The following is a 108,380-nucleotide window of genomic DNA, read 5'->3' as shown; positions in this document are numbered from 1 at the left end:
AATCGTTAATTTTTTAACGGTGTTATATAGCGTGGGTACATATACAAAAAAAAATAAGGATAAAAAAAAAGGCATAATAGCAAAATAGGTGTTTGAGCAGGGTATACATGCAAATACCAATTTTGAAAGAATATTTATATAAAATTTGATATTTAGAAAGATATTCAACTAAAAAATCCTTTATAAAAATGTCGGTGAAGATGTTGGCTCGGGATTGCTTTATTGCATGCACAACCAATAGCATCGCACCACCTGCATTGCAACGAAAATCTCGAGGAATTTCTCCATGCAGAGTGCCAACCGCTTGGTCGCTGAAGGCTTGGATTTATCTTGAACAAATCACACTTTCGGTTTGAACAATATTTGGCTGAGGATGGTCATCTCAGAAAGATTAGAACCAGTATGAAATCAATCCTAGCATGAAGAAAAGAGAGGCAACAAAAAGAGACGTATTTGATGTCACCCTCGTCCCCTCATGCTATAAAGTTAGGCATAACTTGTACATGGATCAACGAGATGGCTATCGTTCTTTTGAAGTTGTTATAGTGGGAATTATTGGATTCTGTTTAATTAAATTCTGATTCTATTTAATTAGAACCCACATTTTAACAAGTATCACTTGTAAATTCTGATGATGCATTAAGGTAATTTTGCAGCAGTGAAGGATTATCTTAATAGGGGGTGACTCTTCACGAGTGTAACCATCTGCGGCGTTTGATCCCTGAAGAGGACTATAAATAGACTTCTTCTTTAATACATGCATTAAGAGCTCTCTCTCAAAAAAATTCTTTGTTAATCTCTGTCCAGATTAGAGCTAATCTCGGTTGATCGCGCCGATCAGATTGCACACATATCGAAGTTTCAAAATGAATTTAGAGAGTCAAAGTATGATTTATGATTTATTGAGATTTAATTATTCTATCAAAGAAGATTTAATTATTCCATCAGAAATATGAATGGTCTACTAGCTGTGAACGCAATATTCTACGTGTTCAATGCAAGTCATGGTGGACCCGTGAATAAGTTCTTTGGGACAATATCATGCAACCCGTCACCCTCGCACATATGCCCCACTTTTTTTTTTCCATTCTACCATCAGAGGTCTAACAAATGCACATGATGTGGGGATGGGTGCCATCCAGAGCAAAGCCTTTGTTTTCAGTAACGTATATATATGTTGCCGCCAGATAAAGTATTGGTTACAATATCTAAAAATAACTTTTGAAAAGAATCAAGTTTGAGAAGGTCATTCCCTAGCAATGAATTCCACACCTTATATTAATGATGATATTAGCATTCATAGCATGGATGAAGAGATAAGCCATGTAATGTATCAGTTATCATGTATTATTCGTTTTTTTTCCTCCTCTTTTTTGTGCTCTAAGTAGAAAGATATAGTATTTATGCAATGATTTCTTATTGATATATATATACACACATATATATATATATATCAATAAGAAATAGGGAGGAATGCTACCATCCAGGTTCAAAACCAAGACCTTCTTGGCGCGAAAATGGCGCCAATTAGTTAACCTAGTTACCTTGACTACAATATTTTTAAAAAAAAAAAACACATCTCAGAAATGATAAGACTTTTATATTTTTATATGGGAATATATTTTTAAACTATCTTTTGATCAGTTTTAATGAAAAATGAGTTTGATCTTTCTGGTCCTGTATCTGATCATGCAGCTGCATGAAGGGTTTGAGACTAATGCGTGCCCATCGACCACCACAAGTTTCAGGTCTTGGTCATATTTAATTTTGTTCAGATAGATCAAACCCATTTATCCATTTTATATGGTTGGCTTAGGGATGATACCTTCTTAGCCTCCTAAAGGTCGCAAGACTGGTGTTTGAGTGTCTCCAAAAGGACAATCAAAAAAAGAAAAAGAAAAAAAAAAAAAGGGTGTTCTCAAAAGAGCTAGTTGACCCTTCAATTACCTTCTTTAAATTAGAAGACAGATGACCCTTCTCGCGTGGAATCTTGCAGATCTCTTGCATCATTACTTGCACTTATTTGCCAAGGTATCCCACCTTTCAAAGATCTATAACATTAAATAAAGTGTCACAAATAAATATTCAAAAGGGCCACATCGGACTAGACGTAACGTAGTAATATACTAATATATATACTCCATAAGCTCTCTTACGTCAAGCTGCATGCCCATCTTTCTCTATTCAACTCTTTATATCAGCATGCCCTGAGTCATGCCTGGAGTTGGAATGCAAACAAGCGGCTCCGCTCGCCACCTCCATGGCATAAATAAATATTCAAAAAGAGGGTCGCCTCGTTTGCATCATTTCTTCTTTTAGAAAGGGTGTTTACTTAAATATTAATGATAAATACCATCACTTCATCCTTGCATGCTCTTCTGGTCTTGGAGCCCACATTTGCAAGTCAATCTTCTAAGGCCATCCAAGTCCTAGCTTGTATTCTGACCCGGGCTAATTGGTCTGGAGAAAAAGAAAATAAATCCACAGAGATCATTTTTTTTTTCCCCTCCCACATCATTCAAGCTGTTGAGGTGTTGGGTTGATATAGACGGTACCCAAATTGGATATCCAATTCATGAATCCAGTAAAAAATTCAGCCCAATTCTGCTGAATTTTCCAAATAGACCTTTAAATGTAGGGCAAGTTTTAATATATCAACTTTAGATGGTATCAGTCGTAGCTTCATTTGAATATTATGTGCTTTCATCCTAGTTTAGTTTCTTCTCCTCCAAACTATTCATCAGCGGCTATCCAAGGAGAACTGTCGTAATTGTGCTAAAGACCCTCCCAAGAATTACAAATTAAGAACAACTCACGATGAGCCCTTTTTTTTTTTTGCCAATCAAGTTACAGGATTTTCCTATATCCATCACTAAAGACTTTGAGGCATCAAGAAGTGCTAGCCACTGTGGTTTTAAATCCAGCCGAACGAAAGACATCCCAGCCATCCCATCTCGTTCATGTGATAAAATGTGAATAGGATAGGGCAGGACTCCAAAACCCATCCATGCAGCAAAGAAAAAAAAAAGAAAGAAAGAAAAGAAAGAACGAAGAAATTAAAAAAAAAAGGGAGGGGGGAAGAAAGTGAGAAGAAAAAAAAGCTACGAACGAAGAATGAAAAAAGAATTTAAAAAAAAAAAGAAAGGAGGAAGTAAAGAAAAAATAAAGGAATGAAAGAAAGAAGAAATGAAAAAAAAATAAATAGATAAAAAAATAATAGTAACAATACTAATGATAGCAATAATATTAATGAAAGTAACAATAGTAATGATGCCAACAATGGTAATGATACCAACAATAGTAGTGATAGCAATACTAATAATAAAAATAAATACTAATAATATTAATAATAGTCATAATACTAATAACAGTAATAATACTAATAATAGCAATGATACTAATAATATAATACTAATTATAGCAATAATAATATCAATAATATTAATAATAGCAATGAATACTAATAATAGGAATAATACTAATAATAGTGACAATACTAATAATAGTGACAATATATAGTAATAATAGTAATAATACTAATAATAGCAGTAATAGTAATGTTTACAGTTCATATTATGCCCGCACCTAGGATATACTGGGCGGCTCAAACCCAGGATAAAATCCTAGGCAGCTCAAACCCAAGATAAAATTCTTTGCACCTAACTATTAACTGATCACTTAATAATAGTGATAATACTAATAATAATAGCTTAGCTTGTTTTAGTTGAGATACCCTTTTACCTTCAGAGTCCTTATGGACTATCTCGCCCGCATCCTTTTTTCTCCAGAAGGATCGTTTCAATCCTTTCTGTCTGCTTCCCTATTGATCTGATAGTTATATTTGTGAAGTTTTGCTGCTCCACAATCTACTTCAGATGCTCGACTTTGATATTTTAATTTAGTCCTTTAGTGATCACCTTCAAAGGACTAGCCCGTACTACTGTTTGTATGGTTTCGAAGGGGGGATGTACAGATTCTACTTCAGCTCCCCTAGCTATCTTCCATGTGTTTGAGAGACATTTAATTACGGTTGTTTGTAGATCTCGACTATAAGCCCATCCAAGGATTTGCTTTCGTACCAGTCAAAGAAAAGGATATTTCCTTCTTCTGCCTCCATTTGTCTGTAGTACAATCCTTTGAAGAACCATTCCCTCTTTTCTTTGTTGGCCTCAGAGTTAAAAGTCCTTCCTTAATAATTCTTTATCAATTTGAAATTATTCTAACTCAATGACATTTGCCTCGAATTCTGAGATTGAGGGTTCGTAGCTTTCTACATAGGTAGTGTAAACAATATTGGAGGGTTTTAGATGACTCCTTTCTTTTTCTGTCATTGGTACTAAGGAAGTAGAAAATCTTTTGTCCAAAGTAATTCTTTTACTGATCGAGAAATATATTTTTATGTCACTATCTGGCATTTCAATTCTGAGCCTTCTTTGGGTCTACTGCTTGAGTCAACGTCCATTTTTCAAAAAGAGAGAAATCTTCCTACTTAAGTCGTTTCTGCGTAATATAATTATTTTTAGGGTTAGCCATGAATGGTATTGTTGGCTCATCATGGCTTTGTAGTGGACTCTATAGGTCACAGCTGCATTTTCTGTTCCTGCCTTTCATCTCATAGCCTATGTATGCGGGTTCAATATTAAGCAATCTAAAATATTGGGATCAGTTAATGATATTGAGAAGTCAAGAATGGTATTAAAGAAGATCGGTCCTTCACTTGGGCTGGCTTCTATAGGACCTAAGAGAGTTAGAAAACTTCATATTTCTGCAGTCTCTTAGGCATCCAAGGACGGGTGTGTTAAGACCTTTTCTGGTTAGAGGTCTTACTGCTACCTGTAGCAATCCTATGTGAAGGTGGTAATATTTTGACTGAGATCGGACCTCATTTAAATCTTTTGATTCTAGAAGGTGAATTGTCTTTTGAGTTGTGTCTATAAATTGGGTCTTCCCTATATTTTAATATAATAATTAGCTCTAGATAGGAAGCTACCCTTATAATATATTTCTTTTACATATATTTTTTGTATTTTTCAGTTTTCAAATGTTTCAAAGCATATAGAGTGAGATTTTTTTTTACAGACATGGTCCTAATATATGCGGGTTTCTCATGGTTGTCAATCCTAATGTTGCTCTTAGTGCGGAACTTAATGAATCTAGACATGGTTTCGGTTCGTTCCTGATATTCTGGGCAGTGCTCAATCACAGTCTCTAAAAGCCCTTGACACATCCTCTTGACTTAAATGGGTAAAACACGAGACTCGCTACTTCTTCACGTGCCTTTAAGTACCCGGCTTTCTTCTTTGCCACAAAACTAGATATCACTAAAAAGAAAGTAATGAAAGCAGAAATGAAAGGGGAAAAAAAAGGGGAAGGGAAAGAGAGAAGGAAACTGGGATGAAAAAAAAAAGGTATTAATGAAGAATGAAAAGGGAATTAAAAAAAAGAAAGAAAAAAAAAATAGAGGAATGAAAGAAAGAAGAAATGAAAAAGAATAAAAAAAAGAGGGAGAGAGAGATAGAGGTTATCAGGTTATCTATAACGAGGCCACGGGGGCCGGGTGGTGGGTTACTGATATGATGGAGAACATATGCTTGAAATCTTATCCTCCCCATGCTCTCTCTCTCTCTCTCTCTCTCTCTCTCTATCTATCTATCTATCTCTCTCTCTCTCTCTCTTTCTGTGGATAGAATTGGGCCTAGTTGAACACATGTTATGCACCTGGGGTTGTCATACTCTCCATATTTCTCCTCTTAAATTGAAAGAGAAGAGAAGATAGATTACCCAGAATGGATGCCATGCCCTTATAAAATGGGTCATGGCTATTTAGTTAGACATCTAGTTAGGAGTTTTTGTGTTATAATGCAAAGTAAAATTTTCAACTATTGAGGCATTATCAACACCCGATATATTTGTTACAAGCAATTGGCTACCTATGTTACATATAGGTGGAATCGAGGTTTTAAAGCTTGCTTATGGAACTAGATGCTCCGCTATCCCACCCCCATCTCAAGAATCATTCTAATCAAGTGTAGAAGATACCTTCTATCTCTCTCTTTCTTCATTTTTCTTATTTCTTCTTTTTTTATATCTTTTCTTTTCTTCTTTTTTTTTATTATTTTCCTTCCTTCCTTTTTATTTTCTTCTCTTTGTATTCTTCTTTATTTTCTTTCTTCCTTCTTTCCTTTTCTTTTCATTCATTTCTTCCTCTTTTTCTTCGTCATTCTTTTCTTTTCTTCCTTTTTAATTCTTCTCCTTTAGTGTTGATGGGTTTCCAAGTCATGCCCCATTCCAGTTACCATTTTCTCATAGAAATAGAGACATCTTTCATCCTCCCGAGATTTAAAATTATGAATGAAAACAATTAATATACTCTGGCCATACATCCTGTATTTTTCATAAAAGGGCAAATATCCTGCATGGAGCAACCTAAGCCTATTTCAGAGATTTCCTGGATAATGGTCATGTAAGAGCGCTTTTCAGTCACAATTAGCTTTTATCCTAGCGGCAAGATAGCATAACTATTAGCTAAAAGTGAAATCACACGTCTAAAACATCTTACTTAGCGAGTTGGGATTCGTCTGATGTGAGCTAATCGTTCATTCACGTATCAGCAATCGCTTCCGCTCCACCTCACTCTGTTTTGGACCGACAAACATGCAACTTCCTTCCATCAGTACTGAGATGGTGTTAGGATGACATACTCACACATGAATAGCCCAGTGGAGTTTTCCACGGGTTGGGGAGGCCCAGTGGGGGCTGCTACGCGGGTAGGGTTCTGCCCTTCCCCCTCCCCTCCTATTGGTTCACCAAAAAAAAAAAAAAAAGAACGTGCAACTTCATCACGAAGGGACTTGACATTCACAAAAAGACCATCATGCCCAACATGGTAGCATTTCTATAGATTACAAATCCTCCATAGATCACAGCAGGACATCCGTCTGTACGCATCCGATGCCACTTAGTTTCAAATAATAACTGAGATTTGATCGAGCAATAAAAATGTATGAAATTTCTAAAGTCATTGGTTTGGTAATTTCTGCTAGACAAGTGTCCGTTCTAGTCAGCTTCTTTTCCAATTCCGATTCCTAATTTTAATCGAAGGTCTCCGAGAAACTACTAGCAGATTTTTCACACCAGAGAAGGATGATAGTAATTTCAAAATTATACTTCAAAAGAATTGCTTTGGCCTTTCGCTCTCCAGAGAAGATGTGCCCCAACAAGATGGCGTCCATCATGCTCCTCGTGTTAACATATTTGCCTCCCTGAAGTTTCTCCATCTTCCAGCTTCAAACCTGGATTGCTTTTTCGAAGCTTTCTGATGCCTATACCATGACGTACCAATCATCCGACAGTAAGCAGACGGAACACCAAGCAACCAATTGTCTTCAGCAAAACTTTTTAATGTAAATATTTTAGTATAAATTGGTATCTCCATGCACTCGCCATTTGATTTCACTGCCTAAAAAAATTTCTTATTTGACCTTCATTTTGTAAGAAATCCACATCATAATAGAACATCAACCGCGAAAGGCATGGAGCGCTCCATGCCAATTCTTGGCCTCATTATTAGTCATTTATTGCAGCATCAAGAATGGGCAAAATGATAATTTGATTCCAGTGACAAAGGTATATCTGATTAACATGGATTACTCGAGATAATCCGCCTCCATAATCCTAAAACTCTGACTGCAGTTCTGTAACAAGAGACCAACAAAATGCAAACACGTATAGCAAAATAAATCAGTGAAGCTATGGTAATAATAATATGCAGTATCCCGAAACTCAAAACCACTAACTACAATGTACATTTCCTGACTGCTTTATTGGGATTGTTGAATCAGCTGAACAGTATAAACAACTGAATCTCCTCACCCAAATCCTCTGGCTCATGTGGCCTTCCATAAAAAAAATTACAAAACCACAGGAGCGAACTTGCCTAATAAATTATTAAAAAAAAAAAAGAATAGCTCACAAGAGTCCAGCTTATGCCATTCATCTTAATCCCTGCTGTCCCAACAGGACAAAATGTAGCAGACAACCAATATGATATATAATTTTACATTAACTGATCTCATGCCTTGCGCAGAAGATTTCCTTGAGATGCTGAGGTCAGTGCCATATGGCCAGACATGGTGACAAAAATAACCGGCAGGATTCAATGTTGCAACTGTCCTGGAATGCTCCAGTATGATCCAGAAGGGGAACGACTCGAGTCAGGAAGGTGTGAAGGTAGGCTTGATTCTTCCGATATTTGCATCTCCTGCACATCAGCAAACCAGTAAATTAATAAGCAGATATTTTTGGCTCCCCAATGTTTAAAGCAGCAAAAAAATAACGGATGAAATTTTGTTTAATCTAATGATGGATGGAGGAAAAAAAAGATCCTGAAGAAGCAAAACCAACCTGCGACCATGTTGAGGATGTCGAATTGTGCGGTTGCAGCTGTGTTTTGGCATGAATCCGATGTCGGTTTTGCATGTGCCCAAATTGCTGCAGCCTAGACGGAAAGTTGATTGCATTATAAATGTTTGCTGCATCCTTATTTCTGTTGCTGTCCTCCGTTATTTGTAGAATCTGGGAGTATGAACTTCCTGATGATGTATGCTTGAGCTCATTAGATAAAGAGGAAGAAGGTACAGTTTTTAATCGAGTCCGTAATATCTTGAAGGCCGCACTTTGCTGCATACATAACAAGAGCATACATAAAGCTGAAACAAGCAAGAAAAGTGGGCAAATGTAACAATTCATCTGACAAAGACCATAATGATATTCATATCCTGCGAGCCTATGATGAATCTCATTCGGTGTAGGAAACTGAGTGCATGCTAAACGTCTGATAACAACTTAATAAGACAGGTTTCTTCCATGAAATCAAAATTCTTCAGCTATCAGCCTGTGCTTGACATATCTCAATTCTCCACAACTTAATTTACAATCCTTTAAGCATAGTCTCCATTAACTAAAATTTCTAATAAACTATCAACAATCTGTTATCCAATAATCTTTGAGGTATCATGCTCAGACTAGTAATCTCTGGTTGAATGAGATTTGCTACAAGCAATAAGGTAGGTCTCATGCCCACCTACCGCTAGATTGATGTAAAGTTGCCTTGGTCAAGAATTTAAATACCACCAATAGATAAATGATTTCATGGTAAAACGGTGCTACATAACAGAAACATGGACTTGACACAATTAATTATCTCTGTTAATTACTCCACTAATTTTTGGGAAATTCTAGGTAATAACAAATTTCTATAAAAGTGCATAAATTTATATGCATATGCAATGGTTATATAGGAATAAAGTTAAACGCTACATTGGAATTATGGGATCTTTGAAAAAAGGTGCCCAAATTCAGTCTAACAGAGCAATATCTATGGAAATGAAAATGATAAAAGTTCTATTCCAAGTTGTTAGATAGAGATATGACAAGATGATCTATTTTGTAATCCTCAATACATTTTACAGAATAACAGAAAGATAAATGACGAAATATCCGTCAGAACCAGAGCTGGGTCAATGAAATACGCATTAAGCGAAAATTCTATTAAATGAAATATGGCCTGTAACGATGTACTCATAAGGTTCAGAATGTTGGGTGATAAAAAGGATCCCAGAAAACAGAATGAACTTGGCAAAGAAGAACATATCCATATGGATGAATGGTCAAATGTAAGAAGAACAAGCATATTGGAGAGGAAGTGAGAAAATTCACACCAATTCAGGATCATGTGATGCCGAACTAATTATGACAGTATATGCACGTGCAATAAAGACCTATAACAGGATCCAAAAAGATGCATTCAAGCATACGTCTAGGATCAAGAGAAACAAGGGAAAACTGGAATACCTAACTTAAAGTGGATATCAACCATAGGCAAGAATAAACATAATGAGGATTGATTTGGAAAAGCTTAAAGCAACATCAAATGTCTTATGATCATACACTAATGAATATCAAACAAAGCATGGGCCAGTCTATCAACCATAGGCAAGAATAAACATTAGTACATGTCATGTTGTATATCATGTCTAACCTGCTTAGAAAGGTAGGTAAAAATGACATAGGAAAGGAAGATAGCAACATCAAAAGAATTACAATACCGATAACAGAAAAGAGTTTATACTGCCTCCTGTGAAACAGAAGAAACCAAAAAGAAATCATGATCTTTTTAGCCGTAATTGGAACAGGGAGGGAAATAAATATACTTCACCAATTCTAAATGGATCAAGTGACCTCGTCTCAGAAAGACATAGAAAATATTTCTCTTTATTAACAAAGTAGCTTGTGACATTACAAAAAGAAGGAAACAGCTCATGAATTGGATACTTTCAACATGCGATGTTGGAGGAAAGAAATAGTGAGGAAATATATTATACTATTAAACAAAACCAACATAAATAACTAGCAGATGTACCTGGGGTAGCAACATCAAAAGACCATATAGAGTCTTTAATAGCCATGTATGTTTCCCAGGTTCAAGAAGCTGCAAAATGTTTAACAAAATTCATTTAATTTATCAAAGACAAAATTTCAAAACAAACCAATAGTGGCAATCTGTAGGCTATCTGTAGATTTGTTGAATTGACAATGACAAGTTATAGGAGGTTTTAAAATCAGGATATGATTCACTATAACAAGAAATTACAGGATAGAGATGCCTCAGTGTCGATTTCCTACCCAAGGCAACTTTCACCAGACAATTCATCTTGACTTTTCTAAGAAACATTACTTATAACAAACGTTAAAGATCCTTTAGGATAAACGAAAGACATGCGATCCAGTATATAGATAAGTGATGCACAAAAAAAGAAGATTATTTTTTTTCTGAACAAACAGCATTTAGTAAGTGAAATAAAGGTATGGGCACGAATGTGGCATATTTGTTTAAGAAACTCTCATTTAGATACTAGGTTTAGTGATTTTACGCCATTTTCCTGTTTAGGCCCATAAAAAATTTTATTCCAGTTATAATAGTTATATATAATCACAAGACAATTTAAAGGACTGCTATGAGGTGTAAAAGAAGTGTGTAAAAATTGAGGTATCGGCCCCCACTGATCACCGGCTGGTAGGATATATACTGCAGTATGGGGGCAGTGAGGGACCAGCATGAAGCCAGCTCAAGTGAGCACAAACCTTAATTAAAAAAGAAAAATCATTGTGCAATACAAGCAGTTTGCAATCTGGGGGTGTACCAACATTACCCTGAGCTGGTGCTTGGCTTGTACAGAACCAGTAGAGAAGATACTCCAACCACTGATGTAAAATAGAGAAGTGGTGCTACAACGGGAAATAGAAGAAACAAAAGGGGCTAATAATAATTGTAAGAAAAAAGAAAACTTGTTTGCGGCTAAACTTGATATAATTTCCATAATCCCTATCTTCCCACTCTTCAGATTTAGTTACAGCCCTAACTTTCAAGTATCACAACTTGAGCGGGCATTCACTTACAGCTTCATTACATACAATTTCAGGAAACCCAACAACGCACAACATATAGCTAACCTGACGGAACCAATTTCTTTGTGTATTGAATTACAAATCAAGAGAGATCGCGGATATCGTATGAAATCCGCAAATAACATCTTCAAGATATGGAAGCATCAAAAGTCTCTTCTTGAAGATATTATGGCCTAAGGTGCTGTGACAGCCCACCCCCCAGTCATTTCTTTAGCTCAAGGTTTAGAATTAGTTTAGTTATATCAATATCTATCTTATTCTAGGATGATTCACCCAATAATAGCAGCCCTAATCTTACAGATCTTTTTCTCCTGTTATGAATATATCATCCAAACAAGGACCGAATACATCAAAATGGTACTAATGCCAAGAGATCTAGCACCATGTCGACATATTCTGAATCTCTTAAATAGACAATGCAAAAAAGCAGTTATAAATTCACTTGCATTGATGGGAAGATGGAGGTACGGACAGTAGTTTCAGACAATCACCAAAGATCTTGATGGGGAAAAAATTATGCCAAACACCAGATACAGAGGCAAAACTAAGAATGTGAAAAGACTTGAGTTATATGCTGCTAACTTCACAAATGACAGCTACTTACTACAAATATAATGGTTAGGGATCTGATCATGGAAGATTTTATCATGAAAGAAATAAAGATCTTGAAGGATCCAGTAAGCAGAGCCCAGATAAGAGATTAGCAACAGAATATATTACATGATCTAAACATTTATTTAAGATCCATAGTGGTAACAGGACATTCAGTGACATGTTTGATCATGGAACAAGGGATCGCAAGCTTGACCTCAATAAATTATGTATCAAGAGACACGATTTACAAGAAAGATCCACAATGTCACCTCTTTCAAATATGCTGTCTCATGACCAAAGACCAATAGACACAGTTTACAAGAAAGATCCACATTTGTCGCCTCTTTCAAACATGTCGATCAGTTGAGGCAGCTAGAAGCTACAGTTCATCTAGATTACCTCAGGACAAGAGTCATTCAGCAAGATTCATAGTGGTAACAGGAGAATCAATGACATTTTCATCATGGTACAAGGGCTCACAAAATTGGCCTCATCAAATTATGCATCAAGTGCCCCACAACCAAGATCAAGAGAGTTTTACAAGAAAGATCCACATTTATCACCTCTTTTAAACATGGTGATCAGTTGACACAACTAGAAGCTACAGTTCATCAAGATTATCTCAGGACAAGATCCATTCAGCAAAAGCAAATGGCCTGGGAGGAGAATCCAAAAATGTAGGGTCTCAGAACCAATTTGCCAAAGAAAGACATTTGAAAAATCTTAGTTCTTTCTTGCCTATCCAGTCCAGATTCGGATTTGTCAACATATCAAAAAGGATAGTTTGCTGAGGTTGAAGAATTCCTTCTACAAAAACAAGGACCTTTCTACCCAGAAAAAAAAAAGGAATTGACTCATCAAGAGAGAAGAAACTGTATGCAATGAACCACCTACAGAGTGCATACCTGCAATCGTAGGTAAGCAAAGATTGGAGTCTCCAGCAGGCGGATCAACTTGTCCAGCTGCACCAAGAACTTCACATTTATGTCTTCTTCTCCCAGTGACTGAATTACAGAACTGGCATGATGGTACGCCTTTGGTGAAAGAAAGCACAAAGTCAGAAATTTAAGTATAAGGATTGGGGCAAGACACAGAACAGCCCATGGCAATATATGCTCACCTGGGCTAGCAGACACAAACTTATTGTTGCCATTGATGAATGGCACCAAGAAGAATACAGAGAAACAAATAAGTCTTTGCCGGAAGAGTTCACCAATGATTGCTTTAGTAGAGCTCGAAGCTCAGCCAATTCCGTTGACGTGAGTAAAATCAAATTTAAGGCCTGAAACATTAAAAACAGTTAAATTACCAAGGTTAATTTTCTTTGAAGAAAAAGCTAGTTATTGATCTCAGAAATAAAGAAAACCTGAACCATAGTGGATGCAAAATCCAAGTCATCTTCACCCTCTAGAATTGTAGAAAACTCCCGGTAAACCCGTTCCGCATCCAAAAGAACACAAAGTCGACGTACTATCAAAGCACCACGCCTGAAAATGTAGCAAATAAAAATTTGTAATTGGTACATTTTCCAAGTTATGCATTTCCATTTATTTTTCCTCCAGTCGAGATATGATAATTTTGATTCCGTTTCTGAAGGAATTGAATCAAAGAAATCCCATTGCAGCCAAAGATATAGAAGATGATACAAGAAAAGTGAAACAAAACCATACTTTTCAAGAAGCATGCGATCATTGCAAAAGTTATGGACTAGATAAATAACAAGATGACGGAAGTGTTGGTCATCTTTTGCGATACATGCATGCACTTCTAGCACCAACAGGACCACCTGCAAATAAGAAAATGCAGGAAAATTTTGATTGATTAGCAGTGAAGAAGCAACAATCACATGAAAAGTTTCAACTTGTAATTGAAATTTGGACTCATACTGTAGAAAGATGAACAGTCAACGAAGGATTTAAATGACAACAGCAGCCTTGTTCCCGGCCAGTGGCCAGCACGGCACATGCCATGCCATGCCATGCCGAAACAGGAAAAAAAAGAAGAAATGAAAGATGGATTATTTTGCTTGGTACCAAGCCGACCCAACCAAACTGGCATGGGCCAACGAGGGGTGGCAAAGGGTGATACCCTGCAATTGGTGCTCAGCACACGTGTAGAACCATCCAGCATGGACCAGCACTTTAAACCTTGTAGTCAATTATACTGTTATTGAGCCAGTGCACATGATGGTTTTAAATTTTACACAATTTTGATGAGGGTCGAGGGACTAAAGATGTACTGACCATAAATATACACAAATACAACACTGTAGTATTTGTCTAAAAGAAAGGAGTACTAGAACAGCACCAACAAATTAAGAGGATATCAGTACCAGAAAGAAACTAAAGGTCTCACATCTTGGACGAATTGTAGCAAGAGGGCTCAGGGTGCAAGCTAAAAAGGCATCAGGCATCTTTCACAAATGTCAACACAGTTGTGCAATTAATCCAGCAGACAACTTATTTTAGCTAAAATAGAACTTCCACCATTTGTAATTTCTACATTATTCATGCAGAAATAATGAACCAGTAGCAGCCAATAATTTAAATTCGAAAACCATGAAGGAAACCAAAGTAAACACATTTTGCAGTCCACAAGATGAGAAATGAATTTTTAGGATCATACCGTAGGCATTTTATTGTTGTCATTTAATAGTTAATTTTAAGTAACAAACAGTGGAAGGATTCAGCATTAAACAGTACAATTAAAAAGCTCACACTTGACGAACAAAAACTGTCCCAGAAACAAAGCAGAGGAGCACTAAGAAAATTTCACAGCACATAGATTTATTAACAACAGAAACACCAGAAAAAGTAAGCAAAGAGAAAATAATATTTCGACAGTTCATATGATTATCCTAAGCGCACCAAAATTCGATATCAGCTTTACCAATTTTGTTACTATATGTGATAGAACTCAGCAAAGGTTCGGCATTCAGAGATACAGAGAAAAAATGTGCAGAAATAATATAATATAGGTGCAATGCCAGCTTCACTTGGGGTAAAAAACAATACAAATATATATGTTGCAAGCAAAACATAATATAAATAAATGAAGTTAGACATGATATTGCAAAGAATCTAGTTTATATATCTCAAGCCTCAAGGTATGCTATACCGTACCGAACTGCATGGTATAGAGTATATCGTACCATACCAATTCGGTATCGGTATTGTTGTACGGAGGGCGTACCGATATTTGGTATGCCGAACCAGCCCCGTACCAAGTGTCCCGACACAGTAACAGCGTGGCACCGACATGGGACATGGTACTGAGAAGCAAACCTTGATATACATATATATATATATATATATAATGGAGGCTTAGCTTGTGCCGAGCTCTCCATTCACCACGCAATGCCTGTATTAATAATGTCATTACTATAGTTCTTTATTTTAGATAATAAGTAGGGCTCTTATATTTATTCTATTTATCTATTTACATATATTTAAAATGAAGGCTCATCTTGTGCTGAGCTCTCCATTCATCACATAGACGCCCGTATTAATAACGTTATTGATACGGTTCTTTATTTTGGGTAATAGCTGATACAAGAGGAAATTATGCCTATAACAATCATTTTTAACAGATTTATGTTATAAGTATTATATTTTTGTTCATTTAATGATAAATGAGTATAAATTATCATAGATAATGGAATAGCTTAGTATTCTAAATATTAAGTATCAACTATACTTATATAATTAATATAAGTATATTTGATGCTTGAAAATATTATCTAGCTAAAATAGATAAGATTATACTTATGTAACTTATCTAAATTGAAATTATTATACAGTTTAGATATTTGACGGAAGTTTTCACTTGGCCATCATTAAAGCTCATTGCTTAATGTGCAACAAAAATTTGGCTAATGAAGCCTTCTATTTAAGATTTGTTGCTACATTGTTATATTGCATGTCAAGAATAATTAGAAAAAAGGAGAAAAAAACATACCCCGCGCATCGCACGGGACCAATATTAGTGATGCTGGCATTAATGATGAGTTTTTCTACGAAGGCTCAGCTTCTGCATAGTTCTTCATTCGTTATATAGATACTGGTATTAATGATGTCTGTATTAATGACACGAGTTTCTGCTCAACCATCATTAAAGTTAGTTGATTAACGTGCAATAGAATCTCGGCTATTGAAGTCTCTTGCTTATTATAATTAATAACAATGCTATATTACATTCCAAGAACAGTTGGAAAGAGGAGAGAAAACTGTACCCTTACTAAAATACAAGTATCTCTGGCTCCTTATTCATAAATGATTACATGAATGCTGCATTATCTTGTTTCTGATAAACAAACAGCACCCAAAAGGAATATTAATGAAGCTGAACAAGACTATCTTCAAGAAATTTACCTCATCAGAAGGATCTGAAAGCGCACTTAGAAGGGAACCAAAGATTTCATTCAAATATGAAATAACCTGTTCCATATAAAGTCATGAATCACTTGAAGAGCAAAGTTCAAGTAACAGAATAGGTACATAGGCAGTATATTAAGTAGAATGGATCAAAAACATCAGAAAAAGCCATTTCACATGCAAATTTACAGATATGACCACAAGAGTATGCAAATTCACCAGCATAACCACCAACTCATCCACATAAATACGGATGTTGGCAACTGAAATGCACAAACTATAGCAAGGGCAGTGCACTTTATTTGAGACAAGCTGACAAGCATCCACAAGAACCTGAATTCATGCATATGTGCATGCATGACATGAAAATAAACACATGCCTCCGTGGTAACAATATTAACAATGTAGCGTACATAAGTATGACTGCGTACATGACAGGCATTCATGATCTCGCAGTCATTACTGTATAATAAAAAGTTTGGCAAAACACGAGCTGTAAAGGATCAGGTTAACATGACCCAAATCAAAGCAAACCCAGAAATGACCAGATCAGACCTGACTTGAGGGGAAAAAAATCAAATCAGGATCAAAATGTTAGGTGACTAAAAAATTAAAGAAAAATAAGAACAGGCACAAGGGCAACCAACCAAACTAATTCTAAATAATCCAAAAGATCTAGAATCTGAACCAACCCAGTCCAACCAGAAAAATGGAACTAAAAAATCATTAAGCAACCATCAAAAGCCAAAACTTAGACCATTTAGTACCACATGAATAGTGCCTAAATATGGTCAACCCTACAAAAGTAACCATTAAGCAGAAAGTTAAAAAGACTACACTGACGCACTAATATATACAATTGCATATAAACAAATAAAGATAGTTTCATCTTGCAGCTTTCAGGTTTGTCTTTAGAAATCCTCCCTAAGGAGCGCGCAGATGTGAAGGGACAAAAGATGACTCAACCCACTTTTATTAGGTAAGGTTCAGAACCTCTTCACATGCTCTCCCACCCAATCCACAAATAAAGAACAAAATATAAGAGCAAAAGTTTGACCCTAGGCCAAACTATTTACATTTTACAGCCTAAAAAAAAAATTGGAAGAAGCTAAGATTATACACCATAGAAGTAAAGATGTACCAATCTTTATATAAGATATCAAAGATTGTTCCACAGCAACTCATGCAGTTATGTTTGGGGAATTGGCAGATGGTGGCATAAAGTTTCTGACAAAATAGAAAACGCGGATAATTTAAATTCTCATCTTCATGGGTACTCAGACTAACTTTTTAGTTTTTTCACATATTTACCTTTTCTCAGCCTCCAGACTCTGGTATATGAGGTTTCCCGCCTTGAATTTTTTTCACCTAACCCTTACTCCTTTGAAATTTTTCCACATATAGCATTCCAACGCAACCACAAGCTCTTTGCCCTAGTTTCATGCCTTCCTATCCTATGGTTTGCTATATATTTTGTGCTTTCAAAGACATGCCGGAAGAATTACCGCTGCAGACTGCAGTATTAATTCCAGCCAAACCAAAACCATGTTCAACCCCTCCATAAGGAGCTAGAAGGCAAGAATGCTGCACCAAAATGCATATGTATGTCTGTGCCTGCATTGTTGGCATTGCTTTGCTAAATTCATCTTATGTGCCTATGCCCAGGTTACAGCCTAACAGTCTGAATGATACATTTTGTCAGAGCAATATGAAGTATTCCTTCAAGTCTCAACAGCATAACTCAACTACAATCCCCAAAAACTACCATTGCAACTTTAGTAATCCTGTTCTATTTCATCACACACAAGCATACATGCATATGTATGTTGAAACATATAGTACCCCACATATTAGCAGCCTAGGATTAAATCACAAAGTGAGCACATGCAGACACTCATAGAAACTTGTGGAATTCAAAAAGGGAATTCTCCAAAATTACTAGACACAACTAGCTTAAATATAAACAATCATGTCACAAGTATATTTATTTTAATTGATAAAAAAAGTGAGATAAATTAAATCGTACGAAGCGACCAATCATTGGAATCAAGTTCTTTAAGCAGCAGCCTCATGCCATGGCCATAAAACCATCAACGTCACATGTCAATCTAGAAGAACAAAGTCCCTTCTGTTTTCTCAGTATTTACGTGAAAAAGGCTTAGTCATGTCCAGTTATTGCTACTAACAAAGATGGATGTCAGGCTTAGATGGTCAATGGTAACAGGACAGAGCAGTCAAGAATCAGTTACACCAAGATATGAACTAGAGTATGTTTTCATCATTAATGATGAGGAGTTTGATCATCTAATATAGTTTTTGGCCTCATATCATCCTCATCAAACAAAAATGGCACCACAAGTACGAAATTCTACATGCATGAAAAGGTATACATATTCAACCATAGGAAACATGCATATCAATATTATAAACCATGACAAAGATTTTTAAAATTTATTGGAGTCAGCTTGGTAATTCCTTTTGAGGTTTGTACCAATTAAGAGCCAACTTTCAGGCAAAGTAAATCTTCTGTAAGTAACTGCAAACTGTTTCAATTTCTGCTTCTTTCACTTGCATATCCAAAATCCAACCCAAAGTGGAGCCAAATCCAATCTTCTAGCGCATGATAACACAAGTCAAACAACCACATTCAAAAGACTCTTCCCAACCAACTGGGAGTACTTTATATGAATATTTCATCTCCAATACCAGCAATATCTAAATGTTCTATCAAAGCAAGCTTTCTTAAAATTCTCACAAAATCTAGGTTTCGCCAATCCTTCCCTGCTTCTTTATCCACCCTTTATAAAAACCTGTGCTCCTTTTTGGCCAGCATTGAACATGGCCGTGTCAAAATCAACCCTGAATGATTTCAACCTCAACCTAATTCATTGGGTTTTTCTAGTGCACACATTCCTAATTTTCAAGAATGCATATCAACATTGTTCTCTCTGCAATAATCACCATATGTTTGGACAATCTTCATTGTCCAATACTCAAGACCCATAAAATGTCAATCATATGGATATATCCCTTGAACCTTTAGGCCATGTTACAATCGACTCATCAACTTATCATATAAACTGTATGGGAGAGCCAAATCACTTAGTTACCTCTTTTTGTCACTAATCACAATTGTCGCCTTAATTTTTAACTATAGATGTGTTCCATTTAATTTGCACTAGTTCTGACTTGTTTAAAATTTTAAATTTTAAATTATTTTTTTTTACTATAGATGTATTCCATTTAATTTGCACTAGTTCTCACTTGTTTAAAAATTTAAATTGTAAATGTTTCTCACTTAAATTCAAAGATGCATTGTTATTCTCAGCATATACATTAATTAGATATCACATAGCTCTTGAATTACACTATCTGGCACATCTATATCAAGTCTACAAAGATAAGAAGACACAATCTCTTATCTTTTCAGCTCACCACAATTAAAAACTTACATGTCTCACGGCAACTACTTTTTTGAGCTCAACATCACTCCCTCATTAAAATCTTTAATAAACTCAAGATAACCACATTGTTAACTTTAGTTCCTTGATGCCTAACAAATTAGCATTTGCAATACTCCTTACAATCAAGCCTCAAGTCAATAAATGGAAAAATGCACCAACAATTAGGGGAAAAATTCAGCACACTGTTTCTTTGTTTCACGGAATTATAACTAATATGATTTATGTAAGGTACAGAAATTCACTGTTAAACTGATCTAAATTACAACACAAATATTTAGGATCGGCTTGGTTTATTCCGAAAATTAGAAAATAAGAGAGCACTTTACTTGTAATTTTAGTAGATATGACTCATTCTAGAGGCATTTGGAACATTGCAAGCTGTCATCCAGGGAATGTGCTCTAACTTGAGCATGTCAATAAAATTTTACTAAACAATTTATATGGAAGGTAAAAAAAAAGTTGGAGAGAAGGTTGCCTTAGCATTTGACAAGATAGCAAGGAGAATCTACCTAGGTGGTATTTAAGATATGAATATAATTGGTGCCAATTCAGACTCAAGCTTTAGAAAATGCAATTGATTGTCCATCCGTATCATTTCCTTGTCTCAAATGAGTGGATATGATCGGTTACAGAAATATTTTAGTTTTCCCCACACCAGACATGTTTGTGTTAAATCCATTCTTGAAAACAAACCCTCCTAGCCAATGTATGGAGAAATGAATGCACACTTCTCTTGCAACAAATTTCATTAAATTAAATGGCCCACATGAGAGACAGAGAGAGAGATGAAAGCAACCAAGCATGACACGGATCTTGATATTCTGTCAACAAAAAGGTAACAATGTAAGAAATGGAAGGAAGGGAAGTGGGGAGGGAGCAGCCTATATCAAGCCCTCATAATGGAATTGTTACCTCCTCAGACCAAAGTAAAAGAGTGGACTTAATGTTTCTAAGAAGTTCTTTCAACAGCTCATCTACCCTTTTAGAAAACCTTGTTATTTCACTCTTGCAAACTTTTCTAGCAATTTGTATGTGGCACCGAATACTAAGTAATTTTTCCTTCTCCTTTCTAAATAAAAGCCATTATAAAGGCCCAGGATTCTACTTAATTTGGACAATCGGCCTTGCAGTTCTTATACAGCGCTGTATAAACAGAGTGGATCTCTTCTTTCAAATTGTGCAATAGTTGAGTATATTATTATTTGTCTTTTCTTCATTTGGTTGAAGCTCTATTATCCGAACCCTTCGGTATACCCTAAAACACACACACTCAATATTTAGAAATGCGTATTCCTACGACATTTGTGCATGAACCATATGAAGAAATTTTTAAAGACTAGAAGGATTCGACACATAGATACTTACACACTTATACGAAAAGTCCATATAACATAGGTTTAAAGTACCTTCTCTGTACGTTATAAGAGTTCACACAACTATAACATCTTCATTGAAATCAGATGGTGCCAACGTTTCCAGTTAAAAATATGAACAAACAAAAAGGTTAAAAACAATACTCACAGATTATGCCCTGCAAAGAAAATGAGTATTTGTAGAGTTTCCAGTTTGCAAATACAAAGAAATTCAAAAATCATTTCTTCTCAGTTAAGCATATAAATGTCAATCAATCACAATAACTAGAAGAAGTAACATAAGAAACCCTAAAAATTTATACCACCTGCATACAGACACAATTTTTTCATATAAATTCTTTAAATAACCAATTACCTCAGTTCGATGCCGGGCTAAAAGAGTTGCAATCCAATGCAATGCTTCAATTCGGGTAGCCTCCCATTCATTAGTTAATTCTCTGATAGGAAAACGCGACAACTATCACATGATCATATAATGGCTAGTCTATTTTAAAATGATTATTGCCCCAAAAACATATAATAGCACAAAACAAGAAACACTTCCTGTACAGCTTTCTCCTGTTGCTCATTTAAAGGCACAAGGGGGTATATTAACACATGAATTGTAGAGGCATAAGTAACCTTTAAACCTATCTGTTTCCCAGGTGACAAAAAAATGCACCTCCTTGCAATAGAGAGGATGGCTCCTATATCAAATCCCTCAGCCGGAACAGCTCGAATGGCACGAAGCTCTTCGTTGGTTTCACGAGCAACCTGAGCACAAGAACAAAAGACTGATAACAAAATACCAAAATAAGAAACTGTTGACTGCAATTGCAACAAATAGAGAAGTAATTTTACCACTCTAATCTTCTCCTCTTTATCAGATATGCAAGGTAATATAGCTCCTAGAATATCTGCATAGTAAGGAACAAGCTGGTCTCCACCAAGTTTTACAAATTCATTTATCTGCATCATTAAATAGGCAAAATGAAAAATTGTAAATTATCTATCCTAATACCAATAATAGGTAACAAGATAAAGGGGAAAAGGTTAAATGAAATTTTATCTTGTAATAGTTGAGAAACTATTGCCATTAGTCAAGAAACTACATTTCAAAAAACATAGCATGACTGCTACAGCTCTAAAAGGAACTTAGCCTTACCCATGTGATAGCTGTCAACCGAGTAAATTCATCAGGAGAACCTGCCCTCTGTACCAATATCTCAGCCATACGACCATAGTCTACATTCTTCATAGCATGCACAGGTCAATTAGAAATTAAGAGGCAATTGAACCATATCTTGTACTTTCAGAGCTTGATCAACTAAGTAATATTGCTCCAGAAAATTTATCTTTTGACAAAGAAAGAGCATCTACAGAAATCTTAAAAAAATATTGGAAATAAGTTGATGCCTGAATAGAGCTATAGGGGAAAAGGATCAACAAAAAGAAACTTCCGATCTATTTTAGCAAAAAAATTCCTCATGAACCACCTTTCATCTAGAGAACAGAAGCCTTACTGGAGAATTCTTTATTTCTTGCAGAAATTCAGAAAGTGCACAATCGGCTTGTTGACGTATTTCATGACTGGAATCACTTAACATGTTGAACAAACCTACAAAGGATGAATCATTTGTGTAAGATTGTGTTCAAAAGGTAGAAGCACAAATAGTTTGAATGGACACTTCTTACTTCAGAAAATTACCATCAAGAAAATCTGGAAGGAAACCAAGCATATCAATATCTGGAACACTATCCAATACGGTAATCCATCCCACCAAAAATTGGCGTACATAAGGGTTGAGTACATTCATGCGCTCTCTCAAAAGCGGTATAAATTCTTCTATGCTTTAAATACATAAAGAAGATGATATGGTCGTGTAAATACATATTCAGAAACAGGCATTCATTATTTAAAACTTAAACAACTAAGGCCAGATAGGGCACCTGAATTGATCACTCTCGGTTACAATATCCTGGTTATCATATTCAATTACATTACAATTCAAACATTAAAAAAATATAGCTTGAAATATTTTTCTTATGGAAAAAAGAAATCAAATTAATATCTTACCTTTACAAGCCTGTCTAGGAGATGAGCAGCACTCTGCACGTTAGCATCCGAGTCTGCTGAGAGCTTGCAAAGTGCATCAAATATCTTATTGAAAAATATGATGAAATCTCCTCTGACAACCTGAGAGATATAGACAGATAGAAAGTGTAAGAGCGAGAGAGAGAGAGAGAGAGAGAAGATTAAGGTCCCAATATGAAGAATACACTATTCTTCTAACAGTAGTAATAAATTCAAAGCCATCACAGTCGATAGGCCCATACGTACCTTTGCTATGTTATACAACGCTTCACAAGCATAGAATCGAACTCTGCTGTCTTGATCAAGAAAGGAATTAAGTACAGGCGGTACAATTTGCTGGGAATTGAGTACAAGAAAAGATGTACTGTAAAATCTTTCATATAGAAAATCAAAGATCATCCACAAAATCTGAATTAGATGAAGTAAAAGGGCATGATAAATCAGAAAAGGGAGGATAGATATTATCTTTATATCAAAACAACATGCACACAACTTACAAAATGACTCCTACTTTTCATATTCATCTGAACCAATGTAACCAAAAATGCTTTTTGCGATGTAAGTTTGATACATCAGAAAAGAACAAGTAATGATTGAAAAGTTATATCTTTGCCCACTATTAGGGTTTCTTTTACGCCCCTCTTTTCAAAGGCAGATTGACAAACTTCCTATTAGCAGATCTTCATACGCGAACAATACGTGGTCCAACCCTCCTGATCTCTCATTTTCATTATTTACATTAATTTACTGTTTAGCCTAATTGATAGCACATTGTTTCTAAATATACATATACATCCATAATTTACATGTTTTAGACACAGATTGATAAACTTCCTATTAGCAGATCTTCAAACATGAACAATAAGCTGTCCATCCCTCCCAATCTGTCATTTCATTATTTACATGTATTTACTGTTTTGCCCAATTTAAGCACGTTGTTTATAAATATACATATACATCCATAATTTCCATGTTTTAGATACATTTGCACTTGTACTCTTTCTTGCATTACTTGAACTATAGAACTCAATAGAATTCCAAGGTATTGAATCTAAACACATTTAAAAAGCCTCACTAGTTAACGGTTATTTTCCTTCTTGCAAGCATCAAACCCATTAAGTGCGCGTTTGGGAAGCTCCCACCGGATCTAACGAGATCATCCTAGAGAGAGAAGGAGAGCAGGAGACACAAAGAGTAGAGGGGTCATTAGTGTCGATCCCTGCACTATAGAAAAAAAGCCTCCTGAGGTCTTTTTACCCTGCAGGGATAGCATCGCAACCCATTGCCATCTCCCTCTCTCCCACCCCCAAACTCTCTTTTGGGATGATCCTACCAAATCCAGCAGAAACTTATAAAACAAGCCTTGAGGAATTGAATAAATTATATCTAAGAACTTTTTTTGGTAATTTGTTAGGTATTGAAAAGCAGAAAATGAGGATAGTTTTTACTTCTTAGAGACCAACACCTCAACGATAAGAAGTTTTACCTAGTCACTAGGTTGAATTTAGCAAGTTCTAGATTTTTCTTGGTTCCAACTCAAGGGAATCCAAATTATGTATATCAATGATATTAGTGAATTTTCCCAAAAAAAAAAACTTTTCTTGTAGTGGATCTCACATCCCATTTTTCCTCCACCTTCTTCATCTTCTTCATCTATTTTTTTCTATATTTTATGTTCCTAGCCAAATTATAGTCGTATACACAAGGTTGCATCAATCTAATAAAAGAGTAAATCATTCTTGTGGTCATCATTTTCATGGTCAAAAATGATGGCTCTCCGCATAAGAGACATGGGCGGCTAGTCAATTGAAGTTCAAAAGCTACTTGAATAACTTAATTGCCATAAGGCCATATGCCATAATATCCTTTGACGTATAAATGCGATAAATAGACTCCAATAACCATGCCATATATATTTGCTTGCCTAAATAGAAGCTCTTTCTAAAAGAAATGGAATTGCTAATTCCACGAAAAAAAAATTTCATGTTGGATCGAATCAGGGTATGCTGAGCCGGCCCGTACCAGCTGGTTCAATCCGCACTGGACCAGTCCGGTCCCTGACCGATCCGGTTCGGCTGTGGAAAACGGTTTCGGCCCTTGAAAAATGGTTTCCGCCCCTATGAGGCTGGAACCGAGCGGTTTTGCTGCGTACTGGTGCGAACCAGACTGGGAACCGCGCCGGCGAGTTGGTTCCCGGCGCCCATGCGCGGTTCCCCGCGCCTGCGCGGGTTAGCGGGCCCACGCGGAGCAACACGCGGGAGGATATTTAATGCCACTATGTGGCATTTAACGTGGGGCGCACACGCTTTCACCTCTCTTTCGGTTCGATACTGGTTTAAACCGGTCCAAACCGAAACCGTACCGGTCCAGTAAGCGACTGATACGCCTACCGGTACCGGTACAGCGTACCCTGAATCAAATAGCTCAATCCTTTGATCTTGCTCCACCTAGGTCTTGGCTATAGATGAAGAGAGAGATTTTCAAGCAGACATGGGACAAAATGCAGCTAATGTGGTGTCAAAAGCTCGAGACTACAAATAAAAGAAATGATAACCAATCACCACAAATCTGATGGCTAAAACTTAAAGCCCAATAAATGAAGACCCAATCTAGAAGGAAAAATCCAAAAGTCAAGGATCTTTCGATTGGTCAAAGATAATCCCGACAACATACACGATGGATAAACAAAAAAGAGAAGGCAATTGAATCAACAAATTTGGAAGTCGGAGGAACCATCCATTACAAACTCATATACGGATTTGTGAAAAGAATTGGCAGAAGATCCCCGGAATAAAAGGCAACCTGTTCCGTAGCCGGTTTTTTCGGACGTTTTCTAGAATTAGAAAGAACCGCTATAATGACCACCACGTGCGTTTCATTTTCTTCGATCTTATCTTTGATTGTTTTTTATGAAGTCACATCAGGAGCTAGTGCTTGCTATCTCAGAATAGCTCCATGGATCTCATCCCGAGGCTACCGCCATTACAAAGTCTAGAGAGGGTCAAATGTATGCAGCCGAACCCTCACATGCAATGAGACTATTTCTATGTTCCGAACCCATGATTTCTGGGTCACAGTGGAGCAACCTTACCATTGCATCAAGGCTCAACATTCATCCATAGACTAAGAACAACTAATTGAAATTAAGGACATTAGAAATCCACTTGATGATTCATTAGCATGGTAAAGTCATCAAGTTGACAATCAAGATCGAAGGCATTGAATATTATAACTATCTTTCATATGAAGAGCCTATTGCTGACTCATTGTTGCATCCTTATCGGGATCAAAATTCTTTTAGACAAAGATATGATAATTTAGTCACAACAAAACACTTATACCATCTTCAAATCACAGCAATGCAAGCCGAGTTCATCAACGACCTCAATACACAATCAACGTAATAAAAAGAAAATATCATAAATGGGGAGCTAGATCTTTTCCATTTTGGTGAATTATAACAATTAAAAAAGGAAATTCGGATATATCTTCTAGTCTAGTAAGTCTCAAGATAAAGAGTTTGCAATTTAGTTCTTTAAAGTAATTTTTAGTAACAAAAGTTAAACAAGTCTTCTAATGACCTAATTAGGTAATAGGTTGAATTAGTCATCTCATCAGAGAAGTGTTTTTATTTATTTAATTGCCACTGTGTATCAAGCATGGGAAAGATCCATCATGCTTATCTTTTAAATTTGTTTCAAAAGACAAGGCTTACGTAACATTGCATCAGCCATCAAGCTAGCGCTAAGAAATTAATTATAAGACCCATAGCGTTTGGTGCGGCAAATGAAGATAACAAGAGGTATAACCATATGCACTTTAGGCTTCAAACAATTCAAGTTGTTCATGAACAGCTTGGTATTGGCTCACCAATAGATTTATTTGGGCTTTGTTGAGCTAGAAAATCAGTCAAGCTCAAATTCTAAAGCTCAGTTCATAGACAAACCAAGCATGGAAAGTGGAGGTCAAAAGGCTTGTTAACATAAATGGAAGCTGAGCTTGAGTCGAAAAGAAGCTTAGCTCAAATCTCCTATGACCCAAGCTTGAACAACTTTTGTTAAACTTACTGGAGCTCAAGGTGAGCTTGGTCAGCCCTTTTATATAGCGAGTTGAGCTTGGTAACCTACTACTTGGCCTGGCTCAGCTCATTTGCACCCCTAGCATTCTTGCATTGTTTCACTTTGTCATTTTTTTTCATTGAAGGGTATTATTGCCTATATATTCCTCTAAGGTTCTAAATACCGATGGGGCAGCAAATTATTCCACCATCCCAAGTGTTTGGGATGGGACACCATCCCGACGCTCACACGGGATGAGTCTGGAAATGGACCAGGATAGGGACATAGGGAATCCCATTCCCCATGAAAATCGGGATGGCTCCATCTCGTGGTATTCATGACCTTGTATTCCTCCTCATTTGTACCCAAGTATTTTAAGTAAAATATGATGCATTAATTATACATTTCACTCTCAAAGTCAAAAGCTTTAAATCTTTGTTTCTCGTTATTCTTGCCCATGTCAGTTTAGATGGAGCAATTCAGGTATTTAGCACCTCCTCAACAACTGTAGCATGCAACTTTACAGGCTTTGGACCATAGATTATCATTTGAGAGTTCAAAATATATGGGAACAATCAATCAAATATCTCAAAAAAAAAAAATGCTAGAGTTTTATCTGGTCATCATCATATTTTTCTTTTGAACGTGTCCTGCATGCCCGCTACTTCACATGTACAGCAGAATATATTTTCTATATCAGCTCCTTGGAATAATTAAAAATCTTGCTCACAATCAACAGCCAGCATAGGTGATCAGCAGGATCCAGGTATCCTAGAGTATAAAAAAGAAGTGACATCATATGTACTGCATGTTTCATCAACTTTGTCTTATTACTAACCTCAAGATGCTGAGAAGCTTCTGTTGCCAAACCAACAGTAGCTGCTGCAAGTCCTATTAACCCACCCTGCGAAAAAAATATACAGTATCAACATTAAAGAATAAGATAAGACAGCAAGAACCAACAAACTTAGAAATTTCCAACTTGGAACAAAACAAAATAAGAAAATGACTAATTTCGACAAAATTGAAGTTCATATTCCAACAATTCCATCATCTAACAGACCTTCCTATGATTCGCCTGTGAGGAGGACGTGAATTCTGTGGTCAACAGCTTGATCACAGCTGCTATCTTGTCATGCTCTCCCGCAAGTGTCAGTTGCTTCACGATACCTTCGATCTGTTTTCGATTATTTTATTCCCAAGTTCATGCCAAAGAAACAACCAACCCGAAAAAAAGATAGAGATATATGAAGATCGAGAGCTGGTAGGAAGATCCGGATGGAGGGGGCGCGGATACCTCAAGGGCCGCATTCTTCCGCTTCTCGTAGAGCTTATCTGCGAGGTTCCTGAGAACGGCCGCCGGGATTACGGACAGAGCGTCGGCCATGTCGCCGGGAAGGGCCCACCGGAGATCCCTGGGCTATCTGTCGAGAATCGTAACCGAGCGGCGCCTCCGGACCTCCTCCCACATCGCCGGACCAAACCCCGTCAGATCGAGTGCTGGAAACCGCCGGAGCGCCTCCGCCAGAGGGCAACGCGGGATCGCGGGGAGAGGAATCGACAAGGAGACCGGGAACCCCGGAGGGAACTCAGAAACCCTAACCCTAGCCCTGAACCAAAGTTCTTAGCGAGGGGCGGAGGAGACGATGCAAAGAAGGCTCGCAGACCTCTTTTTTTTCCTCCTGCTCAATATCTTTCGATGTTCCGCAAAATTTCTTTCCTTTTCTCTCCCACGTCGCTGGTCTTCGTTCACCGTCGCAAGTGGCAGTAACAGCCACGCGGTGTAATCGACGGGCGTTTTTGCATAAAAGCCACTAAATGTTTTCCAATAGCAAAAACCTGCTTCTATGGAGAAACGAATTCGAACATTGACTTAGGAAAACGGGGGTATTTGCTTTATTTTGAAACGAGGGAAACGCAAATGGGACCCGACGGTTAGCTTGAGGGTTCGGTGGGACTGGTGGCGTCACTCATGGGGGTGATTTACGTTTTAGTCCTATTTCCTTTAAACGATGATTACGAGGTCCAAAATTTTATCCGGATGGGGATGCCCCGAGCAATTGCCGAATTCTGCCGAAAGTTAGCTTGTTTCGGTGCGACTAGTGAAGGGTAGTTTGGTCAATGAGCTGTAGAGTAAGAAGTGCTTGAATGAAATGCTTGCGAGAAGCTTCTTAGAAATTTCGTACGAGTGAAATAAATACGCCATCCTCTTCATGTGGCGTGCATGGGAGGATAGGTAGGACAATCAATGCACAATATTGGATGATAAATTAAAAACCCTAGATTTTGATGTTTTTCAATCTTATAAAATGTTTCACAAATATCCTCATATTGAAGGCATTAATCTAAGCCTCACGTGGCTACTTCAAAAAATCTCATATATCTGACCCCATTTTCCTTCCCAACTCTACCGGTGCTTCTCTTAAAAAATGTATATTAAAAATGACTACATTTGTTGTTAATTTTTTGCCATGTTTAATACCAAATGAGATGAGATCAAACATGAAATTATATGAAGAGATGAATAGAGAGTGAAGGGGATATCTACCTTGCTATATATATGCATACGGTTTTCTAGGATTAGTAAACCAAACAAAAATATTTTCACGATGGTCTCTTATATATTCATATACACCTACAAACTCTTGTACTATGATATGACGTGTGGGCGCATGTATTTTTTTAGAAGAAGTATTGGAATAAACATTAAAAAATAAATATAAAATTAAATGTCAATGAAAGATTTCGAACCATTAATCTTATGGTTTAAGGTACATAATTGTAACGAGCAAAAATGTGAGTTGGAACGGCAAACTAATACTAGGTGAAGTGAATAAAAAGTTTCAATTTAATGGTGGAATAAATAATGCCATTTAATATATGATAAATATGTATCTATCCACTTTTACGTTTTATGTAGCCGAAGTATTGCTTGCGTGATGAATATAACCAGCTCTATACCAGAATAAAGTAGAAGAGAACTAATATCCACTCAATCTCAAGATACGTAGCCACATAAAACAAATAGTTATACGAGGAATGGGGCCAAAGTTAAAGTAATGTTCTTTGGAAAACCTAGGTGCATCGTGGTTTAGGAAAATAAAGAAGGCCTCGAAGTCTAATATGTATATATTGGATTTTGAGGCCGCTACTAAATACATAAATACATAAAGATTAGTATTTAGACATGTGAAATGCATGACCCAAAAAAAATAAAAATAAAGACATAAGTATGAAAATGAACAGATCTTTGCTTGAAATTTTGCTTCCATGAATAATTGAATTATTTTTTCAAGCATTTTTTATTATTATCTAAGATCGATTGTTATAATGAAAATTAAAATCAAGTGGATGCTTGAGTTGTTCGGATGGACATATGGTTCAGGTATTGGATTAAATAAAACTATATGAAAAATTTTAATATTATTTTATATTTTTACTAATCTATATTTAGTTTATTTAATAATTTTAATTTTATTTTTATCTCTATGTTAGATTAATGTAAACTCTTTAATATCTATTTTTTAAAGTAATTTCTTTTGAAGAATAGAAAGTCCTCATGCTTTTTTTAACCTTGTCAATGCCACTTCCTTTAATATAGATTTGAAATCTAATGATATTCTTAAAGTAATCACCATGTAAATCTCCCAAATCCTCATGTAAATTAAAAAACAACTAAATATCAGACACACCTTTCCTTTCCTCTAATCATTTAAGAAATCATATTTTTGAGAATAAGAAAAAATAATCATAGCTCTTCAAATGCATTGCAAGTGTTATAGTTTAGTAATATAGCATAGATAGATATGCATACATTAGTATTGGCATAAGTGGAAACTATTATCATATCCAGGGTCTCCAGGGAAAGGTAATGAATAACTTTTGTATTATGTGGGGTTCATTTGTCATTAGAATCCATAGTTATGCAAGAGAGCGCAAAGGATCTTATTGATCTAGAGCATAGTTATGCAAGAGGGCGCAAAGATATTTGTATTCAAGCGCATCATCACATGCAAAAAAATTACTTTCATTTTCTAGTTAAATGAAAAGTGGACAAGAAAGAGCTAATGGGCTCAGCTTCATGGTCCATTGCATGATCTTAGTTTCTTTCTGTGTTATGGCATGGTTTTATAAATCACTATTTTTCTCCTTTAGGTGTAAGATATGGTTTTATAAATTGCTAGTAGATAGAATTGTTGTCAAGAGAGGGTTGACACCTATTTTAATTGCTACTATTTGAGGAACATGGCCTCCATCTCCTCCATGGTCTTCTCAACGAGAAAGTCTTAGATCGACTTTATGCAGCTGGTCATATGGCTCGAAGCTTCTTTATTTACTTTCATAGATCCCACAATTCTTTCTATAAGGAAAAATATAATTATCTCATCTTGCTCTATGGTGTTTTCTCCAAACCTAAGACTATTTTTTGTATTCTAAACCTTCTTGCTTTCGTAACATCCCGTGATTTCTATATAAAAAAATTCATATCCAGTCATGATCGTCCATATATGGATGCACATAGCACATGCACGACACCAGTTCAAAAGAATATATAAAAGCTTTTTGTTTCTAATATGATTGTTTCTAATATGATCTAGATTCTTGGACTTTCCATTATATGTATATGTATACGCATGCATGCATACATACATACACACGCGCATGCATATGTTTAAAATAAATTGATGAATAAAAATAAATTACAATTATCAAAAGAACCTCACTTACCCCTCCTTCCATGGGTTCATATTACTTTTTATAAAATCATTATTATGATTAAACTTCATATCCTATATATGATTGACTTTATTTCATATAGGGTGCAAGCTATGAGGAATGTTGTTTTGTTTAGACTGGACGATAGCTTTTTTTAGAACTGTTTAAAATATTATCTTTCAATATATTTCATTAGTAAATCAAGTGACACTTTGGCTTGCAACTTTGATCGGCAAAACATTCTTGATATATTTGTTTTATGATTTCATAATCTAATAGTGTTAAAGATATATAGTAAATTTTAGTAAATACAAATAAATTTTGGTTCAATTTCTATTTTTTTAAAAGGAAAATAAGAGCAGCACAAGAGGGAAAGTGACATTGAGGTATCAAGTCACATTATTTAAAGGAAGAAAATACCTTTTTTTGGTTGAAAAAGAGAAACAAAAATCTTTGCAGCCATCCGAGTCGGCACTTGTATAGGACTAGTTTAGCAGTTTACCAAGCTTATACAAGAAAGTCGGCAGCATACCACAACCCAATGTCTGCGCATCTTCTTTTTTTTTTTTTTTCGGCTAAAAACGGAAGTATCATACATTATATGTACATATACATCCAAAAAAGTCAAAAAATAGTACATCACGGAGTGCACTGGGCAACTCCGCCTCTCCTATCCAGAGATGGTCCTTCGAATGGTTGGCAACAAAAGAGGCCACCCAATCTGCAGCTTCACTTGCCTCTCTAAACACGTACTTCATCTAGAGTACCATCCCACTACGGATCATGGCCCGGATATCTCTCAGTAGTGGATGATAATCACCGATCCCTCTAGAAACCCGTAGGATCCACCTAATGACCGTCGCCGAGTTATCCTCCAGAAGAACCTCTCTCTCTTGCAAGGCACGCCAAATGTAGCACAAACCAGCCCAGGCCGCTCTCAACTCCGCTCCTGGCACCGAGGTGTCAAACAATTGGGAGCCCCAGCAACAATCATCCTGAAGTCCGGGCTCCTAACAACAAAGCCCGCCCCACCCTTTCTACCTCCATTTAGAACGTATTCATTGAAATTGATCCTGAGAAAATTCAGAGATGGAAACTCTCAGGTAAAAAATATCAAATGGGATACTCCACAAATAAATGAGGAGCTTTAGATATCTCGAGCTGTTAAAGATCTATCGGATCGGGTCAGAGGCCTCCACGTCTCTTTGCAGTCAACCGAGCCGTTATTCAGAACTCAGCACTTTAAGGGACTAATATGCCAACTTAATTAACGGGTGGTTCTATATACACCCCCCCTATTGCTAAGGACACCCCCCAAAAACCAAAAAAAAAATACCCAAACTAACCTTTAGTGTAATTACCATATTGCCCTTGAAATTTTCTCATACACCCCCCTTCCTCCTCCTCCGTTTCGTTTTGAAAAGAAAAAAAAAAAAACACCCCTCAAACCCCCCTTAAACCCCTCGATCCATTTACATCGTTTAGGCGATCTTTGAAGGAGATTTAAGCCCCATTCGAAGCATGGACAAGCAACTAGTGATTTGGGACGAAGAATCGGCCGCAAAGGTACGTGTTCCACCTTGTTTCGAAATTTTTTTTTTTTCACGGTTCGTGCTCCGTTCGGCACTGGATCGCCGAACAAAAGGCTTCTGTTCGGCTGAACAGTGCCGGACAGAAGCCTTCTGTTCGGCACTGTGCAGCCGAACAGATCTGTTCGGTTGAGGGTTGCCGAACAGAAGGATCTGTTCGGTTGAGGGTTGCCGAACAGAAGGCTTCTGTCCGGCACTGTTCAGCCGAACAGAAGCCTTTTGTTCGGCGATCCAGTGCCGAACGGAGCACGAACCGTGAAAAAAAAAATTTCGGGAGAAGCCGGCGAGGTGGTTCCGGGAGAAGCCGGCGAGGTGGTCGGAGATCGGGAGAATGCCGGCGACGAGAGGGAGAAGGGGGAACGGGGGGGTTTTGGGCGTTGGCGAGGTGTTTTGGAGGGGAAGAGCGGGGTGGGGGGGTTTGGGGGGTGTAGAGAGCAATTTAGGTGAGGGGGTGGGGAGGGTGGGGGGTAATTTAGGAATTTTTAATTTTTTAGGGGTGTCCTTAGCAAATGGGGGGGTGTAGAGAGTATTTAATTTTTTTTTAATTTTTGGGGGGTGTCCTGAGCAATAGGGGGGGTGTATATAGAACCACCCCAACTTTACTTAAGAAGTCGGCAGGTGACCCCCGTCCGTATTACGCGTCGTGGGGTTTAAGAGGCTCGCCGACGGCACTGTTGCGCCCATCGCCTTGAAGAGTAGAGAGCGACGCCTCCGACGGCCTCAGAGCTCTCTATATATCCTCCTCCCCGTATCTCGTCGTCGTCCCGGTCATCCTCTTCTCCTCATCTTTCCGTTCTAGGGTTTTGACATGTGGAGCCGACGAGCGTTCCGTCTCTTCCAACGAATCCGGTCTGGTGCCCAATTCGCCACCGCGGACGCTCCAAGGGTCTCCACCGCGGGCTCATCCATCTCCTTCTCCGGTAATCTCTATTTCTTGATTTCTACCCTGGTATGGCTTTCTTGAATCAATGGAATGTTGGATTCCGTAGTGCGATCTCTATTCTCTTCGATTTAAGAATTCTTTCCTTTGTTTCTTTTCTTTCTTGGCGTCTAGTTTTGGTAACGTGTAGATTTGATGAATCTTGGGTATGTCAAGGAGTATTATGATGACTGATGGTTCGGTACTCCGTGTTTTAGGGTTTTACAGCTTTGAGATCATACCTGGTATAATCGTTTGGAAAAACAAGTGCTTGTTGCAGACTGTATTTGAACATAAAAATTGAGTGTCTTTTCTGCTTGCTGTTAATGTGATGGAAGGACTTGAATCATTTGATAATTAATAAATGGCCTTATGATATATTTCTTTGAATTCATCTGTATGGAGTAAGCAGAGATTTCGGGTTATAAAGGAAGCAGGACATTTGATTCTTTTTCTGAGTTTGTAATCGAGATTGATGTAGGCGAGTAGCTTATTCTTGTGATTTCTACCATGAGAGTAAGTTTGAAGTAATTAGGTGGAAAGATGAAGAGGCCATGGATTCTGAAATCCCTTGGTTTTCAACACATTAGAAAATTGCCTTTCCAGTATCTCAGCACTCTGTAATTTAGATATTTGCAGATTTAAGATGCATACCGGGATAATCATTTGAACAATACAAGTGCTTTATTGTCTACAGTGTTTGAAAAGGATCTTGACTGTCTATTTTGCCCGTTGTTGATGTGATGGGAAGATTTGATAATTGGGAAAACAATGCCGTTACATTTGATAATTAAGTCTTCCCCCTTAGGATGCAAAAGGTACAATCTATACATCGTGTAATCGCTGAAGCTTACACCATCATCATCATAAATGTTGTTTTTGTTGTTGTTGTTTTCATATCTAACATCAGAATCCGTGCTAGCTAATCACTATAATTATGAACTTGTGCACCATTTATTCTTTTGGTGCAAATGAATCAATCAGGCCTTGTTTGGGATGTTGCTGCCGGATATGGCAGCAAATTCCAAATAGGCCCTTAGTCTGGATTTTGTAATGTTCATTACGCTAGAGTTTTTCCCATATTGACACTCATAGATGATATTCAAAAAGGCAACATAGCAATTGATTTAATATGTATGCCGGGTTCTTAATGACCATATATATTTTTTTTTCAGGGTCAAAAAGCTATGGCCAATCTAATTATGGTTCCACATGGAGGAAACATCCTTGGAATTTCATGTTGGGGATTGTACTATCTGGACCGACTGGTACGTCTTTCGATATGCCTTTTGTGTGTTTTTTGAATGATTTTCAAATATCGTGTTGTTTCCAATGACACGTGATTTTTTTTTTTCATTTGAACACAAAGTGATTATGTTACACTCTTTCTTGGTGGAGGTGGGGGGGGTGGGGATGATGTTGGTTTGTGGAGAAGAGAAGAGGTAAAATTGTCCCAAATAAAATGTAGTTTGCTGAAGTGTCACAATCAATAATATCTATGTCCTTTCGAACACCAAGAGCTCCCAAAAATCATGTGCAAGTTTGACATTGGAGTGGATACCACATGACCATCACGGCTCACATAAAAAAAATTGTGCACGTGCATGATCTGCCACTACAATGCCCCTTAAATGTATTTTGTCCAATCATGCATGGTTGCTTTTCCGTTAGAGTGCCAACAAGAAAAATTTGGAGGGCTTGAGAGGGTTGCAGTGGTACCAATGAAGAATCAGTATATCATACTAATCTAGTCTTGGTTATCCAGTCCATAAAATCAAAATTTTCCATGTATCTGCTGTAAAAGGCCATATTTACACCTTGTTGAAGCTCTGCTGTATCTACTCTTCAAATGGGTTGATATGTATTAATATTATATCTGCTTTAGTCTTGTCCTTTGATTTCTTTATCCCCATTCGGGCACTTGAAGTATCAGAGCCTCAAGTCCTTTTTTCGGAAGAGAATTCCAATTTACTCCAGGAATTGTAGCTGATATTCCATATCTACAAGTATAAGAAATATGAATGATAAATTTGTTTGCTCACAACTTGTCATAGAAGCATGATGAATTTTCTCATTTGACTGTTTTTACATCATTGATTTTTGTGGAAGAAGGACGAGAGGTGTTGAACTGATTCCCATGTTTGGTCTTCACCTTACATCAGCTTGATATGCAACTTCTCATTATCTTCAACCATAAAGGAATGAAATACGGTGAAATTGTTTTCTGAAGTATTCAACATTCTTTGGAGGTCCCACCTGTGCTGTCTCAGCCTTGTTGATCATGTTAACAAACTCTTGCAATTTGAAAAATAGTGTTGTTTTGATACTTAAAACAAGCTTCTGTGGAGAAGAATGAGACTAGTACACCTCAAAAGGCAGTTTATATAGATCCTCATTGGAATTCCATTTAGTTACCAACAAATGATAATCATGTCTCAAAATTATATCTGAAGCACTTTTTTATCCTTGAAACACTGAAATCTGATGACATGCAGTCATAGAATACTTACAGACTCTAAAAAGATCTTTCCAGCAACTAAAAAAATTATAGTTGTGGTGTTTGGTGTTGATATTTACTTCTTGGAAGTTTTCTCATTGACTAGCCCTTAGTAAGATTTACTTTTGCCCCTCTGATCATATGGCAATCTTGCTTCCACTACGTCACCTTGCTATATAGAATATGGTTGCGGACCTCTGGAGATTGGAGGAAGGTTACCAAATTCGGGGAGAAGTTGGTCCATGGAGTTGTAAATTAAGAAGTATGATGTTTCTGACACAGAAGATCAAATATGAATGGTGTTTACTGTTTAGATTTTATGTTAGTCTGCAAGATGGAAAAAGCTTTATAGTGAATGTTAGCTGGCTTTAAATGGTGAGGAGTTTATACTGAATTCTTTCAAGTTTCAAGAGTGCCGGTTGTAACACTATGTACTGATGGAAAATTTCGAAATATTTGAGCACTCTTGATGAGTATACATTCCTTGCATTTTTCCACCCAGCACATTCTTAAAGTTTGTCATTTGTCGTCAGGGTCATTCCTATTTCTAATTTGTGTAGTAGTCAAGCTCAACTGGAGATTGAATTTCTTTTTTGGGCAACATTCATCAAGAAAATTTGGAGTTGACCACTTCCAGATATGTAAGCTTTGTAAGCAGTTTGTTGGAGAGTAACAAGGAGTTGGCTAATTGTTAATCATTTGAATATGTGAAGGCTAGGTTTTTGTGGTCCCATTAATCACAGTCGCTGCCATTATCTTGGTTTTGGCACTCAACTTTGAAGAATATTCTGGAGCAGGGCATGTTACTTGACTTCATAGCATGGGAAAGGAGATGGAAAATTCATTCTATAGGTGGTAATTTCTGGCATTTGGAAGGAAATCATTGGAAGATTGTGGACAAGCCTGTCTAGTCATTCAGAAAATAAGGGGCACATAGTCTATGGCCCTGCTTTTTTTTACGAAGGAGTGATATTTGTGAAATCTTGCATGTAGATATGATGTCTAGAACATGTATCTCAAATGTAAGTCATATTCTCCAAAGAAGAAACTGCACCCATTTTACAGGACAACATAACAACAGTTCAGGTATTGTTGGGATTTTGGCAGAGCTAGTTGTGGAGGGATTTTGGGGAATATAATTTCTCGATGACTTCTAATGGAGCAAAGGTTTGAATTTTTGACCAGGGTTTGAATATTGTACCTCCTCATTCATAATGAAGTAACTAAAGCTAACTGATAATGTAATTGGCTAATTGCTTGGGCCAGGGTCGAATCTTGAAAGGCCCCTATACAGACTTGATTCCTTACCTCACAACAGGCATGATATTGCTAGTGTCTGTGCAATTCTCCCTCGTGTTCTCTAACTATCTGGTAAAATTTTTTTTTCTTATCTAAAGTTATTGTGGGGACACAAAAGTTACATGAGGTTTTTGTTTTGAATTTATAGAATCCATAAGTAGGCTCTTTGCTTTAATATAATTCTGGTTGTCCTTGTTTTAGAAGTAATTTTCTTTTCAATAGTTTCACTATCTAGTTGTCAAAAAAAATTGTGGATCATGTATCCAACTTGTTATGCAGTATCATTTTCTGATATTTTGCAGATGTATCATTTTTTTTTAAAAAATTATATAGGTTATCATGACTAATCTTGATCTCTGCGGTACCGCAGCAATTTATCTCGGTTTCAGCAGGAACCCTGTCTTTGCTCAGGATGTTTCTGTGGCTGATTTGGTTACTGAAAATGATCAAGCACAGTCTTATGTTACTGGTTTACGCAGAATTGAAGATGGTTCAGTGATATCAAATTCACATACGTCTAAGTGGAGAATTTTTACGGATAATGGCAGGGATCTATTTCTGAAAGCACGTATCTCATCATCTCTTACTTCTATTTCCTCATGTTTTTATTACCATAGGAATTCTGATGAACTTGTTGTTTTCATGGGTCATTCTGCTGAGCATAATCTTGTTGCCCAGGCTTTTCTTCTAGACCTAATACAGTCTTTAGCCCCATCATCAGTTAGACCAGACTTGGAAGCTGTGCTTTTTCTTTTTATTCCCTTTTTTTTCTTTTTTGGCATCAGGCACTGTATCGTTATAATTAACTTCTAATGGACAAACTGATGTTAGCTAGATTTTAGGTTCTTCATTCCACGACATGACACTTGTGTCACATCACAGTGGACCCACAGTTTCAGGTGTTTCTTAGATATAATTTTCTGTTAAAATGTTATTGACATGTATTATGGTACAAGAACTGATGAGCTAAATAAAGGCCTGCTAATATGGTATATTCTGCAGTACTTATGCAAATTTTCATGTGGCCATCTACTAATCATTTCACAATCGGCTGGCTCAGGCGTTTTACTTTGCCCTGGTTGGTTTCTCTTGGGTAATAACATAGAATTTTCTTTCTTGACGCAACTTGAACCAATCTTTCCCGTGTCTCAGTCGATATGCCTTAGCCTTCATTACTGGAGAAATTCTTGTTTTAACTTTTAACCACAGTTAAAACTTAATTAGTTTTCTTCAAATGATCTCTTCATTTGAGCTTCTTCTGGAATTTTCACTACTCTTGTTCTTATTGTGTAGGGTAAGCTAGATGAAGCCGAGAAGTACTTCCAGTCAGCTTTACATGAGGCTAAAGAAGGATTTGGACCAAGGGATCCACATGTTGCATCATCATTTAACAACCTGGTAAATTAGTTATAGGTTTGATTACATCCTTCTCTGCTAGTTGCTATTTTCGTGAAGTTAGTATTCTATTTCTCGGCCATGTAATAAAGTCATGGCAGTCCCTTTTTCTCCCAATATAAAATGAAAAGACATTGCTATTGTCTCAGAAAACTTCAAATAAAAATGAAAAGGACATGAAACCTGGCATTTTCATGAATATGCCAGTGAATTTCTTAACTTTTTTCACCTGATACTACCTCAGATCCTGGAACTATGTATCTACAAGATAAAACATTAACAGCAACTAACACATACATTTCTCCCTTGTTGATAAATTTGAGGTGATCTATATAAACAGATAACAACGTGGATAATGACCGAGGACAGGATTTAAAGATTCCAATAGGCCTCCCTCGTTCCCTAAAAGACATGCAACTTATTAGTGCAGTAACATCTGATATAAAGATTTCGATTGGACTCTTTTTGAGTATTTAGGTAGATAACAGATATAGCGATGCGGATCATGACTCATTTTCACTCAACTGGACAAATATATCTGAAAGAGGGATTTATATATGTAGGTAATAACTATATATTTATCTTCTCGAAATAGTGAACCTTACCAACCTAAGTGTGGGAAAGAAGTAAAAATTTAGTGAGAAAGCATTATTTTATCTTAGTTCTAATGTACATGTTCTACTTGAATACATGAAGCTTATAGAAGCATCTATATACCATTTGCCATCTACTTGTGTATGTTATCACCTATGTAACATAAGATCGTGTAAAAGTTATTGAACGTAATCATATATCAGTTTCTTGGAATAACATCGGAGGTGGCCCTATCTGGAAAGCCAACCCCAAATCGTTGGGAAAAGGCTAGATGATTATGATTAAGTTGACGAATCATATGTCAGTTTCACTTTTATTTATTTTCTTCATCTTACTGCTGAAAACTATTTTTTCCCTGAAGATATGACTGTTTGTCTAAAACTTTATCTGGTTTTATGAATCATTTTCTGTCAATGATCATTTACCTGGTTTTTGCAGGCAGAGCTTTACAGGGTAAGAAAAACATTTGAGAAAGCTGAGCCATTATATTTGGAAGCTATTAGTATCTTAGAAGAATCATTTGGGGCTGATGATATACGGTATGTTTATTATTTTCACATTTTTACACTAGATAATGTTGTTTGGTTTTTTAAGTACCAAATTGACGAATCAAGGATCATAGTTGTGGAGGTATGAAATGCAGAATAAAAACAGAATGGGGAAATAACCATGAAAGAATCCATGTTTCACATGATTCCTAATACTTGAAATGTCAGAGGCATGCATGTTAGTATTATATGCACTTTTTACCTTTCACTCAGTAATATATAAGTTCATACACGGTGTCCATATTATATTTCCGGAAAAGAAAACATGTTAGCCTTTTTTGATTCTTAAAAAACATAATAAAAGATGTAAGCTAAAGTGCGATGTCTCTTTACTATGAAAATAGTTTCACAAGTTCTTTCTTATTGATGATTGTCGTAATTAAAAATCTCATTTTTTGAAATACTGTTTGGAATAAGTTATCCACATGATTTCTGGTAAACTGTATAATTTGATTAGAAAATTTTTTATTTAAACAAACACGCTAATTTTGAATCATGAACAAAAAATAAGATATCCTTTCCCACCTGATTTATGCTTAAATTATTCGCATTAGTATACATATTAAATTTCATGATTTTTTCTTTCATTAATGTTATAATATTTTTGTGAGCATAAACAACCTACTGTGTTTGCCAGAAAGTAAGATAACATGCTTGTTTTAGTGTAGGGGCTGCTCTTCACAACCTTGGGCAGTTTTATCTTGCACAACGGAAACTTGAACAAGCACGGACATGTTATGAGGTAGCAATATATTGTTTTGATTATTTTTTGAAGGGGATGATATTTCATTTCCGTGGTACCTGGGTTGGTCATAATTGTTGATAGCTGGGTTCTTTGTAATTGAAAATTTTTGACATGCAGCTTATGTCCATGTCAGTTTGGAGGATATCTCAATGTCTTGTTTCATTAATGGTTTAACTTAAGTTGGTTACTTCACTGGTTTGTGCTTTTATTCTTTAGTAGCTAATCAAGTATAAGAAGTGAGGGCATGAAATGTACACGATTCAAGTACTAGAATGTACCATATTGTTTGCTTGTTGGCCGCCGGGTGGTGGGGGGTGGGGGGATGTATCATGTGTCAAACAGTATTTGGCTGTATATGTATGTATTGGTCTATATTGTATTATGACTTGATATGTAATATCTTCCTTTTGTTTTAAATTATATCCAGTCAGACTGTTCTAAGCATATCATTTCCTGTTCGCATGGTTTTGGGATAAATTGGAAAACTTTCTTCAAAGAAACATGATGGTCCACATATGCTTAGGTCAGTAGATGCTGGCACTGACAAAGTTAGTGAGCAAAAAATTTGGTGCAGATTGTTTCTGACAATGCACCAAGTAATTAGCAGCAGCAAATTTGTAAGTGGGAAGCAACCAAATATCTTATAGACCTCACATATAGCTTGCTGTAAGTGGATCTAACTTTCAAGGTTCTGACTTCCATTATTTTAGTTACATGTAACAAACAGACCCTTATAGAAAGTGTAACCTGATCAACAATTCTAGTATTTCTCTTTCTTTCTTTATTTTTGGTGTCGTTACTAATATAATATCTTAAATAAATTCCTTATATATATGCAACAAAGAGTACATCTATATAAATTTAATTAAACCTTCTTGTGATGTGGCCTTGGAATTGAACCTGCAATCATTGTGCATGTTCTAATATGCTAAACATACAGATCTACTTGCCCTCTTTACAATTCATCGTGTCCAGTAGGGATATGATTGGAAAGAAATATCCTACATTGTTGCTTGAGACCGTGATTTGTTTTCAAGCATGATTTTTTTTTTTTGTGAGACAAGTCTTTCTGTTTAGCCATTTTGTTCATCTTCTACATTCTCAATGCATCTATTTACTTGTACTCCGTGTTTTTATGTCAAGTAAAGAATATCTTTCTTTTTCAAAGCAATGTCTTACAACGACATTTTATTATCCTGACAATGCTTTCCACTGACTTTTTTTCTTTTTTTTCTCTTTTATTGTCATTTCATTTTTCTGCTGGCAGCGGGCTTTGAAGGTACTAAATTCTAAACATGTTTCCTTTTATCATCTCATGTTTTCTTTATCATTTCATGTTTCTGCAGTCACCAATTTTTATATGGTGCTTTTGTTTCACTCTTTATATAGTCAACTTCTATTTTTCTTATGTTGTGATATGCTTTTCTATAACTTGTGCAGATAAAAGGTCGTGTTCTGGGCCATGGCCACACAGACTATGCAAATACAATGTATCATCTTGGAACGGTAAAATCTGAGTTGCTTATTCATGAAAAGAAATTACCATTCAGATTTCTTTCATTTCAACAATACTTCGTAATTTGGTTAAGACATTGTGGTGTTCAGAAAAGTTTGTTGCTGTGATTTTACTTTTCTAATGATGCATTCAGATTTTTTGCCTAAGCATATTTGTTCGTATTTATGAAAAGTTATACCTTTATTTCTTAGGTGCTGCATCTACTAGGGAAGGAAAAGGACTCAGTGGACCTTATACAGGAGTCTATTAGGATCCTCGAGGTTCTTTGGTGCATGTTCAATTAACATGTCTTTTATCATGCCTTGGAATTTGTAGATTATAGTTTTGATGGCTGATAATTGACAATCTTTTAGGAAAGTGGTCTAGGGGAATCAACAACATGTGTACGGAGGATGAGGTATCTTTCTCAGGTAATAAGCTCATGCTTTTCCTTTTCAACTTTTATATCCACACTTTGACTAGTATTAACATCAAATCCATACAGCTGTATGATATCTTTATGGAAAAAATATGTTCAAAGATATGGTTTTTCCATTGAGAAAAAACCTAAGGGCTCTCATATTTGCTCCTTCAAAGTCATTAATTTGATATTTTTAAAGATGCCACAGATGTTCATCATCTCCTTGTAACAATTTTTAAAGTTGCCTAATATGCCATAGCTTTGCAATGAGGCCACATGTATCAAATTCTTTCTTTCTGTCTATTCTTTTTTTCTTAAATTTTCGATGCTCTAATAGTTTTTGTAGAGCTGATTTACTTTCTTTGCACAAGATAGAATTCTGTTGTACCAATTTAGTGTTCAAGAAGTTAGGGGTTTATTGGGTAAGTTTCGGTGACTCCTTACAAGTAGAGTTTTAAAGATGTGTGTCATTTGAACTTGTTTGTAGAATCATAATTAAGAAGGCTTGGTTTATTGAAAGCTATGTTAGGGCATTATTTATCCAAAAGACCGGTTATTGATGGTTGATGTTTCCTCTTCTTTTTGTTAAATTTGTGTCATGTCTTGTCTGTCACAAAGCTCTTGTATCCTGGCATGCCGGAATAATGCCTCATTTGTTCTTCTAGGTCCAAAATCTTGGTATCGAGTACCGTATCGGTACCTTATCGGTTCGGTTCGGTACGGTGTGGTACGATATATACTCTGTACCGAAATAGTTCTCTAACAATTTTTCTCAAATTTATCTTGGTACGCGTCGATACATGTCAGAATGCTTCGGTATAGGCCAATACGCATCTCGATATTACCTCGGTATGCCTCGGTATAGGGTTTGTACTGACTCGAAGTTGAAATTCATACCGGTTTTCTTCCGGTACGGTATGGGAGCAATTCACTTCTTCATTCTATCAATTGAGCTAAATACCAATGCTTGTTTAATAGATGTTATTGTTTTATCTCTTAACATGTGAGCTAGTTGGAATTATTTTTACAGGCAATTTTCTTCTCTTGCAGATTTTGCTCAGTTCAAATCGACTGGCTGAGGCTGAAAGTCTGCAAAGGAAGATTTTGCACATCTTGGAACTTTCAAAGGTTTGCCATAATATCTTTTTTGTTCTGAGACTTTTTTTAAGACCTTTCCCTTTTGTTAAATGTGCATGACAGTGAGGTCTAAAATTAACCCCTGAACTTGTTGATTTTCATTTGCTTATGTCTTAATTTTGTGTGATACTTTGATAAATCTACATGAAAGATGTTTTATGTGTCTTTTTCTTAAAGCATTTGTACCTCTTTTCCCCATGAAGACTACAATATAACATTAGCATTTCACGTGGCATCCTGTTTCCTTCGAAATTAGTTAGCTGTTATAGTAGTCATTACATAGGAATCAGTATAGGGCAAGTAATTTCATATATCATCACTTTCCCCTTCTTTAAGGATGATGATTTGTAATTTCACTTGTTCTTACTTGCACCAACACCTCTTTTGCAATTCTTTGTAGTGTTTTATATGATTTCTTCCTTCACCATGAATACACGTATAAGGGCATATGTTATTAGAAATTCTTTAAATCCTTATACAAAGCTAATACTTTAGGCTTTCTAAAGGTTTTTTTTTGCACTTCTGATACCCCCTGATTTAGATTTGTAGTCCTTTCAAGGGGAGTTACTTTCAACATTCATTGCATGTGAGCTTCATCTAAACTAATTCTTCGTAAACTCAAGTGTTAGTTTTCCTACTTTTAAGATCTACCCTAATGTTTTTCATCATTCTTCATGCATTTTATTCTTATGTTATTTGCTTGGTGCTGTCAGCTTTGCATATCTTTCTTTCAGTCTAATATCTTTACATCAAAGAAAATCTTAGAAGAGACCAAAACAACTAGAAACAATGTTTCCTAGTTCTGAAAGGACTCTCATCTTACTTGTAGCGACCCTAGGACTCCAACGAAATTTGATTAAAATGGACTTCTAACCACATTCACAGGCTACTTGTTTTTGTGTTATACGAATTTATGAAGCTGCTTTTTAGGGATGGGATTCATTGGAAACCGTAATAGCAGCTGAAGGCCTAGCCTTGACTCTACAATCTAATGGGAGTTTGCTGGAAGCCCAAGAACTTTTGGAACGGTTGTTTTTTAATGTATTCAATTTTGTTCGTGTTCTATTGCATTGTATGTGTTCATTGAAATTTAACATGACATGATGGCTTTGCAGATGTCTGGTTGCTAGAAAAGGGATTCTTCCCCCAGCTCATGTTCAGGTTTAATTTCTTATCCTGGTTGAATGTGCTTTTAGTTGATCTTTGATAGAATGTTCTTTGGAATCATCTCTCTCTCTCTCTCTCTCTCTCTCTCTTGTTCGATGTATTTATGTATGTGCATATATATGGTTGACCAAAGCGTGGTCCAACTATCCATATACATACATAAATATACATGTTTTTTTTGGTTTTTCGTTTTTTGTGTGGATGCACGTATAGATACCCCCCCACCTTCCTATAACATATTTGAAATAAGCGCGCAGAGTTTCCATATACTTCCCTTAACAGCAGTGTTTGCAAGTTAAATGGAGAGTTTGTCCTGAAAGTTGTAGTTATTGGTGAAAATACATTCTCAACTACCAGACAGTTGTGGTCTTTGAATCATTAATGCTTGCTAGAGACTAGAAGCTAGAAAGGATGGCCTGTGTTGTTTCCATGGACTTGAGCATTCAATGGAAACTAGATATTATGGTTTAAAAACCTTAAAGTGGACATTTTGTACTGAATGCACCAGCAGCCAAAAAGCGCCTAATGCTACTTACAAGCATTGCAAGGCTGCACATATAGGCCATAAAGATCTAGGACCGTAGAGGTGGAGAATTTTTGTAGAAATTGAGATATATGATAAAGTCTCCATTGATGTCTTAGGATACACATCTTAATCTGATACCACTTCAGGTTTGTTGATGAGAATGAAGGAGCTAGACACATAGAAAATTGTATCACATGTTAAATTGGTGGATTTTGGATCTGGAACCATCTAATGGCTTGTACCAAACACGAATCTTGGTTGCTGTCATGAATGAGCTACTTTTATTGGGTGAAATTCAAGCCACATAATAATGTAATTAGATCATTATCAGATCATTACAAGATATTGGAGGGTAACAAGGTCTAGGGAAACATAAGAGTTGGCTAAGACCAAAGGCACTGAATTTTAAACACTTAGTGAACCGAGTCAATTAGCAAAGGTGAAAGAAGACCATTATAGTAGTCAAAAGAACAGAGCGCTTGTAAGCATGTCAAACTAAAATTAGGTTGAGATATAGGGAAATGATAGCAGAAGAACAAATGCTTTCTCAAGGACCAAATAAAGAAGGGAATAGCTAAAATGCCCGAATATGGACCTATAGAAGGAAGTTTGAAAGTGCAACTGAAGTTATAATTTTTGTGTAAAATATATTTAAATAACTAAAAAATGGGTACTTCATATGAAATTGAACACAAATCAAGCCGTATGACTGAAATCTCTTGCCCGGTCGGTTAGACTTGTTGAGAATATTCTTCAAAAGTGATGAAAATGAGATCGCTAAGTATAACCAAAGATTTTCATGAAAGGGATTCGGATCTTTTCGTGTGATAATTTGGTTTGAAGTTTGTTTAGAAACGTTTTCCTTGAAATCCTACATTATTTGTTCTGAGACTATTTGGCGGAATAAACTATACGTAGACGTTATTTTTTTACATGTTGAGATTGGAACATGTCAATTGTTGGAAGATCCAACGAGCTTGAAAATGTCAAACAAAAGCTTGACAAACAAAATGTTAATGGACTTTATGGTTAGTCACAATATGGTCATTAAATTTCGACATCCATCCTATGGACCTTGTTTGTGGCACTACTGGATTATTTTGTGCCATGTAGAGAATATTGATTAATGAGTTAAGAAATGTTTCTTGGCCCCATTAATATGCAACTTTAGGAGAAATTACCATAATGCAACAGATCCTATGTGGTTGGTGGTTGATCGTATATATACACTTGCGATATCCCAATGGCACATGTAATTTGAGTAAACAATACGTAAGTATATGCTGTGTTAAACATGCATGATACATCTATATACAATTTCGTATTGTCCATTTGCTGATGATAGCTATGCAGACAATTGTTATTGAAGGCTGATAGCTCAATGTATATGCACACAACATACTATATAATATTATAGTATATGTACGCACATTATGAGGGTTTGTGTGGACGTGTATTTAGTCCTACCTCGGCTATGCATTGGGTAGATCTTGGGTACTGATACCAAGATAAAGAACCTAAATAATATTTTGTCTAGCTTGTCTAGGTGAGGTCTTGAGCTGTTATAAATAGTATCAAAGCGTACCCGACTCATGACCTATGTGGACTAGGGAACACTATAACATGGGCCCATTTGGGTTGACTATGGGTTAAGTGTAATGTTTATGATTGGATTTCTGGTATTTGTGATTGGATTGGGATGGATTTGGACCCTTGGTTTCGCGTGGATGCTTGGGCTTAAATGAGGAGAGTATGTGGGGACTTGTGCATGCATGTGTGTAGTCCTACATTAGCTATGCATTAGGTAGATCTTAGGTAATACAGGGCCAAGAAACCTAAATAACACATTCTTGTCTAGCCTTTTTGGGTGCGGTCCTATGTTATTACAAATCCTCTATCAAGGTTGAGGCTGGTGTGGAACGGCGGAAGGTTGGTGCAAAGTTGTTGCTCTAGCATTGGGCAAAAAACCCCCTCCCTAATTTTTTTCCTTTTTTTAAATAGAAATCGGCAATCCCCATCAATTTTTTGGTTTTGGTACGCTACACAAGTTGTGCAACAAATCCGCACCCACATGTATATGTATATATTATCTATACATTTTGCAAAGGAAAAAATTATTATGTATTGTTATTTTATCATTTTATGTTCAAAGGTTAAAAGCACTAATAGAAACACTGAAAAACCAACCTTGGCTTTCAGTTAGTTCCAAGAGAAAATTAAAAGTTTTGGTTTTGATATTCTATCCGATCCTTAAAATCGTAGGTGGGCAGAATCCAGGTCCCATGCAAATACTTACCCCTCATGGATTTATGGTGAGACATACAAGGGTTGCTTATAAAGATTTTGCATTCGATGTTGTCATTTGAAATTTCTAGCTACATGGTACTTCTTGGTTTCGTCAGTGTGATAATGATGGCAAATAAGTGCCGAAGATGGTTTAGCATTGAAATACTGTTCTGACACTTTTACCTGGCTTCTTCTCTATATGTTCTCTCTTTTGTAGTATAAGAGAATCTTGACACGGTACTCCAAGATAGTGCTATATGGAATAACCTACGAGTTGTTCTTCCTACTTGGCAATTAGCACTGTACTTTTCATGATAAGCACCAATCGCCTTGCAGCAAACCAAAGGTTGTCAAACTATGGATGTTATTCCTATTTGTGGAAGATTGACATTAAGTTATAATATCGGTCACAAAATAGTCTCAAACTTCAATAATTTTGAGCTAAAAGCCGATCACATATACTTGTTGGTCAAGTCCAAATACTTTTACCAATACTAAGAATGCCTTCTCGTGTAGGATTTCCTCATATTATTGATCTTTTGTTTAATGGAAGCATGGACCACTATTTTATCGTGACAAATAAATTCCTAAACCATGCTTATGCTGAGTTCATTTCTCTTATCCTTGATGCCATTTTAACATGAAGGCTATTGTTATCTTCTTTATATCTTTGTGTAGCTTCTAATATAGTTAAGGTATGCATTTATATAGAAAATTTGTAATGAGTACTTCTTGAACCTCAATAATGACAAATTATGATTTTGTTAATTTTCATATGATCGATGGTATATTGCATACTTTTTTAAAAAATAAAATAAAGTATCAATCAAGGACCGGTACTAAGACTCGAACCAGTTGCTCGATGGTGTGGTATGGTATGGGATTGCCATGCCGTTCCGAGGCGTCGACAAAGGGAGATCCAGAGAGGAAAGGGGAGAGGGAGGAGAGAAAAAGAGAGAGAGGGCTTTCGGTCCTCCTTCCATCTCTCTTGGCCTCTCTTCCCCTCCCTCTCCCTCCTTTCCTCTCCTCCCTCCCTCCCTCCCTCCCTCCCTCTCTCTATCTTTTCCTCTCTCTCCCTCACCTAATTTTTCGAACTGAGGAGCAGAACCGAGCTGGTACACAATACGGTTTGGTACGCACCCCAAACCGAGCAGTTCAGGGCTGTACAAAAGAACTTTGGTACTATCAATTGAAGTCTCAATGGTGTGTGACTGTACTTTTTTTGGATCTGGATTATTGTTTGCCTTTGGTTCAGGTGTAAGAAATAGTGGAACAGGAATAGTTATTCTTCGAATCATTCTTGTTTCCATTTTGCTAAAATTGATGGAATTATACTAGGCTAAGGATGTCTTTGTCCGTACAAAAGGAGGCAGCAATAAAAGAGGGCCTTGCTCTAATAATAAAGTTATTCAAGTTAGCTCTAGGAATAAAGTTATGTGAGCTCTTCATTCGAATAGTTATTCTAGGAACGAACAAGATTGACCGGAATAACTTATTCTTGCTTTTTAAAACGTGTTTGGAGACACCCTTAGATACTATATGAAGATGGAGTTGTTCATCCTAGTTAATGTATCCTACTAAATGATGTTGTTTATGCGGATTTGTTATCTTTGGATTTTGGTCCAAGGAATTCACAGATGGTTAGGCATCACAGATGACTATGCATTGTTACAATAAGCTCATTTTGTATTGTGTTAGCCAAGGTTCACCATCTCGGTACCGGATTCCGTACCAGTACCATTTTATTATAGTACCGGATCCCGTAATAGTATGGTACAAGACTGCATATCAATTCGGTACCTATATGGTGTGATTCGTCCGGCATGGTATCGGTACGATACGATACGCCCGGTATGGTACGGTACGATATCGACCCGTATGACAAATCTTGGTGTCAACTAAGTTTCTATAAGAAAAATTGCAATATCAATTAAGTAAAGAAGTGGAAAACAAATTTAGGTATTTTTTATCTGCTGATGGGTATTTTTTTGGATTTTTTAATTCAATATACAAGATTTAAACATTTATGCTGTAAAAATTTTGTATGTTGTAGGTGGCTGCAAACATGGTTCATTTGGCAAGAATAGCTATACTCAACTCTAAGAAACTATGGAAGATAAAAAGTTCTAAAGCAAGGAGTGAACTTGAAAGAGCAAAACTTCTTATAGGCGACTCAATCAGGTTTATGCATTCTTTTATGCCTTTTATCTTTTTTACTTGATGATGGATCTATGTAATAATATGATCCACATTTAAAATCCTTCATTGTCGAGGCAGAAATAGAATAGGACAAAGCTGCTTCTTTTGGTATACATGGATATTAAACAGGTATAATGGATAGCTGCTCAAGTTGACAGCTGAGTGCATTCTTCTGAATGAAAGCATTTTATTAAAATTATTTGAATTTTCTTATTGAATGACCTTTTCCCATTTTTACTTTCTGAAAGAGGACTTAATCTAGGATTTTTATGCCTATAATTTCTTAGGATATATGCATCTGTATTGTTGATAATTTAGATCTATTCAGTCTATAATATTACTTTAATTCACTCTAAGGTTTGGCGAACCAGTTCCGGAGGTTGTACTGGTCGGCGATTGTTTCGGTACGGGATGGGTCCATACCTTGCCGTCCCAGGGCGTACCAAAACAAGGAGAGGGAGAGGGAGCAGGGGAGAGGGGAAGGAGAGGGGGAAGGGCACACAAAGAGGTTACTCCTTATGTGATAAACATTAAATGTTATTGTCTTTATTGGGGTTTAAGTGCTGGTGCCCGTGGGCATGCTGGCCATGGGTGGCACATGCTGAGCTGTGCCGGAATAAGAAAAGAACTTATACCCTTTTTTGATTTAAAAAGATTTTTAAAAAGAATCAATATGTGCTATGCTTGGTGCCAGAAATGGTTCGTTCGACACAATGTGTCATTCGGTAGGGACCAGTACAGGCTAACACTTAAAAAGATGTGATCTTGATGTCTCCTCTCTCTTCTCATTTCTTTTTCTTCCTTTTCTTTTAGTGCTCAATTTGGACATTTGAATGGATCTCACTGGATTTATAAGATTTTAAAATTATAATGGAACTAAATGGAACCTAGTGTTTTAAAAGCCAATTGCAGGGTGCAAAGAAGTGCGGGAACTGATAGTGCTTAGGTAGAAGGTGCGTGCATAGGTAGATGGCAATGTAGTTTTGAAAAGATAAATAGGCTTTATTAACCATTATTTCTAGCTGTCCTATTAATGACAAATCCTAATTCAATATTTTCCAAATCCTTTATCACAACTTCCGCTCATGTTAATTGAAATCTTTCCTCCTTTTCTAGATCCCTAAACAAGGATTTAGGCACCCCTCCTGACCTGAGCTTAGTAGGTTCATTGCTTATGCTATCTCAACGTGTTTTCTGGTTGCCCTGTCATCATGGCATTTTTCTTACATTTTCACTAATACACTCATTTCTTGGTTTGTCTTTCCAAATTTTACCATATACGAGTTCATGTTCTCATGTTTATTACATCCATTTAATTTGCTTGGGCCCCTCTTTAATGCCAAAGCTTCGAATGATGCGAAAGAGCGGGCCATAGTATTGTCTTGTCAAACTTTGCCATGAGTTGCTTCAGGAATGGGGAGCAACAAAGCTGGCTGCAGGCATTTTGGACAAGGCTAAGTGCCTAGAATTACAACTATATTTTATTTGATATGGATGTTCATATAACATCCAGAAGCACGTACCTGCTTACCTCATATGTTGTTAGCTATATCTTCATTGTCTTTCCATTCTGTTGTATGTAGTTGTTTAATAGTGAACCTGGTTAGTTTGTGGTATTTCTTGGCTATCAACTTTAAATGTAACCCTAATTACATTTCAAACTACATATTTTTGTGAAAAAGCATGCATCTGTGGTATAATCTTTCAGTATCTGTTACTAGTTCACCAATGATTGGTGTAAAAAGATTGGAGTTTAGTGGACCCTTGGTTGAAGTCTAACATGATCAACATGCCACTAAATCTTTATAGCTACTCCTATTTCTTGTCACTACCTCAACATGCATGACTTGAACTATTTTAGTTTATTGTTTTTGCACACCTTTCTTCCTTATGACCACCTCATGTTACTCCTATTATATCAAGAAATCATATGCCATTGGGACAGGATAGTACCACTACCCTTCTGATGGAAAACTAGCACCTATACCAACCTTGGGATGCCAGAACTGATTAGACCGGTCCAGTCTGTACCAACAGTCCATACCGGTTAGTACCAGCTGTCCATACCAACACCTTAGTCATTGCTTTTCATTTTTATTGATTCTGAAGTTTAGGTACATATCGACCATGCCAGTATTGTACTATTGTGGGACAAAACTGATATGGGTTCTAATATAGCAGTATTCAAAACCTTGTATTATATGCTTTCTCCAAGTTGATATATACCATGTGCAGATTCTTTTCCTCTTCTAATCTTTGCCTGTGGAAGAAGTGGTAACCTTCTCTTTTGATCTGTTTTTGCAAAAAAAAGAAAATGTACCAGTTCACGAAGGTGGTTGTCATTTTGCTTGGTTGGTGCTCTATCAATTCTTCCCTTGGCTTCATAGTTTGGCTCATTGAGTTGGATGCCCACTAATTTATGCAAGATGAAGCTTGAGAGAAATGTTTCCATTATTTATGAGCTGTGTTATCAGATTTTTCTGCTACAATGAAGAACTAATTGAGTTAGCATTCAGCTCATCACCTGGTATGTGGGGGTTGCATGTTTCTAAGAGCTTAAATTTGCTCTAGAAATCCAGAAGAGCAGGAAAAAAAAACAAAAAATCAAATTCTTAACACTGGTAAATATTATTGATATTGTAGCGGACAATGTTCAGCCAGAAGAGATCCCATTTTTCAGACATGCATGAACTCATCTTTAATTTGGGGGAAGATAATTGATTTTCAGATTTTTTTTTTTCAGCATGTGAATGGCTGTTTGCTGTAAGCTATACAATCTTTTGATTAAACTTCTCTTTGATTGACTGTTTAAGTTAAAGGATGGGAATAAAGAGGTTTGGCCGAACCTCCGATATTTTTCTTGAAATTTGACTACTTTTAGCTCCACATAATGTCGTTATGTCAATCTAATATATCCATTGCTAAAGTTGTTTGATTGCAGAGAAAAGAGATTATAGGTCCAAGTTAATGTATATGTAAGCTAAAATTGAACATACACATGCATAAACTGAGAATCAATTTACTATAGCGAGCGATTTTTTGGAATAGTTGAGATTGGACATGTTCAATTTGCACGGCACATCCATGTAGTGTTTGAGATATTCTTGGTGGCAACCTTCTTCTTGGATAATGGCAAGAAGCTGATTTAGACACTAAAAGTTAAATAGTAAAACTAAAGTTTACCATCTAAATGCTAAAAATTGTGGCAACCTTCAAGGTTTTTAGGTTGTACTTAGCCATGTTGGAAGATTTATCATGAAGCGAGATGTGTAACATTTTTTCTTGGATAACGTAAGAAGGTGATCTAGATACCAAAATTAAAGTTTATCATCTAAATACTAATAAGGCCTTGTTTGGACTTGCAGTTGGTAGAAGAGCTTTTGGAAGTAAAGTTTTTATAAAAAGTTATTTGTTGTTTGGTAATTACATTTCTAAAGTGTTAGGAAACTTTAACATGTGTTTAGTAACCAAACTGAGAAAGTGCTTTTAGTATTATGACCTAACGACAATAAAAAATATTGCATAGTATTGTACAGTAGAGTATAATACAATGAAATATTACATATTATTGCATAATATAATATTATTATAATGTAGTGTAATACAATATTATATAATATAGCATAATGATATAACATAATATGATATAATATAATATAATAATGTATTATTACATAGTATAAAATTATTATAACGCAACATAATGTAATATAATATTGTAATATAATTTTATATAATATAGTATAATAATATAATATGATATAATACAATATAATAATGTACTACTGCACATTAAAATACTATTATATAGTATAATATTATTATAATATAATATAATATATTTATAATATAATATACTGTATTTATAGTATAATAATATAATTATGAGATTTGTTCATAAGCATTTTGGTCACCACAAAAATTTCATAAAAGCCAAAACAACTTTCTGACATTTGCCAGAGAACAACTCCCGAGTAGACTTTTTCAGTTTTCTATTTTTGAGTCCAGACCTTTTAAGCTTTTTGGCAAAGTTGAAACAACTTTTAGATTTTTTACTAAACACCACTATACTATCCAAAAGTTCTTTTGGAGGGATGGAAAGTGCTTTTTGGCTTTCCAAAAGCTTTTCCAAACGAGGTCTTAAGTGTTGTAACCTTCTAGGCTTGTACGTGGTCAATAGTGATTTGAAAGATTTAATATTATGGAATTTCTCTTTCCTTGATTTTTTTGAATTATTTTTATCATAGAGGATAACTTGTCAAGGTCTCCTTTGCTTCCAGATTGTTCTTTAATGCCAAAATCTCTGATTTATGCTTGATATAGTAGAATGTTTGATGTTACTTTTCAATAGTATGAAATAGAAATATTCTTTGTTTGCTTATTTATAGAACAAATTCCATATCTTCACGGGTATCAAAGGAATGGACTCACTCTTATATCATCTAATGCAAAAAATTCTCTAAAGCAAAAAGAGAAAATAATGGAGAATAGGAGTGAGGAGGGGCAAAAAGTGTCAACTCTACAACCATAAAAATAACTGGTGAAAAAACTTCCAAATTCTCGAACTTTATTCGTCTAAAAAATGAATATCAAAATCTTTTTCCATAGGGTACTATAGTGTTATGTTTATATAGCATACAAGAAGAAAACAAAATCATAAGCAAATTTAAAATCTTGAATTGAAATTGAAATTACTACTCTACATTCTCTTATATACTATCTAAAACTTCTTATCACTCCTAGAAGGAGTCGGACATGGTACAGACAGGGCACCTAGAAACAGTTTTGCCTATCAAATAAACACTAGAACCAGTGGAAGTATTGGTGGCATTTGCTGCAAAATGAGTTGCAGCTTTTAGCAGTTTTCAGCCATTCCTCTCCGTTAATTACTAGAACATGATTTTTTGTAATGCTATGCTTTTTGAGCTGCTGCTATTTGAGATAGTCTTGCTCTGGTGCTCTTTTGTTAAGCCTATGCTTTTGATCCAATTTTTTCAGAAAAAATAATTCCGCTACACTAACTTGCAAAAAGAGAGAGAGAGAGAGACCTCGTATATTGGCACGTTAAGAGTGTGGTGCAAGCTTGTTTGATTAACTGTGCATATTAAGATTAGTACTTCCCATCAAAGAGGATAAGATTCGTATGTGCATGACACATACGAGTAACGTAGCCATATGTGCATGGCACATACGAGTAACTTAGTCAGCAATTAATCTTTTCCAGACAGTTAAAACCAAGGATTGCTGAACCGAGCCAATCCGCTCTCCGACTGGGTCGGTTCTCCAATGAAAAACGGTTCCGGTCCCCTAGGGGCCGGAACCTGATAGGATGTGGCTGGAACAAACCAGGGGACCGGAACCTGATAGGATGTGGCTGGAACAAACCGGAATTGGACGGTTCCATCCAGTTCGAACCAGTATTGAACCATACCGGTTGCCGACCGGTATGGGTCTCGGTACCGGTTCGACGAACTTTGATTAAAACGTTTGAAGTAGCATCAGAATGGCATGATATATCTATAGTAGTCCTAAGAACAAAAACAATCATGCTTCTCCTAGCTTTCATCAACCATGTGGAAGTGCTAAGATATCGTTGTTACTTGGTTCACCATTTCCTAATAATATGTAAGAATATGTAAAAAAAGGCTAGAGTAACTTAGTTTCGGATGTTATTAAAATAAACACATGTTACTGGCTGACAAGTTAGTGAGAAGCATTTACAGCTAAATTTCATTCATAACGAGTTCCATTTGTCGTAAACTCCCAGCCAATAGTACAGGTTTGATTTAAGTTTCCTATTTTCTTTGACTTTGGCAGTTTTTAGTTTATAAATTCTAGTTTTTATGTATGTGAGCATCTAAATATTGTAAATTTCTATGTATGTATGTATGTATGTATCTATCCTGGTAATAGGTATACATGTATATCTATGTAAATGTGTGTATCTATGTTTGCATATGGTAGTAGCAGATCACCTTTCAGAAACTTCTCATTGTAGATATTGGGTGGTTCAGCCTGAGTGTACCTCCCATTTTTCTTGTGACGTGCACATACTTAACTGATCTAACATACATGCATATTTTGGAGCTGCTTCATGTTCAGTAATTGTTTAATCTCTAGCATTTTCATCTTTAAATAAATTATCCTCTGCCAACTTGTACTCGTAGGTATGTGTTTTGGGTCTGCAACCTATTTGTTCTATTTCTCAAAGTATTATTTCTGGTTATCCTTCCTTTATAGGATAGCTAAGGCTGTTTTGGACCATCCAAGCAAGAACAGAAATAGCTTTCAAAGTAATAGTGCACCTACTGAAATTGAGAAGGATCAGCATGTAGCTCTGATCATACTGGTCAGTTTCTGTTGGACTATATAATCTAATGAATATATTTATTGTTGACTGGTTTCTGTTATAATGTCAACTGAAAATTGTTAGCCAACAAAATTCGACTCTTTTGTGATGTAGTGCTTATCGCACTGGTGAATATATATTGTACTCTATTTTTTAAAAAACCTTTTTATTATTTAGTTTTCTTTTACTATGCCATTGAAAAATTTCTATGATCCTGCGTAATTCGACTCCATGGTTTTTAACAATATGATTACTTTGTTTATTAATTCAATTTGGTTATATAATTTATATTCGCTAGTTTTATTGATGAATAAGGGAATTTCTTCTAATGCTGTCTTCTCTCAAGTCAAGTGATACCAAACTTCTCCTTGCAATAGATTCTTATATTTTGATAACTAATGGAAATTGAATATCAAGCTGCTTCAATCTTGATAAATGTTGGTGTATAAGTCAAGCCACCCTTTATCAGAATAAGATACCAAGATCATAAGTAGCCTTAACATTTAGGATCCTCAGAAAAGCAAAGTTACTTGGGATCTCTTATTATGGATTGGCTCTGCTAATGCTCCTTGATATGATTGAAGGTGGGAATGATATTTTAGTACTATAGATTGGTGTGGCCATAATGATTACTTACATTAAATGGATGCACATGTTACCATATTCTTGTCGTTGAAAACCTATGCATCTGTTTACTTCTACTTTCAATATTCTAGTATAACTAATTAAATGAATCAAACCATGCTTCCAAAATATTCACAAATGTCTATTTATACATACCGGCAAGAAATGTCGAACACAACTTTTCCAATCCATTGTCTTCTGATGTTGTATGACATTAGCTGGAAAATTGGAGACTACCAGTCATTTATGGTGGCGTGCCATCCACTTAACTGTAAAACTGTTACCTGTATGTTGATGTTCCATTTTAGTATCGAAAATTTATCTTGTCCATCTATTAAATAGCAAGAATGGATCTCGTAATCTTTTACTTGAATAGTTAGTTTGCGTCAAGTTTTAAAATCTTTGTACCAAGATCCATTTCAATTGTGTGCCAGTATGGTACTGGTGCTGACCAATATTGGAAAGGCCAGAGAAAGGATCCTCCACCTGTTTTGACATGGTACTGCTATCATATTGGAGCAGTACCGGCACATGCCACTATGTACCACTCGATACTGGTAGGTACCACCTGACACCCCTGAGTTCAGCCTGGTTTTGCCCAGAATTGGGTACCAAAGGGCATAATACTTACTGGACCTTCACCACTCTGGTTTTCTTTAGCCAGTACAACGGACTTCTACTTAAATCCTTGAATTTGCAGTATGTTGCCTAGGTCTGATTCTCACACACATAATTCTAGAAATGTTTTGAAAATCAACATGCTGTGTTTTTGCAGATGTCTGCAATGAACAACCTGGTTTCCATTTTTAAAATCAAGTGTTGATTGTAGTATATGAATATTCGAATAAGAATAAAGGAAGAAGAGGGCACGTTTAAGAAGTCTATGCAGTGCCAGTCTCTCTAAGATGCATTCGGTGTACCATCAATTGAATTAGATAGTTGATGCATTGATTACTGTACCAAATAGGTGACTTTCAGAATGAAAGTTCTTAAAATATTGAAACTACAGCCTTTTCAGCATCTGTTTATACTTACCATGTTTATGGAACCTGATTGTATATACATTCTGTATGTAGCTGCAATCTCTGGATGCTGTTGGCCTTTTGGAAGTTACAAAGCAAGAATTACTGGAAACAAAGGTCTGTTTCTTAGCGCTTCTTCTTCTTTCTTTTGGAAAAAATATCTTATTGGATAATTGTTATTATATTTAATGTTTTTATTTAGGTGATGAGTCTTATTTTCTAACTGGGATACAGTTCCTGGCTTTTATAAGGCTGCATACCTGGGGATTCGGCTCATTCAGGCCACATTCCGTTTCCTCTCTGCAGCCTGTCTCCATACAAAGGTGGCCTAGACACTGTGCCAGGTGGTTAGGAGGCACATTTATATGTGGCCGCAGAGATCACTTCTTAAAATAGTAGATACTGACTTTCTAGTTTTCAAGAATCTGAAAGTTGGACCGTGCTCAAGCATTATATGCATGTAGTGTTCTCCATGTCCGGGGAACTAATTCGCTTCAGTAACTTGTTTACAAAACTGTAATGTCTCCCGATAGATATTAATGTCCAGATAGCCAAACACTCAATTTTCTGTCAAACATTGAAGTGGCTGAATAGAGTATTAAATCATTTTTCTCAGTTCTGTATATAATAGATGCCATCGCCATAACCTGTTGCAACATAGACAAGATTGTAAATACAGAAAACTTTTGAACTGCAAGATCGTTATTTGAGCGAAGAGATGTCTAGGGTTAGGTCAATTGTTAAGGTTTTATATGAATTGTTTCTATCTTGTAACATGTTTATTAACATAAGAGGAATTTTGATTGAACTTACTGCTTTTCTTTTTTCCAATTTCCAGAAGATATTCAGATTAGGCTTGTATACTTCTACATCAGATGTGAATGGGTTAGAAAAAACATTAAAATAAATTGTTTCTCCTTTCAATGCATGCAAACCCTATTACACTTGTCGCTAGCTAGTTTCCACAGAATGCTTCGAGATCTGTACCGAAGTTTCATGTTCAGTTTGATGCAGATATGAACGTGTATCAAACTTGACACTTCAAAATTTAGAATGAGATTTCTTACATTGGTCGTGGGGTTCTGTCTGCTGCCACAATTCAGTTACTCTGAGTACATGCTAGCCAAGTTGTATGGACAGTAGCTACGAGACTTATAATTTTATAATTTCTGCAAAAACAGTTAATAGATTCTGTAATCCATCAGCCTGTTTAGTGATCTATGTATTATTGATTAGTCATAGTAAGTACATTTGTTTGTTTCCTTTTCCACTTTCAATCCTCATCATGATTTAGTTTGCCTTCCTTTCCGAACCTTGGTCTGGTCTTTTCAATTTTTAACTGAATCAGTGATTGTACGGTCTAAACTCAGGAGGCATGCGAATTTCCATCAGAGGCTGAACTTGCTCTTCGTGAGTGTGTTTCAATCTTCAAAGAGGTACTTCTTTGTTTTTTTAAAGCTTTTGCCTTTGTGAAGACCATTCTGCAGATTTATTTAAGCATATTTCTGAGTATAGTCAGGTTGTCATGTTACTATTTTTTTGTTTATTGTGATGAAGTTAAGAAATTTAGAAGAGTTTTCCTATAATTAAGTTGGCCAAAAGTAGGCCTGACACTACTAAATTGGTTAGAGAAAACCTGTGGGGATTTCTATTCTATTACCTTGAACATGGCATCTCTTTCTTTCCTAAAAGATGGTGGCCCCGGTTATGGAGGCAATGCATGCCTTCACCATTCCCTTCTGCTAATCAGCTTTAACGAGTATTGTTCTGGTACTCTATGCTCTCTGTAGAAACAAATATTATTACAAGGTCAGGTAGATACACTACGGTAGTGGAAGGAGCAACTGGAACCCTCATGCTCCTGGAAAAGGCATGTTTCTTCAAAGATTGACTTACTGAGTGCATTGGGTCCATGATGCTCAGGATACTCCTGCACCAAGTGAACCAGTGATATATATGCTTTCAGTAAGAAAACGGCAAAGTACAATTCTCAAAGCTGATCTTCAATAGAGTGGGATAAGTCATGTGGTTGTACATATCATGTGTTGTGTGACTGTTAATTTAGGTTAGTTGGTGCCTCATGAGATGGTCTAGTCACTGACAATGTAGGCCAAAAATCCTCAGGCATCAAGGGTTGATAGTTGTGTAGAGTAGTTAGGCAATATTAACTAAGAAGACCTAAACAAAAATAGCAAGTGAAATTATTTAGAGACACATCTGTGTCAGAGGATCTGCATTTTGGTGGGAACCCATGGCAAAGTTTTAGATATGTAGAGCTGCCCCCAGATCGATTACATGGGACTTCTTGTTTATTTTATTTAATTGAGGTGCTTGATTTGTTTATAATAGTTTTCATTTCCCTACTCTTAAATATGTTTCTATGGAATATCTTGACCAACTGCTTTGCTGTTTTGGAATCTAAAAGGAGAACAACTTCGTGTCTAATTTGGATATCTTGAACAAACTGTTCAGTTCGTAATGCATCCTATCAGCATGTCCTCTCGGCACTTGATTCAATGATGTGCTGTTGTTTGTGATGCAAGTTCCGTACTTAATGATTGAAAAAGCGAAACGTCCTTTTTCTACATTATAAGATACTAAGCTGTTGATATGACTAACAGATCACTAGTCTTTTTTTTCTATTGGGTTCTCTGTGCAGTCTCAAACACGGATGATGTTGCTGAGTGCTTCAGATGTCAGGGCAGAGTATCTTTCATGCCTGAAGCATCTCATGAGTCTCCTTAGTGAAAGTACAGATGAGTCGAAGTTAAGAGTGCTACAAGAGCTGAAATATGAAGTCCAGCATATAGAAGCCGAGCTCGCACCAAGGAGGCAAAGAAAGTAATCCATTTTACTGATCTGGCTTGTTAGGATCTTTTCAGAGTCAGTGTTCATCATCCTTATTCTTCCTTCCTGGAAATGTAGATTTTGTATACTCTTGGTAGTACAAATTTTTGCCACTTTAATCATTTTTTCTTTCAGGTACGATGCAAATAAGCTAATAAGCCAGCTTAGTGGTCGGTAAATATGATAGTTGGACATTTTTGTCCAATCAAATTTAAAAGTAGGCATTCTCTAAAAACTTCGCCATCAGGTGGCTGAAGTCATTTTTCTGTTGCTTTGTTCTTGTTTTCCGTGGGTCTGTGGCTTTAAATTAATAACCAGATGTCCGCTTGCTTTCTGTCTGACTTGTTTTCGATCCAATCCTCGTGAGTTGAATATTTGTGGTGCTTATGGAATTACAGTGTACCACCCGCCCATTCATTGCCCAGTTAACTGGTCTGGTGTGGTTGTCAGGGATTGGTGCTGTACACGAGGGTTAAGTAGTGGCAGTCGGGGTGCTCATACATTATTCAGTTAATTACAGGCTTCCATGTAGGACTGGTGAACCGAGCAGCAAAATGGTGGTGATCTGTAGCATATTTCTATCAATATTAATCATTTCAACACTTCAAAATCAGAATATGCTTCTATGGGGATATTGACGATAATTCATGTTGATTTCACAGAGTGGAGGTTGCTTACATAAGAACCATTTTAAACTTGTATCCGAGCAGTGCAGTTAATATTTCTCTTTTTTCTATCTTTATTCTATTATATAACGGAAAGCTGGATTGGGACATTTCTATTGGATGCATGATGGAGTTGGGCGCACCAACTATTTTTTTTTTCTTTTTCTTTTTATTGGTTTCCGAGTAACACAGTGGTTTAAGGAAGACTCGTTCTAACGTGAGGCCGTGGGATTTCTTTCTGCAAGCCGCTTGACGGTATCATGAGAGTGAAATCCCAAAGTTCCCACGTATAATAATTACTATAGTAAATTCTTCTGAGCCCATCACTTCCTCGGTCTTTTAGATATCCATGTAGCCATCCTTGCTTGATTGTGCACCTCCCTCCCTTTGATATCAGAGAGAGAGAGAGAGAGAGAGAGATCCGTTCACTTTTCCTCGCATTGAATCTGTTGCTTAAGCCATTGGCTACTTTTCTGACGCAATGCTACCTGAGCCACACATCCAGTCGTGAATTAATACAAGGTGTAACGTATATCGCACATATGCTCTATTTTAGTAAATATAGCTATATCAAAAATAGATCTAAGATTCAACGTCATCCCTTTTCAAAGCCAAATCAACCATGAATGGAATATCTCAAGAAAAATGATGAAAAAGTATGATGATGATACCGGCTTGCAACATAGTTGCTAGTATGTATTATCACTACAACTATAAAGCGAAGGCTTAACTTTATCCATTTTTAGAAACCAAATCAATCAAGAATGAAACGTCTCTAAAAAAAAAAAAGATGATGATCCAACCAAGAGTGGAACATCAATAGAAGAAAAGGTGGTGATGATACCAACTGGAGTCAGAGTCGGCCGGAATGCTGTGTTTTGGAGTTCTCCCTATTTTAACCTTATCCCTTCTGAAAGGCCAAATCAACAAAGAATGCATCTCTAGAAAGAAAAATAATTCAACTAAGAACATCTCTAGAATCAACTTGACCTTATCCCTTCTGAAAACTAAATAAACCAAGAAGAGAACATATCCAGAAAAGAGAAATCAACCAAGAATGGAACATCTCTAGAAAAAAAAAGGGATGAATATTAGAATGGAACAGCAACATGATGATGATGATAATGATTCAACCAAAAATGGAACATCTCTAGGAAAAAGTTGATGCTGATGATGATTCATCTTTTCTAAAATGGTACCATCATGCACAAGCAAACTGCTTGTCTAATATGTTTGTAGCATCATAACCAAACAGAAGTATAGAATAATGCCTGTTTGCTTATCTTAGTGGGAGGTGTAGAAAGCTGAACCATATCACACATGGAAAAATGCAGTTGCTGAATTCCTGACCTCTTCACATAGATAACAAACAAATTTTGATTCTTGTATGAATACATGCACTGAGATAACTTACACAAATTCCGCAAATAATGATAAGGACATCAAAATAGCTGAAAAGAAGAAGGGGACATCAGCTTTTCTTCAAGTTCTCGGAAACCTCGGTAAACAGGCTCAGTTTGATTCTGTGGGAGGGCCAGACATCGCACCTCAGTCATATATCTGTCATTGCAAATCAACATGAATAGTGTTCATTAGTTGTGATCATGAAAACAACATTTCAAAATGGAGAGAGGATTCCACTATGGAAGGAAATTAGAAAAAGGCAAGCACCTATGGGTGAGTCATTCATAATCCACTTATAGTTTTCAGATAAAAGTCTATAGCAAAACATTAAGGCATACACCAGCAAGCTGTCTTATTTAAGAAGCCTCATTCTAGAGACATGTCCGAGCAAGCACCAGTTAACATGCATAATGCAGTTTAAGAACAAGTGAACCACCCTTTCCAGGGTCTTTGGATTTCCCTTTGGGTAAAACATCTCCCCATTTAAGGTTTCTTTTAAGAGTGTCCATCACAAAAAGTGACAAAATATCTCAATTTAATGTTTCTAAGAGAGAGGGTTTTCAATCCAAGGCATGTTCAAAGTGTACACGGACAGAAGAAAGTTCACTTATGTGGAATCAGAATCGGGATTCTGTTGAAGATGATTCAAGCAATTCAATGTTTATTTTGATTTGGCAAATGAATATACAATAATGAACGGTTTTATACAGTAATAAAAGTATAGTATAATCAGCAGAGTATTAATCTCTAACTTCTAAACTAGAATAGGATGGTGCAGAAACATCAGAGCATAAGAAATATGGTAATTCCAATATCTAAAGAACGTGAATTCATGGGTTGATTTGTTTGTTGACCTTTCAATGTTTTGCATCAATTAAGATTTTCATAACAACATATATAGCATCCTCGTGCTAGATTAGTTGTTGTTAAGAAATGAACTAACCAGTTCAGGTTTGAATGGGTCATTCACACAAGTTCGTGCTTGAAACAGCTGATTCAAGCTCCACCATAGGTTGACTGGGTGAAAATAGGATTGTGCATAAAACTTGGTGCAGCTTAGGACACACCACCACAAATCAGAGCAAGTCAGGGAAATCAAACCTATTTTTCTAAATATGGTAAAGAATAGCCATGCAAATCTATTACAATTATCTGATTAAATATTTCCAACTTGATGGTCATTGATCAAAACTTACAGGGAAATCAAAGGAAGTTGCTTTTAATTCATCAGATTGCTATAGGAACATGCAATAACACGTATTTCGTGTTTAGACAACATGTTATGATGAGGGGAAAATAGCATTGTGTTTTAGGAGATCAGAGCAAGCAGTTCAAGAAACCAACAAGAGCATAGAAGAAACAGTTAAGAACCTCCTCTGTTTAGGTTTGAATCTTTTTCAAGGTGCTACATGGTCAAGGCATTTGTGATGCACATAGCAAAGAAGCATAGAGCTACTCTGCATTTTCCTACTACCCAAAAATTGTATAGCCTTGCGGCCCAGGAATGCCAAGGGAGTGAGAGCTCTATATGTACTCTTTTAAGACCCATTTACTGAAGAGAAGAAATAGCTACATAAATAGGGGATGAAGATGAGCTTGATAGCCTGATAATGCAGTCTGAATCTGACCTAATTTTTTAACAATTGCATCTAACAAATGGTACCATATAGAATACTTGTATGTATGTGAATATCACAAAAAAAAGATAATGGGAAAACCTGTGGACCTTGTTTAGTATGTACAAGTCTGAACCACTATTTTGAAACGCAGCCACTGGCTCAGGCAGTTCCTCTATTGGCCCGCGTAAGGACTGATACATAGGCAGCCCTCATATGCAGGCTAGTCCCCTAGCTGGTGCCTAAGCAGGCTGTCTAGGCTTACAAAACAACAATCGGGTTTGGACTATCCATTGGAGTGAGTCAAATGTTAGGTAGGTGGACCAAGATGTCAAGCAGGCAAACTATAATCCCTATGTATATCTTGTTTGTGCCCAAACATCATAGGTTTTGCTAATTTTTTCAGTTATTACTTCTGACTGTGTATTGATTATTCGTCATTTACTTGAATTATAAGTATGCTTCATTTTTTAAAAAGATCAGTTACTGTCATTATAAAATCAATGGGAAAAGTTTTAGTTTGATATTTTGACACATCAAGTCACACTTGTTATAAATGTACATTTTAATTCATTCATAGTTTTCAAGAATATGACTATGAATGCTCTCCAATTTGTTGATTTTTTAATTACAATGCGCACATGCATCCACCAAACTGCCATCCTTCTGCCTAAGCGTTATGCAGCCCCATGGCTGCCTGAATTCCACAACCATTTCTAGAAACACCAATTAAACCCAAAAAACTAATAATGAGAATATAGCATCCAACTCTTCCCCTTTCCCTATCCAACCTTCAGCACTCCCGAGCAACCGAACCCACTAACTATCCATCCCATCTCACTGCTAACCCTGCATATCCCTTACGTCTCACAAACTCCCTTTATTGAGGGTAAACCCCCTTCCCGGTCCTCCACTCCATTTGCTCTTTATGTAATCAGACCAACCCCACTAGCCCTCCAGTAAAATATACTCAAGCCCTTCTCACTGCCACAAACTCCTCACACCCACACTTCATCATTCAGCTCTTAAGAAGGACAATATGGTTGCAACCATGATGTACTCCAGCTTCAACACATGGTTATGATCCTTTTGACACCCTCTAAGTTGCCAGTGAGGGACTCAAGCACAACAATCATGACCAACAATCCCAGCCCTGGGCTGCACTTCATATTCCCCTCTGTCACTCTTCAAGCATTACTTGAAACCCTGCCAAGGGTGGAAACAAGCTGAACATAAGCAAGCTCCACTCTGTTCAACTCAGCTTGAAAATATTCAGGGTCAGCTCGAGCTCAGATCAAGCTTGAGCTGACCTAAGAAAGTTAAGCTTAAGCTCGACTTGCACATGATCAAATTTCAGCTCAAAAAGGCCGAGGTGTCTATGGAATGGGCGAAGTGAGAGCGAAAGGCAGAGAGGGATCCTCGGTTAAGAAGAAGTGGAGGGAGATCTGGCAGCGGATGATACAGAGATGGAGAGGGTGATCTGGCAGAGGCATCATCAATAATCCATTGCAATTGTGAGGAGGTGATGTTAGGGAGGCGGCTATGGAAGAGGGGGAGTTCCTCAAGATGTCTTGGTGACGGGATGAGGGATAGGATTGGAGGTGGAGGCAGATGCTGATATGGAAAGAGTGCAATTACAGTTTTTGAGTCGTCTCATGCAAGGCCAATAGATCTAGCCACTGGATCTTGATCTAATGACTATCGAACAGCTAAATTTGTTTAACCATCACGTTAACATAAAACAGCTATCAAACAAATGATAAACATACAAATGTTTATTAACATTACTCACTTAAATTATTATATTATATTTTTAGATATATAAATATTTATATTAATCATAATCATCTCACAATCATCTAGCATTTTCCCAACTATTTGGGGTCGGCACATTACATATATTAATATAAATTAACTTCGAGCTAATGGGAGTAAAAATCGAACAAATAGGGTCCGGCTGGAGCTCAGCTCATTCGCTAACTAAGCAAACCAAGCTCGAGCCGAGTTTTTTAAGCCGAACATGAGCTAGCTTGCAAGCAGCTTGTTCGTTTGCCATCTCAAGCCTAACCATGATCATCGTCACCCCAAACCCGAGTTCCACCTCCTTCTCTATAGCCTTACTGGCCACTTCTTAGAGACCTGTCATGGGCATGGTTGCTCCCTACCCTAACCTCTTCAATTAATATCCCTACAACTCACCACACCTCCCTAAACCCTAATCCTTCTCTCCACCAATCACCAAAATATTCCCCCACCTAGCAACCACCCTGCGCTACCTCATTGTTATCCACCCTCACCCTTTACCCTTGCCTAGTCCTAGTCCGGCTTGAACTGAACCAAAATAAACGAATATTTAATAGGATATGGATCCTATTCAAATTCTTTCTGGCTCACCGATTTAACCAAATCTAAGTCCTATACAGTACTTCCTATCCATGGAAGCCCTGCTAAAATCTCGACACTTACCATCCCTAAATATAACAAATAAAAGCCATAAATAGGCAACAAAAATAGCTCATTGTTAGGGAAAAATGAATCTTTCTAAAAGAAGAGTTGGAGCAGGGAAGTTTAGATAAACAAGAAATAATAAAATATCATTTAAACATGAATGCAATCGAAACTCCAACTGGCTGATGTTGAATTGTGTTGTTTGCTAAATATATTTGTTAATGTTTCAGCCACATTGTGTTCAAAGTTCAAACCAGAAATAAAGGTAAGGCATTAAAATAAAAACAATAATTTAAGAGATAAATGAACTGCTCTAGTTCATGAAGACAAAGAGCAGTATAGATATTACAAAAATATATAAGATAATTCCAGCATTAGAAAAGAAAATATGGGACACCTACATATGCATAAGAATTCAATTTAAAGACTGAACTATCATAATTTATAATCCTTGAAAGATAGATTCCTTGGTCTGCAGCATGAATTAGGCACAAACATGTGTATGATATCAGAAGAAACTAACCTGTTTGCCAAACTAGTGATTTTGTCCCGAATTCCTTGTTTTACAACTGTGGTGTGCTCTAGGGACAATGCCCCCCCAAAAATTAAGGAAGCCCCAGCTGTTGTAGTTCCCATATTATGTGCAAGCACAGACATAGCCCACTCTCGAAGAATCACAAGGACTGATCGTAGAAGACGCAGTCTCAGATTTGGTGAAGGTAGAATTGCTCCATTTGATAACAATTGGTCATAAATGCTCAATACAGGCTCAGGTGCACCTCTACAGGCAGCAAGAAGAGCTCTTGCGACATCCTCATCTCCAACTAATTCGACTCCTGAAGTCAAACGTTCCTGCCAAAGACAATTATTTAATATACAGAAGCAGGAAACAGGTCTCTGTAGTGTTATTCCATGTGCCTTCTAATATTAATTTCAATCAAATAGCACCATCACATGCACAGCACACAAGCAGCAAGGGACAAGTCTCAGTAGTACTAGTCCATGTGTCATGATGGCAATCTATAACACCATCACACGCACTAAAAACAAGCAGCCAAAACACAATATACAAAATCATAGTCAAGATGGAAGCATAGACAATTTTTACCAGAGCAGCCTTCTCAAGATGAAGACATAATGTATCTAAAGGTAAGCAAGCTCCATCTCCAGGATAAAGATTTGACCCCACCCTCTTGAGCACAGAACATGCTTCTGCAACTCCACCTCTTGAAAGGGCTTGATCGAGAAGCCTAGCCCAGGTTTCTCGAACGATCTTGCTATCAGCATCTCCAGAATAGTTTGCAAAGTTGAGCATTTCCAAGCATATCTGAGCAGAATAAATCATGTGAGGCAGCTTACAATCATTATAGACAAAGAAGAGAGAAGGAAAAAAAAGAACGCTTAAAGGTAACAAAGATGAAATGTTTGGGCGTGAGTACCAGAATAACATAAAGAAGTGCCTAATGTCACAAAATAGTCAGAAAAAGTTCTCCATGTGAAGTTATTAAACAAAAGACAGCATGTACAGTATTATAACTTAATGAAATTCTTATAATTCACAATAAGTTTATGTTCGTATTGAATCTAAATATATTATATAGATTTAGGTACAAAAAAATATTTTTTCTCATGGCAGGTGGAAAGGAGGTCACACAACGAAAGTTCAAACTATAAGTGAAAACACTGAATCAACTAGAGGATCTGAAACATTAAAGTGCCGACTCTATAAGTAAAAGTTAAGTCGATTAGAAAAATTTTAAGGTGCACCGTACAATATACCAAGTTCACAACCTAAAGTCAGATTCCACAATTTGAATAACCTTGAATCAACCGTCGACGAATTAAGTTCATTCTTTAACATGCAGGCCATAATCTGATGACTTGTTTCCAACAGGGTCACAAAAGACAGATACCATCAGCATCATTTTTTTGTAGTAAATTGAAGGCATGAGTGGAAAGGGAAGCTACATTAGAAGTTTTGCTTTATCCATCCATTAGGCTCTTTGTATCTTTATCAGTTCAGGTGTAACCTTCCTAGAGGGGATTATTATTGTCATTGGAAAGTCATTAAGCTATTCGACAATTCCCAAGGTATCTTGAAGTGCTTAGATTGATCATATTGTATTAATATAAGGTTAAACTTTCACTCATATAAAAAAGAAAAATATGCCCTTTTGAGAGTAATAGATTGTGCTGATATTTCTCAACTCGAAGATGTGAAAAGCACTATGCAGGGGGATTAAATATCGTAGACGGAGTAATAGTATGATTCAACATCCAGTATTCTGCATCTGCCATCATGATTGTACGTAAGATCAGAAGTAGATCTTTTTGCCTTGAGTATCAAAAAATTTTCTCTTTGCCTTGAGTATCAAAAATTTTAGAATACCAGAACGACAACTGTTAACAAGATGCAAGAGTCTACCAAAAACTGTAATTAATAATATAAAGCAAAGTGTAATCACTTTGATTCCAATCTTAGCCTTTAATTTACAATGTTCATGACGCATACAATCAGTTTTCAAGACAGAATGATGTTGATGGAACACATCTAGGAAGATTTTGTATAGACTATAAGCTAGCAAAGAGGTATAATGGATGGTCCAAAACCCATATTCAAATTAAACCTTGATCAAGGTACGTACTAGCAACATTAAAGAGGTGTAGTGCAAGGTCATCATGGGAACTACTTACAAGAGGTATGTTCTGAGCTGCAAGGAGCCCTATGGATTACATTCATCCTTTCAACTTGTCAAACACAAATTGCAACCTAACTTTTGTAATGAAATTAAATAAGCATTATACTAATTAGAGCAAATTGCAATATTCATCTACGCATAATGGTAACAAACAAATGTAATAGAGATTTCAAACATGAACACACAAATACGAAAATTAAATTGGAGTGAACCTCCAAGCATGTGTTTGTATAATGCATGTGCCTGAGTGAGAGTGTATCCATGTTTGAGCATCTAAGCATGCAAATACATACAGTATGACCTTGGACTGAGGGCTTACAATATCATGCTTTGCAAGAGTTGTCCATAGTCATAACATCAAGCAAGTGATGCAATATGGTGTTTCATGAACGAAAACATGCATATTTTTCCAAGGCAAATAGTCATATTGAGTTATTTTGAAATCCAACTATGTTAATGACACCATAACTGTTAAGACATCTTTGTCCTAGCCTGCTTATAATTGTAGATAAACATTAGCGTCCAAGGACTGCACCCCCCAACAATAACTGCCGTGCATGCACATATATACCCTTAGTTTAAGTCTGCATGTATGATTTCTTTTTGACTGAATGTGTTCTAGCAAAATTAAAATCTGGTTCTAATATATTTTCACTGCATAGTACATATGTTCTCTTAGGTCTTTGAAATATAGTGGCATGCCATACACATGTCTGTGCTGCTATTAGCAGTTCTCTAAGTGCATTTCAGTTGAAAATGTTACAGTTCAAGGCAGACCCAAAACTTTCAAGGCAAGGTGGAACGTCATTTTTAGATTTGCACTGAATGTATAGCGATATGGCATATCAAACTTCAAAGAAAATATCTCCATTCAGAAATCAAGAACTGACTCAAATTCCACGCAAAGCAAATGTGAAGTGCATATGGACATCAATGGCAAAGATGAGACAAATTGCATGAGTTGGGGCATGAAACATTATTTTTTACAGCATTTTTTTGATATAGCTGAAACCATCAGTGATGATGATCTCTAAAAAATAAAATAAGTATCCTTAATTCCTTATGCAATATTTGATATAAAAATGGCAGGATAATAAAATCTTTAAAATGAAAAGGCAGACCTCCCAAAGCTTAAATGGAACAGCATATTCATTGTATAGCTGAGTAATGCTCTTCAGGTTCAGCGCTAACTCTTTCGCCTTGTCTTTAGCTGACTTTAAAATTTCAGCATCACCTGCTTGGTTACTTTGCAGAGAGGGGTCATTTGAAAGAGCTTCATTAGTGCCCATTAAGTTTTCTGACCTTGATGCTATCAACTCCAGCTCCTTTTTTATTTTCATTTGGAATTGAAGAACTGCAAGTTTTGCTTCAAGCATATCCAGCAAACCATCATCAACAGTATTTGTGGTTGAACCGACAGGACCAACACTAGTCGCACTTTTTGCCTGCAGAACTGCATTGCTAAGATATTGATGCCTGGCTTCACCAAGAAAGCATGTGTTATAACTGATCGTAAATCATCCATTTAGGCTAAAAATGGATTATTATAAGTTCAGGAATCATCTTAAAACCTTAAGGAGGACAAAACAAGTGGAAATCATTGTTCACATACCTCTGCTCCAAAGTGGGAGCATCCTCTGCTTCAGTGCATTGCCTTTCTGCCAATCTATATAGAACATGAGCAGCAAGGAAATGCTGCCGCTTCAAGACATAATACCTGGCTAGAAGGTCAAGATACTTAGTGTGACTAGAAGGAATAGGTGAATCAAAATCACCTATCGGAGTAGTTGATGTTACTCCAGCAACAGCCCGGACCTAAACAGAAATGAAATAAGAAATAAACACAACACACATCCAAGTCAGTAGACCCTGCTGCACAGGCAAATAGATTTCAATTTCATGAAGTGCCAATAGAATGTTTTCTCTGATTAAAAACCTGAAATATCTAAGTCACCATCACTAAGCAAAAATTTCCAAATGGCCATTATGATTAACCTTTCCACTAGCAAGAATTTGTAAAGGTTTCACATTTTTAGCCAGTTCCGTTGCATCAAGTTCATCCCAGCGATTGGGAGTTTCCTTCCTGCCAGACCTAAAATCATCTAATCTTTCCCATTATTCCAAATTTCCAACTAATGGATCGATGTAAAGAGAAACCCAAGCATATAACAAGCTCAAACTGCTGTTTGAACTTTGAACAAATTTCCCTAGAAAAAGAAGAATTTTAGATATGGGAAATACAGATTTAAAAAAAGCCTGTAAAGGCACATAGTTCATATAGTGAAATCTCCAGGTGCATGATCAACCTTGAACGGCAGGGGGAATAGCAAAGTTGAGTCATATTAGGGAAAGTGTAATAGTCTCTTGTAGTTCAACATCCATTAGAATAAATACATATTCAATGTGCTCTCAGATGTATTATTTGGTCTATAAGTTTGTGCATTGAGTGCCTACATAAAGATTTTGCATGGTCTTTTTAAAGTCTTATAGGTTGTGAACCATTTGTAATGGTTTGACCATTTGGCCTTATGCCTCGTCTAACTTGCATTGACTTTGATAGCTCCCCCAGTTTCAAATTTATATCAGTGCATATATAATTGGAAAAAACAAATCTAGCAAAAGCCTTTAGAACTCATTGAACTTCAAGCAGAACAAACCTCTTGCAGTGGCTTACGGCCAGCACTCTGCAGAAAGGACACCAAATCTGAACCTCCATACTCCAATAATTCATTTTCAAGTCCGAGTTCAATCATTGTCCTGTATAAATGTTCATGAAAGGCCGTGTCAGGCCACTGGACACTTAGCTGAATAATTTGTCTTATGTATCTGTTCCGAGAAGCCTGATCAAGGACGGATCCTGCACCAGGAAGTCTGACAGAATTGCCAAAGTCCCTCTGCATCCCACTTTGTCCAACACCCTTCAAAGAACGAAGGGCATTCATAATTATTTCATAGCACTGTTCACGTTCAGCAAGGGCACTATCATGGGTTCTCGGATCAATTCTGCCATCAACTACAAGACCCCTGGAGTAAAGTGTTTGAGCTTTTTGCAGTGGTAAGCGTACTACAGCTTCATAAAACCTGCAGTATGCAAAGAGCCACTGTTAGTTTTCAAATATTACTCTTCAGAACCGAGAAATAAGATCATTAGATTCTATCAGAAATTTTATAACATCAAAAAGAGAGCATTAACCTTAAGTCTTCAAATCGTTTGCATATGGTGCTCAAATCTGCAGACTCTGGAATTTTACTTAAGAGGTTGAAAGCATCTCTAGCAAGATTTTCCCTCTCATCAGCTTTCATAGTGACAGCAGCTCTCTCAAGACACTCTACTGCTAGGAAATATTTGTAGTCAGACTCATTGAAGTAACTTGGACAACCCTCCCTTAGTTTCATACTGATCTCCTCTACTGTGCCTCTGCCATCTGGACCAACGTAGTACTGGGACAATTGAAAAGATCATAACAAAATTAGCTCAAATAATAACATCCGATAGTAAGCATACCAAGGTTTTCGATACCGGTATTGTGTTGGTACGGTCCAGTTCCTGGTACCAATACTCAATATTAGGACCTTACCAAGTATCAGATCCCTCTACTGGTACAAGCCAGTATGCCCAGTATGGTCCAGTATCAAAATCCTTGAAGCATACAACTAACAGTGAGAACTCAAGCAGCATCAGGCCATAAATGCCAGGAAATATAGCATGACATACCCTTGTATACAATTATAATCTACAACAGTAGGTAAGAAGACACAACAAAACATAATGCACATAGCATCTAGAAGTCATAAGTTTAATCATATTCACCTCCATAAGACCAGCAATAAGTCGCATGGCAAGATGATCGCCCTCCTCAGAACATACCAACTGATTGAATGTCAACTGAATCAATTTCTGGCGTAGAGTGCTATCTAAACCCTGAACCAAGCGAGTGACATGATGATGGGAAATAAGTTGAAGCAAGAAAAGTGCTTCGCTAGATCTTCGGAGTAACCGCCTAAGACATTCCATTGCTCTCACCTGTATAATGTATCTCAAAGTTAGCTAACCAAACGGAACCCAAATTTATGCCGGGTCTACATAGTTATTGCTTACCTCCATGGCAGCTAGTTCTGCCGAAGTGTAAAGAAGTCGTTGTCTTTTATTTGATGCAAAACCATCTCCTGCATCAGCATTTTCGGTTTGTGTCGCAAATAAATTTCTTCCTTTATTATGACTACCTGCTCCCACATCTACACCAGTTCCATAGAGAATAGAACCAGCATAATCACCTAGACCAGCAACATAACCATAAAGCCCCCGTCTCTTGTTTCTTCTGGACCTTAAAAATTGTTCTAAGGAGCGAATCTTGGCCTCAAGGACTTTCATTGCTGCAGCAGAGAGCCTGCAAACAACCACCCCGTCTTCAAATCGACCATCAGAGCCCAGTTCCCCTCGAACTACCATCACAGGCAGTTCCCATATAGGAAATAGCAACCTAGATGAGCACAAACAAAGTCCTTCATGTGCACCAGAAAATACAGGTTCAGCCTCTTGAACAACCTGCCCCATGCTAAAGCCTCCACCTGGAGTTTTGGCACTCGACAGAGCAGTAGTACCATCAAGTTGTGGCATTCCAACAATTCCTGGATCCTCAAATGCTTCAGCTGCTTTCTCAACAACGGTGTTGCTTATAAGATTTTCTTCAGCATATACTAACTTTGCCGCCAGCATTAAACACATAGCTGCAGCCTCTCCAGCTCCAAAACGATTGAAAAAATCTTCTATTTGTTGTCTCGGTGTATTGGACTCAAATAACCTTCTCAAGATGTCCACTGGCCTGTTAAAAACTACCTCCATCAGACCCATGGAGCTAAACACAACAAGCCTCCTCCTAGGTAAGATATGTTGCGTTGGCAAATCTCCTCTAGCCCAAAGTTTTCCAGAAGCCTTTTCAGATGATTCTCTCAAACCTGCAAAAGCTTCTGCATCAGAGTACAAGGATTGCACCGTGACTGCAGTATCTGGCAGCGGCAAAACATCAGCAACACAGAGCATTCGGCCTTCAACAGGCAAAGATGATACTATTTCCCGTAACGCACGAGAGCTTCTTGCAGCCATTCCAAAGTTACTGGAAATAGATGATTGCATACTTGAATCCCTGGTTACAATCAGAATAGAGGAGATAGCTGAGGCTGATGAATCTGAAAGTACAAGAGTTCCTGCAGAACAAAAACCTGTTTCCACCTTCAAAGACAGATCTTCAGGCTGAGTTCTACCAGCACCTAAGGGAGGTGAAGGCCTGGTTGCAACAACTTTTAAGCAGGATGGCCTTTGAAGAGCATTAAGTCCAGTTAAACCACCAACAGAAGAATTATTTCCACCTGATGAAGAAGTTGAAAGGTACAGTCTCCGGCCATCGGACAAAACAGCAACCATGTGGAGCCATTTTGATTCCACAGTGCATAATGGTGCAATGCAAACTATTGACGGTTTTGCTGCCCGTGCAACTGCTCTTGATCCAGCAGATCGTCTACCCCCATACTGTGTCTCACGGGGATCAATCAAGTTTTTCTCTTCAGCAGTTTTCTTGAGTGGACCATCACCATTTACACCTAGATCAAACACTTGTAGTTTTGAGCCTTCAGTTCGTGCATAAATGATGTGCCTTTCATTATCAACAACCATGTCAACAATTGGATCAACAGCTCCAAATTTAAGGGCATTTGGCAAGACCCACCTGAATACCAAAGCAAAATTTGTACATACTAAGTGATGCAATAATAAGTAGCAGCAGCAGGTTTTCATAGTGCTCATATGTTGTACTGACATGCATACCTCGAAATAATACTGCCCAAACCTGTGGTGAGGCAAACCTTACGACAACGCTTACGCCAGCCTGAGCCAGTTGTGTACTGGATTTCATAAATGTGTCCATCACGGCCAGCCAGGAAAATTTGACCTTTATCCGTACATGCAATGCATGTCATAGTGACTCCATCTGATGGTATTGTATACTCAGGTAAAGGTTGTAAGGAAAGCTCAGCATACGGATCTGTTCCATCCCCACTAGCAGTGCAGCACACTCCAATGAGAATCAACTAAGACCATCCAAACAAATTAACAAACAACAACATCCATAATAAGTATCATAAGCAGGAAAAGATCACACATAATGTCAGAACTCAGAATATATGAAAGAGTTAGTTAAAAGCATGAAGTTTCTTGAAGACTTCAACCGCAGATTTTAACCTTTTTACATCAGTTACGTAGTCCTTTATTTTGAGTTTTAGTGCTTTCCACTGTGTGATGGAGACTAGATGATCAAATCTTAAGTCTGGAGCATGATAAGTCCATGATGTTGCAACTTAGGTAATCTACAACATCGTTTGCTTAAATTGTGTACCCTCTAGAAGGTCCAGCAAATGGAAGAAAAGATGGGACAAGATAGAGAAAGAGATGAATAGACATCATTTCTCGCTTCGGCATCTGTATGCCCCAAGGTTCGCTACAGGTACCAGTTATCGTACTGGTACCGTGCCAGTATGGTATGGTGTAGCCCCCATTTCGACATAAGGTAGGGAGAAACTTTTCTCACACCCAACAATAGTATCACCTGAATTCGGGTGGTCAGTACAACACAAAACTAGGTAGAACCTCGTTACAATACCAATACCTTACCAATATGGTACAGTACACCCGATACGGGTTAAAAAGATGAACCATGGTATGCCACACTTCACCTGCTAGTTCCCTACAATACACAAGTGGACTAGTAACCAGGAAGGAAAATCTGTAGGAACAATTTTAAAAAGATATTTGATTAAAAAACTTAATACATTGTAGTTATATAACCACTGGAAATCGTAATGGAGCCAATGACCTTAAAAAAATGTCCTTAGGGCATCCTAAATTTTTGTCCTTGTACATAGACAGATTTTAAAAGCGAGATGTATGGATGATTAAGATTACAAATGTGACCTACAATGTTCTAGATGACTTTTCATTCTAAGATTGAAAATTTAACTTCTAAAGCTAAAATCTATAAAATTATTAATATATTATTTAGCGACTAGTGAAAAAGTACGGGAGAAGAAACAACAAGAACAATAGCAACAAGAACAATAGCAACAAGAACAACAGCAACAAAATTGAAAAAAAAAAAATCATTGACCTATTCATAAATTCAAGAAAAAAAAACACTTATGAGTAACAAGTGAACAATTTATAAAACCTATATCACATTAAAAATTCTAATTCAATTGTTCAGGAACGGCTCAAAGAATCATCAAACCAATACAAAAGTTGAATAATCAGGCAGAAACTGTATCTATGAAAATGAAGTACATTATCAACAGCTCAGAATTAGCACCAGTATATGATGAAGTGTAGTGAAGTGTTGCAAGACACCAACCATGAGGAAAATAATACTACTCATGACCTCAAGTTCATGCCATAGAGCACCAACAGAGGAGAGAATTAAGGAAGATCTGGAAGTGATGAAAAGAAATCTGAGGACATATACTATTTAAAGAACTAGCCATTGTTTAAAATGGGACGAGGTGCATCTATGTATTTTACTTCATGCAATAAATATCTCACTATTTACATATTCGTATTCTATGGTCGGACCATCCTATCGGACATTACATAATATCTGGTACACGATCAGGAAATACCTTATATCCCAAACAATCAATATTGAATCCACAACATATACAAATAATCAGTGACGGTCATTGTATGTGGTGGATATCTTGAACGTGAATAATGGGAATATAAGGTTAGTGACATAGATATGAAGGAGCAGAACATAAAGGACTTGCTATGTTAACTTTAGCCCAACCTATGTTGAAAATCAAATCATTTCAGCAATTTATAGTGTGTTGGGTCAACATAGATATTTATTGGAAAATTCCAGTTCAATAGAGCAGTAGAACGTTGATGATACTATTAATGTGTTTTTACAATGCTACTTGGAACATAAATTAGGGTTGCTAACAAGAGATAGAGAATTAGTGTAGTTCAATCAAAAACAATTATAACAACACCATCTCTACCTCGACAGGAGTTGCTAGCACCAAAAGATACTGGATTGCTTCAACAAAAATTCCAGGCTTTGATTTAGCAAGGCCAACAGCACAAATTGCTTGCTCCTCCGCACTATAGTCAGGGCATTGTCCATCCCTATTCATAGAGCAAACTCTTGAAATATTAGATTCCTGGCATATACTAAGCATCAAAGCAAAAACAGCAAGTAAGAAGGACACAGCACGAAGAAAATGTTGTTGCAAAGGATCATGGAGTTTTCTCTATCTAATCTAAAACCTTTACAAATTATATGTCAAACAGGGATGACAGTAATGGCTACCAAAAAGGTATAGGAAAGTAAATGAAAAATGTAAAACTGCAGCATTTTTCTGATATTTTGTATTACTGGAACTTAATGAAACATTACTAGGGCAATCCTAAGTTTCCTAACTGAAGTAAATAAAAAAAGTGTAGAAAAGCATGTCACTTTTAAATATATGCACATGTCATTTAATCTGGACTTTAGTTTGACAGATAGAAAAGGAGAGTAGTTCCAAACAAAGTTGGGCTAGCATCCTACAACGTTACCACTTATCAAAGCGCCAAAGAAACAAAGAATTGTCAACCGATGCCCAAGCTCGGTGTATCTCAGGAAAAAATCCACAAAGTGCCGTTCCTTCTCCACCGGCTGCATTATATCTCTCAATTAGCATAGGAGGTAACTCCCGAGTCTCCACAACTTCAACCAAAGGAGGCCACTGCAGCACAAGCACTCATTACTAAAGGAAGAGAACATAAATAAAAAGAAGAGTATCGTTAAAAATATTAGTAGGAAAAAAAAAAGTTGACAGAAATATATCAGATCTACAAGAATGGTGAGAAAGGAAACTTTGCTACTCATATAATATGAAATGATCGTTTTGAAATTTAAGTGATCAGATCAAGTCACACAAAAACTATTGAAACAAAAACACAAACTAGAAATTAGAAGTTTCTAAGAAAGATGAAGTAGTCAAAAATACAAATCAGAAAAACAAGAGATTGTGGTGGTGATTTAGTTTTATTATGTATGGTACATGTTGATGGAAACCCAGAATTATTAAGCTAGAAGTTGTCGTTTATAATTACAGAAGTTCATTTACTCTTCCTTCCAGGCTTTTGTTTTCCTGCCCTTTTGCTTTTCTGAAAGGATCAAAAAGGCATCATATAGGTTGAAACAAATAAGAAGACAGCGGAAGCATACTTTTAATTCTGGCAAATTGCAAGATCAAATCCCATAACAAACCTCAAGACAAGCAAAAGTGCCAATCAAGCAGGGCAAAAACTAAATTTAAGGTCAAAAAGGCAAAATCAAACAAAAGCGGGTAAAAAGCATGCAAACAAAACCTTCCAACAAGGGGGCAAGGGTTATTGCATGGAGTTAGATCCGCAATCCAGACTCAAAAAGCTTCTAGTCGCTAAAATGGCAACACCTTGAGAGCACCTCAATTATGCAAGTCACTTTGCAGCCAGGGCCGGCCCGAGCCCTAGGCGACTGAGGCGGTCGCCTAAGGCCTCGGGCCAATGGAAGGCCTCCGGGAGCAGAAGCTGGCTACGAGTCTTCCCCCTTGATGGAAGGGAGGTGGAGGGTTTCCTGGCCTGCAGAGGGGCAACTGGGGAAGTTGGGGACAGTAGTTTTGTTTTGGGTGGAGAGAGAGAGAGAGAGGAGGGATTTGGTTGGCTTGATACACGCCTGAAGCCACTCTTATCTTTCATCCCTTCTCTTTTTTGGTTTTGGTCTTGGTTTTCCTTCCCTCACAAGTCATTACTCCTGATCCAGCTGGGCCATCAGGAAGAAAGATAGGGGGATTGGAGATGGACTTCTTGGAGGGTGGAGATTCTTTTAATTTTCTCCTCTCGGTTTCTTCTCCCCTCTTGGGTGGTAGAGAGAGAAAAGGAGGGAGGGGGTTGAATGGCTGCTGTGCCGTGATGTTGCAGTTGCAGCTTCGGTGCTCACTTGAAGGGGGAGATGGGTCCTTAGCAAAAGAAAAGGAGGGTAGAGAAAGAGAAGGAGGGAGGGGGGGTTGAATGGCTGCTGTGCCGTGATGTTGCAGTGGCTGCTTGGGTACTCACTTGAAGGGGAGATGGTGGGCTGGGACTTTTATTAATTAGATAGAGTGAATTTTTCATAATGACCCTACTTTCTCTTACAGAGAGGTTCCTTTCTGGACAAATTCTTTGACCATGAGGCGCCATGGGATGACCTTTTCCTATTCTGCTCTTGCTTCACAGGGTAAACAGTATTGCCAAGAACAGTTTCATGGGCCTTTTTTTTTAAGTATTTTTTTTTAATATTTTCATTCAAAAATTATATTAAACTGAAGAGACTTTTTGTCTACCTTTATTAGATTCATGCATCTTTGTTGAAATAGTGTACTTGACAGCAATCTATTTCCATAACATTTTTTTAGATATTTTATATTTATTAAAAAAAATTATTATTTAAAAAAAAGAGGCCTCATTTATTGAATTCGCCTTAGGCCCTCAAATGTATTGGGCCGCCCCTGTTTGCAGCCACAGAATCCAACAACTTGCTTTAGACATATTACCTGTGAAACCGTTTCTGTAAATATCCTTCTTGCAAAGCCCATATTGGAATTACCTCAACTCAATAACAATAATGGTGATAATCAGATGTATAAGCCATTTGAAATTACCTCCATGATATCGTTATTTTCTCCTTTTGATGTTTTATTTTTTTATTTGTATCATCTCGACACACGTAAGCATCAATATTTATTCACAAATAAAAAATGAAAAAAAAAAATTGGTGGAATTCATTAAATACCTCCTTGAGATGGGAGGACTAGGGGTGGCTTTTCTTTTCTTGATGTTTTCCCCCGATTTTGCATCAGTTCATCGCATGTAAAAATCAGTATTTATTCAAAAGGATCAAATTTCGAGTTAAAAAAAAAATTTCGAATGCCCAAGATTATGAGAGGAGCAGAGGCAGCTTTTCTTTTCCTGATGGTCCCCCCCGAGATTTGCATGAGTCAATTACGACTCGGCATTAACATTTTTGGGGGAAAAAGAACAAAGATGGAATAAAAAACAAGAAACCTTTAGAATGCACAAGATTGCCTCTTCTGGGATGGGAGGAGCAGGATGGATTTTCTTTTCTTGATGGTCATTTTTTCCCCTCAATTCGTATCAGTTCACTAAAATTTGTTCAAAAAGATCAAAAATTCGTGAAAACAAGAACTTCTAGAATGCACAGGACTACCTCTTTCGGATGGGAGGAGTAGGGGTGGCTCGCGTACCGCGAGGCCTCAAGAGCCTCTTCCAGGTCGAGCTGCGCGGCGACGTCCTTGCCGATGCGCTCGCTCACGAGAAGGCCGGCGGAGGCCACGTCCGGGCCGATGACCTCGTCCTCCCACGCCATCTGATCTCCTTATATTTGCCAAGAAAGAGAACAGACGAGGGCGGGAGGACGAAACCCTAGAAATCCAAGAGCTATAGAATTCGGGGGCGATCTCTGGGAACGAATCCCTCCGCCGCAGCAGAGAGGGGGAGGAGAGAAGGGGGAAAAAGAATTGGCGGTGGGATTTGAGGAGAGGCGGGTAGAGGGCTTTAGGGAGGGTTTTCTCCGGTTTTGGAGGCGGGTTTGGAGCTTATATAGCTGCGTTTAAAATTAAGCAAGATGGTTATTTGCCCGAAACCATGTCTGAAAGGAAATAATTATGGTGATAACTAGCCGTCAAAGATTATGACCAGCCGTCGTCAAAGATTATGACCAGCCGTCAACTTACGTGGTATGGTGATGACTAGCCTAATCATGATTATTTTATCAGAAAATTTTTTAAAAAAAATCTGGTGATGACTAGCCGTTGTGATAGAAAATGATTGGTTAGGACTGTGAAATTGCAGTGTTATTTAGCAAAATTTTTGTTCAAAGTTACAGTATTATTTTTGAATTAATACATCTATATGTATTTACAGATTTTAAGTTATAAAACAGATTAAATAATGATAATTATTCTTATTAAATAAAAATAACCATTATAAAGGAGCATTGATTAGATGGTATTTTTATCCCTACAAAATGCAAGTATAATAATCGTTTGAAAAGTATATTTATTTTCATGACCATCAACCTTATTTCTAAAAATATTTTCAAATTTTAATTTTTCTTAGCGTAATTTTCTCTCCGTATTTGAACATTAGGGTATGGAATAGAGGAAATTAAACTTTGAATGTTTACTTCTTTTTTTTTTCCTTAATAGTTCTTATCAGAGGACAGAAGAAAAGTATATTTATTTCTTAATAGTTCTTACTGGTGGATACTACACTGCAAGTGCTATCCGATTCAGTGGCTGCTACCAAGCAACGTAGTTTTGGAGCGCATCTTCAGGATTATGTGAATAGATTTGTCATTGGAAATGCTTGAATGAAGCTAAATAGAAATGTGAAAAATGATGTAACATTGGCATTCTCTTCTGAAAATTTCTTCTGCAACAATATGTATACATATCTATTTCATATACAGTGGGAGCTACAAATTCCTGCTCATGTAGACAGGAAGCTTGCATGAAGCCTTTAACTTCATCAGTGATAAGTATACTCTCAATTTCATGGATCTTCCGATTTCAGTTATTGCCTAAATGTAATGAGAAAAAATTCTGATTAGAAGTAGCCTCAATTAATAACGAAGCCTAGTCTAGAGATTTGCCTAGCTTGCTTGAGTTCGGCTTCATCAAACTCAATTAATAAATAAATATTGTACATCATTTATTTTCTGCAAATCAAAAATATCAGTAAAATGAATTATTAACTACCCACATATTTTATGCAAAGAATGTAATTACCTGCCAAATCTTATTATAAACCTTTAAATGATTATTCATTGATAAATATTTCAATTATTAGATGGATATCAAACAGATGAGATTAGCTTAATTATATACATATGCGAGCTTTGGCAAAGTTACACTCCAACCAATCCTTACGGCAAGCTATTTGTGAACGAGTTTGACTCAAAAATGAGTTGAGGTCAACTAGGATATGAGCTGAACTAGCATTGATTTGGTTTGCTGGAACTTGGCTCAGTTTGCCAACTCTGGTGTACTTCATGGAAACTGAGTACTGACCTATTTGAACAAAACCATGGTCATGAAAAAAAAGGTTTTTAAAATTATTGAATATCGGCCTCCTCTGGGACAGGACAAAGCTCTGTTCAGTATGTAACTCAAGCCACACCTCTTGGAACTGATTGACTGAATGAGTCATGTACAAGACTAGCAAAGTATGACTGATCCATATGGATCCAATAAGGTCATCTTAACAAGTAAAATTCAATCCTGATAAAATTCTCGTATGACCTATCAAGTGAAAGTATTAATCCTCCACTAGGAACCATTAAACCAACTACAGAAGATGATGGTTCAGTTCCAACTGTAGTTATATCCAGATCATTCCATATCTTTGCTCTTGTCAACTAAAAATTAGCTCATTTTTTTCCAAAAATGAGTTCTCTGATTTCTTCACTCGATGACCATGGCTGTTCAGTTTCTCAGCATGAGACAGTGCATCAGCGGCTACGGCGAACTCCATATGACTAACCTTGACAAACAAGGCTACGCGTTCGACAAATAAACTGCCAGAAAAAACAACAATTATCTCCCACAAAAAGGAAAAAGAAATTCGTTAGAACAAAATTATAAGGAAGAACCATCAGAAGCAAGAGTGGTTTTCTATACAAAGATGAGAGAGAGGTTGAATACTCTCAAGGAATGCGATTGAGCATAATATGAAATGAGCATAAAATTTAACTACAGCTTTTGGGGAAGTACTTTGAAAGATCTGGAGGAAAATTATGAGGGATCTACATCCTTTCCCATCTTAGCAGGTCTTAGTTCTCCTTTTAGTTATTAAGAAGCATAAAATATACAGACAGAATCAATGAATTGAAGAGGCCTACATCTCTCAAATATCATACTCTCTAAGACAAATTGATGTAGAGACTATAATACTTCAGACTGCCTTTATGTGATGAAGGTAATGCTTGCAAATAACTTATCAACATCAACCATAGAAAGCTTCTCTTATTTTTCGGATTGCTACCAAAGCTCTTGCTATCTTATGGCGGATTTGTGCATGCAACTGACTCCACCGAAATCCAAACATTGTGGTCTCATCAGCAATGAAGGTTTTTAGGGCCTTGATACTGTGGTTTGCCATATTAAATCAATTATGCTGGAGTCCTTTAACCAGTCCATCAGAGAATGCCAGCAATTCGCCTGCCTTGGATGTCTGTCTTCCAGAAAACATGTGAACTTAAACCACTCCAGATGAAGATATCTAATTTCCAGTCAACATGACTTCAATCCGAGAGGAATGTGAGGTTTTTTGCTTTCATCACACTAAAGGATCCACATCAAGTTCCTCAGCATCATGTTTCATCGATGCCTTTTCGTACCTCAATCTCTCAATCTCCTTCTCAAGGAAATCTAGAATTGTGTCCGTTACATGGTTAGGAGAGCAGCCTGCGGCCAACATTCTCCTCAAAAACTTGTAAGCCTCTTTCACCCTTCCTGCCTTGGCATGCACCTCAATGAGTGTATTGAAAGTAATGACATCTGGATTGATGCCACTCCCAACCATCTGCTTGAACAACTCATTTGCTTCACTAATCCTTCCTGCCTTCCCCAATGCATTAATCAAAGTGTTATACATAACGATGTCAAGATATCCTCCCATCTTCAACAATTGATCAAGAACCGAGCTTGCAACTTCTGCCTTCCCCATCTTCCCCAATCCTTGAATAATTACATTATAGGTTGCAATGTCAGCAGGACATAGCTTAGCTCCCATCTCCTGAAGAATCCCCCATGCCTCTTTCAAATAACCCTTCTTGACAAATGAACTCATCAATGAATTATAGGTATAGCTCACAGGCTCCCTTCCCAACGAATTGAAGATCTCAAACAATTTGCAAGCCATGCTCAGCTTTCCCTTGGCTAGAAAAATTGACAAGTATGTATTGACCATATCTATGTCAAAAGACTTAATCCCCTTCTCCTGCACCCTCTGCCCTCTACTTACTCTGAACATGGGAGAATTACCAGAGAAGGACTCAAACTTGTCAGCCAGACGGTCCAGGTATGGTGAGGAAGACCACTTGTCTTTCGATTCGCTATCGGAACTAGTGTCATGGGTATCCTTCTCTTCTGTTGGATTAATCCAACTCATGATATCACTTAATTTCCCAACAGATGGAAACATAGGTGCATAGTCCGTCCACCTGTCTTGAGGACCTCTCATCGATGCTTCCATGTTTGCTTTCCACCTAAGGATGCTCGGCAACAGAGCATTATCCCTCAAATACCTCATAAGCTGTTCTGCTGAATCCCATTTCCCATTCCTATGCAATCCAATCAACAGAGACGTTATTGTGGCCAAATCCACAACCAATCCTCTTTCCTCCATCTCCTTCACCAGTTCAAGTGCCTCCACCACCCGGTTCTCCCGGCACAAATGCGAAATGACGATGCCATACGTGACGGCATCGACAAACTGCCCTTTCTTCTTCAACTCACTAAAGAGTGCGAAGCCTGCAGCAGGCCGCCCATTCTTAAATAATCCATCAATCAAGATGTTGTAAGAGTAGCATGAGGCCCGGACACCATCTGAGACCATCTTCTCAAAGAGCCGGCAAGCATCGGCGAGCTTCCGAACCTTTAGAAGCCCATCAAGAAGAGTGTTGTAGACTACTGTCTCGGCCCGAACATTGTTATACTCCATCTCTCTGAAAACTCTAATGGCTTCGTCGACACGGTAGGCTTTGCAGCACCCCTGGATCAGAGTCTGGTATGTGTACCGATCGGGCTCATGCCCAGACCCCTTCATCTCCTCGTAGGCAGCCAATGCATCATGCACCTTCCCCGCCAGACAGAGTGCAAGGATCAGCGAGTTATAGGTACAGAGATCGGGGGCTGCTCGTGGGCCTTTTGATTTCATCTCCTTGAAGAGTCCGAGAGCAAGATCCAGCTGGCCCCAGGTCCCATAGGCATGGATGCAGATGTTATAGCTCCAGGTGTCAAAAAGGAAATTCCTTTGGGACAATTCGTCGAACACCCATCGGAACTCATCCCTCATGTCGGCCTTCCTCAAGGCAACAAGCAGTTCGTTGCAGGAGAGGACGTCGGGGCCGAAGGAGTCCTCCGCGAGGAGCTTGCGGAACATGGAGAGGGCGAGGCCAAGCTGGGATTTTTGGAGGAGGGCGCGGATGATGGAGCCGTAGGTGGAGGGCGTAAGGAAGGCAGGGCCGGCGAGCTCCTCGGCGTCGTCGAGGGCGGCGATGGCGGAGTCGAAGCGGCCGGCGCGGAGGAGGGCGTCGAGGAGGGAACGGAAGGTGTGGGGGTCGAGGGCGGCGGCGCCAGCGGGGGAGGAGGAGGCGAGGCGGAGGATGGGGCGGAGATGGTCGAGGTGGGGGCCCGGGGAGCGGAGGAGGGAGCGGAGGAGGGCGGAGAAGACAGCGGGGGAGGGGGAGAAAGAGGGGAGAGAGGAGGCGGCCCATTGGAAGAAGGCGAGCTTGGCGGCGGGGGGAAGGGAGGGGTGGCGGAGGAGGTGGAGGACGGCGGAGTCCGGGAGTGGGGATGGGAGGGAGGAGGGGTCGAGGGCAGCGGGGCCCGAGGAGCGGGAGAAAGTGTTGGAGAGGGAGGCGGCTAAGAGGATGTCGCGTTGGGTGGAGAAGGAGGGAGAGGAAGAGGAGGGTGGGAGGATGAAGGCTCGTCTTGCATGGAACATGGACAAGGCTCTGCCATGTGGAAGCATGTAGTTATTAGATTATAACATCCTTATGTTAAAATTTTTAAAGCTTTTGATAGCAAAGATTTATATTTTTCAAAAATAAAAAATAAAAAATAAAACAAAGATCTCAACAAGAATCTCTTTGTAATATCTCACCAGTATGTAGAGAAATAAAAACATAAAATCAAAATATATGCATCATATATTACCCCAACCATCTCCTTCAGGAATGCCATTTTCATTTAATTGGATTTGGAAGCTTGAAGTACCAATGAAGGTCAAAACCTTCTGCTGGAAATGGATATGGTTGAAACTTCTTTGCAAACAATCTCTCTTTAAAAGGGGAATTATTAGTCCGGAAGGTATAAATGGTGATTTAAGTCCTGACCAGGAAGAGGCTGTTGAGAATGTTGCTGTTTTGTGTCGGTCTGCAAAAACATGGTGGCAGCAATTAGGAGAAGTGCTGCAATGTATACTTATTCTTCTCTCTTTGACGGCACTAATCAATACCCTAACTAGTGCTCTGGTAAAAAGGAAGATAAAGGCAATGCTTTGGAATGCCAAACATAGAAGATTATTTGAAAGTGTCGATGCTAAACCGAATCAGCTGGTGTGACACATATTATGCATTCTCGATGATATCCTATTCTTCGAAGATCAATCAGCGTATTCAACTCGCCTAAAGTGCTCGGGTAGTAATGAATCTTCATCTTGTTCAGCAAATTCTACAACTATAGTCAAGTGGCTACCCCTTCCCTTTGGAGTTGTTAAGGTAAATTTTGATGGTTATTATTAGTGAGTAAAAAGTTGCAGCAGGCTTTCTTATCACAGTTCCACAAGTTAAGGCTGTTGAAAGCAGCTAGGTTGCGACTTAATCCCTGTTCTGTGCCATTTGCAGAGATGGTAGACGCTTGGGCAGCTCTGGGTACAGCAGTTATCCAACTTAAAATGCAGCAGGTTCTAGCTTGAAGGTGATACAAGCACTATTATATCATGGATTAACTCTTCCTCTTCATCTAAATGTGCAGGCCATCCTACAATGAATAGTTCATAAATTATCAAATAAGTAACGTAAACTAAATTATTTTAAAAAAATCAGACAATAATGTGGCCAGTACTTGCTCCAATATAAAATAAAGACATTTGACCAGTGAAATTAATAAATAATTCTAGAAATTTTGATTCATTCAGAGAATAATGTTACTGCGGTCTGCAATGAATCTCAACTAATCTGCATCTTCAGAGAGCAAAATAAAACTAGGAGACTATTTGTTCTCTAACCTGTGGCAATCATGAAAGACGACATTGGCAGATCAACCCAAGTGGTCTTTTTGTGAGATGCAACTCAAATTAGGTGGAATTCTATGTTTGCTAGCTTGACACTAGAAAGGAAAACATTTTTCAATTCGCAAGACAAATTAATCTGTAATGTCTCGTGAAAGATGCCGCATGAGTTATTCTTCCCAAAATGGGCTTTGACCCTACTTTCCACTCAAAAAGGAGTTACTCTTCCCAAAACCTGGACTACTCTGCATTGTACATGGAAAGCAACTGAACGTTCCAGTCATTTTCAGGGACAATACAGTGCACCACCAAGTCAGATATTGCAGTGCACCACCAAGCAATACCAAAGTCCCAGCTTTCCATCATCAAGAGTAGTTATCTGGTCCTGCATTTCATCAACAACAGTGGAATTACATGCATGGATTTGGAAATGGAGATGATCAGAAGCCTCTTGGATACTATTGCAAAGAATCAGGCCTTTCAGTATCTCAAGCAACAAATGAAGCAAAGAATACTTCAATCAAAGTAAATGCACGTTTTGCTCGTAAACACTTTGTAAGTGGTGCAAAGGAATGGGTTCCAATAAATAGGGACAAGCAGCCTCACGAATGAAATCATTTTATTTGCTCACTGCTGTCTGCATATATGGCCTGCGTATGCAAAATAAAGATTGTGTTCTTTTAGATCCAACTTCTGGAGAAGTTCATTCTAGGACCTAGTCGTTACAGCTTTTGATTTCTCCATTTTACAGACAGCTGCCTTCTTCAATGCTGAAATTCTCCTAAAACATCTGCTAATATTATTTAAGTTTGCGATGAAGCAGTTTCTGATAATCATCTTGGTGATATCTATTTTCAGTCTGGGCTGTGGAAATGAACAATACCTCATTGTTTACAAGATGATAGCACCGTCACCTATGTTTCTCTTTGTGCACAACTATGACATGTTGGAGGGCAGAGAAATCTGAGTAGATCAATAATCCCTTTGACACCTGTAAGAGGAGTAAAAGACAACTTATAAATCTAGTGAGAAAATGAAAAAAAAAAGACAATAGAGAATAAAAGGTAAGAAGGCAGATTGCTGCATTAAAGTTAAAAACAACTAAGATACAACTATCTAAAACAGAGCAAAATATATATATATATATATATATATATATATATATATATATATATATATATATATATATATATTAGTAATATTAAATACCAAGCCCATGTAAAAGCTTAAATACAATCTCCCTACAAATTTCAAATTGGTCCCTTCTGCTTTATTTATATTGGACAAGATCAAGCATGTCAAAAGAAAATGCTAATGGGGAATAAGTGAAGGAAGCATGCTAGCTCAGCAAGCTAGAACTGTCAAAATAGAAAAGAAGCATGTAGTTTCACTTCATGTCATAAATAAGAAAAAAGAACTAAAAAGAATGGAGATATAAGCATCTGATAAAGAAACCTCGGATCTTGTCCAGTCGGTCTTTTCTTCTTAGATAAATTGCTCTAACCTTGTTATATCAGCCCTTTTCTCTCTAAGAACAGATTTATCTAAAGCTCTGCATTGCATGTTCTTATAAATTGATATTCAAAAGTCTGAGACACCAAATCTTCAAGAGCATTCTGCAAATGATGACTTGTGAAATTTGTACATGATTATTCTTTCAACTCTGAGTAAGGTCAGTTAGTAAAACTGTCGTAACTATGTGGCTTGTCAGTCCAAGATATATAAGATTCCACCCTATAGGTGTAGATAAGAAATCTACAAATTCAAATTGGCTCACAGAATGTGTAAACATATGCTCTTCAATTTTTATTCATTGCATAAAATATATGCATGTGCATAGAGATTATCCTGCATTACAAATTACTGAGTCATTCATTAAATAGCCAGCCACATATAGTCACTTTCTGAATCTTTATGCATCAGATTGATTTTCTTCAAATGTCATAAGGATTATTTTTCAGAAAGGATGGACATGACGAAAAAAAAAATCATTGGTAATATTTATACAAATGATCACTGACAATGAAAATGACAATAATTTTAACTACAAAATGACATAAGAACTGAAAACTCATCTAAGTCTAGACGTAGAAGGAAGCAGTAATAAATTATGGTTTTAAGCCAATTATCAAAATTCGCTCTTGGTCTCTCTCCTGTTCCTGTTCCTTGTGACATGTTCCTTGTGCCAAATATGGTTGTGAAGTTACACTTCATAATGCTGTCCTCTCATAGTTGTAGTATTCAATGAATACTTCTCTTCATTAATGCTTCCTAGATGTGTAACGCCTATCAAGGTAAACCACTTTTGAACTTTCTTCAGAGCAAAGCATTGTTAAGGTCGAGAACTATTTTGTTGATGTTCATATGAAGTTTGTATGTCAGTATTCATTTCTGACTTTTCTTCTTTATGATTTAACACTGTCAAAGTTACTCCTTTCTGAGTCTGATCATCCAATTACAGCACAAAGCCCTTGCTCAGCAAACTAAGTTCTTTATCTGGCGACTGTCGAGGCAAGGAGAATAATACATTGAAATGTACCATTGCCCCATTGAACAAACAAGCAGTAATTTACACAATCACACACACAAAAACTCCTTGTCTGTTAAAGATAATATTTTATCATAGAAGGCAGAAAGGAATCAGCCACTTTACAAAACCAACAAAAGTTATCATCTCCTTGCAGAGAATTCTGAGTTTTTGCCTATGACAATCTCATGCTACAATTGCAATTTGAAGAGATAAGTTTGGCTAGAAAGTAGATATAGTAAAGTGCAAAATGTAAAGAACCCAGCATATCATGCTAGAAATATTAATAAACACAAGATCACCAAGTCAAACAATAAGCCTGCAAAGAAATACTCAGCATTTGTGCACAGAGTCATGTGATCTCTGATATAATATGAATATATAATATTCATTGGGAAATTGAATAAGTTAAAAATAAAATTAAACAGAAAAAAAACATCAGATATCACCTCTTTTTGCTTCTACAGAGACCTGAAACATTGATGCGGTAACCTGAAATGTCATTGCACCTGAAACAAAACCGGAGCTTGTTCAGACCATTAGTTTTCTTCATGTTTTCTACATCAAGATACAGCTTCAGCCTATGCTTTCCCTAACCCAAAAGCGGGGAGACTATATGAGCATTGGTAGCATTGGTAACCCAGAGGGGAACATTTTCCAGCAGCTGTAGAGACTAAGGTTCCAAATTCAGAGAGCACATTTGCTTTAACAAGCACCACCTGAGGCCATCTGATCTGGTCAGAGCAGATGGCACATAATATGAGCAGCCAGATAGAACAGAGTAAAGGAAATAAAAAAATAAAAAAATAAAAACAAGAAAAGATGCACTCATCTCATAGTATCTTTCTTACATTTGTATCAACATATAGAAGCAGAAGTCAAAGCACAACAATGAAGCCAAGCCTTAATAAGTTAGTAGACATTCTCCATAAACAGTGGCAGCTCTTCCTTGATTAGCCCCCTTTTCTTCATATCTTCTTCCAAGCTAGAAATTGCAACCATATCGTTCCTCTTGAGGTAGCCTCTAATCAAAATATCATACACCACCAAGTCCGGAGTAATGCCCCTTTGCACCATATCATCAAAAACCTGCCTTGCTTCAATCATAAGCCCTTTAGATGCCAAACCCCAGATAAGTGAGCTAAAAGTAAGCAGGTCGGGTTCTATACACTTTTGAAGCATCAAATTCTTTAGCCTAAGTGCTTCCACTGTATGCCCTTCTCTGCAGAGCGCAGCAATCTGTGACGTGCAACTGAATTTGTCTGGAGCTAAACCAGCTTCTGACATTTCAACAAAGACTTTCTTGGCATCATTCATTTCCCCTTTTTTGCACAGCCCATCAATAAGCACAGTATACAAAACCTCATTAGCTTCTTTAGCCTTTGCAAAATACTTCTTTGCCTCCTTCACAAGCCCATGCTTGCAAAGCCCATCCATCACCGCCGAAATGGTAACCACATCAGACTCAAAGCCTTTCCTCAACATGTCTTCATGCAATTCCAACCCCTTCTTCAAATCCCCGGCTTTGAAATGAGCATGCATTAGAGTGGTCAAGATAAACTTATCCAGAACTAAACCCCTACCCTCCATCTCTTTCCTCATCTCTAAAGCTTGACCCAACCGGCCATTACTACAAAGTCCCCATATAACCACTCCATAACCCTTCACATCAAGCCTGACTCCATTCTCACGCATTCTACTCAAATACCTCATTGCTGCATCCAAATCCCCTTTCTTGAAGTACCCATCTATCAACGAAGTATAGACCACCGCATTGGCCTCCACCCCAAATTTATGCATCCCATCGAACACTTGCTCAGCTCGCTCCAACAAGCCCACCTTGCAGAGACCATCGATGAGCGCATTGTGAGTAAACACATTTGGCAACAACGAGAGCTCTGACATTCGATCATACAACTCCAATGCCGCATCCAACCGATCATTCTTGCAATACCCATCGATCAAACAGGTGAAAGTCACCAAATTTGGCGAAATCCCCGAGACTTCCATATCGTTCAACGCCGCCCGCCCCATTTCCAATTCCCCCCGCTTGCAGAACATGTCGACGAGTATGCTATAAGTGACCACATTCGGCGAGTGGCGCTTCCACAATGAGCCCAGATAACCGAGAGCCAATCGGGGCATCCGATGCTTGCCGAAAGAGCTAATTATGGCGTTGTACGTGACGATGTCGGGGCGGGGGGCAGCAGACGCCATCCCGTTCATGATGCGGGCGGAGTGGTGGAGATCGCCGGCGCGGCAGTAGCCGTCGATGATGGAGTTGAAGGTGAAGATGTCGGGCGGGCAGCCGAGGGCCGAGAAGGCGGCGGCAGCGAGGCGCTCGGCGGAGCGGGGGCTGCCGAGCTTGGAGAGGAGGGAGACGGCGGCGTTGATGGAGGAGGTATGGGGGCGGAAGCCGCGGGAGGTGAGGTCGGCGAGGATCTTGAGGGCGAGGTCGCCGAGGGCGGCGCGGACGAGGCGGTGGAGGCGGATGTTGCAGTCGATAGGGGAGGGGAAGCGGGAGGTCCTTCGCAGCCGGGCGAAGAATTCTAGGGTTCCTCTCGGCATCGAGGCCAGGCATCATTTACTTCTTTATATGGCGACGGCGTTCGTGTTTTGTTCGCAGAGAAACACCCGAGGTGGTGGTGGCGACGGGAAAGAGAGGAGAGAAAGAGGGAGAGAAGGGTTTTGGGCTTTTGGCGCTTCAGGGCAGGGGATTGGGTGCCAGAACCCTCGCCCCGCAATCCGCTAGGATTGGGCTGAATTTAGCATCAGATTTCGTACGGCCATGACTCAGTTGATGTTTTTAGTTAAATTGCAGGATGGAATTTCGACAGGTCAACATATCCAATTCCTACAAGAATATCTAATTAAGTCCTAACTGAATTACTAGATATAGATATTTCCGTGACACATCAGGACACGAAATCTTACTTTCTCACCAAAAAAAGATAACCTAGCATGGTGGAACAAAAAAATAGCATTACTTTTTGAGAAATAAACATAGACTTCCGTTCATTCAAAAGAAAAATTATCAGGGCTAAGTCCCAACTCTTATAAAGAGAAAAACTACCTAACGCATACTCAATTGAAAATTAAGCAACAATTCAATAGTCTAGAAGACAAACAATACTAACACAGATAATGTCTTAGGACACACTTACTAGGCTGCAAGATAGCATTGTCCTTAATAACATTGGCAGAACTCGAATACTCCTCGAAGAAAGAAAAAAAAAAAAAAAAAAGAAGAAGAAGGTGATTGTGAAGAAAGAGGATGGTATATATATATTATAAATTCTAAAAAAAAATTAAGTTGAATAATAAAGACGTGTGCATCGCATATGTGTGTACACACATGCACGGAACTACAAATACATATAATCTTACTTATAAATTGTCAAATTGATGGAGAAGTGCAATATACAGATATTTCTTAGTTTTTTGAATAAGCCGTAGTGCTAAGATGGGGAACAATTGCATTGTTGATATATTAGTTCTTACAGGCCTCCCTTTTTACTAATATTTTTTTTTGTGTGCCTCATGCTTTAGTAGAGTTGATAAATATAAAAATTTTGCAAAAAAAAACACAAATGATATGCAATTTTCTGCCTCTTTAGTTTGCATCATACAACATGTAAAATTTCAAAGTAATATCAAGGTTACACTATCGATGTAATAATATAAAGATCCTTTTCTCCTCATCCTAGAGCATCAACCGAGTGCCGTTCAAAAGAAAAAGAAAAAAAAAAGAGATCCGTGAGAAACTTGGGTTGTTCGCCGTGGATCTTGCCGGAGGAACTCGCCGGAGGTAAGGTGAGCACCCTCCCTCCTCCTTCTTCTTCTTCTTTTGCCATTATTTCTTTGGGAATACGGCTGGTAAGCCGCCGGATTGATGGGGAAACCGAACCTATATTCGGTCTTCTTCCTCCTTCCGTTCGGCCGACCGTCGCCGGGCTGTCGGCACCACCACGGGTCGACGACCATGGGGCATTGCCGGCCATGGGTTGCCCGGTGCCGAGCACCGTCTCCCTTTCCGCCGGGAAGAAGAAAGAAGAGAGAAAGAGAAAGGGAGTTTTCTTCCCCTTTCCCTTATTAATCTTCTCTCTCTTCTCTCTAAGCTTTCTCACTTCATGTTTTCTCTCTCTACACTTGGATCCGGGGAGATCATTGCTTTGAGGACTCTAGATAGTCCTGGGATGCTAGATTTTAGAGTACTATTTAGAGGATCAAATAGGGGTCCTAGATTGTCATATATCTTTGATAAATTTTAATGATGACTTGGTTCTGTAGGAAAACAATCTGTTGGACGAGAGGACGCTAAGCGGGATCCTGCGCATCCCGGTTCATAGATCGCCGTGAGGGCGGGTGATTAGTTTGTCTGAGTTTTCAACAAAGTGTAAGAATCCTTATACGCCAATCCTGCATGATATAAATATTTTTACACCATATATGTATGATGTGCTATGATCCTGATAAGTAAGAAGCAAAAAGAGTTTTATATTAAATTATATTTTGATCGTATTTGCTTGTGATTGGTATCTTGATGGATACATGCATGCGCATAACTTGCACCTGCATATTTGGATTAATAAATGTGGTTGCTATGATATTTTGGTATTGAATCGTATTTTGATCATGTTTATTTGTAATTGATAGTATGATGGATATATACTTGAGCATATATAGCTTACATTTACGTAATTGGACTAATGATATGGTGGATGGACTAACCATGTTATATTGATTGCCCTGTCACGGGCCGGAAACGTGACATTGGTTAGTCTAGGCCGGATATAAGATGGAAAAAGGAATTGATGTGTGTATGTGAATTGTTTAAATGAGTAGGGACTTTGGGCTTATCTCGTTAGTTTTGATTGCCCCATCACAGGCTGGAAATGTGATACTATCGATTGCCCCGTCACAGGCTGGAAATGTGATATTATCAATTGCCCCATCACAGGCTGAAAATGTGATACTATTGATTGCCCCGTCACAGGCCGGAAATGTGATACTATCGATTGCCCCGTCACGGGCCGGAAACGTGACCGGGATGTAGCCCAAAGTCGGGAAGATAATTGATTCGGATCAAGTTAATATAGAATGAAAAGAAAATGCATTGAAAACAGTAATGAAGATTTATGAGCTATCATATGCTATATCATTCTTGTGTGCCTGGACTGGCATTGATGTTTGAAGTACATACTTATATTGATTATTTGAGTCTTTTGGAAACTGTACATAATTTCATGAAATGTGCATCGATTTGTCGTAATTTCCAAATCTATATTATTATTGTGTTGGTGTGGATGTGTAGGGACTCTTACTGGGCTATAAAGCTCACCCCCTCTTCTTTTTCTTTTTTATCAGAGTTGCAGGATGCATAGATTTGGATGGGATGGGCGCAGAGTGCGAGTACCAGAGTCATTAGTTAGTTTGTTTGTTTATCCTTCTTTGATGTCGATAAACATTTGAAGATCTTGTAATTGAACTAATTTGTTTATTTGGACATGTCGGATTTATTTATTTGAATTACTAAATTAATTATGGATTTATTGGAATTTGTGTTAATTATAGGCCTTACATGATCTTTAGGGCACTGCTCTAGGGCTCATGCGGCCGGTCGCGTACCGGACCCGAGTGCTGGGTTTGGAGCGTGACAATAGGCATTAAGTCATCTACCTTCAACCTAACTAATATTCTACGTATGACTACCAGAACTTGATTTCACTAGTTGCGACAAGGATAACTCCTTTTTTATTTCTTCTTCTTCTTATTCTTCTGCCATTACCAGTTTATTAAGGAAATGAAATGATAGAAAGATGCATGAAGAGCCTTGCAAGAAGGAAACTAAAGAGCTGACAACAAAGAAAGAAGAAAAAGCACAAATTTAGACTGGTGAAGCCCCACTTCGTCATCACCCAACAATAACTAAAGAGGGACTAACCCACCTTAGCCTAACCTTAGCCAAAGGTCCACCTTATTGATCGCTTGAATAATTTCTGAACGCCTCACCCCTTCCCTCTCTTTCTCTCTCTCTCACACACACAGACTCTTTGGCTTGTGCTTTTGTTTCTTCGTCACCTTTCTATCCTGAACTCCAATTTGAATTTATAGCCTACCCGAAGATGGCCATGAAAAATTTTATTCGCCTTTAGTTCCTCCCAAACACACATGCGAGTAGCCCCTTTGACACTAGTTTGGTATGTATTTCAATTACCACCACTTGATCTACCATGCAAAGAAAATGATTTGGACCCCTGTGAGAGTTCATAAAAGGTTATTCAAGCAATCAAGCCTACTTATTTATGGCTCGGTAGCTCAGTATTGAACCATTCCCATATATTGCACTAATTCCCAGAGTCACAACTAACTATTTGTGCTGTGTGGCAAGGGATTGGGTTTGTACCTTTCACAACGAAGGAAGGATTCACCATCGTTCGCGTGAATCCATTATTGGTTGCTTCGAGATCAATGCAAGTGGATGAATGGAGTTCAAAATGCTTTGAGAGCTATACAGTGGATGATCTAATGGTGGATTCATGAAAAGGAAGGTAAATCATTCTTTAGTACCAAAATATGGCTCCACACAAATCTTGAGCGATTTCTAACACAAATCTAGCTATTGATGAGCCAAAAGCACAAGTTAAACCATGAAATAATGAACCAATGTAAGAATTAGTCAAGAATATGTTTTCTTGTCGGAAAAATAACTTCTAAATGTTCCATGCCGCCTCGAAAAGTTAACTGAATCTTCCCAAGTTTGGCATTTTATATTAGTGCGATTAGAGGAAATATTTTCAAGCAAAACACAAAGTTTATGTAAAGTTTGAAAATATGGAAATAAAAATAATCAAATATGCATTTATAAATATACTTCCATATTTAGAAGAGCTTCAACAGCAAAGATAGAAACAGAACCATTACGGGTAACAAAAGACAACAATAATAACTTGTAGTTCATGAGCATTCCTCGAGTTACTCGTGAATAAATCATAATCAAGTAATTCATAATCAATCTAATTATTCGAGAATAATCCAATGCATTAGATGATATGGAAAAATTTCTGAATAATTTAACAATCTTGTCGATAATCATGAGAATATTGCTATTGTTGCCCATATTTCAATTTCATCATAACAATTTGTTGTCCTATGGGGTGTTTTACATAAATTTCCCCTAGCGTTTTCACGTTCTCACACCTAAAGTTTCAATTCCTCGCTACAAGTTCTATTTTGAACACATGGCAACCAGTACTGACTCCGGGCTTGTGCTAAGCCAGTGAATTCAGGTGTCTCTCTGTGATAGCTATCAAAGAGTTGATCCATAAAATTTTTAGAAGTATGCAAGCTAAAATTTTATGTCTGGTGGTCCATTCTGCCGGCTAGAAGTACTAACTTTGACTGAACTAATGCATAATTTTCTTAAGATGGTTAGTTTAAGTTCTATTAGCACATTACACTCCCTCTTACGCGTGCTATAGTTATCGACCACCTAACCAAAAGAAAAATAGAGGCATTTCACTGCTAAATTCTAATTCTGCAATGATCAAGGCCATCTCTTATCAGATATTGTTGAGAATTTTATTAGTTTATTGTGAACAAACCATGTGTCACGGAAAAGATCCAGCAACAAGTTGTAGGTGATATCACCTGTTGAAGACAATTTCATCATTTTTTTCGACCCGTTTGGTTTGTGAAATTTTTTTTTGTTATTAAAATATTTTTTTGAAATGCTGATGCTTGGTTGACCATGAGAAAATGTCATATTAAAGAATGTCTAATATTTGGTTGAGTATATAACTTTTTAGAAAAGTTATATACATACTTAATAAAGGAAAAATTTTACTTCATTCTATCTAAAACCTTAAAATTAATTTTTTTTAATTTTTTTATATTTCATATATTTTTTATTAAATATAAAAATTTTATTTTTATAAAAAGTTATATTTTTCATATATTTTATTTAGAAACTCTATTTAAATACCATATATATTCCTTTATTCTTTTGGTTGACCATGCTTTTTCTCTCCTCTCCTCCGTAACCATTAACCAAATGAGTTGGTGTGAATATTCAGCTTTCACTTCTGCACTTTCCCCATGCTCAAGGGTATAAAAGGAAGTGACGTAGGCTTCATCCCATCAAGCCAATCTCCTCTTCAGGGTTCGTGAGCAACTATTCTCCTTCTCCAGGTAAGTTCTTTCTCTCGGCATCCAACCATCCTCCCTTAACTTCTTTGGATCCATTCTCTGTTTCTCAGCCTATACTTCTAGGGAAATATGCTTCCTTTCGTTCTATATTTTCATTCCTTTCTTACAGTTAAGTACATATTCTTGGTTGCTTTTGAACTCTGAGTTTATAGAGATAATTTTCATGCTCATATGGTTTGGAGTCATCGATATTTAATGAGTTTGTAGGCCTTCGCGACTAGAAGCATTCAATTTGTTAAGGAATTTCTGATCCCAAGCCTTGTCCCTCTGGAACAATCAAACCAATGCGAGACAGGATCATTGATAGGAAAATATAAGTGATGTTCTGCAAGATTTTTTGAGAAGAAAGGACGGGCAGAGCCATACCCAATTCGTTAATTTTGTCAATTTCATTTTATGAGAAAATCTCATGTTCCTCAGTCATAAATAGGCTGCAAGCTAGAATATCATGCGTTTTGTTCATTTCTCTTTTATTTCTCATGAAATTCTTCTTCGGTTCTCAACCATGCATATGGTGAATCAGGTTTTGAGCACTGGCCTCGGTTGACAGAAGTTGTAGCATATCTTGTGTATTGCATGTAAACAGTATGCTAGGTTTTTCAAAATTTCCACTTTGATTTCTATCAAAAAAAGAAAGAAAGAAAAGAAAGAAAAGTTTGGTCCGCAAAGGTATGATTCTGATCTCAGGAAGATGCCTTGCTTCTTAAGAGTTGTCTAATGGGATTCTGCATCATTTAACCCAGTGCACCAGAAATCTTTAAAATCCACCTTGTTAGGGTGAAGCAATATATTTGTTAGAAACTTCAGGACAGATTAACTAGTTTTCTTGGTTGCAGCATCAGCTATGTTAGTTCATTACCATCATGTATCAAGATGAAAGTTCTTGAATTCTTGAATAAGTACAACGTGCAGAATAGTGCTCCGTGTCCTGCATTCAGAGTTGGATTATTGTTGTTTCTGTAATCATGTCACCTTTGGCTCTCAGGGCTTTGGTGGTAAGATGATACTTCAATCTCCATCCTAACCTACTGGACTCAGGATCTCTGATGCTGTTTGACGTCTCTTGCCTGAGGATAAGCGCTGATTATTAATCATTGAACTGCTTGATTGATATCATTCAACTCGTATATCTCTTCTTTAGATTTGAGTTCTAGTGCTTCCTTGAAGAGTAGCTTCCAATGTGGATATTTGATATACAGATAACCATTTTGTTCCATTCCTTAAGGTTGACAATCATGTTTGATAGTTTCACCATAGGAAGCTTGAAAACCATGGGTCCTCTTTTACTCATCAAAAGATGGAAGCACAGTCACTCGTGCAAGCTAGGTGCTGCTAGCTCCAAGCGGCTGTCAATTAATTTCACTCAGTTTACTTCTTTCTGGAGGCAAACTGCGACCTCCACTTCATGTGAATATGAGCCCTGTAGTCCTGTACGCCAATGTATTTCTCAAAACTATGCATCGATTCTAGATCAAATACCCAAAGAAGAACAGATATGATGACTGATCTTCTTGGAAAGACAATGGACTTTATATATGACAATACTATTGACTGCTGCATGTGTTGCTGTGGTAGATGATGGGGTTTGAACTAGCATGCCTTTGCACATCCCTTGTGCAAATATTTGTTTCAATATTACATTGTTTTTCCTGAGAAATAATAAATTGTCTTTCTATACTAAATAGTGTTAAAGTTAATAATGTCTCCTCTTGGGATGAAGAGCAACTTTGTGCAGGTCTCTGACATTTTTTTTTTTTGAGGGAAAATACTCCAACATTTATTAGCCCTCCTAGTTTCATTGTTTTCGTAGAAAATGTGCAAGCTTACAAACTTCTAATTGACATAGTTCATATCATGTCTGAATTCTTACAGGATGAGTGTGGAAACTGTCATTCATAATGGTGGATGCCACTGCAAGCGAGTCAGATGGCAAATAGAGGCCCCACCAAGTGTTGTTGGGTGCACCTGCAATTGCTCCAACTGTTCGATGAGAGGCACCACCCATTTTGTTGTCCCAAACGACAAGTTCAAGCTCATGGAAGAGTCCGAGCAGTTCCTGACCACCTACACCTTTGGCACGCATTCAGCAAAGCACATCTTCTGCAAGGTGTGCGGTATTACCTCCTTTTACAAGCAAAGGGGGAACCCTGATGGTGTTGCAGTGGTAATTAACTGTGTTGATCCTGGTACCCTGAAACATTATGAGATCAAGCACTTTGATGGGAAGGGGCTCCTCAAAATATAAAATTAGGCGACTCAAATGGTCTATGGCTGCAGTAACTGTTTTAGGTATCGGAAAACTGTAATAAGTAGCGAAAGTGATATAGATCTTAATGTAACATTGTAACTGAATCATGGATTTTTGTAGATTGTACTTTATTTGTTTCTATATACCTATGAATGTAAAATTTATTTAGTTTTGGCTCTTCTATGATTCTATCATTTGTTTTGTTGTCCTAGTCATCATATAGCTCTCATAACTGATGCCTATTCATAACATGAACAATTTGTCTAAGATTCATTCGCAGGTTCAAGATGATGCCATTTCAGGAACAGAGGTAACTTATACTTCTACTTAATAATGATATCACTGGTGTCTGTATCCAGCCTCTTGGATCATAATGTCGTGTCGATGCCACCTTTTTCCTCCACTTCATTTGTCCAATTTAACAGAGTCCTTCTTGATCTTTTATTCTTCAATTCAACATGTAGTTGAGGATTTCTTCTTTTTTTTTTCCTGGTTTGATAGATATGTTATTTCTGATATATAATTGATTGTTCGAAAATCAAATAGAAATCCACTTCTTTATTATTTTAATAACTTAGGAACAGCAAGATCATAAATGCATGGATGATAATGGATGGAAGCTATTTAGTGGCTAGAAATTTTGGCATCAAAACTACCTGCTATCCAGCTGGTGAAGAGGACCACCAAATACTAATGGAAGTACTGTAGCTTGCTGGGGGCACTAATAGCCACAGTAACCATTTGTTCTTGATTCTTGGCAGAACACTTTCCTCTTTTGAAGTGGTAAGGGCTATTTATCTGTTTCTAAGTGTATTCTTGACACTGATGTTTTTCTATTTGATGATTACCGGGCACCTTCTTGGGCAAATAGACTACTTTATTGCTGATTACCACACAAGCCTTGCATGTCTGCTGTTTAATTGCAATTCCTCAGCCAGGATAAAAAGCTTCACCAGTCTCCACTCTCCACTCAATCTGTATATGCTTCAGCCCCTAATAAAAACACTCTGCCTTGTTCTTTTCTGAAGGGAGAGCCAGCTAAAGAGTGGGAGGATTTTTAACAAGTTATATACAATCGAAAAATAACCAGACAGAAGATCACCACCATCATTGCTTCCTTTCATGCGCATTACATGTGCCCAAAAGACTATACATTATATAAACAGCTGACACCAAAGATGAGCATTCTTTTCTTTTATGTATATCCTTCTATAAATTTATGTTTTGTCTCTTGTTTATGCTTTAACATGAAGATCTTACTCGGCGCTTTGTACTTGATTATGAACCAGAAGTTGATTTTAAAGAGCCATTTAAGTGAGCTTATGCATCTCATCAAAATTTTAATCAACATTCTTCAATAATGTGTTGGATATAATTAGTTCCTATGAGGACAATAAATTTAGTTTTTCTAGCTCCATTTTCACTGCAAAACTGCACAGATATTGCTATGATACTGGCATTTTCTACTGTGCGCGTCTATGTCCTCTTCCTCTTGGCCCTCTTCCTCTTGGCCAGCGCCGATGCCACAATCCAAAAATGAATAGGTGTTGGAAAAGAAGTAGAAGGGCATATTACATGTGATGAATTTAATATTTTGGATCTGAGTATGATCATGAGACCTGAAGCCCTACTTTTCTGCAGCTGATGTAGTCTATATGAGTTTCTTATTCACTTGCAAGAACGACAAAATCAATTGGCCTTATCCCCATTCCTGTGCTTACTTGAATATATACTATATACTGAACCATGTCATATGGTAAATCTTTCTTATGTTTATGTATCAGAATAAACACCTGAAAGTTTTACCATTGCCTGAGATTGTCATTGGCTAATAATTAACTACTACTTAAAATCCCAAATCAAGTAAAACCTCTGATTAAATCATCTCATGAAGACCTTGAGAATGCAGATATTTGCTTATCTAATATAAAACTCATGCTTTTCATCAAGCCGTGTCAGTGCTAACTAGATAACTCTCTAAATTCAGGACTGCTAAAAAATCTGTCTTCATATTACAAGGATATTACCAGCAGCAAACTTACAAATAGCTATATGTATGATTAGTCCCACTCCCCCTGTGTTCACATCCTCTTCTTTCATCGTTCCACATTATATGTGTTTTTACTTGCGTTACAATGTGTTTTTACTTGCATTACATTAGCTAGATTTTAGTTGTTTGGCATATTTCTTTTCTTATCTTCATGTCCTAGTAATAAAACCATCAGATACTGCTTCATGGGAATCAAAAAGCAAGTATTTAATTGGCAGGAGTATGGTGTATAATTTTTCTTTTACTCTTGGTGTCCTGTTGGGTCGTTTGGGAACAGGCATAGGAGTATACTGGTATAGACGCATATTATATAATATAAAGTTGATTAATGAACTTCTCTGAAATCTGAAGTGAAAAGAAAAAAAAAACAAAAACAGAAGGGAGGTGTATTATTTGCTTATTTTACTCTCTGTTCAGTGAAAAATCCGATTCTTCAAGAATAAGAATCCATTTTAGTTCGGATGCAATGCTTCTAAGCAACTCTTTTCCTACCTACCGGAACATGTGGTTCTTCTTTCAGCCTCCCTTTTCCACTCTGTGATTCAGAAAATAATTACTTCTATCTGAGATCTGTCCACCTTCACATGTACTGACAGTGTTTTGCTTCAGTCTGCTAATTATGCTTCACATTGTTGGGCTTGTGAGTCTATTAAAAAGAAGGCACAGTTAGTTTCAGATACTAGTTATCAAGAGAGTGAGATGAGGGACATGCAATTATCCCAAAATCCAAGGCCTTTACCTCTCTCATGAAAGCGATGTCCACAAAACATTTGTTCTCCAGCATATTATCTCATCTCTGACAAACCTGAAGGCAGTTCACTCTCCTTTTCTGCAGCGAGCATTTGCTTTTGTATACAAAGTAAATGAGAGAGAGAGACTTATGCTATGATAAATAGATACCATCATGGACATGGTTCAATCATCCAGTGCACAATTTTTGTTACATTAATAAGAATCTGGAAAATTATATTCTGGATTACGAATGCAAACTTTGTCGAGCGTGCATACGATAGTTTCTTGAAAGACTGCAACATCTAAAGCAGGATATGGCTTCAAGTATCTAAATAACAGCATTATCGACAGCTTAGTGTTCTCAGTATCTGAAGCGGAGGCATCAAACATGTAGAAATTTGATTAGTGCATGACCAATCTCTTTCATTTCTCTAGTCTCAGGCAACACGTATCTACTCATTATATAGTATTTACACCATGCAATGCACCATGGAAGATACAATTGGTTGCTCCATGGAAGCCATATACTCATCGAGATACACCAAATGTGCATTAGCCTTTATTGAGCTCTTCCAAAAGCTTTTTCTTTCTTTGGCTTCAAAGGGAGGTAAAGCATGAATTCCTTCCTCCAGAGCCATGTGCTCCCCCCCAACTTGTTTGTTGACATCCGAATGGATTCTTCGACGCAGAGCAATGTACATTAAAAACCACCTCCTTTTCCAGCTATATTATCTGGTGCCCACTTTTTGCAGTGCATGCCACAATAGTTCTCAACTGTCCGGTTGAGCCTTTCTGAGGCTTTAAGTAAATGGCAGAAAACACTATTAGGTTTTGCCATCCACATGGGATTCTTAGAATGACATACTCTTTCTTACAAGTGGGTGAAATAATTCATATCTGACTTTATCTATTTAGGAGCTGTAGCTGCACAAGGACAAGATTGACAGTCCTATTGGTGACATGGAACAGCTACATTAGTGAATTCTCGTGCAAAGATATTATTCGCGTATTTTGATTCTTTATAAGTATTCAAGATCTATTCGGTAAATAATCGTTACTGTACTAAGCACACGCCCGCATGAATCCTCACATATTCTTTATGTTTAAGTCATGATGTCCTCGCCAGATTAACAATCCAAATCTATTCAAATCCAAACACAAATACCACAACTTATGGTCGGCTAAAATATACTCGTGCTGCAGTATCTCCTAATCCATAATTTAGGACCTAACTCAAAAAAAATAGTTGAAAGGTATTATTTGAGTTTCTTGATCCTGTACAAGTACTCAAGGTCTACTCGGCGAATAACTGATCTTCGACTAAATATATATTCATATGGGTCCTTGCACAAATACTATGTTTTGTTAAGATATGCAAACTTGTATTTAGGCCCACCATTGTTGGCTACGTATCAAAAGGCAGATTAACCCCAAGTAACTCGGTTTCCTAGCTTTCTGGCTTAAACAGTGAATCCACAGCTATTACGTAGAATATTTATACGATATGTCAATAGTAGTCTAATCTGACATATAATACTTTCGAGTACAAGTACTGGGTCTGAACATCTAAACAAAATATATTTTAAATATACGTACTGATGTAATCTACCAATATCCAACGCACCTCCATTCTAGATATGGGAAGTACTGGAGAGCACAGGGATTAAAATTATTGAACCAACATGTGCAAAATCGTTTGTCTTTATGTCCACTAAAAATAAAATTATTTTAATTGGAGGACAATATGGAAGAGAGTGCCATAGCTTGGCGTGCCATGTAATATGATCAGATCTTTGGGATAAAATTAATTGCAAATATGATCTGATGAGTAGAATGATTGGGTTATCGATAATCTTGGATTTCGAAGTGAAGACAAGGATCCCTGGCGAGTAAAATAGTAGTTGGTGAGAGTAAAAATTTATTTTATATGGTGATAATGAATGTATGGGAACACAACATCTTAAACATGCAAACATCTCGAATGGAACACATCACGAGGATCTAAATTTTGAGGATGACATCATGATAGTTTAGAAAAAATTAGACGGTTTGGTAGCTAGTCCTCTCAACTTCAAAATCAAATAATAGCATGTTAAAATTAAAAAGATTCAACACTGATTAAGATCTATGTTATTAAAAATATTTTTAAATATAAAATTATGTACTTGAGTGATTTCTAACTTATGCATCATATAGACACATAAATAAATATTTTTTATTCTGTTATTAAGCTAAGATATATGATAAAAGAGAATACCATATATTTAACATCATCTATGAGTGTTGTGCTTATAGATTGAAAATCAATAGAATTTAATGTTTAAATCATAGCAAAGCATGGTCTCATATGAAATTAACTATTTGTTTTTGTATCCATATGATGCATAGATTAGCGACTATTAAAAGGAGTAGTTTTTAGTTTCTAAATATCTTTTGTTGTATAGATCACAATCAAAGATGTAGATATTTGATTTGGATGTCTTATTATAAATTTTAGAGTTGAGAAGAGTAAATTCTCTCCTCATAAGAGGACCAAACCCGATCTCTTTTTTTTTTATCACGTCCAAACTTCTCTCTCTCTCTCTCTCTCTCTCTCACGCGCACACAGTCTTCACCAGTTTGGTTTATGCACAATGAACCTACATAAACAAGTGAAGACATGATAATCTACAATTAACAATCTTGCTTACAAACATTATAACCTTCAAAATGCTAATAAAAGCAAGGAACCATCAATATGGAGTCTAGCTCATAGTCCAAGTTTATTGGCAAGGACCTCGTGAAATATTATACCTCTTCTATATTGTGCCTCACAATTTAGACTTCTTGATCATCCAGCGAGGGCTTGTGCCGATGTTGGATGTTTAGTTTCATATTAATTATTTGTTATGAAGATCATAGATGCTTATACAGGACTAGAGAATCTAAATAATATCTTCTACCTAGTCTTTTAGATGAGATTCTGAGTTGTGATAAATGGTATTATAGCAAATTTGGCCCATAATCTATGTAGATTAGAAGACACGCAGTATAGGTCTATTTATGTTGACCACTAATTGATTGTGGTGCTTATGATCGAATTTGAATGTATTTAGACTTTTAGCTCAACGTGGACACCATAGATTATAATTTTCTAATTTTCAAGGTGCTTTCACACAAGATTCTCAAGAGGATGGCCCATTGGATGACGTAGTTCCCACTCCCAATCAACGTGCAATAAAGAGAATCAACTTGTGCGATCCCTCCTTTAAACAGAAGATCAAGTTGATAGCCTAATTGAGTGCCCCCCTCTGCCACTGCCTCGCAAAAGAGACCTTTCCTTAACAGTGTACCAGTCTCATGCTTCTCTCGTCACATCGGGAATCATCATACCTAGGATCCGGTCCACATATTCCCAACCCGAACCGGGTCCAATGTCTGTATCCGGACCAGACCGGGTACAGGAAATCCTGAAGAGGCCCCGGTCACAGAAATTTCCCGTCTCCTCGTTTCGTTCCTTGACACGCGTCCACGAAGGACATTAAGGAGGACACATGTCGCATTTCAGCATGGGCGAGCACCGGATCCATGCTTCTCCTGTCCAAAGAGAATAAATAATAACTTAATAATAAAAGATTTTTTTTTTTTTAATCAAACTAGCTTGTGGTACGGTGTGTCTGCAGGGCCGACCATTGCTCTGATGGTCCCCCTACCCTCTGATCTCTATGACCTCGAGCTTTGACTGCTTCCCCCGGATTGCATCACTATGTCTCCCGTCGACTCGAGAAGCTCTCCTGATCACATATCATCAGCCGTCCATTCATCAGCAGCCCACCATTAGCCATAGATCTCGCGAAGCAAAATAACTTACGATACTCCCCGGAGTATGAAGGCCATCTCCGGCAGGTTATCGTATACGTTGGTGTCATCTATTCCTTAGCC

General features: G+C 37.3%; 4 protein-coding genes and 2 long non-coding RNA genes across 8 annotated transcripts; 2 read left to right on the top strand and 4 right to left on the bottom strand.

Annotated features, from left to right (window-relative positions):
* Nucleotides 1-7,728: 7,728 nt before the first annotated feature.
* Nucleotides 7,729-29,171, bottom strand: LOC103697667 (protein VAC14 homolog). 2 transcript variants are annotated; one of them, XR_005512798.1, is made up of 20 exons: nt 28,700-29,171; nt 28,466-28,579; nt 28,241-28,306; nt 23,591-23,680; nt 23,327-23,446; nt 23,200-23,228; nt 22,958-23,100; nt 22,773-22,867; nt 22,415-22,501; nt 22,111-22,218; nt 21,932-22,023; nt 21,626-21,707; nt 16,431-16,496; nt 13,731-13,846; nt 13,427-13,547; nt 13,181-13,342; nt 12,966-13,094; nt 10,421-10,489; nt 8,404-8,591; nt 7,729-8,260 (listed from the first exon to the last, which is right to left on the bottom strand). XR_005512798.1 is itself a non-coding variant. In XM_039128963.1 (20 exons), the coding sequence occupies exons 1-20, from the start codon at nt 28,787-28,789 to the stop codon at nt 8,156-8,158; spliced, it is 2,160 nt and encodes a 719-aa protein (XP_038984891.1). In that variant the 5' UTR covers nt 28,790-29,170; the 3' UTR covers nt 7,729-8,155. The 2 variants fall into 2 exon arrangements, 1 of the variants encoding a protein (XP_038984891.1); XM_039128963.1 differs by having other exon boundaries at nt 8,404-8,679; nt 28,700-29,170.
* A 5,160-nt stretch (nt 29,172-34,331) lies between these two features.
* LOC103695884 lies at nt 34,332-62,115 on the top strand. Of its 2 annotated transcripts, XM_008777337.4 has the most exons (19): nt 34,332-34,627; nt 35,802-35,894; nt 38,793-38,986; nt 39,716-39,820; nt 40,850-40,950; nt 41,623-41,701; nt 42,972-42,983; nt 43,145-43,210; nt 43,412-43,480; nt 43,574-43,630; nt 44,671-44,748; nt 45,688-45,785; nt 45,873-45,918; nt 50,790-50,917; nt 57,176-57,284; nt 58,985-59,047; nt 60,301-60,366; nt 61,590-61,813; nt 61,913-62,115. In XM_008777337.4, the coding sequence occupies exons 1-18, from the start codon at nt 34,516-34,518 to the stop codon at nt 61,773-61,775; spliced, it is 1,662 nt and encodes a 553-aa protein (XP_008775559.2). In that variant the 5' UTR covers nt 34,332-34,515; the 3' UTR covers nt 61,776-61,813; nt 61,913-62,115. The 2 variants fall into 2 exon arrangements, with proteins under 2 accessions (XP_008775559.2, XP_008775552.2); XM_008777330.4 differs by having other exon boundaries at nt 61,590-62,115.
* Nucleotides 53,870-57,178, bottom strand: LOC120111579. The gene is made up of 2 exons (XR_005512797.1): nt 56,296-57,178; nt 53,870-56,256 (listed from the first exon to the last, which is right to left on the bottom strand). It is a non-coding gene; the product is annotated as an uncharacterized LOC120111579 (long non-coding RNA).
* A 1,587-nt stretch (nt 62,116-63,702) lies between the features above and the next one.
* On the bottom strand, nt 63,703-82,299 carry LOC103695898 (nuclear pore complex protein NUP155). Its single transcript, XM_008777348.3, has 13 exons — nt 81,886-82,299; nt 79,212-79,381; nt 78,653-78,779; nt 76,431-76,693; nt 74,709-76,332; nt 74,421-74,633; nt 73,803-74,050; nt 73,267-73,690; nt 72,222-72,424; nt 71,731-72,085; nt 69,019-69,237; nt 68,434-68,762; nt 63,703-64,002 (listed from the first exon to the last, which is right to left on the bottom strand). Exons 1-13 carry the CDS (start codon nt 82,042-82,044, stop codon nt 63,885-63,887), a joined length of 4,452 nt encoding a protein of 1,483 aa, XP_008775570.2. The 5' UTR covers nt 82,045-82,299; the 3' UTR covers nt 63,703-63,884.
* Nucleotides 82,300-83,868: 1,569 nt separating this feature from the next.
* On the bottom strand, nt 83,869-94,352 carry LOC108510726 (pentatricopeptide repeat-containing protein At4g01570). The gene is made up of 4 exons (XM_039129583.1): nt 92,137-94,352; nt 91,819-91,955; nt 91,671-91,730; nt 83,869-87,417 (listed from the first exon to the last, which is right to left on the bottom strand). The coding sequence occupies exons 1-4, from the start codon at nt 93,787-93,789 to the stop codon at nt 85,017-85,019; spliced, it is 4,251 nt and encodes a 1,416-aa protein (XP_038985511.1). The 5' UTR covers nt 93,790-94,352; the 3' UTR covers nt 83,869-85,016.
* Nucleotides 94,353-99,266: 4,914 nt separating this feature from the next.
* LOC103695915 lies at nt 99,267-101,871 on the top strand. Its single transcript, XR_602322.4, has 2 exons — nt 99,267-99,411; nt 101,302-101,871. It is a non-coding gene; the product is annotated as an uncharacterized LOC103695915 (long non-coding RNA).
* The last annotated feature ends 6,509 nt before the right edge of the window (nt 101,872-108,380 follow it).

The sequence above is a fragment of the Phoenix dactylifera genome, chromosome 8 (assembly GCF_009389715.1).
Source record: "Phoenix dactylifera cultivar Barhee BC4 chromosome 8, palm_55x_up_171113_PBpolish2nd_filt_p, whole genome shotgun sequence".
NCBI classification, from domain to species: Eukaryota; Viridiplantae; Streptophyta; class Magnoliopsida; order Arecales; family Arecaceae; genus Phoenix; species Phoenix dactylifera.
The sequence above is the reverse complement of the archived record's forward strand: the minus strand, read 5'-3'. Positions and strand labels throughout refer to the sequence as shown.

Excerpts from the sequence above, each read along its gene's own strand:
- LOC108510726 (XM_039129583.1), bottom strand. The coding sequence starts at position 93,789 with ATGCCGAGAGGAACCCTAGAATTCTTCGCCCGGCTGCGAAGGACCTCC. Across the intron at positions 91,956-92,136 it reads TGTTTATGGAGAATGTCTAC|ATCAGATGGCCTCAGGTGGT; the intron begins TAACTTATTAAG and ends TGCTCTGACCAG. Across the intron at positions 87,418-91,670 it reads CTCTGTAGAAGCAAAAAGAG|AGCCTTGTCCATGTTCCATG; the intron begins GTGATATCTGAT and ends TCCACATGGCAG.
- LOC103697667 (XM_039128963.1), bottom strand. The coding sequence starts at position 28,789 with ATGGCCGACGCTCTGTCCGTAATCCCGGCGGCCGTTCTCAGGAACCTC. Across the intron at positions 28,580-28,699 it reads GGAAGAATGCGGCCCTTGAG|ATCGAAGGTATCGTGAAGCA; the intron begins GTATCCGCGCCC and ends AATCGAAAACAG. Across the intron at positions 8,680-10,420 it reads TTTTGATGTTGCTACCCCAG|CAAAGTGCGGCCTTCAAGAT; the intron begins GTACATCTGCTA and ends TTATGTATGCAG.
- LOC103695884 (XM_008777337.4), top strand. The coding sequence starts at position 34,516 with ATGTGGAGCCGACGAGCGTTCCGTCTCTTCCAACGAATCCGGTCTGGT. Across the intron at positions 44,749-45,687 it reads ACATCTTGGAACTTTCAAAG|GGATGGGATTCATTGGAAAC; the intron begins GTTTGCCATAAT and ends GCTGCTTTTTAG. Across the intron at positions 45,919-50,789 it reads TTCCCCCAGCTCATGTTCAG|GTGGCTGCAAACATGGTTCA; the intron begins GTTTAATTTCTT and ends TGTATGTTGTAG.
- LOC103695898 (XM_008777348.3), bottom strand. The coding sequence starts at position 82,044 with ATGGCGTGGGAGGACGAGGTCATCGGCCCGGACGTGGCCTCCGCCGGC. Across the intron at positions 78,780-79,211 it reads CTTTGGCGCTTTGATAAGTG|GGATGGACAATGCCCTGACT; the intron begins GTAACGTTGTAG and ends CTCTATGAATAG. Across the intron at positions 76,694-78,652 it reads TGCTAGCAACTCCTGTCGAG|TTGATTCTCATTGGAGTGTG; the intron begins GTAGAGATGGTG and ends GGATGGTCTTAG.